General features: G+C 41.3%; 1 protein-coding gene and 1 long non-coding RNA gene across 2 annotated transcripts; one reads left to right on the top strand and one right to left on the bottom strand.

Moving 5' to 3' along the window:
• Nucleotides 1–58,390: 58,390 nt before the first annotated feature.
• On the bottom strand, nucleotides 58,391–89,360 carry LOC308473905. Its single transcript, XR_013984385.1, has 2 exons — nucleotides 89,234–89,360; nucleotides 58,391–58,550 (listed from the first exon to the last, which is right to left on the bottom strand). It is a non-coding gene; the product is annotated as an uncharacterized lncRNA (long non-coding RNA).
• A 53-nt stretch (nucleotides 89,361–89,413) lies between these two features.
• On the top strand, nucleotides 89,414–142,828 carry MAN1A1 (mannosidase alpha class 1A member 1). The gene is made up of 12 exons (XM_080999662.1): nucleotides 89,414–90,519; nucleotides 100,826–100,922; nucleotides 108,080–108,195; nucleotides 112,333–112,413; nucleotides 117,111–117,205; nucleotides 122,845–122,968; nucleotides 124,685–124,778; nucleotides 129,101–129,216; nucleotides 130,844–131,063; nucleotides 133,772–133,944; nucleotides 135,593–135,708; nucleotides 137,894–142,828. The coding sequence occupies exons 1-12, from the start codon at nucleotides 89,872–89,874 to the stop codon at nucleotides 138,015–138,017; spliced, it is 2,004 nt and encodes a 667-aa protein (XP_080855788.1). The 5' UTR covers nucleotides 89,414–89,871; the 3' UTR covers nucleotides 138,018–142,828.
• Nucleotides 142,829–144,179: the final 1,351 nt, after the last annotated feature.

Here is a 144,179-nt window from a genome sequence, read left to right as displayed (position 1 = left end):
GGCCAGCATGACTAAGCCGCTTCTGGCAAACCAGAGCAGCGCACGGAAACACCGTTTACCTTCCCGCCGGAGCGGTACCTATTTATCTACAGGCACTTTGACATGCTTTCAAACTGCTAGGTTGGCAGGAGTAGGGACCGAGCAACAGGAGCTCACCCCGTCGCGGGGATTCGAACCACTGACCTTCTGAGCAGCAAGTCCTAGGCTCTGTGGTTTAACCCACAGTGCCACCCGTGTCCCTAAAAAATAAAAATATTCACCTGTAAATTCATGACCATGACTAAGAGTTGCTTTCTTTTTAATCAAGCCTAATGCCAGCACGTTCTGGTAATAAGGCTATCCTATCCAAATCTCACTTTATCATCTTACAAACATATGAAGAGCCCTGCCGAGTCAGGCCAGTGGCACATCGAGTCCAGCATCCTTCTTCTCACAGTGGCCAACCAGATGCCTGTGGAAAGGCTGCAAGCAGGATCTGAGCCAAACATAACTCTCCTCACCCGCAATTCCCAACAACTGGTATTCAGAAGCTTACTGCCTCCAGGCAGTGGAGGTTTTAAGATGATGCATGTCTCTTCTGGGATTCCCACATCATTCACAAACATCTCAATCCTTCACCAAGTGATTATCGGAAAAGGCATCAGGGTTGGCTGCAATATGTTGCTTCACCAAGCTATATGACCAGTATGCTTGCGTAGGCTGACTTGTTGTTTTTGAATGTTGATTATGTGTGTTTATTCATTATTTTTACAATTCAATTTATTGCTGTGTTTTCGTGATTTTTGTTTCAGTTGCTTTTAGATATTTTGTAACAATACACACGCAGAGAGAGAGAGAGAGAGAGAGAGAGAGAGAGAGAGCAGGATGAGATACAGCTGTATAATAAATATATCAGGCTTCCCTTCCAAAGCTTGCCACTCCTACAGTGCAGTTTTCCAGCTATGTTATGGGGAAAGGGCTTTGGCCCAGTGATAGAGCATCTACTTTGCATGCAAAGGGTCCCTGATTCAATCATCAGCATCTCCAAGTAGGGCTGGGAAGGGTTACTGCCTGAATCCCTGGAGAGATGCTCCTAGTCAATATAGACAATACCGAGCTAGATGGACCAAAGGCCTGACTCAGTGTGATGCAGCTTCCCATATTCCTATGCTTATCACTTCCAAACACAGCTGCTCCTATTCTATGTTGGGTATGTTGTAGGAGAAGAACATAACCTACTTCATTAATTTTCAGTGATGCCCCCTCTCTTTCAGGAGTGAGTTTTCACACTCCTGTAGCATTGCATTGCCCAGTGACAGCATGGTCCTCAAGCAGTAGAAAGAGGAAGCCACTAAATGGCCAAATCCACAAATGATGGCAGTTCTGGGAGCAGCATGAACAACAAAATGCTCCACACACCAAAGGGAAATGATTAGTGCCACAGTGGTAGAGGTCTAGAAGATTATTCTTGCCTCTCTGTTCTTTTCTTAAATTCCTCAATCCATATGTGATGTAACAGAGCATCCAGGGACAGGGAAGACCCAGATTCAAATATCTACTTGGCTATGAAGCTTACTGAGTGACCTTGGGTCTGCTTGCTAGATTGTCAGTTTGAGCAGAGTGGTGTTTTTTATTATTATTAGAAGCTAGCTGCATGCTCGAACACTTCTTTAAAAATTATTCATTTGTTGTGATTTATGAAGCTATGCAACTTTTCAGTTCTTCCCTGACCTTGAACTCATGGGACGCATTAGGAGAAAGATGCAGTCCAGCAAGTTAGCAGGTAAGGTTGAGGTTACAGGACCATGGAGAGCTCCAGGTGAGCAACTTGCTCTATCAAGGCCTGGTGTCCAAATGAAAGGAGTCCCTTCGCCATTCTCAGTGCAAATTAACCCTCCCAGGCCTTACCTTTTCCCTGGACAGTGGTGAGATTAAAGCAGAGCTGGGGGATTTGTTTGCCCCCTGAGGGCCAAATTTAACAGTGGGGGTGGGACTCGTGCCACTGGCCTTGGCCAGAGTGGGCAGTGAGCAAAGCCTGGGCTGTTGGTGGGTGGGACCATTCCCACACATATTCATATTCATTCACATATGATCATGACAAACATATGCACACATTCATCCTCCCTTCTCCATGTGCCATCCTCCCATCACAATTGTGTTTACCACCACTCCAAGCCCACCTGGCAGCTGTTTGCCAGGCTTGGGAGCTGTATAGACTTGAATGGAGTGAAAAGGGGGATGCAGCAAAATTTGGTAGTGGGGGGTAATTCAACCGGGGGCTTGGACACTGACACAAGCCACTCTGAGAGCATCTGGGGGCCATAAGTGGCTACCAGCCATAGGTTTCCCAAACATTATTTAAAGGGTCAAGCTCTTGGCCTAGCACCCAATACTCCTCTCCATTAATTCTTTCCTGGCTTAGTACCTGTGCTGATGATTCAGTGATAGGGAGCATGGCAGCCCAGACAGAAGTATCCTGGCTGACTGTGGCTGGTTCTAGGCCTTACCCTTCTATATGTTGGTTATATTATGTTCAACAATGCTATCCAAAACTTTTCTTGGGAGACAGTGGACTCAGCTATACAGCTGCAAACAAAACATTTTGAATGTGTTGTAAAGTGCAATGTACAATTGTGACACTAGATGGCGACGGCGAGCTATAGCAAATTCAATGCATTTTTTCAAAACAATTTTTTTTAAAAAAAAGCATTTTTGCCACGTTTTTAACATCCCACCAGTATGGTAACCAGCTTTTAAAACATTGGTGTAAAAATATATTGTAGTTTTAAAGCTTTCCCTCATTATCTTGCCCAAGAACATGCATTATTATTAATAATTAAATTTGTATATCACCCTTCATCCATATTGTAATGAATTTGTTGTTGCTTAAGTCAAATCCTAAGCCTCAAACTGAAAATGGCTTCTAGACTCAAACTTTAGACATATAGATGTGACCATTCAAACATCTCATTGGTTCTTGTCCTTTGATCTACAGCAAGAGAGCTAGGCAGGGCAACCCTATCCTTTGAAGTAATTCCCATCAAATTCAATGGGACTTTTTTGCAGGCAAGTGAGCTTAGGAGTGCTGCCTCACTCATTCATTTTGATGCTACTGAGTGCTCTGCATATCTTTCCCATACGCTCATCAGATTATGTAATCAAAATGAGGATCTCATTCCCTTTCTACACTATTATTTTACTCATTTTGAAATTGAAAGTGACACTGCCAAGTAATTTAGGCCTCACAAAAATATATATAATAAAGTTAAGAGCTTAAAAATCCTAATAGGATCAAAAATGCTTTCATAACATTGTAATAAAAATGTCAGAGAAAATGAGAGCTAAGTAAAATTGATTCAGATCTTTGCCATACATATCAAAAACCTTGTAAATTTTGATCAGGAGCAAACTGTTGTATACAAAGTTCCCAACATTCAGAAGCCTCATCCAGCAGACACTATTATATATGATAGATCTTGTATTATCTATTGGAAGACAGGAAAAGAATCCACTATATATTTTGGAAAGTGGTTGGTTTGTCTGTTCTCTATGCACCAGACACTTCTTGAGATATTATCACATACTTGGTATAATGGTTCCAGAGATGGAGGAGGTACCGGTAGCTGTCATCTAAGTTTGGATACCAGATGCCATTTCAAATCAAGATGGTGGCGTGAATCTAAACTTCACTGATTCAGATGCCTCTGGAGATATCACCCAATTTGCTGTGATGATTCCCAAAACTGAAAAGCGAATTTTAGTCTATATATTGGGATACCTTCAGGTGCTATTTTGAACTCAGATGGTGGGCCATACCATTCAAAACTGTTCAGATGCTGATGCCTTGGAAATCATCACACAATCTGACATAGTGTTGTCCTATGTGGCATGAAAGTTCCAACCTGCACCAATTTAGATGCCTCTGAAGATGCCACTGCCCAATTTGGTGTAATGGTTCCTGAGAATGAGGAGTGGGTTTTTGTTTATGTTTGGATACCGTTAGATGCCATTTTGAAGCAAAATAACCGACATAAGCATTTCAGACTGCACTGATTTTAACCAAATTTGGCAGGAAAAATTGTAGGGCTGAACGAAACCAGGTCAACCTAGGCAGATCCAGTAGGCAGAACCATCTATTCTCTCCTCCTTTGGTGCCTCCAGGATGTAGGTGGTGGGGGAGATAACTCTGCCTCCTGAAAGGTGGGAGCGCTGGCAAAATGCCCCCCTCTTGAAAGGAAGGGCTATTCCCAATGTCTGATCGCACTAGGGTAGGTGACATGGCACACCACTCTCATCATGGAGATAGGTAAGGCAAGTGAGCACATTCAGGGAGCCCTCCCAAGATGCCCACTATCAGGCTGCCCCAATTCTGGCAAAGAGCTCTACATCCCACAGGAGCCTTACCACAGGTTCTCAGTAAACCCTCCATCTGTATCATCCCGTCTTGACCAGCCCATGGCAATGGCAAAGAGGGGAGTCTGGCATGGCAGCAGAGCACATGCAGCAGTGCAGGAGCCACCCATGTGGGGTCGAATCCCTCAGGCTGCAGGGGTCTGCTCTGCCCTTTTGAACCCCACCAGGGGAAGTGCTGGCAAAGCAACACCCAGCAGGACTAAACCCTCCTGCCCTCTGCAGTGTGGTCATGAGGGCTGAAGAGAAGGCACAGCATCTCCTTCCTCCACCACCTTCCTGACTGTATGGGATATTTAAAGCCCTAATTAAACATTAGGGTCCCACCACCGCCGCCAAATTGATTCAGGGCTAGCTTCTGGTGCAATACTCAGAGTTCCCTGGGAAGAGGGGTTGGTTGATAAACCACTCAGGAAATTGTAGCTGCATGCAGGAGACAGGAGTATTAACAATACTCAGCACCCTTAACATACTGCTGTTCCTGGGAATTTGGTGGTGGGGGGAGCCATGATTGTTTATGAAGTGGTGTGATCCTGCTTTAAATGCATAGTGCAGATAGGGCCAGAGAAAGGGGAAAGAGGAGAAAACAGAAGGAAGGGAAAGGAGCTTGAATCAGAAGTCTGTAAAATAATACTACTCTTCATGCTCTAATAGCCAATATACTGCCAGTCAGAACTCTATGTGATGCTATTGTGTCTTTACAGCCTCTGGAGTTCCATAGTTAAAGTTAATCTCCTACAGTCTCTTGTCAACTGGGCTACGATATACTGTATGATTTTAGAGTGGCTCTTTTAGTTGCCATAGCACATCCACTAGCCTGGTTTGGACTGGAACTGAACAAGTAACATCTTAAGCTGTACAGGTGTATGGGTTCAACAGTGGGGTCTGCCATTGTCTCAGAGCAGTCTAAAGAAAGATCTCTCTACACAGTTCTTAAAATCTTGCATCAATGTTGTGAAGAGACCCCAGTGTATTCGATGAGCAAAATCTGCAGTCTATTTCTTTACGTCAGCCTCCACCAACCTATTGTCCTTAAGATGTTCTGAACTACAACTCTCATTGACCCCAATCATCCCAGCCATGCTAGCTGGGACTGACCCAAGTTGTAGTCCAAAGTCTGTGGTGGGCACCAGGTTGGCAAAGAGTGTTCTACATAAATACATCACTCAGGTTTTCTTATCTAGTGTAGCTCCTTGCTTCCTATACACATGTAGATCACTTCATTGGCAAGAGTCTCGAACTGCACTTCTTGGTTCTTATCTTAACACTTCTTTAGAGTTTGCTGCCGACAGTGATCTCATTTTCCACATGTTCACTTAACCATTGTGATATCATACTTATCTGTAAACATCTATAGGAGTGAGGTGGGCAAGCACTTGTAATTTCCCAAAAGATCACATTCTGCTATCTTTAATTAGGTTCTTATTCTTTGTCATTTTCCCCTGTTCCCACAGCATGAAATTGTGTCAATCTGGAAAATGAATTGGTGTTCTAAATCACAAATGATAATAGGACAAGAGCTGGACATAATTCTCTTTTACATTTATCCGGTTTCTTCTTCTCCCCCACCCCCAATCTTTTTTTAAAAAATAGCACATAGCATGATATGATCTTCAGCCATTCTATGGCATGCTTTTCTTCTTTGTCTACCACTGTCACTGAATGCCATCTAAAATTAAATGGGAAAAATTGCTGGGGGATAACATGGGACTATATGAAGCGGTCAGACTATTTGTTCATCTAGCCCAAGACTGCCTAACTACTCTGTCTGGCAGCAGGTCTCTGGGGTCTTCAGCAAGAGATATTTTGCATCAATGGCTACTGGACCTTTTTTAAACGAGAGATATGCTGGGGTTGAACCGAGGACCTTTTGCATGCAAAGCATAGGATCTGCTATTAAGGTGTCCAAGTAAGTATCATTTTTAAGAACAACAAAAAAGCCCTATCTCTACTTGGTACCTTCACTTGGGGGAGGGAGGGAGAAGTGGAGGTACCAAATACAACCCAAGCTGGGGAAAAGGCACACCAACTTTCCTTTATCACTCATGCTGTTTTCCACAACATGACACTGCAGCTGGTCAGCTGGTGAGTGCTGATGCGACCCAAGAGTTCCATTTTCTTTAGTCTCACAAGAAAGTTGAGGATATCAGGGGTTTTCACTTTGGTTTTCTCACATATAGCCAGCCCAGACCTTTTTCTTTTCTTTTCTTTTTTTTGCCTGAGGTACATTTGCAGATGGTGTCTCCCACTCCACTTCCAAGTGAAGGTGCAGAATGTCCCAACACGGTCTATGGCATCTGAGACCAAAAATCCTATAAGCACCTCTCCCCCTTCCCCCGGCTGTAAAAGTACAGTAACTGTGAATTAAATAAGCAACAACTGGCAGTCATTTCATAACATCCCAAATCGGCTATCTGAGGTGTTGCCTCATATTGTCCAATGGCAGATTTGGCACTGCAAGCAAGCCCAATTCATCTTGCAGCAGTTTGCTCTAGTGAAGAAGCTTGCAGATAGGTCTGTCTAATGGAATTTTCTCAGAAAAATAACATCTCAGAAGTGTGAATGAAGGCATGGATGCATCTACAAAATCCTGTTGAACTGAACATGGCTTCTCACATGTATAAACCTTGGCAGGTTTGAAGCCGCATCTTTGGACAGCAATGAATATTCCTGGCACTTTGCACTAAATAACACTGCAATTTACTGTTTCAAACCCAGTTGAGATTAAGCGACAGCTTTATTAAGGGGCAAACCTCATCTAGCTTACACAATGAGCAAATGGATCTTGGCAATCACTAATGCAAACAGGAGTGCGGCAGACATTTGTTTCAGGCAAAGCCAGTCCAAGATTAACTATATGTTGCTGAAATACAATTAAAAAGAGAGTGATGCAAACCATCAAGGAAAACATTATTCTTACTTTGCATCCTCTTCTGTCCAAGGCCCAGCTTTTATTAATGCTTTGATCATTGTGTGCCATGCAATCTTTGTTATTCAAAAGCTCCTTTTATCGCCACCAGGGCTTGGCCAATAACCTTGAATGATAACTAATGAGCAATCAAGGAAACAGATCATCTCAAATCACACCCAACCTTTAAGGTGGGGATAAGCTTGTGAAATAAGTTGGCATCATCTGAACGTGGGGTGTGGGTCAAGAGACCTGGAATGGGAGAAGGGTGGGAAATAAGAACTTTTCCAGAGCGATGGAAACACAGCTCTTACGTTTGGGGCTCCAAGGGGTACTGCCGTGGCTTTAGGACCGGTCTGTTTTGCAGCTAGTGCTATCTGCCTGTGAATATGCTTGCTTGCCACTTGTTTAGCCTGTAAGTTTCAGGGACTGGCAGGGCTCCAAAGAGTGTGTGGCAGAGGCAGGGGACCAGGGCAGTGACCCAGAAGAGGGGAGCTGTGGTTTATGGGGTGTGATGTCAACCGCAAGGCAGGAGCCGGGGAAGGAGGGAGAATCAGGGCAGACTGAGATGGATGAAGGAGAAGTCTCAGGTTGAGGGCATGCAACCCATCAGGGGAGGGTATTTAAGCCACCACAGGGGCGGAGCTTCCCTGATGCTGCAACTGCTCCATAGGGTCTAGACCTGTGGACAGCTGCCCAGAGGCTAGAAGCGTGTGAGCATGTATATTGTTGAGCACCTTGCTGCAAGTGTTTCTCTTTCCAATAAAGAGTTAACTATCAGATGTGTGTCTTCCTTATCTGGGGCAGGCTGTGATAGCAGGTCTGTAAAAAAGCATTTGCAAAAGGTATTAAGTGTCCAGTAGAAAACTGGCAAAGAAAAAGAAAGCTGCTCTAGAATTTCCCATTACTAAAGGGAGTGGGAAATGAAACACTATTATTATTTATGAAGAAGGCACATAACATTGAAGTGTTATTACCTTCACTAAGATGAAATTCTGACCTCTCATGTGCCTATAATAAAGCTCTTATTAATTTTAGTGTGGCCAATATCCAATCCTAAATCATTTCTTTATCATATGCATATTCTTTGTTCATAGAGTAGAGGACAATTTTCATGGTGTTCTGCTAAGACTATAAAGTTAATTAATTTATTACAGGCTGTCTTAAATTATTGTACCAAGGGATAGTATACGTGCATCAATCAGCTGCTAAACTACTCCCCAGTACTTTTTAATATTCATTCAGCAGTGCTTGACAGGTGATGACAATGGAAAACTTCCTCTTTGTGATATGATATGATATGACTTAACTACACACACACACACACACACACACACACACACATTCACACTAGCCAAACACACAATCCAGCTATCCTACACATGGAAACCTATTGAAATCAATTGCCTTAAATGCACTTCTCTCTATGCTAGATAATGCATAGTACTTCCTAATTCTCCTCACAGAAACATGATCTGCACCAGCAATGGAGCATGAAGATGATATGAGAGATGAAGAATGGGGCCAGTACTTTATGTTAGTTTCCATATTGATTTGATTTTACTTAACCTACCCATTAGTCAAAAATGTATTTAACTGGCTTGAAGTAGTTTGGGGAGGGAATAAATTTAAAATTATAACAAACAATGTAATAAACAATAAAAAGCAAACTAATCACTTATGAGACAATAACATTACAGCCTCGGTGAGGGGAAGTCACTGTGTGGAAGTGCTTTCCAGTGACCTCCATGGGGTAGACCTTGTGTAAATCCATTCTATGCTAATAACATTCTGAGCACATTGCAGGATAATTGCTGCAATCCTGTAAAAGACTTCCCAACACGTCTGCTCATTGAAATCCTCAGCACAATGGCTTGCAAGTAATTTTGAGTGTGTCAGGAGTGTGCACCATACTTGTAGCCAGACCAAAGATTTACATAAAGTGTCACTGGTGCCAGCTAACACCTCCACATAGGTGCTAATTGTACAGATTGTACAAGTGCAATAGTATTTTTGAAGCCACTATGACCATGCAAATCTCATCATTACACTTATTCAGCTCTCATGTCAAGGAACCATCACACACAAACAGTGTGTCTAAAGTGAACAGAGGCTATCCACAAGCTAGCATTATTTCCTGTGAAACGCTGGCACCAAGGCTTAGCATCATTGGGCACATGCCAAGATTTACACCACTGCCAATCCCTGGCGGCTCCTAACCCTGCTCCTCTTCTTCCTTGCTACCTATTTTTCATGTGAGTGAGGAGCAAGAGGAGCAGTAAAATTCACACCTCATGGCATCACTCCCTCTGAAATATGGTACAACTGAGCCCAGAGGGAGAAGCAAGCAGATTGGCAGCCAACAACAGGGATGAGGTGGTGGGACCATTCAGACAGAAACCCATCCACTTCAAACCTGAAATAAGCACTTGTCCCTGTGGACTCTATAGGTATTATCATGGAGACCATTGTTAAAGATGAGCCACCTAAAGTACCATTGATTTTACAGGGATGTATTTCCAAGTGTGCCTGAGACAGCCAATCTATACTTCCCTTATAGAAATCTAATCCCAGTCCCATGACAAGCACAAAGACACATTTTTACTCAGGTTGAGAATCTTGCCAGAATCTATTTAATTCCCGCTTGACTCATAAGCGAATAGGATAGAAAATCAACCCACAATATGACTGACCATATCTTCCTTATTGGATGGCAGCAATCATTTAATATATCATTTTCAAATAAATCACTCTGCTGTGCCTAGCAGACCATGGTGAACGGGGTGAGGGGAATCCTTCCAATCTTGAAAATGTTAAAACCGCATCATTCAATCAAATTTTTTCACTCATCCAGTTGTTGAGCACATATGGGAAACTCAGGCCCAGCTAAGTTCTGCTTTATGGAAGATGTGTGAGAATTAATTTTATCTGCTTGTGGCTGAGGCTAAAGCAAACGCATGGAGCCACATGGTCTTTGCTCTGCTTTGAAAGCTATTAAATGTATCCCAGACATAAGTTTCTCCCATAACTGCTGCCCATTGAACTATTGTAGATGCTTCTTTTTAATTCCCTAAAGGGGGGAAAAATCACTAATCATAGCTGGAAGATGATGTACACCAAGTAAACACAAGCAAGCAAGCAAGCAAGCAAGCAAGAAAGAAAGAAAGAAAGAAAGAAAGAAAGAAAGAAATTTTGATTCTATGTGTTGTAATTGTCATCTCATATTTCTGAAGCTCTCCATCATCTAGAGCAGCAATGAAACATGTCTGACCTTCTAGATGCTGTCGGGAATTGGGACCTTATCAGCTCCAGGCAGCATGGCCCATGATCAGAGATGTTGGGAGTTGCTGTTGTTCGGTATTAAATTTGTATACCGCCCTACATCTGTACATAAAATTACAATGTAAAAAACACAAAATACATAATAAAAATAAGAAGAAAACAAACTAAAAATTCCCCTTCCCACAACACATTTTAAAGGGCATCGGATGTCAATCAGCCAAAGGCCTGGTTGAAGAGGAACATTTTTGCCTGGAGCCTAAAGGTGTATAATGAGGGCACCAGCCAAACCTGCCTGAGGGTAGCATTCAAGAAACAGGAAGCCACTGCAGAAACGGCCCATTCTTCCATTGCCACTCTCCAGACCTCTCATGGAGGAGGCACACATAGAAGGGCTTCAGAGGGTGATCTCAGGGTCTGCGTAGGTTCATATGGAGCATGGCAGTCCTTGAGGTATTGCAGTCTTAAGCCATTTAGGACCTGATAGGTCAAATCCAACATTTGGAGCTGGAGTCCAACAACATCTGGAGAGTCACAGGTTGCTTTCAGAGCTTCATGCTCACTAGCCTAAGTGAGAGAAGTTTCACCAAAACTATATCTTCAAGTTTGGGTTGTATGGATATCTGATGACAGGGTTAACAACAGTACCCAAAATGTTTATAATATTTTTGCAGGAAGCATTTCATATACATTGGAATTTTAACAGCTTAGCATTCTTGCTTGGTATTCTGAACAAGCTTGCTGGAATAGTTTCAGGCTTTGTCGCTATGGTTAAGATGCCTTATAATCAACACAAATTAATGCTGTTCGGTTCCATGTTGTCTTGCTCAATATATTGTTTATTGCTATGCTGTCAAATTTTGTGTTTGTACTCTCTTTTAACATTGTAAAGAACACCACACCATTCTTTTCTGAGCTCGTTCAAATGAATTTATTCTTTGTTGTGAGTAAGAGTCCACCAATAGATTATCAGCCTCAACAATGCAGAGGCTTTCTTGACATCTGTTGAGTCTGAATCAGAGGACTGAGAGACAACGGGTGTCACTGGAGATCTCCATTGTCATTACCCATTTGGACATAGCAATAGCACTGTCAGGGCTTAGGTCAGATGGCTGTATTTTTAATAAATCTTTAGTTCACTAGGACTCATTCTTTGCCCTTTGTGATTTTGCCTGGCAATTGTAAGCCAGTATACAAATGATTTATTAGCTAACACTACTGGAGATATGAAGCTCATGCATCACTTTATGCTGATGTTTTCTGGTTTTCTTTTAATTTATGATGCCTCCAAAGTAGAGGTTGTTTTCCATAGTTTTGAAGATACAGCGAGCTCAGGTGGCTTTTCCCTATCGTTGTACATCACATCCACACCATATATTTAAAGCACTCTTATACCACTTTAAAAGTCGTGACACACACACACACACACAAAGCACCCTGGGAATTGTAGTTCTGTGACAGGTCTCCTAACTCCTTTCACGATGCTTAACAAGATACTTTGGGGGCAGCCATGACTATTAAAGTAGTATGATTACTTTAAATGGATGTTGTGGGTGCGATTACAGAAAATCACAGTACTATTGATAGTTCTATGGCTTTATTCTGACCATGTACTGGAGTTTTCCTTTCTGTGGTCATATCCATACTTACAGGTTTTTAAAGGCCTAGAACTGGGTGGTCTACATATGCACACACACAGCAAAGCTACACACCATATCTTGCAATCACAGTGCTACATCACTCTTCTGAAAATTGCATGTGGTGTCTTCCATTATGCATGTATAGCATGGGCATAGTCAGGGGGGTGCAGGAGGAAGCTGCCCCCCATCAAAGAAATAAAAAAAAATACTTAACTAACTGACCAATCGCATTGGTTCTGCCCCCCCCCCCATAAAGCCTGCTCCCCCTAAAATATATCCTGGCTATGCCTTAGGTGTTGACACCCACCAAGCCCACCACAATCTCTCTCTCTCTCTCTCTCCCTAACTTCCTGTGGGTGCAACCTCCTGAGACATGCTCCCTTTTTACCCAGCATTCCCAACCACAGCCTGAGTAGTAACAAGAGAAGCACAGAGGAGCTGTTAGTTTCCAGCTTCCCCTGTATCTTTTAGGCTCGATCTTGCCAGTGAGGGAAGGTGTCCAATTGATTTTTCCATCAGCAGTTGTGTGGTCCAACACACAGCTTCTCAGAGGGAGGGAGGGCATCCCCAGTAACCTTCAGCTTCCACCTCTCCTGCTTCCATAATAGGAGACATTTGGATAGGTGAAAAGTGTGTCCTAGCTGGTAATACCTTCCTGCCGCACCCTACAGCATCTTTGTACTAGAATCTGTGAAAATAAGGAACAGCGAGAGGAAAAGAAGAAACGTGATAGTCAGAGGGTTCTGTTAATTTTGTTGGAATGCCGTGGAGCTGGGAGATTTTCTCTGTGGTCTTTGTTGAACCTTGATTATAGCATTCAGACTCCATACAGTGACTTGAGCGGTGTTCTACAAGATTTTATTCAGCTCCTTGGCATGACTCCTAACCAGGGATCTACAAACATGTCTCAATCTGTTCTTATATTCATTTGCACGTTCATGTTGTATTTTCTGTTCTGCTGCAATAGATTGCTTTTGCACAGCTCTGTGTCCTGTTTTGCCATCCACAGATGCAGAAATATGCATATTGTAACTTATTTTTTACTAGTAGACAATAGACCTGCATATCTCGGGCATCAACAGATACTTACAAATCAATTACCTTCCCTGTGTGCTCCTTTTCAAAGTTAATGGATTTCCAGAGGGGTAGCCCTGCTAGTCTTTTGCAGCAAAACAACCCACAACACTGTGACACTTTAAAGACAAAGTTAATGAAGTGGCCAGTGGCCTGTCCCAAAGCCACCTCTGGGTTGCAAACCTAATTATGTCAACGGGAATTCAAGTTCTGTTAAATTTAGGCTTACTCCCTGGCAGTGGTATAGCATGGGTTGATAGCAACCAGGGCCGTGTGGAGGTGGTGGATGGGAGGGAGGGAAACAGATGGAGTAGACGTGTATTCAATGGTCTAATGATGCCTTTACTCAATAATTTCTTTCATCGCACTGAGTAAAGCTTTGATCTGTGCATGTGCCCCAATTTGAGCATGCACAAAATCTGCCTGATCTGTTCAAGGCACAACAGAACCAGGCTTCTGTTTTCAAATCAGATGAAAGTTGGTTTCAAGAAAAAATTCATCAAAGAGGAGTATTTCCCTTAAAGCTATGGGACACAGCTGGAACTGTGTATCCTTCTTCTTCTTCTTCTTCTTTGACAATCAGAAGTTCATTGTCTTCCATGAACACGGTCTTAATGGTGTGTCCGTAGGTGACTGTGGAGGCCAGTTCTGGATCCACACGTCCTTCCACAGTGGGGACATAGGTTTCCAGGCAGGAGTTGATCATGGTAAGGGTTTGCCAAACATGCCTTCCTCTTCCCTTGCATTCTGAGTTTGAGTGTCTTCAAAGTCCGTGACACCTTTGGTAAAGGCTGATCTCCAACTGGAGCACTCGTAGGCCCGTGTTTCCCAAATGTCAGTGTTTATACTACATTTTTTTAGATTTGCCTTGAGTCTTTAAACCTCTTTTGTTGTGTACACACTGGAGCTGCAGTAAATGGTAATGTGAACATACCCTTGATTTCACATTCAGGGTAAAGCTGTCATCCTATCTCGTTTCCTTCACTCAGACATCAGGGAAGGACGGAAGAAACCACCAGTGGAGTGGGGTGGTGGAAATGAATGTTAAATTTAATCTTATCTTTAAAATGAATATTTAGGGTGGTCATAAATGGATAGTCAAATTCACCTCCTCAGGCCTGTCAGTGGCAGCCCTGCACAACAATTTCTGCTTCCGCATTGGGACTTTCCCCTTTCTCCTCCCCCACATACTCCCATACCCCTGAAATTGTCTTATGGGGAGAAGGCTAGGAAAACCTCCAGAAAAGCAACAGGGGATATCATTCCATCTGACAGGTTGGAATGCTTGTGCATATGAAACAATTGGATGAGCGCAACCATTGAATTCCACCCTAAATCTGTAATGCATTCCATTGTTGTTGTGAATTTACAATATGAAGCAGATTGAGGTTAAAATCCTAACCCACTTACCAGAAATTAATCTCACTGAATTCATTGGGATTTACTTGAGCAGATATGGTTAGGATTGCACATTTAGGGCATATAGGCTGCACAACATTTCAGAAACCGGAAAAGCTAGGTTTATTGTATCCCTAGTGGTCCTATTCTGGGACGCGGGTGGCACTGTGGGTTAAACCACAGGGCCTAGGACTTGCTGATCAGGAGGTCAGTGGTTCAAATCCCTGTGATGGGGTGAGCTCCTGTTGCTTGGTCCCAGCTCCTGCCCACCTAGCAGTTCGAAAGCACGTCAAAGTGCAAGTAGATAAATAGGTACCGCTCTGGTGGGAAGGTAAACAGTGTTTCCATGCGCTGCTCTGGTTCACCAGAAGTGGCTTAGTCATGCTGGCCACATGACTCGGAAGCTGTACGCTGGCTCCCTCAGCCAATAAAGCGAGATGAGCGCCGTAACCCCAGAGTCGGCCATGACTGGACCTAATGGTCAGGGGTCCCTTTACCTTTACTAGTGGTCCTATTGTATCCAACAAGAGGTCCGGAGCCATCCAAAGCTCTCCCATGGGGAATGCGATGGCTGACTGTTCTCAGAACTATATTGATCACTTCTTCCCCCAATTCTGAAAGAGGACGGTGAGGGGTGCAAAAACTTCAAAAAAGAAAAAGAAAAGAGGCCCCTCTGTACATCAGTGAATATGTTAACAACATTGGCTGGAGCCTCCTTACATGGCCATTGCTCCGCACCCCCGCCCGCCACCGATTGGCTGATTTAAACAGGTGCTTGGTGGGAGCCTTGCAGCCTCGGCAGCCAGCCCAGGAGATGGAGCAAATGACCAGCAGCCATGGCGTGGCTTCAGAGGCTGGCGGTGCCCGCGCTGGGTCACAAAAGCCGCCCACCAAGGTGACTGGTGAGCAGTCATTGCAAAGCAGTTTACATATCTATTTACATATAAAAATTTGCATGATTTTTTTTTTAAAGCTATCTACAGAGAACTAAGACTAACAGCTTTCATAGCAGGTGTCTATGCTGCAATCGGCAAGCAGAAGGAAATTTTCTTGCTAGTCTGTTTTCTTCTTCTTTTCTTTTTAATTTTTTGAAATTAATAATCGCATAAGACAACAACCCAGCATAAGAAACTTACAACACAGTTTACAGGTTGTATACCACACAGCAGTCTGTGACCACAGTAACAGATCAATAGGTCAATAACAAGCCACCACATGTGAGGCTGTATATAGAGTAGTCAGAGCAGTTTACAAGGAGGCAGACAAAGCATATCAAACGCATCAGGACAGATAATCCCTCCAAAAAGATCTCTGAAGATTAGCCGGTTTACGTTCTCCTGCACTGGAGTTCATATACGAAATAAAAGGAAACCAATCAGTGTCAAAAGTGCCTTGTGTTATGTCACCTCTGAGACGTTTACATCTCTTGTGTGAGCTTATCAACTAATGCCAAATCCCAAACTCTACCACATCTTAATGTGCACTCCCCTGCAGCTTCCCAGTGGCGAGTGATCTCCATTTGGGCAGCTGCTAGTAAGTAAGTTATCAAGCTTTTATATGCTACGGACTTGTTTTGCCCTCAAAATAAAGATAGCAAGGCCAAAGTTGGTTCAGCCTCCAGCTCCCAATGAAAAATATCTGAAATACCTGCAAAGACACATCACCAGAACTGGTTCACTCCTAGGCATTCCCACCTGAGGTGAATAAGCATACCTGGGGTCGGACTCCCCCTCCAGCATTATGGTGACAGCAAAATCAGACCAGTGCCATCTATGCACCAGCTTGAGCATGGATTCTTCCATCTTAGCTGACAAAGATTTATTACATAGAACTTTCCACATTGCCTTTCAATCTCCATCTAGAATTGCACCCCTAAAGTCTGTTTTCCACAGCTGCTTTAAACTGCCCCCTCACCATACAGGTGGTCAGTCATCATTTTATACACATCTGTTACCACTCCTTTTGTCATTCCAGAGCTAGTCTCACACAGTTTCTCCAATAGGATTAGTGAGCACAGTGTACCATATGCTTGAGACAACATGGTCATGAAAGACTGTGTTTACACCTTCTGAAACCAATCCTGATTGAGATCCCCCAGCTAAATCTCCAGCTCTTGCAATATTAAAGGTCTGCCCCTAGTAAAGAAGTCCTGCAATATATAGAGAGAAAGGAGAATTTCTAGATGCTGAGATCCAAGTTTGGGGCAAGTACTCTTTGGTGAGAAAACCCCTGCAGAGATTTAAAAACACAAAACATGCAGCAAAGTAAAGCATGAAAATATAGGCTGCAAAACCTTAAAATGTGCCCTTTAAAGTGAGTTCCAAAATGTCTCCTTAACAAAATTCTTTCCAAAGTTTCCTACTTCTCCCAGCATAGAAAAGAGCACATGTTTGGTAAGTTTGAAATTGAAATGGTTTACTTACAGACTTACAAACTCTCCAAAGGTCAGATTCATGTGCTTCAGAAAAGATTACACAGGCAGTAAAACTTAGCTTAGTTACAAAGTGATCAGAGTTCCTAAATTATTGGTATAGATCCAGAAACTCAAGGGTGGCTTGTGCGAGCCATGCGGTCTGAGTTGCAGCAATTACCTCAAACCTCTTCACATGTTGAGCTTCTCAGGTAGACTATGGGGTTGAATAAAGGCTTGATTACATAGTTGCTCCCAAGCTGAGAGAAAGTGGACAACTAAGCCTGGCAGGACAGCTTACTCTATGGTATTAACCCCTTCATGTAGTAATTAGGTTTAAGCATGTTGGTTATATGAGGCTGATTATCCCACAGTATCCTTTGAAGCCCCCTTTGCCTTCAATCCCTGATACTGAAAGAATCTTTAAATTTCAGGAGGTTCAAAAAGGGTAGCAGAAGAGACAAATCATGAGCAAACTGTTTTGCCCACTTCACCCAAAACTTACTGTAAAAATGGATAGGAAATAAAGCAAAGTCTTCTACTCTGGGAGAAGCGAAAGGATGGTTCTCCAGTATTTACAAAACCAAGGCTTAGCTTCTGTTTATACACATGATATGTCATTTCCATTCTAAATAAACCTAATGAGCTGTCTCACCTGAAATGTCTCATAATATGTAGATGAAGCACACTGCAACCACCCTCAGCAGACCTTCTGTACTCTAGGTCTGTCACCTCTTCCATTAAAATATATCAAATAAGTGCTGCTACTTTTGAAGCTCACTCAGAGGAATAGGGAGGGTTTGAAATAAGAATGAGAACTTGGGGAGCAATGCCATTTGAAGTGACACATTCTTTCCCAACCAAGAAATTTTCAAGCATTCACATCAATAAACAGTTTGCAATAAAAGGACAAGGTTTCTCTTTTGCAATTGTTACATCTCTTTCACAATAAGAACCCCAGGCTATCTAAGGCACCCAAATTTCAAGGTTAGCCCAGAGAGTTCTTTCTGGGTGTCCAAAAGGATAGGTACGCATGTAAGTCCAAATTTCTCATAGTTCACCTCAAGACCTGCTATCTCTTTGAAGTCATGTAATTGCTCTTACAACACTGGATAGCTTTGTCAGAATTGTCTAACATAAACAGGGTATTGTCAGCAAAGAGACTGATGCAATGCTATTCCCCATTTTAAAGAGAGAGGCTGTTGCTCCCTGTGGTGTGTTCTCTCTTGCCCAGGCTTGCCTAGTCTCATGATTACTCTTGCTCCCTCTTCCTATTTCTCTAGTTCCTTACCATGAATTCAGTCTCATTCAAGTGGAAGGGCTGTAGCTCAGCAGTAAGAGAATGTGTTTTGCATGCAAAAAGTCCCCATTTCAATCATAGGCAACTCCAAATAATTCTGGGAAATACACCTGTGTGTAACCCTGACAACCTCTGATAGTCAATACAGAGTAGACAGTGACGAACTCAATGGACCAATACTCTGACCTTAATTCAGTAAACAGCAGTTTTGGCTTTTGTACACCATGCCTCCTAGCTTGTTGGCTTTGGACTGAAAATGCCAGATTTAACCCTCTGAGTAGCTGACCTTTGTGTTTGACTCCTTGTCTACAGCTCTCCCTAAATGTTAGCTGGGCTGGATTCTGCACTCTATACTGACAACTAGTTTATCAACATATTTTCCTTTTAAAAGATCCTTCCTGGATGACTGTCATTTTCAAGGACAATTGTTACCATAAAAACACCCAGTGAGTAGGCCTGATTGACCTCTGAAGTTTGTCACTCATGTCCACCTCAGCATCAAATTCATAAAAGTGTCTGTCCTCCTATTTGTTAGAATATTCCAGGGATGGGAACTTCCAGACGGGAATGTGACCTTCCAGATGTTGCTGGACTATGACTTCCATCATTCCTGATCATTGGCTGTGCTGGCTGGGCACGATGGGAGTTGGAGTTCAATGACATCTGGAGGTTCCTCACCTGAAATATTCCTGAAATGTTCCTGGTTAAAGCCCAACCAGAGCTCCTTTTCTCTAGTAACTGGATTTGGGAAAACATAGCTCATTTCATTTATACATTTTTGAAAATATGTAGCACTTGAAATTTTATGCAAGCACATTTTGTAATTTTAGTCCACTCATCTGATACTGTATTTATGAGAGACAAATGCTTATAAGAGACAAAAGTGGTAACTATATTCGGTATTGGGGGAAAATATACAGTCTATCGTTCATATCAGACAAAATGAAATTTCTGTGAAGTGCTCAATAATTCACTGTATTTTATTGGATTAAGGATGGGAAATAATTTCACCTGCTCTTCATCATGCTTCTGATATTTTATCTTTTTCCAAATTAACACTTTATAGCAAAATGATTAGTGATACAGTGGTTAATTTTAAAACAGTATTATAACATGGAATATATTTTAATGTTGAAGATCTTTTTCCAAGTGGGTGCAAATCCTAAGGCTGAAAGAAAGGAACTATTTCTGAAGAGGTATTTTAAATAGATTAGTACTATATGGCTTCAGCATCAAATAGGAGCTCTGGGACAGGAGCCCTGTTTAGGGAAGTTTTTAATGTTTGAAGTTTTATCGTGTTTTTAATGTTGTGTTGGGAGCTGCCCAGAGTGGCTGGGGAGGCCTGGCCAGATGGGTGGGGTATAAGTAATAAATTATTATTATTATTATTATTATTATTATTATTATTATTATTGGATCTTGCATGAAATAATAAAAATAACTAAGGAAGGATTAGAAATGGGGCACATGGTTCCTTGTTGCTTACATATATATATATATATATCAAATCATATTCTTTCCCTCAAAGAATTGTGGGCACTGTAGTTTGTTAAAGGTTGCTGGGAATTGTAACTCTGTGAGGTATAAATTACAGTTCCCAGAATTCTGTGAGGGAAAGACTATGACTTTAAGTTATAGCGTATCCGCAGCCATAATTGGTAACTCAGGAGTACAAGCGCCAAGCCAGTGAGAACAGAGCATGTATATCACCATGAACTAAATGGTACAATACGATATCTTTACTGTCATTGTCCCATACGGAACAATGAAATTGAAAATCTACATAAAACATTCAAAAACCCCTAAAAACTCTGAAACCCCATTTTAAAATACAATATGCTATAGAGACTCCTTGTGCTGCGTTTAGAACCAGAATTGCATTTGCGTAGAAACTGTTTCTCAGGTGGCTAGTCCTGGTCTTTATAACCCTATACCTTCTTCCAGAAGGCAGAAGCTGAAAGAGATCATTTCCGGGGTGCGTCCTATCCTGCGCTATCTCTGCCGCTTTCTTATGGCACCTGACCGCATAGATTTGATCTAAGGTGGGAAGAGTGCACCCAATTATTCTCTCTGCAGTCTTTACAACCCTGGACAGCATTGTTTTTCCCCTGGCCATGCAGCTCCCAAACCACACACAGAGACCATAAGTTAATACACTCTCCACAGTGCAATGGTAAAATGCCATCAACAGGTCCTTTGAGAGATTGTTTTTCCGGAGGCTTCTCAGAAAATATAACCTCTGCTGTGCTCTCTTCATCAGGTCTTTGCTGTTCTCTCCCCAGTTTAGGTCATATCTGAACTCCATTCCCAGAAATCGAAACACCGAGACCTGTTCCATGCACTTCCCCTCAATAATAAGTGGCTGAATATTCAATTTACGTTTCCTAAAGTCCACAATGATCTCTTTTGTTTCCTTTAAGTTAAGGAGTAAGTTTTTTCCCCTGCACCACTCCCCCAACTGTTCAACTTCCTTCCTATAGGCCGCCTCCCCCTCTCCAGCCGTGATTAAACCAACCACCGTTGTATCATCTGCAAACTTAATGACCTTATTACTGGGGTATTTGGGGGCACAGTCAGCTGTATAGAGCGTATATAAAAGTGGGTTCAACATGCACCCCTGCATGGTTAGGCTCTGTAGGGGCAAAGTCCTGGAGGAAAGGTCTGGAAAGTGATGGAAGTCAGCTTGTTCCGCTGGAGAAGCGAACTCTATTTCTGGACTCGTGCCTTGTATAAGGTAAATTGAATTCATTGACATGCATTATTGAATATGCGTTTATGCATGCAAAGAGATGGGAATCAGCTCTTGTATATCTAGCATTCTTGGTTATATTTGTATTGTGAGTGCAGGGTTATGTCAAAGGATCACAGGAAACTACTTCATCCTGAGTCAGACCATTGGTCCATGCCTACTCTGACTGGCAGCAGTCTTTTCCCAGTCCTTCCTGGAGATGCCAGGGATTGAACCAGGGACCTTCTGCATGCAAAACAGGTGCTCTGCCAATGAACCACAGCCGCATCCTTTGAGTTGCAATGTCCAAGTTGCTATTTGTCATTTTGTCCCACTGCTTTGGGAGTAAAGCTCTTTGCAGAGAGAGCAATTGTGTAGTGACCAGAACTTTGGTTGATTAGATGATCATTTGGACTGGCTGACTACAAAGTTGGCAAACAAACGTTACCAGACCTTCTCCCTGGGCTCAGAGGAACTATCTGTGGCATCGCTTTGGTTCCTCCAGATTGCTTATGCATTCATTTATTTGTGGGCAACTTTGTACTTGTCTGTATAATGGTGGTTCCAACTAAAGAAATGTTCTTCACTTTGATTTTTTTCCCCCAAGGTTCATCCCACAGGGCCCTTACAGATAGAGGTTATAAAAGTGTTCAGGGGGGATTTGGGGGGATGGAAGCCTGAGGAATATTGGAATAGAGGGCTGGAACCCAAACACTCCTCAGTGCAAAGTTTGGTTGCAAGTCCTTCTCCTACATTGTGATAGACCTTCCCAGCACTGCATAAAAAATAAATAAAGCTGAATTCACAATGCAGAGCAAACCATATTGCAGTGATAAGTTAAATGCTACAGCTAACTTCAGAAGCCATCTGTATGGAACAAGATTACTCAGCTAGCAGAGATAGCGAGCCAGAATGTTTATGGAGGGGATATGTGGTGATGTAATATGGCTGTCCCAAATGCATAGTGATAAAATCTTTATAGCTCGCCATACTTTGTGAGGTGCAATAAAAAAAATTTATTGCTGTGCATTTGAGATGAGTGTATTGGTTGCAAGTGGTGGAACCACAAGTGAGTTCTCCAAGTCTTTTGTGGACAAGTGTCACTACTAAAAATGCTTTATATTATAGCATCAAATATATCATGAAGTGGGTTATCCCTTCAGATTCCCTTGATAAACCTAACTTCTCTTTCTCTCTTTTTGCAGTACACTAATTACTCTGAAAGTACTGTTGTCATTATAATAGCAGCACTCATCCTCTTCTTAAAAAAAAAAAAAATGTCTTCAAGTGTGAATCAAAGTGGGTTTACCTAATAGCTTAAAACATATGGTTGAAGGCCAGGTAGCTTGTATGAATAGGTTTAGGGCTTGAATGTATGTGAATATCATGGTCATAGATTCAAAATAATGATCCGCCTATTATTATTATTAGAGGTAGTATTACTATGTCTTTTTGACTATAGGGACTATAGCCCAGTTTAAATACAGTTTTAGGGATTACACAAATATGCCACAAGCACTCAGCAGAGTATTCCCATATGCATGTACAAACCAACCAGAGCCTGTCATATCCGGTATCAATGATGATTTCCTGTTGTTGTTGTTGTATTTATTAAATAGTTATACCTCCCTCCATCCAAAGATCATAGGGTGGTTTACAACATAAAAACACAAAATACATAACATAATAATAACAAATAATAACACACACACACAACACATTTAAAATGCCATAGATTGCTTAATCAGGCAAAGGCCTGGTTGAAGAGGAATGTTTTCGCATGGCAGCTCAGTAATTTGATATTGTCTAGACCAGTAATTCAGGAGTGGTTAGGGCATATTTTGGATAGCCACCATAACTAAGGGATCACTACTGGAGGCATGGAGGCCAGGGCCATGTCCTTTTTAGCCTAGACTCTAGGTGGATTGTTCTTGCCTAGAAAGCATATTTGAAATAAACAGCAACAGTTGTTGTTGCTAATCTGCGTGCCATTACAAAATCTTCTAAGTGTGCAATGAATGCATTCAATAAAGATACCTGCAAGTCCAAAGAGGCTCCCTGTTTCATCCCTGCATGAATCACAGTTCTGGCACTGTTGCCATCCAATCAGACTTCCCTGACCTCCAGGAGGTAATTTTGCTGCATCATTCAGTCACTCCCAAGGCAAAGACACTGCAGAATTTCCTGCCTTCAGAAAGGCATGCTGAGAACAGTGACTCACCCAGGAGGGCAGGCCATTCATCTCTCATACTCACATTTCAGTAAAATAATAGGCAGTCAGCAGTCCTTCATGTGCCCATCCTCAAAGCAGAGGTCACACAGAATTTCGTTTCCACATCTTACCCACAGCTGTGTGGACAAGGATATCCACAGTCAGACTGCTTTCATCTGCTATGAGGAGAGGTCTGTGGAGGCTCAGCTGAGGAGGACTCATGTGCCTCAAAGGCACTGGATGCACTGAGTGAGCTTGGAGACATATCCCAAGAGACAAATGGGACGGTAGCCAGTTTACAGCTAGATTGAACTGAGATAAGATGATTATTTCCATCCATCAAACAGATTCAGTATATAAAATTCATGATCTGCTAAGAGGATTTTATCACTCCTTTCAATAACCATAAAAGCAACTTAGATACCAGCTTAACTACTGAAATCTACAGTTCCCAACCTCTTGCTCAGCAGATGACTCATAACCATGCCTATTAAGGCTGCCCCAGAGCTGCACTGGGGAAAGTGGTTTTGCAGAGCTACAGTCTCTTTCTACAGGGAAACCTACGACCTAATCCAATTGGTCATTCAGCCAAAGATAGTAAGGGTGTGCAGGGGGAGTGGACCACAATAATGCTTGGCCAATTAAACATTATGGTCTATATTGCATTGCATTGGCTCCACTACTCAACAGAACATCATGCTGGTAAAAAGGACAGATTGATGCTATGGTGGTGCTATGCTGCCAACATCCATGATGGATGCAGCAGAGCATTAAAATGGCGAATGAATGGCAATGGCAAATGAGTGATAATGCACCCATCCAAAAAGGAATTTGACTGCATGCAAGTCTTTAGCTGGAGCTACGCACTAGGAAGCATCCATATGTTCTTCCTAACACTGATATGGGGGCAATGGGGAAGGACAAAAACAGAGGAGACTTTGCTGAAAATTCACTCCCTGCAAAACCCTCCCAGGCTGTTTTTAGTCTGTTTCTTCCCTGCCTTCCCAGCAAGACTCCAAGAGTGGAAATGAGCCTTTCTGGAGAGGAAAATGACCTTGGGAGTGGGGGTTAAAACACCCTCTTCCCCCAGCCCAATCATTCTATCCCCAAACTCTTGAATTCACATCATCTCAAAGGATGCAGACCTAAGGACACATATTAGCTGGCACAACCCAAAATTCTGTCCTTACCTAGGCACTTTTGACTATTTCGCCTTTTTTCTTAATTTATAAACCAAAATTATAAAAAGTGCACAAATAATTTTAGGGTATTTTACCTCCCCAAGCCAAATGTCAGTGCATGTAGAATAGAAATCTATGGACACTTAAGGCTGTTTCCCTGGATCACCTTTTGTTTCAAAACAACCAATGGGGTATTTTTAACCCAATGCCATTGATTGTGCCAGAAATCATCCCAGTGGCAACAATCAATAGACCTCTTGGGATCTGTCCCCCCTAAGCTGTTTTGTTTTGTTTTGTTTTGTTTTGTTTTGTTTTGTTTTTGGGAAGAAATCTCCATATATGGGCACTTCCCTGACCAGGGACAAAAAATCAGCCCAAACATAAGAATCTGCCAGGATTCATAGGGTATTCTTATTCTTATTCTTATTTCCTAGGCACTCTTTGTGTACAAAAATAAAACTGAAAATGGTAAATGACTGAAATTTGGGAACAATGTTGACAACATTGTTGACAACATTAATGACAATGTCCCAGAAAAATAAGGTCTATTTCTTAATTCTCCCTAGAGTAGAATTTTGCCAGACTATCACTAATGACCAGCAGGAAGGGGTACTATCACGCACCTGACCTCCTGGCCACAGCATCACTGCAGCTTCTAGGGGGCAAGAAACCTGAAGATGTCAGCGCTGTATGGATGCAGTAACAGAGCAAATCCAGTGCTCCCATCAGTGAATACGCACAATACCATCCTTGCCACCTCGCCCCTCCCAGTAAACTGTATCATGGCTGTTGCAAGGAGGTAATGTGCATGGTGGCACCACTCAACAACTACAACTCATTATTGGCCATGAATATGTGTGTCTACCTGGCACTTTGGTTTATTTTATAATTGGCAGGTTAGCTATATACAGAAACACATTTTCCTTGCTTGTTTTGCCTCAACTGATTCTTACCCTAAAGGGCCTGTTGGCTTTCTGCCTCGTGGCTGCACCTATTATCTGCTTTTGGCACCACTGTCTTGTGGATGAATGTGGGTTGTGCAGTGAGGGAAATGCCCTGCAGGTCCCTTCTTGCCCTACAAGGCTCTGGAAAGCCTATCATGCCTTCTTGAAATGTAGCCCTACCAGTCTGGTGTTGATTGCTACATCAATTCCCTAAGGCATTTCTTCAGAGCAAAGCCGCTTTTCAGTGAGCCAGAGGGTAGAAGAAAGTTGCTCATTAATCCCTGGTCCCCTTAATTACCTGAAAGAGAAGCATTTTGGAATCGCCTTCAAAGAGACAGATGGGATAGTGGCCACCCATCTGGAAATCACCACAGAATGGTGGACTGAGACAAAATTATCCGACAAAATCAGCTTCTAAAATCCGTGCTCTCCTAAAAGGGTTATTATTTTTCCTTTTACATAACGTAGTGTTTGCCCTTTCTTTTTTTGTATCCCATGTAATTGGCCTGCTCCTTGGGAGGCCAGGATTTACTGCTGCACCTGTCCAAAGGTCTAGGCGATTTGGCAGAAGGCCAGACCAAAATGGGAAGCCCATCTGCCCATGTTGGCTGTGGGAGATCAGCAACCAGGAGCTGCTCTTTATTCTCTCGTTCTGAAGGAAGTCAGTAATACCACTCAATCCCCTTGATGGAGATTTCCTTTCACCACAATGATAACCAACATAAGCACAGTTGCAAGAATGCTGGATGGCAGCCAGGGTTGGCTAGGTTCAAATCCCCCCTCAGATGCAAAATACAAATGATGGATAGGCTGCAGGCCAGCCTGCCTCATGGAGTGAACAACACGTCACATCTGCATGCATATATACCACTCTGAGCAACTTGGAGGAACAGTGAGATAAAAATGTGATAAATAATATAAATTGTATTTATATTGTTGGACTCCAACCCAATCTCCAAGTGCTGAGAGACTCTAGGGGTTCCAAGTACTTTACCCAGGATTCAGTTTTCTTTGGAATGAAGCCATTGACACAGGATCAAATAATAATAATAATAATTTATTATTTGTACCCCGCCCATCTGGCTGGGTTTCCCCAGCCACTCTGGGCAGCTTCCATAGAAACCAAAAATACACTAAAATATCACACATTAAAAACTTCCCTGAACAGGGCTGCCTTAAGATGTCTTCTGAATGTCAGATAGTTATTTATAGTTATTTATCGCTTTGACATCTGATGGGAGGGCGTTCCACAGGGCAGGCGCCTCTACCGAGAAGGCCCTCTGCCTGGTTCCCTGTAGCTTTGCTTCTCGCAATGAGGGAACCACCAGAAGGCTCTCGGTGCTGGACCTCAGCATCCAGGCAGAACGATGGGGGTGGAGACGGTCCTTCAGGTATACTGGGCCGGGGCCGTTTAGGGCTTTAAAGGTCAACACCAGCACTTTGAATTGTGCTCGAAAACGTACTCGGAGCCAATGTAGGTCTTTCAAGACCAGTGTTATGTGGTCTCGGCGGCCGCCCCCAGTCACCAGTCTAGCTGCCGCATTCTGGATTAGTTGTAGTTTCCGAGTCACCTTCAAAGGTAGCCCCACGTAGAGCGCATTGCGGTAGTCCAAGCAGGAGATAACTAGAGCATGCACCACTCTGGCAAGACAGTCCGCGGGCAGGTAGGGTCTCAGCCTGCGTACCAGGTGGAGTTGGTAGACAGCTGCCCTGGATACAGAATTGACCTGCGCCTCCATGGACAGCTGTGAGTTCAAAATGACTCCCAGGCTGCGCACCTGGTCCTTCATGGGCACAATTACCCTATTCAGGACCAGGGAGTCCTCCACACCAGCCCGCCCCCTGTCCCCCAAAAACAGTACTTCTGTCTTGTCAGGATTCAACTTCAATCCATTAGCTGCCATCCATCCTCCAACCGCCTCCAGGCACTCACACAGGACCTTCACCGCCTTCACTGGTTCTGATTTGAAAGAGAGGTAGAGCTGGGTATCATCTGCATATTGATGGACACCCAGTCCAAACCCCGTGATGATCTCTCCCAGCGGCTTCATATAAATGTTAAAAAGCATGGGGGAGAGGACGGAACCCTGAGGTACCCCACAAGTGAGGGCCCAGGGGTCTGAACACTCATCCCCCACCACCACTTTCTGAACACGGCCCAGGAGGAAGGAGCGAAACCACTGTATAACAGTGCCCCCAGCTCCCAGCCCCTCTAGACGGTCCAGAAGGATGTTGTGGTCGATTGTATCAAAGGCCGCTGAGAAATCCAGCAGAACTAGGAAACAACTCTCACCTTTGTCCCTAGCTTGCCGGAGATCATCAACCAGCGCGACCAAGGCAGTTTCAGTCCCATGATGAGGCCTGAATCCTGATTGGAAGGGATCCAAATGGTCCGCATCCTCCAGGCGTGCCTGGAGTTGTTCAGCAACCACACGCTCAATCACCTTGCCCAAGAATGGAAGATTTGAGACTGGACGATAGTTGGTCATACTGGCTGGGTCTAAAAATGGTTTTTTAAGAAGCGGTTTATTGACCGCCTCTTTCAGCAGATCTGGGAATGTTCCCTCACAGAGGGAAGCATTCACCACCCCGCAGAGCCCATCGCCCAGCCCTTCCCGGCTTGCTTTTATTAGCCAGGATGGGCAAGGATCAAGGAGACAGGTGGTTGGTTTCACACATCCAAGCAGCCTGTCCACATCCTCGGGGGTAACGGATTAAAAAACGGATTAAAATTGATTCCATGCAACTTGACCAGACAGAGCTCCAGCATTCTCCCGCCCCAGCCCTGCTCCCACAGTGGTGTCTAGCTCCTTCCAAATATGAGTGATTTTATCTGCAAAAAACTTTGCAAAATCGTTGCAGGAGATCTTGGGGTCTTTACAAGGCCCCGGTGGTAAAGGTGGTTCCGTTAAATTGCGAACCACCTGAAAGAGTCTCCTGCTACTATTTTCGGAAGATGCAATAGAGGCGGTGAAGAAAGTCTTTTTCGCCATCGCTATCGCCACTTGGTAGGCTCAACATTGAGCTCTAACCTGTGTCCAGTCAGATTCGGAGTGAGTTTTCTGCCACCAACGCTCTAGCCGTCTCAGCGATTGTTTCATCGCCCTCAGCTCCGAAGAAAACCACGGGGCTGTCCGGGCTCCATGCAATCGGAGAGGGCGCTTCGGAGCCAGACAGTCAATAGCCCTGGTTAACTCCGCATTCCAGCGGGCCACCAGGGAATCAGCTGAAAGGCCATCAACATGGGATAAAGCATCCCCTACCACTCTCTGGAAACCATTTGGATCCATTAAGTGGCGGGGGCGGACCATCCGAATTGGTCCCACCTCCCTGCAGAGCAGAAGGGTCGCGGAGAAGTCCAGTTGCACCAGGAAGTGATCTGACCATGGCACTTCTTTTGTTTCACTTTTACTTAGTGTCAGATCACCCACGTCACTAGAGGTGAACACCAGGTCTAAGGCATGTCCATGACTATGAGTTGGGCCAAACTTATTCAGGGACAACCCCATGGAGGCCATGCTTTCCACAAAGTCCCGAGCAGCCCCTTGTAAGGTCGTGTCGGCATGGATGTTAAAATCCCCTAGGACAACCAAACTAGGTGTCTCCAGGAGAAAATCCGCCATGACCTGAAGCAGCTCGGACACGGAATCCTTGGTGCATCGGGGAGGTCTGTACACCAAAAGGAATCCTGTACTGCCCCTATTGCCCAACTTCCAGAACATGAACTCAGAAAACTGGATCTTCCCAGTAGGATGCCTGGTGCAAGCTAGTGACTTCCTAAAAATCACTGCAACCCCCCCCCCCCGCCCACATGACCTGGGTTGCTGTGCGTAAGAGAAACCTGGTGGGCAAGCAGCGGCAAGGACAGGCCCATCTGCTTCCTCCAACCAGGTCTCTGTCATACATGCCAGGTCAAATCCTCCATCCACAATCAGGTCGTGGATGGCAGTGGTTTTATTCATCATTGACCTGGCATTACACAGCAACACCTTTAGGTCATGTGGGTTTCCCCTGTTGATTCCAGTATCCATCTGGTCAAGGCCAGACCCAGAGGTAGAGATAGTCTTCAAACAACGACTAAACCTGCCTCCTTGGTAATGACATGGTCTGGTCTTAGCGTAACTCTGCCTCCTGCCCATGATCACTGAGATCGGATGTCCCAGTGCTTTCCCCCCCCCCCCCCCCCGTGGAACTTGTCCCAGCCATCATGTTGGCTGGGGCCCCACTCCCAGGCAGCCCTGATCCCACCCCTTAAAAACAAAACACAAACTTTACAGAACCAATAAAACAACAACAAAAGGAACAGAACAATTATACTAAAATTAATCCCCAACCAAATATCCTGAAATATCAAAGTCCTGGAAGGGATCCAAAAGTCCCATCTAAACTGGCTCACCTGGGAATAAGCTTTATAGAAAACAGTGGGGAGATTCTGATGCATGGCACACCATGGGTGGAGAAGATGTCAAAGAATGGACTCATACTTGCATATGGGAGTTGAGCATACAGAACCTTGTTGTTTTTTAAGCAGCTACCATGCTACCAAGTTCCAGAGGAAGTCATTGTGTTAGTTGGTTGCAGCAAAAACAACAAAGAAGAGCCTACTCACGTGATGAATTTGATCATTTCTTAAGGCTCTCTGTTCCCATGTCACCAAAGCAGCATATACATTGGCCCTCTCTTCTCTACCACAATCCTCCCTTTTACCATACTGGGTTAATGTGCTATATGCTATGTAAGGAGGGTTATTTTTAAATGGGAGAGCAAAATGTACAGTGCTGACGTGCATTGTCAAGGAGCAGAGAGGTTGTACGCACACGCCGTGCATTTTCTTACAAAGGCACAGATCGCAGAGGGGTTTGTAAAGACAAAAGGCAGGAAGCAAGGGAAGCAGAGTGCATTAAACAATAAGGGAGCATTTTCATGACAAGGTTAGAAGCCCTGGAGGCACATACCGAAAAAGGAGGGAGGGGGAGTCGATCAACACAAATAGGAGAAACATGGCAAGCAGGAAGAACAAGAAAGCACACCTGGGGCTGTGCAAGCAATACATATATAGATATAGGAGAGACAAAAGCAGTTTAGTTAAGGATACATATTGCAGGCGTGCCTTTCTTCTTGGAAACACTGTTCCCTTTTGAAAAAGGATTGTGTATAAAAGGTACCTTCCTATTAATATCAAATTTGCACAATGCATGCCACTGTTTCACGTATTATCTAAGCATGCTGATGCTTTGGGTCTATATGCATTGTGATGGCAGTAAAATTTTCAGCTCAGTCCAAGGATACTAGCACTTATGCCAGCAACTCGTCCAGCACAAGCAAGCAGCCCTCTCTCAACATCAAATCCATGCAAGCCCAGTGTGGCAAAGTGACCAGCAGGTCCAGAACCTAGATATGCCTACCATATGCTCCTTCGAGAAAAGGTGGGATATAAATTCAATGCAATGCAATAAATATGCTCTGGAAGCCCCACCCTGAGGGTGGTGAGCTGCCTGTGTCCAACAGACAAGTCTGAATTTGATGAAAAGGGAGGCAGTATATGGGAAGAGAAATGGCCAATGTGGGGCTATTTTGCAAGTTCTATGTAAGGGGAGCTGTCGATAAAAGAAGGTTTTTTTAAAAAAATAATGCAAAGATTTGTCATGGAAATAATTGGGGGAAAATGATAAATGTGGCATCACACTACTTTTAACTGCCTCCTCCCTGTTTGACAGTTTGTTATTAATTTGTTTACCAAGCAATTTATACCAACCTTATGGTCACAATTTTTAATCACCATTTCTCCCATTTAATTATGAGCAAGCTTTCGAAAGATGTCAAAATAGATTACCAGGAGTGTGTTTCCCCTTGCACTTTGCCAGGAAGAAGAAAGTAGAAGACTAGCCTAGAAGGGTGTATGTGGTAGCCCCATCTTGTCACCATGAGCCCCCACTCTGAACAGCAGCTAGAACTCTGAGCCGCATTAGTAGGGGCCAATCAGGATAGTGATACCAGAGGCAACAGTGGTGGCTGGTCCATTAGAGCAACTGAGACACTCTCCTATCAACCTCACACCCACGCTTAGCCAGTATCTGCCTGACTACTATATGACTTGTAACAAGGGGCTAGCCTTTCAGCTTCCTTCTCCTTAGTCTCAGTTTTGTCCTTGTAGAGCTCAGCAAGAGAGAACAGGAAAAGGGCAAAACTAGAGTTTGTTGGCTCAGCCTGTATTGGCTCTGGCTGCCTTCCACCTCTTCAGTCCCAAGGAACACCAGCCACCATGGAGAGACAGAGTTTCTGGATACCAACCCGGAGCCCAACATCCTGCCACAGCATGACAGTTAGGGGCTCATAAAACCAGGGGCCTCATAACTGGAACACCTACAACAGGGTATCTCACACACACAACTTTCCATCAACACTGGCAAATAGCCTGGAGAAACCTAACAGAAAAAGTAGAGTGTAAAGTTCCAGTCTGGACTTCTCCTTTAAAGGCTTCCACCCACTGGGAAGGAGCAGAAACTGGGATCTGGCTCTGCAGGGATTCTTAAAGAGAGAGAAAAGAAAAGAAAAACTCAAACAAATCTGCCACAGATTGAAATCAATAGATGGATTTCCTATGGACATATTACATGGGGTACAAAAAAACCCAGAAATGTCCATCCTTTCTGCCAGTTTTTGTACACAATGACACTAGAGAGCCATATTTTTATTACTTATGGTGCAGGACCATCACCAGCCAGCATGCTAGCAGCCAAACCATGCGTGGTGTTTGTTTGTTTGTTTGTTTGTTTGTTTGTTTGTTTGTTTGTATATATTTTTTATTTGCCACTTTTCATCATGAAGCTCTCAAAACAGTTCTGCAGGCAGAAAAAAAATCAGAAAACAGTTAAATAATGTACGAGGTATAAAACTCTAAAACAGCAGATAAAACATTGTAAAACATCAACATCCATAAAACTAGGCAGCATAAATCACACAGTTTGCCCTTGAGTGCAAGCTTCTTCTTTTTTTGGTATTTTAAAGCCAAATGACACTTGACATTTATCATGCAGTTTGCAAGCTTTCTGTTTCATAAATTTCCAGCCCGGGACAGGGGGCTGTGCAAATCAGGACCCTGGTGTGGAGGTTGGGGTGGGGCTTTCACACTTTGCCCTCAGCTGTGGTCTCGATCGAAATCAGACCCCTTATAACTGCAGGGGGAGCTGTTTGTGGAGAACTTCCATTGAAGTGAATGGGAACTTTCCTTCCTTTGCAAATAGAAGGCAGGGGTGCTGACCCAGGGGAGGACCAAAAGGTTCAAGCCCTCCTACCCACCCACCACACACACAAAGATCCTGCTCCAGATTGGGGTACAGAAAAAGCTTGCAAAGTACATAAGAAAGCAAATTCTGAGCTTTGATTCAGATCCATGTTAGTGTAGAAACGTGGAGGGAGGAACAAAAGGAGAAGTTAGAGTGGCACAATCCAACCTCACTCCCCCTGTTCTGCATTGGATGGATCTGGTGGGAAAAGAACTTGCTGGTGTGGGTGACTGCAATGTGTTTTAGGTACAGCTTTACACCCACATTAAGGTAAAGGGACCCCTGACCATTAGGTCCAGTCATGGCAGACTCTGGGGTTGCGGCGCTCATCTCGCTTTATTGGCTGAGGGAGCCGGCATACAACTTCCGGGTCGTGTGGCCAGCATGACTAAGCTGCTTCTGGCGAACCAGAGCAGCACACGGAAACACCGTTTACCTTCCCGCCGGAGCAGTACCTATTTATCTACTTGCACTTTGACGTGCTTTCGAACTGCTAGGTTGGCAGGATCACACCCATATTAGCCAGTCCTCAAATCTAAAGCATGCACTGTGCCTCTGTTTACAGATGGTGCAACACATTCATGCAGATATCTACATAAAAATGTAAGAATAAGAATAACAGAACACAGGACCATCGAGGTTCAGCATGCTGCTTCCTACAGTGGCCACCCAGATGCATTGGGGAAGCCCATAAGTGGCAGTTTGAAAGCAACAGCCTACACCACTGGTTGTTTTCCATCAGCTAGTATTCACTGGCATGTTGCCTATGAACCTACTGTAGATGTTCTGTGTAGTCATTGTGACCTATCCTGCATGAAGAGAAATTGGCCCGCATCAGAGCATTGAAAAGCAGCAATAGCTCCAAGAAGTATTGCCATAGCTGTGAGATTTCCTAACCCTCATCAAATAGCAAACAATCCAGTGCTATTATAGATACTAATACAGAGTTCTTGTGAGTTGATAGAAAATAGATTCCTATCTGTGCTTCTGTGGCTCCCTGGAATATTGTGGCACCTTACACAATGAAAACCCAAATCCCAGTGATGAACAGACTTCAGGAAAATAGAAGACTGAAAAACTACTTGTAAGACGTAGCCTTGAAACAAACCAGGGATCACAATTATCACCTTTTCCTTCAATAATGTGCTGTTTCTTAACATCTCCACAACCTCTCCTAATCCCCAAAGTTCAAAGCTATTTGGATCCGAGTTTTTCAACCCTGACATTTCAGACTGACCCTGTTTTCACTTCGCACCAGTTCTACATCCCTGTGATGCTATGATTGGCTAATGGGTATGAGGCATGTCTCCAGTGGCAAAATGCTGCACTATTAGAGCTTCTGGACTATTTTTACAATATTGCTTCATCCTAGCTGGCTGATGTAGAACGTGCTGTACCTGCAGGCTGCTCTTAAAAAGAGAGAGAGAGAGAGAAATCTCAACAAGAGAGTTAAAGTGACCTTAAAAATCTCCTGTTTTATCCAATAACATATTTACAGCCCAGCCCTAGACATGTTTACACAGAAGTAAGCCCTGCCGAGTTCAATGAGGCTCCCTTCCCGGTAAGAATGTTTAGGATTGTGCCCTTAGGCACTTTAATTCCCTACACTTCCACTTTTAAAGATTCTAGGAATTGATTCATGCCTTAAATGTAGCATCCCTTCAGGCTATTGACAGCCCATTCGGCATTCCAGCATTTAACCAAAATGCATTTCATAACATCAAACACATTCGGAGATACATATCGCTGAAGGGAAGATGGAGAGTTATCGGCTGACAGGATTTCTAATCAGTTTTCCCTCACATGACTCCTGATACATCTTTAATATGCATTCCGGAAGAAGAAGAAATGGCAAGTTTTCTTCTCTAACACACTCAAACAAAGGAGACATAGCATAGCAGAGTTTTTGCCATGGTCCTCAGCCTAGGACTGGTAATTGAAGGGTAAAAGTAGAGATGAAATAATGAACAGCCGTTTTCATGTTCATGAAGTGGATTCACATTTTCAAATCCTTTGATCGTTCTTAAGGTTTATACTCAGTCCCCTGAGAGCTCTCCACTTTCTCAGCTCAATTCTCATACAAAAACTAGCCCACATGCAGAGCCCTAGTATCTGGGTGCTTTTCACTCAGTTTGTTAATTCTCCCATTTATTTCTCTGATCTGACCATCAATGGTTAATATAACAAAAATCAGGAAATAGCCTTATTCACGCATTCATAGTTGGGGTTAAAGAAACAGAAGGCGAGGGAAGAGCATGTATGGATATCTCAGCTCCACACTCCCTTCCTTGTGGCCCTACCCAAGTTCAAGGTCGACTCTTACCTGTACTCATAGATTTAGGCTTCTCTTCAGTTCTCATTGTTCCAGTCTTAAGTTCAGTTCTCCATATTTCCTCATCTATTTGCAATTAAAAGAAGAAGTCCTCGTGAAATTTCATCAGTGCTGATTTCCCACAATATGCACCTGTTGTTTGTGTGCAACTTTGACTAATATACACATTTCTGAAAAGCAATTTCCCCTAGTACAATACATATCCGTATGTTATTTTCATCAATATACCTTCCCAAAGTATATGCATATATGTGTCCATTACGCGACTGGAGAACTTTGTTGCAAAATTCAGTGAAGTTCGTATTTCAAAGAATGACTTGTTTCGGTTTGCGGATTGCCTAGGAAAGTTATTGTGTGTGAGCGACATAATGCTGTGAACTTGCAGCACAATCTTAGGCATGTTTACTCGGGGGGGAAATGGGTAAAATGGGAAGAATGACAACCTTTATCTCATTAATTCTAATCATTTACCCAGATATCCACAACTAAAGACATATTTCAACACCTAGATACACACAGAGTCACTTCCTCCTCACGCAGCCCTACACTACTGGAGAATTTGTGTTGTTGTTGTTGTTTCAATTAATTAACCCACCCTTCATCATCAGGTCCCACAGTGGGTTATCAGCAGGTAACCACAGCAGGCTTGCCATATGTCAGGAAAAATCCTGACATGTCCTGGTTTTCAGTTGTAAAAATGGTGTCGGGGAGGGGGGATTTTGCCGTAATGGTAAAATGCCAGGGGAAACCCAGATGTATGGCAATGAAAAAAGCAGCAGAAACAGCTCTAAAAGCTTAAAATCACTAATTTGGGGTTTCCCCAAAGAAGCTCAACAATTTGGGTTTGTTCCCAAATAAAACTCAACAATCTTGGGGTCTTTTTGTGTGTGATAGGAATTTTACTTTTTGAAATATGGCAACCCTAAACAACAGTTAACTGTGGGAGGTTACAACCATGTAAAATTGAATATTAAAAGCGGTTTGAACAAATTGCAATTACAGGAATATGGTGAGTTCTGAAAAAACATATTTCGGGTGTCAGAGGCCAGGGTAATGAGGTTCATCTCCAGCATACAGCAGAAACTATATACTGAAAGTGCCATATGCACCTGGTGGGGAGGGACTACCACAGCCTTGGAACTTGGAACAGAGAATGGCCTCTACCAGGCAGCCATTCCTTTAGCTTTTGAAGGTGGTAGAACTACAAAGAGGGCCCCCGTGAATAATCCCAACACCCAAGAGTGTCTGTAGCAAAGGAAGTAGTCTTTCAGATATTTGAAGCATAAGACATTGGGGCCTTTAAACACTAATGTGAACACCTTGAATTGGGCCCAGAAATGAATTGGCAACCAAAATTCAGACCAATATCTCAGTCAATTACATGGATCTTTCCCACCTGGTTGGCAAGACACATGTGACTCCTATGCAACTGGAGTAGCCTTATGCAAGAGAGATTATTGCATAAGGAACTGGCTTCCACCCTGTTGGTCAGGAGCTGGGTTCTCCAGCTCGTTCCTCCCACCATTCCTCTGTGCCCAACCAGTCCATGACGGTTATGTGTATCATCTGTGTACTAAGCCTTGGATGTATACCCATGAGTTCAATAAAAGTCTTGTTTCTGAAATAGGGCAATTCCTTATGTGAAAGGTTGGTGATCTCATAAGCTCAGCATTGCGCAGAAGAAGATGGAGCATATTCAGGCACTGAAGAAAACCTTTCAAGGAAAAGGTAGACACAATGCAACGAACACAGTTTCTGATAGTTGCCAGAAAGGATAAGGTGGTAACTTTGAGTACAAGGCTGTAAAGAGGTACATGGTTAGAAAACAAGGTAAGGGTCAAGGGGACAAGATTGTGAAAGAAGTTACAGATCTAAGCATTTGCAACCTTTGCAGCTTCTTGCTCCAAAATGAACTTTATGCAGTGCAGATCAGTGCTTCCAACCCCACCTTACATTTGGTCTCTCTTCTAAAATCTTTGTATCCAAAAGATCAGAAATCTAAATTTTAGGTCAGGAATGAAATATTTATACAGGTTTGCAAAAACTATTTCTGTAAGAATTATTTTTAATTGAGAACCATTAAGGCTGATCCTGCATGTCCCATTAATTACAATGAAACTTCCTCCCACAAAAATTGCCTTAAATTGGGGGTTGTCAAAATATACCAGAGAGAGAGAGAGAGAGAGAGAGAGAGAGAGAGAGAGAGAGAGAGAGAGAGAGCTTTGCTCTCCTGTTTGCAAAATGGAATTTGGAGGACTGGAAATGTTCTCTGCTCCTGCTGCGTACAGTTTTGTTTTGTCATCACCAAGCCAAATCTCATTGGCTATATAGGGTTGTCAATGAAGCCAAATCAGAGTGAAGACAAAAAACATTGCCTCACTCTGATTTGGTTTGGGGATAATGCCACACAGCTAATTTATTTGGCTACATGATGCTCCCTGAAGCTAAACTAGATGGAAAACAATGGTTCCTGTCCACACATTTTGTGAATAAAAGAAGAAAAACCTGGCAACCTAAAGTTTTCAGGAGTACAGTCACTGTTGCTGCCAAGGCCATGAACAGACAAGAAAGAAGAGGTGGATAAGTTGAGCAAGAGAGTGCTTTCATGACATTTGCTTTGGACCCCAACAAGGCCCCCTTCTGTGCTGAAAAGGTTATTTGAAAGAAAGAAAGAAAGAAAAAGCTCTTCCTTAGCAAATGTCATTAACACAATGACTTTGAGCAGGTTGTGAGTTTTTGGGGTAGACCACAGTTGTATTTCTAAGCTTGTTGTCAAGGTTTGGTTTATGTGATAGGGTGCAGGGAAGATGGCAGGACACAAGTTTGTTTTGTCCGAAACAGCACCTGTTGATCTGGATGCTTCCCCTCTAATCCCTGGTTGCAAGGTTCCCCATGCCCTGGCACTAAAAACAGGTGTCAGAGTTTAGGCCCAGAGACCCTGTAGCCATCCAGACATATGGCATCTGGTGTTGGGCAAGTGAGCATGGTTCGGTTGAAAGGGCATCACAGGCAAAACTGGGATCTATTCCAGGCCACAGGCCTGAGGTTCCCAACCCAAACAATAGCAGAAGTAAGTTCCAGTTGTGCTCTTCACACAGGAATGCTCATCTCAGCATTTTAATTGAGAAGGAATGCTTGGACTTTTGACATCCCCAACTCAGTTTTAATATCTGTCTCTTCAAGACCCTAAGCATAGACTATTGGAATGTTTTCAATGTACATTTTTGTTGAAAATATATTATTTTATGTTATACTAAATCCCCAGGCAATGTAACCTACCTTTTTCTTTTACACATAACATTCCAACTATTAAATGCCTTCTTCTGGATCTCTTCCATAAAGTAACTCTGCAGTGATGGAGATCAATCTATTACCAAGCTATTAATAGGGTCAAGTGTTTATTTCTGTCACTCCTTTAAAAAAAGCAGCAACAACAGGGTTTTGCCTTTCACTCTTTCAGAACATTAACATATATAATTATGTGCATACCTACATGGGAATAAGAACCATGATGTGATCTACTCATGAGTAAACAAGGAAAGGATCAGTCTGTGGCTCAAATGCCACATTCAAGTTTAATTCAGGCATTCTAGATCTGCCATGTGATGTTAGCTCTGCCCCCTGGTGCCCTCCATTTCTTGGAGAGAGAACGTCTAAAGTGGGAAGCCTGATCTCATAGGCTTCCTGCATGATTTAGACTCCTGGTTTTCCAGAGTTCTAAACAGTGCTGGGCGCGCACATGAGTAAGGAAGGCTTCCTGCTCCAGAAATGAGCGTTGTGATTTTACGAGGGTAGTGGTAATGGTGACATAGGGCAAAGGAAACCCTCCCTGCCAATTATGATGATAATATTACCTATATTATGGGATAGCCAACATGGTGCCCTCCAGATTGTCTTGGACTCCAACTCCCATCATGCTCAACCAGCATGGCTAATTGTCAGGGATAGTGGAAGGTGGAATCCTACAATACCCAGAAGGCACCAGTTGGCTTACCTCTGCGACTACCATTAGTCACATTTAATAATCTCTTGTAATGCTACACACATATAATGTTGTCTGCATGTCATTTTAACACTCCTCTGGATCTTATTTTTCCACGAGAAAAACAGGAAGGCACAAATGCTTTAAATTGTGCCAGAGCATCCTACCTTTGCTTAATTCATTATTCTGTACTATTTTTAGTGTGACAAAATACCTTTGTTCTGAACAAAAGAGAGATTCTTTCAAGCCCTTGGGTAATGGTGGATAGGATTTTATGAAACCCTCAGGTGCCTCCAAGCCACTTTTGTCAAAGACTATTAGCAGAACAATGCAGAATTTAAACCAACTCTTGCTATTTTGTAAGCTTTCGTTTACTTACAATCCTTACTGATTTTCTCCTCCCATTGCCCTATCCTATTATTTTGCAAACTCAAATGCCCTGCCTCATTGCTCACATACCACCTCTCAAAACATTTTTACCTTCTTAGCACATAATCATGGCATCCTATTCCTGTCTGTCTGTATTACATTATCAAAGTTATCCCGCCTAACGGATTTTCAGCTTCTTATCCTAATAGCATATCTTTCCTGTTTTGTATTTTAACATATATAGAGCCTCCAGTTATTTTCTTTGCTATCTTTTTATGGAACCCTGCATGCATACATATAGTATTAATGTGGAGTGAATATATTCAAGGACAAAGGAGGATTAAGAGTGGGTTAATCTCCAGATGTAGTTCTGAAAACAGCTAAAACAACTCTATTGCAAGCACTCTCAGAGCACCAGAATATGCCCAGAGATGCACAAATATGAACTGGGATGTACAAAATTCCCCTTGGGGGGCTGTTTTCTACATTAATGTATACCCCAGCACTTCCCCCCCCCCCATCTCAACGGGTCAGTGGTGCATTTAACTTGTGTTTTCGGAAGCAATAGTATTTCAGATAAATAGAACTGGCAGTGGGTGGAGCTCTTTTGCATAGTGAGGACTGCTTTGATGGAATCCACTAAGTTAGCAGTCCTCTGCACATTTAAATAGAGTCAGTCACATTAAACTCAATGGGATTTTCTTCCAAATAAACATGCATAGTTTTTTGCACCAAACCAGTTTCTGAATGACAGCCAATGGTATCCATCTTCCAGCAGAAGGGACTTGCATTTGTGAAACAGAACACTGCCTTCCTTTCCTCTCTCCTTTGCACTTCTAAAAGGTTGAGGGATTCTCTAAAGCAGAGGCTGTACCCAATACAATTGTTTTGAATAAACTGTGGATTTTCCTCATGCTCAGAGTGTAGCTGATCTCTAAGACACGGAGAAGAAATTTGGCCATCAGTGTAGTGAGATTGCTATATAGGACTGAGACTGTCCAGATTCAGATCCCCAGTCAGTCATTTAGCTCACTGGGTGACCTTGAGGTACTTATATCTCTCAGCCCACCTTACTTCACAGAGTTGCTATGAGGATAACAAGGAGGAGAAATGTGTACATTGCCTTGAATTCCTTAGGGGAAAAGTACCTGAAGAGACAGATGCTCCCAAATCTTGAGGTCATCTGCAGAGGCCCTCCTCCAGATTCCCAAGCATCTCAGGTGAGGCAGGTGGCAACTAGAGAGAAGGCCTTATTGGTGGTGGCACCTCATTTATGGAATTCCCTCCCCAATAAATTTGCTTGGCACCAGTACTACAGTATTGCCAGCGCCAAAGAAAGATGCTTTGTATTCCCAAGCTTCTTTATGTATTATCATTTTAACATCCTACAATTAACTACATTTTTTGTTTGATATTTAAAAATCATGTCTTTGCAAACCACTCTGGATACATTGCTACAGGGTGATGCATAAATATTTGAAAGAAATGAATAATATGTAACAAATCAAGCATGAGTTAATAATCTGCTAGGGACGAATTGAAAGGTAGAGAAATCATCATGCTGTCTTCTATACATTATAAAGTACCTAACTGTTCCCTATACTAAAAATTGTGGAAGATCTTCAACCCAAAGTTTTAAGGCAGCTTCTACCTAAGGACTGTTCTCCTGGATCTTGAATTCTGGATGCTTTTATATATGATGGCAATAGGTTTGAAATGGTTTATTTCTGCATTCTGAAGGTGAGATAATCTGCCTATTATAAAAAGCTTTAGTGCTTTCCAGTAAGTTAATGGACTTTGGAATTAGTTTGCTTATGTGTCTCTACACAGAAAGTGACTCAGTGGTGAATGACAGCAGCCCGCACTTTGAACTTAATAGAGCAATACAGCTCACATTCCTGTCTGCACCTGACTGAAGCAGGAAAGGAGGGAGCATGCTTCTTACCTTCTAGAGCAGAAGGTATCATATCCTGCAGTATTCCACAGAGGGAAATAGAATATTCTTGTGTGACAGGGGATGGGGCAGATTATGGTAGCCCAATGCCATAGCCTGCCAGCTAACAAGGGGGCCAACACAATCCACTGTCAAGTGCACCACAACTAGGGACTCAGCTTTACAGCTGCAAGTATAACGTTTTAAGTGCATTATACAAATTTGACACTAGATGGTGATGGTGAGCTTATGGCAAATTCAATATATTTTTCAAAACGTTTTTTTTAAAAAACATTTTCACAGCGTTTTTTAGATTCCACCAGGGAGCAGGAACTGAAACTGTATGCCAGGTGGCAAAAGCAGTAAGACTAGTTTCACAATATACACCATGAATGCAATGCTGTAAGTTGATACATTGGCTGATAAGATATAGCAGATGTTATTACTCTGACACTGAGGACAAAACTCAAGGCCTAGATCCTTTGCGCTACCAGGCTTCGGTTCTACAATGAGAATGAGCACTGCCAGTCAATGAGTCATTGGTGTGCTTGTTTTTTATTAGCTACATCTGAAGAGGTCCCACTCCAGCTGTTTTCTTTCATTTGAGAAAGACTCACTGTGACATAATTTGTGAACATCATCTCAACTGGCTGATTCCCAATTTGGTCCCTGGTTGTTTATTATCATGTTTTCAGTTGCTCCTTCCATCCAGCTCCATGATTCCAGCCCTGAAGCCTCCCTGCTCCAGCTGCATAGAGAACCATCAATTCACACGGCACCTCAAAGCATGAAATCAAACGGAGGATGGGGAGAAAGAAATCCCTTCCCTTCTTCAGCAGGAGAGGCAGGGAGGGAGAAAGGGCAACTATAACAGAGGATAAAATGGTTACATGCCAACCCAATATCCAAGCAGTGTGAAATTCCAGACGCACTTACCCAGGGTCTATGTTTCCATTTAAACAATGAGGCACAGTCAAGACTGTGGTTTCTTTACGATACATTTATTATGATATCATGCCCACTAACATTCCTCAGATGAAAATAGGGACATTCTATTCTACAACAGTATCACTGCTTGGGGGGGGGGGGTGCAGGCTAAGTTTTATTAAAGTTTTTCATGATACAAACAATACCCTCACCGAAGCCCAGTTACTGTAGCTTCCTCACCCACCCTCCACCCCTATAACTACCTTGCCCCCACTACTCAAACTCAAGCCCTTGACAGGTCTGCCTGCCCTCTGCCAGCTACACCCTTCCACATCACCCCCCAACCCCAGGGCCTGCTCCTCCCCAGGGTCTCCTCTAGCTGACGCCCTCTCTACAGGCTTGACCTGGCTCACTTTCTCCTCCTTATTTTTATTTGGCATGGCCAGCTAGATGGGTGGCTGGGGGCCTGCGAGGCCAGAGCCTCCTACAGCAGGGATGGTGGAGACATTGGTGGTGTCCCTGTTGCCTTGCTCCCCCTTCCTCCTCCCGCTACTGGTGCTGCTGCTGCTGCCTGGCTCCCTCCTTCAGACCCAGATCCTTCAGATCCTCCTTCCCCCCACCCCACCTTCTCCGACTCCCGGGAGAGGCAGCAAAGGAGGTGGCAAAGGAGGAGGAGGTGGCTTCAGTCAGCAAGTACCTCTTCCCTCTGCTTCCCCCCACATGAAGCCATTTCCAGTTAGTGTACCTTAACAAAGATGGAAATTCAGGATTCTGTGTGACAAAGTGAGAAGCCATGGTGGCTTAATGGTTTTTGTGATGGTCCTGGCATTTTGGGGGCAGTTGGAGAGGATTGTGATATATGCCAATATGATACCGGTATGTGGTTTATCTACACACACACACACACACATCTGAGCCGGGGGTGGGGGGTACCCAGCATTACACAAGGGTTTTGCCTCCTCCATAAATGCAGCTTTAGGTTTCAACAGACACCAGCCATTTCTCTGCCTCCCCAGTCAGCTCACAGGACACAGCACCCTCATGCTAACACCTCTGCAGGAGGCTAGTCCTGGCTTAATTAGCCTTTCACATGTTGATTCCCTAGGATTAGAAAAGGTCTAATACACAATGTAATAAGTTTGCTGAATGTAATCAAAGGATTAAAGCATTTAACACACATCTTAAGACACACAGGTTTGACATTCCATTTTAACACACAAACTGTAATTAAATTCTAACGTTTACTGAGCCCAGGCATTTAGCACACACAAACTTATAACAATATCCACAAATTGATGCCACTTAGGCTTTGTTGTGCCAGGGATGATGACAAAAAGGCTGCATCTCCACAAAGCAGGTGGATGGCATGCACCCCACCCCCAATATTCAAACAATATCTTGCTCACAATGTACATTTTGCTTCCTTGACGTCTCTCCTTTTTGTTTCTCTCTGTTAATGAACAACTTGTCATGACATTATTCACTCTAGTAAGAAATTACTATCAGACAAGCATAATGAACATTTCCACCCCTCAGAGCTTGAACTTCTGAAAGCTTTTCCTACCAGGAATTGGAAGTTTACACATAAACACCTAACTTTTTTTTAAAAAAAACAACCCTCATCTTTCCCTACAATAATTTATAATGAAACATTGCACTGTATAATTAAGAGCATCCATATATAATGGAGCATCTCAGCTTGCACAAACATTATCTGTATGGGTTGTTTACTGAACTTTACCTACAGAAATTCAACCAGGTCACCCATCACCACCACCCTTGAAAAAAATAACTAGTATTTTGGAAATTCTTATCTAACTTCCCCAGATTTGCTGCAGATGTTTCCTGGGAACAGAACGCTAGGCTGGATCACCAACACACTGCTAGGTTTATCCTAAGCACTAGGCACTTGTGCCAGTATTGAAAGACAATGCAACATAAATAAGGCACAGGATTGAAATGGTTCGTTACAAGAAAAAGCAAACGGTCAAACCAAACACCAAAACAACAGCAACATTGTTTCCCCCAAATCTTAGTTAGCAATTTCAAGCTCCAGTGAGAGACAATGGTTTGGGAACCTGCCTTTCTGAGAATATGGCCTATATATGTGTGTGTCCTATACATATTGTTGTTGTTTAGTCGTTTAGTCTTGTCCGACTCTTCATGACCCCATGGACCACAGCATGCCAGGCACTCCTGTCTTCCACTGCCTCCTGCAGTTTGGTCAGACTCATGTTTGTAGCTTCGAGCACACTGTCCAACCATCTCATCCTCTGTCGTCCCCTTCTCCTTGTGCCCTCCATCTTTCCCAACATCAGGGTCTTTTCCAGGGAGTCTTCTCTTCTCATGAGGTGGCCAAAGTATTGGAGCCTCAGCTTCACGATCTGTCCTTCCAGTGAGGACTCAGGGCTAATTTCCTTAAGAATGGATGTGTTTGATCTTCTTGCAGTCCATGGGACTCTCAAGAGTCTCCTCCAGCACAATAATTCAAAAGCATCAATTCTTCGGCGATCAGCCTTCTTTATGGTCCAGCTCTCACTTCCATACATCACTACTGGGAAAACCATGGCTTTAACTATACGGACCTTTGTTGGCAAGGTGATGTCTCTGCTTTTTAAGATGCTGTCTAGGTTTGCCATCGCCTTTCTCCCAAGGAGCAGGCGTCTTTTAATTTCGTGACTGCTGTCACCATCTGCAGTGATCATGGAGCCCAAGAAAGTAAAATCTCTCACTGTCCTATACATAAAAAACAGATATAAACACTTAGTTCTTGCTCCTCGCATGCCTAATTTAAACACTAATGGACTACACACGTTAGCAGCAAGACTCGAACTACAGAAATAGACTATTGATTGAGCTGTGTTTGAAGATGGAGAATTCATGTTGATCCACTTGCTGGGTGGACAATTCAGAGCACTCTGAGGGCCATTTTAATGTATTTATGGAGGGCCACATCAGTACCTGGAGTATATTTGTTTTGCCATTTTAACCCAGTATTTGTTTTTCTGTCTATTAACTGTTACCCCTCTCTGCACTCCATAGCAGCCTCTTGATCGACCATATCATGAGGCAGTCAGCCAACCTCTGCAGCTGACTTTATGAAAGAGCAACAAACTGTGAGTTGTTTAATTCATTGCTATTGTATTCACTGCCGGGGGGGTTGCATGTGGGATTTTCTGCCTCAGGTGCCAAAATTACTTAACTGGCTTTGGGATCTATGCACCTCACCTTGGGACTGGGGTGGGGGCAAGCAGGAAGCATCATTTAGGGAACCCTATGTTGTGAGGCCTGATCTGCTTTATATACATTAGCATGATGTTGCAACAAGAGACGCAGGGCAATGTGCCTTGCCAATTGTGCCCACCTCTGCTGTCCAAAGGTAATTTGTTTATGAAATATGAGTCTGCCATGCATTTAGCTAAATGTCAGTGATGGGGCTGACCTTCAGAACAATGTACTGAATACTCAAGTGCAGGGAAAATGTTTTTGTGAGGTTCATTTAGCACAATGGCTTTTTGATCTATAAATACAAAGCAAGCATCTTTCATAAAGCTTCAGGGGAACTTCTGTAAAGGGGAGATAATGGGCCATGCATCCTGATCCAGTATGCTCCCGGCAAAGGCCAGCCCTGGTACCCAGGGACCGATTAGGCAGCACAATGCCCCCTTTTGTGGTGTAACTCACTTCAGAGAGTGGCCACCTTGCAGTTAAGGACTTTGCAGAGAAATTAGAGAGCATTGCTCTGCCAAATAAGCATTGAAGACTACAAACTCAAAAAACAACACCTTAATAGGGTTCATCTAACTCAAGGGGACTAACTTTTCAATAAATAACCTTAGGACTGCACTTCATTTCCAAGTCAATTGATTAATTGCATTTTCAGCCTTGGAAAAGTTCAGGGCTCATCGTCTCCCCCGCTCTCATCCTCACAATAACCTTGTGAGGTAGAATAGGCTTTATGAGAGATTGCTTCAAAGTTGCCCTGTGAGGTCCACAGCGGAGAATTTGAATCCAGCTTGTTCGATTGCTGAATGGTTGAGAAACATTCCCCTTTCTGTACTTCAAGACCAGCACTTTTATCCTACTCGTTGTTGCATGTGGATAACAATTGTGTTCTTGACCCACACAGCATTTTCTTCAAACTAAAATACATACTCTGTAATTCCAGCCTTTCTCGAAATAACTTTCTACCCACATCATTCATCATCCTTTTATGTCTCCACTGAATCCTTTCAAAATTGTCCAACATTCTCCTTATATGAATGTAGCGCCTACAGCCATGCACAGTATTGTTTGTGGTGGGATGCCTATAAATGCAACCATCGTCATATAAAAAACAAGGAAAATGCCTGTGTTTCAAATAATCTCATTGGAATGCATGATATCATGCCAGATGAAGCAGAATGCTCACAAAGGCAATTACTGTTACTGCAAAATACAATTTTCATTGTGCTGAGCAGGAAAGAACAAACCTAACTTCTCTATGAAAATAAAATTCTAAATCACAGGATAAGCCAATAAGGCTCTACGCATTCTACATTTCTGATGTTCTGTTTGAAATAGGCTGATTTGTACAAGGATTTCAACTAGCTAGTCTCAAATTCTGATACCCACACCAGTGATTGTTCCAAGTATAAAAGTCCACGAACCATTTATTCTGCTAAAGGAGCTAATATTCATATATATAGTTTCCCCGCATAGAAATGTTGAACAAAGCTAGCTGTGAGATGGTGCTACTTAAGAGGCTTTTATATGAAACTGGCATGAAATGCTTCACTGCAGGGGAACAACATTTAAAACTCTGTTTTCAATTAGCAGGTTATACAGAAAATCTATTTGTTTTGATGCTGGACTGGATATGATCATGCCTACTGTTCAAAGACAGAACTAAGGATGTTGTTCCAAGGCAATTATTCCTTTATCACACGCTTGCACAGCATGAGTCTAAGCTGGGGTGGACTCCCGTTCAGGGTCGCCCAGGGTCCATTTGATTGTGTATCCTTCCAATAAAAGTAGTACAACGGTTTTAATTGTAGAGAATGAAGGGAAAGAATTGGAGTACATGATTAAGCTTGCTCTGCAACAACGCAGGTGGGAAACAGCAGCATCCCCATTACTGCGTGTTTGCCATCTTATTCAGCGTTTCATGAATTCATACCATAGGCCCAATTCATACTTAAGACTAAGCCAAGGCGTGGCTTAGCACAAATGAGCAAATATGCTGGGTCTTGGAGATCATGGCTGCTCTGCTCTTCCTCCAGTCCTGCTCCTGGTGCATGTTGTTGTTGTTTAGTTGCCTTAGTCATGTTCGACTCTCCATGACCCCATGAACCAGAGCATGCCTTGGAAACTCTCACTTTCCTCTCAAAGCTTCTCCATTTTTATGTCCATGGAGTTTTCTTGGCAAAATACTGGAGTGGTTTGCCAGTTCCTTCTCCAGGTGGATCACATTGAGTCTAAACTCTTGGTTATGACCTGTCCATCTTGGGTGGCCCTGCATAGCATAGCTCAGAGCCTCTTGGAGTTATTCAAGGCCCTTCTCCACGACAAGGCAGTGATCCATGAAGGGGTCCTGGTGCATACCTTGTCTCAGATCACTTTGTCCCTGCTTCTTGTTTGTTCCCAAAGTAAAACTGATGCAGAGATTGCATTTTTTAAGCTTGAGTCCTAACTTTCCAATTCTGCTTCCATGGGAGTTTCACCATATTTCTATCCATTGAAACAATAGTATTTTTGATGTCCATATTTACGCAGAGGTCAAGCCCACTGTGTTCAGTGATCTATCTTCCTGGGAAAGTGGTCTTTCTTTTTTCTTTGGAAGATCTCAGAGTGGCACTGATTAAAGTTAAACAGTTAAACAGCAGTACATAAAAGTTAAACAGCAGTACATAAAGTACATTTCCAAACTGACTATATATGATTGCAGTTGGTTTGGCACTCTTTTAGCTAGATGAATTTGCCACAATCTACCAGAAGCATCCCATTTAGATGGGCTGGAACTGCAGCTGTAATTGCAGCTGTAACTGCTATCTTTGCGGGGGGGTGACTTCCAGACTCAGAGAAACCTTTCTGTAACCATTGCTTCAGTCAGTCTTTCTTAAAAACTATGAATATTCTAGTTCAGTCTTTTTTTAACACTATGCAGTTGACTTTTATTTCTTAGATACACCTCATCCTACCACCATTCTCTTTAACTCAATCCCATTGCAATGGAATATTAATTATCCGAATTGAATGTGTATTATATGGTTCAGCATCGTTGTTGTTGGCATCTGTCTGTCTCAAAAGACAATGGAGTGTGGCTCTGGGAGTGAAGTCAAACTTCTGCATTAGCAGCACCAAAGTGACCTTCCTGGAACACAAGCCTGGGCAGTGTGTATGGAGGTCCTGGGCTGCCCAGATGACAAGACCCCCCTCTTGGCCTTGCTGATGTGGTTCAAAGGAAAGCAGAACAATATGTTTGGCACCAGTTTGACTGCAGGAGTTGCTAGAAGGAAGCATACAAGGTGCATTCCAACCATCTTAGAGACTCCGCTGGATTAGTGTGGGGTTTACTCCTTGGCCTTTTCTTCTCCTGAAGATATCATGTAAGGCAGCAGAGCCTGTTTTCACATGCAGAAAAAGTTCCTGAGACCCATCTGCTCCCCTCACCTAATTTAGCCAGCCAGTCGAAGCTGTTTCCTGGGGTGTGGCCACTGTTGCAATCTGACAGCTTCCAGGAGCCACAGATGAGAGCTGAGTGCAGGGTGGGGACCAAAGGTAGACAAACTACCCCAGAAGGAGCATGACATGTCCCCCACCAGAGGTACCATCCCCCCTAACAATCCATATGCTCCAGCATTAACCTTCACTGGTTTTTCTTTTATTTATACAAGATCTCCCAACACTCTTGCAACCGATTCTGTTTATCTTACAAGTCCCATCTTGACATCAGCACTATTGTTGAAGAGCTTATCTGCTTTTGACATTCTAATCATACGCACACTCAAATTAAAGCTTTTGTCCTTGCATTCTACGGAGAATTGTCCACACAAGCTCTTAAGTGCTCCTCAAACAATCAAGGCAAAGATAGTTGGCTGAGTTTAAGCCCATCCTGTCTTCTCAACACCACTGATTTGGACGTCAATGGAGGATATTAATTACTTAACCCTTACTGCAAGTATGGGGAACCTCCTAAGACCTCTCTTTCTGACCCCCTAAGACTCTCCCCAGGACATACCCTCTCCCTAGCCACACTTCCAACTATCCCTGCTTCACATCCTCCTAGAATATGTCCTTGAACCCTGAATATGCCTTTTGCCTGGATGAATGGAGGATTGAGAGGTGTGTGTAGAAAGCAGCCTGCTGTATAAAGGTAAAGTTCATATTAAATTCTCCATCCACTTTTTGGCATACCCAGAAGGGAATGCAGCCCTTGTTCCTGAAAAAAGTTACCCATCCCTACATTAGCGTTCTGGAGCCCTGCCCTCCTAGCATGTGGAGTGCTGTCCACTATACAGGAGAGTCCGTTTACTATGCAGCAAGGAAATGGAGATTTTAAAAAAACAAAATCCTCCTCTCATCACAGTGCAACAGAGCTACCAGGATAGGAATTGCTTCACAATCCAAGGACTCTCTGACGCAACAAGAGGCCACCACAACACTGTTCCCTAGCTAAGGAGCAAACTGTGAAAGCCTTTCTTTGATCTATTCTAGAGTTTGGGCAGAGTTGGCTAATTTCTTTTTTCTCAGTGCTAGAGTTTGGAAGCCCACTGATCCCTTCTTGTGATCTAGACTGAGAATGTGGAATCTGTGGCCCTCCATACGTTGTTCCATCAGATTCAGCCAACATGACCATTGGTAAGGGATGATGGGAATTATAATATGACACATCTGGAGAGCCACAGGATACCCATTCCCAGTCTAAGGGTTGCATAAATGAAACCCATGTTATATTACTAGAGGACCAGTTTATTTCTTTGGGAGGCTGAATTAGCAACCACAGAATATAGGGCAGCAGAAGGAATGCACTGATCATCTGGGACCTTTTTTTCACAAAAGTGCTAGCAGTGTGCATTGCAAAAGTTCCTATTTGCATGAGGCAATCTGAGAAAACAAGTACTTTTTGTTCTCTGTTAGAGAAGGTTATCTGATGACATAGAAAAGTAAACAAGAATTGTAAATAAATTACCAAACTGAAGTCTTAAATGTTGTTCCTGAAAATGGGTGCAGGTATGTTTTCGCATAGGGATAGCTTGTAATTTGCATTTATTAGCAAAACATATATGAATAGCAAATTACTTCATAAAATAAGGTGTTGGGTTACCGTGTGCCAACCCCCTTTTATTCTGCTGGTAGTGCAAATTTAAGAATAACGCATTTGTTACTAGGTCCTCCAACAAGATAAAACACACAGTGGCATTATGCAGTAATTTGGATATTTTACTGAGTATATATTCCAGCATTATATTTCATGCCTCATTTGTTGGAAAACTCATTAGATTAGTGCGACACCAAGCTTTAATGCAGTAAGTTCAGAGTCTGCCCCCTCCCTTCAACCCCCCACGAAGTTGAACTCTGCTTGTTTTCTTTTGTGCTTGAATTAATAAGTGGCAAATGTGTTCATTCTCTTAGCATTTGTGTATAATGTGGTGGTAGATCTATATTTTGAGAGAATAGGAGGAGCTGTAAAAAGAAATTGTGCCCTTGGGCTTATGAGATAAAAAGTCTCCCCTCACACAGTTTACATTTGCAGGGCACAATCTCCTCATCTATTAAACTCTGCAGGAGTTTCCTTTGACTCGTACATAGATTATACAATAGTTTTCTGAACTTTCGGTGTGTGGCCCAAGAGCAGCATTAAGCAAGCAACTGAAATGAATAATTGTTGACAAAGAGAAAGAGTGAGCAAGCAAAGAGCTGCACTTAAGCATAGTTTTAACCACTGGCTCACTGAAAGAATTACTATTATTCCATTGCTTTACCAGTGCACTCTAGGAGTGCTTCCAAATGGGCTCTTACTGAGGGGTAGGTACTATTCACACATGCAAATTTTTCATGAGATTCACCCAACATAATTGGCATCAAAACACTGGCCCATATTTCTCCCCATTTAATTCAGATTTTACTCCCCCCCCCTTCTTAAAAACATAAATTATGATATCTGAATGAACCATCTGCAGTATTTAAGCTCCCATCTAGAAACACACTCTATGCTTTGGGGAGGGGGGCATATAAAAATAATATGCCAACAAAAGGTAGTATGATGATCAGATGCTAATGAAGTGGTTAGTAGCAACCAAACCAGACAATTTTTGTTCTGTCTACAGAGGGCAAAATCCAGCAGACCTTTATCATGATGAATCCCATTGAAATCAATAGAATTTAATCAAGCCACAATCAAGTCACCTTCCACTTATTTTATTTGTTTTTACCATATATCCCACCTACTTTCAAAGAACTCAAGGCAGGTAACAAGTCACAATACCAAAACAGTATCTCAACTACAAACTGTCTTCAAATTGAAAACAAAATGAAGCTCAGTAATAGTTCCAGCACTGCCAAGCACCAAGCAGAAAGATCAGTCAAAGGCCTTTTTGCAAAAGCACATCTGTTTCTGCTACTTCAAACCATAGAGTGATGGAGAATTGTGCCACTTGCTTGACCAGGCATTCCATGGGTTGTCCACAGAAAATGCTCTAGCCATTGTTGCCACCCACTCTGCTTCTTCACAAGGTCAAGGGATCTAGAGCAGGGCCTCGGATAATGATGGGAGCACATTGGGAGGAATGTATTGAAGAAGGTAGTCCCACTGCTTCCAATGGAACTTAATCACAACACAAAATGACTTCTGTGGGGATATGATACACTGTCACATCTTTAAAAGGAGCAGTAAAAGAGATGGGAAGACAAAACGATGCAGGTACCCCCTCCGATCAAAAGGGGAACGGCATGGACGTGCTCCCTTACAGAGAGAAGCTTTTGCACCTCTCTTCAGTTCAGAGCAGACAGAAGGGTTGGTGTCCAGTCCTAGCATCTAGTGGCTTAGTTTAGTGTGGCATTAAAAAGGACTATTGAGGAACAAAGATGCTGCACAGTCTTCCTAAGACATAATTTGGCTTATTGTGTGGTGCAAACCAGGCCACTGAGTAAGAATTTAGAGACGCAAAACCCTAGTGTGCACTCCAGCATAGCATCTTCTGTGATTTTGGTCTGGAGTTTACTGAGGACTGAAGAGTCTTGGCCAGTTGGAGAGGTGATGATGCTCTAGAGATTCAGATTCTCTTCTTGAGGCGCGTAAACTCCTGGCTTCAGCCACGGAGCCAGATTGGGTGTTAAATTCTCTTCCTCTGAGTAGCCTGCAACATGCTCTTCACCAGACAGCATCCTTGTAGGAAGCTCCCACTAGCTCACATCTGCTGCCCAAGCACTGCCTGAGGCCTCTGGGATGTGGGATGCCTGTGCTTCCACACAACGCTCATTTGTTTTCCTAATACTCAATTTGCACTATAAGCCCTAACTGAATGGCTATGAAAAGAAAAATAAAATCCACTCTGAACTCTTGCCTCAGACACGCACAGGGAGGAAAGCTCAGTAAATCATTAGAGGTGACAGCTGGCCCTGCTGGCACAGAGGCCTGGTATTCCTGGAACTTTTGGATGCTGAAAGTCTCTTATAAAATTAAAAGGTCTGACAAAGACTACTTACCGCCAGCTGGAGGGAAGCAGCAGTAGCGGGCTGGTGCAGCCACAGTGGAGCTGGTCGGTCTTTTTGCTTCAGCACAACCAAGGGAGGTTGTCACTTGCTCCTGCACCAGCCACACCAATAGCAGCCCATTGTGGGCGAGCTAGGGGGGCACAGTCTTAGGAGCCTAGGACTCAGCTTCAAGCAGCACTGGATTCCCCACCACCACCCTAATATTTATGGTGTATGACTGCCCATGGGTAAGCAGGCAGGCCCTGCATAAGACCATAGGGAGTGGCTCGGGCAACTCAGTCAGATGGGTGGCATAGAAATAATAAAAACATTATTATTACTTGCTTTGGAAGTCTTCAGCCACCATATTTGTGACCAGGGAGGAATTTGCTTTCAGACCATTTGGGCCTGCCTAGGGCTTTCACCTACCTTATAGCAATTGTGACTACTCAATGGCAGATAAGGCATTGGATTGCATCCATAGCCTAGATGGATGGCGGGGGTGGTTGGGAGCTCCACTCCCCGCTCCAAGGTATCAGGTTTTCCTGGTAAGGGATCCAAGGGAAGATGCATTTGTCCTGATGCCCAGATGCAGGATGATGGGCCATAGCACTCCCAAAATGGCGATCTTGGAGGGTGATCCTTAACCTTGGTTAACCCTGCTGACTAATCAACCTGCAGACAAGTTGAGCGATTCAGGATAAACAGCCAATGCCTGCTGACATCTGTAATCAATAAAGTTGTTGCCTGTTTTTTATATCCCCCCCCCCCCCCGCAAAAAATGGTTGTACTGTGTTTATTGCAACTTCACCATGCCTTGGCTCCACCACTCCGCAGCTTCACTGTGCTGGACCTGAAATTAAAGAATTCAACAAAATGTGGTCTTTAAATCTCTTCGCTATTCAATCTCTGGCATTAAAGCAACAGAAGAATGCTGATGGGAAAATTATGCACAAAATCTGGCCTAAGAAATAGTTTTTAGGCGGCTGCCTTGACCTGGTAGATACAGCTTGGCTGTGATATAGACCTGAGGGGATTCAGTTCAAATTCTAATTTTGCAACAGATTTGCTTACATTTTCACTTCTCCCTTTGTAAAACAGTAGCAGTAGAAGCATTATGGGTTGTATACAGAGTTTCACAAGTGGAAAGCAAGTTTGTGCAATTGATCTTTCCCTTCCCATCGCCACAGCCCCATAATCTCCAGAGGGTTGGAGGGATCTATGAACATTGTGGGCTGCAACATGTAGGGCTGTATTGAGACAAGTCACAAGAATATCTCAAAATTGGATAGAGGAAGCTTGCATGAGTGGAGCTCTATTGATGCAACATAGGAACACAGGAACCCACCATATACTGGCTCAGACCATTGTTCTACCTAGTTCAGTATTGTCCATACTGACTAACAGCACCTCTCTGGGATTTCAGACAAAATTCTCTCCCAAATCTAAACTGAGGATTGAACTGGTATTTTCCACATGCAAAGCAGATGCTTACCATTAAGGTATAGTCCTTTGCCTGTGTCAGTCCTCCATTGCTGTCATAATAAACAATTTTTACAACAATTATACAATTGTTCCCAGACGTTCCTGGGAACATGCCCTATTGAACATAATAGGACTTACTTCTGAGTAAGCAAACATGCATATGTTTGCACCCCACACCCTGAAAAACAATTTAAATTTCCCACAGTCTAAAAAACCAACAACAAAGAAACTGTTTTTAGGTTTCTCTAAAAACATATGGGGCAAGACACAGTTTTGGATTTAACAGATGAGATCCAGATCCAAATAACTACATGAATCACAATGACACAGAGCAGATCTGAAACAGATTGGTCTGTTTTCAAATGCTACAGATTCAAGGTGAATCTTGTGGTCACCACACTGTGGATGGGCCAAATTTGTCATTCGGTAAAGTGTGTTCTCCCTCATGGAGAGCACAGGTTGCGGACGGAGCTGACAAGACACCTCACTGTTACTAGGCAAATGGTTTGGCCATCCTTTAAGCAGGGGCAGGCTGTTACTGGGGAAATCTAGATGTTGCCATTTGTTGATTGACAGCCCTATTTGTTAAATACAATGCTCGCAGCGAGGAACTTCCTCTTTTCGCTGCTTACTTCGGATCACCCGCCCTCCTTTCCCTAATTTTAGGCTGTTTGCTTGACCTTGCTATGCCTGTCATGGGGTCGTCTGCTTTGGGGCAGGGGCCTGGTAGGAATTTTGTCCATTTGGCTGATTAGTGTGTGCCACTTGGTTTTTGCCTACTGCATAGCAAATCGTCACAACTTGTAAGGTTTGCGGTTAGGCATTGGTCTTGGAATTAGTTGGTGGAGGGGTATGGATTCGGCTGTGCCTGCCCCTCCAAAATGCTGCTGCTGCTGCTTCAAGGGTTTTCCGTTAAAGGAACCCAGAGGCTCCCCATGCTTTTGTCCAAAACCCCCTGGCAAGGGGCTAGGGCCACGCAAGCCCCTGGGAGCATTCTGGGGAGAGGTGAGGCATGGTTCCCAGTCCCGTCTCTCTCCCCAGGTGACTTACCCTTGCTGACTTCGCGGGGGGTGCGAATGTCAGAGCTGTCCCCGTGTGGGGTCAGTTAGTGCTACCAATGCCTAAGCAACCACTCACATTGCTGTAATTTGAATAAAGTTGTGGCCAAAATTATGCCAAAAACCTTAAACAAAAATTAAGTGTAAATTGTGTTTTTCTTTGGGGGGGTGTCTTGGGGACCTCGACGCGCAACAGCCCATCAGGCCTCAAAGATGCTGTTCTGAAAAGTTCCACAGCCTTTCAGAGAAATGTTTATAGCAGACACTATAGCAGAAAATGAGAGCTTAAAAACCTCCAAGCATCGATAAGAAACTGGATGTGGTGTTTTGGGATTCAAAGATGGTACATAATGAGACCTCCAGGTATAGGGTGGTATATAAATTCAATAAATAATAATGATAGATATAGCCCACAATCATCTTGGCCTAATTTCCAAGTAGCAGCAAAATGCAGAATATAAAATGTAGGGAATCAGCATGCACATATGTGAACAGTCCAGTTGGCTTTTTTTAATGGGAGAGAGAGTTAAATTGCTAGAATAGGGTGTGAAATTTAAATATTGTATGTATATAACCTGTAAACAAGGGGTTTTATTGGAATGACAGCACCAAAGAGAATCTGTTATCTTTCAGGGGTGTGTGTGGAGGGAATGCAGAAGAGCATTATATATCAATATGATTGATAGTGAAGAAACAAAGAGTGACAATGTGGAAGAAACAGTATCAGTGTGCGGACTAAGATCACCTTGGGCAACACTGATAAAACAAACTCTGCTGGAGCAGCAAAGAAGGGGGGTTGGGGTCTGCTATGGATCCTTGCTGTTTAATCTGATTCCTTTTTTGTAAGATAATGGGTTTCTAGACAGTGGAAATGCTGATGATCCAGTCTATTTGGATTTCAGTACCCCATTTGATACACCACCACATGGGAAATTAATAGTTACGCTGGAGAAGATGTGGATTAATACAGGTACTGGAAGATAAGCATGCAATTAGATAAAGGTGAGAAGGAAAAACAGACTGACAAGCAAATGTCTGAACCAAGAGAGGATCGTAACTCCATGATAAGAGGCCACTCTATTCAACATTTCCACCCCTGTATCTCTCTGACAATGGAATAAGGAAAACATTAACAGAATTTGCTGAGACCCAAGATTTTGAATACATCATTGGTGTGGTTGAGGGCTAGGAACTACTAGAAGAGAATGAAAATGTAATAGACTACAAATTGCAAGGTTATGCATGAAGAGTAGTTAAAGGCTTTACTATGTGTTTCGCTATGTGCTTAGTTATATAGTTAGTATTTTGGTAGGGTGGTTTTTTAAAAAAAAGTTTAACAAATTGAGAAAGAGAGAGACAGGGCTGTGAAATTGCATGCCACAGTTGTTCAAAAAGTATTATGATATCATGAGAACGCCAATACAATTGCTCCTTTGTTGTAACTATGAAATCAATGGAAACTTCCTAGTGAAAAATTGCAGGAGTGTGGGTTTTGTACCATGGATTCCCTGATATACTGAGCATACTTTGTTTTCTTGCCTCAGTGCTACAGACTGAACCAACCCCATCTGATGCAACTATATCACCTCAAAGGCTTTTGAGAAGAGGAGGCGTTGGATCAGGGTCTCCCCTAACACAATTTTGCAATGAAATAATAAATGGGGAACCATCGTAGAGTTCCATGGTTAGGACCCTTTAGCTGAGAGAAGGAAACTTGGCAGCTAAGAAGGGCAGGAGACGCTCCACTCATGGACTTAATAGAAGTGAATGTTCTTACAGTGTGTGGCAGATGGGAGCACACACTTAGCAACTTCTTAAAGGGGTTGCTGACACCATTTTGAAATACCCCTGGTTTTGAAGTATGTCAAATCTACAGGGTGTAGGTGGGCGATGGCCCTTTTAGTCCATCTTGGAGATAATAGAATCATAGAATTGTAGAGTTGGAAGGGACTCCAAGGGTCAGCTAGTTCAACCCTCTGCAATGTAGGAATCTCAACTGGATTGGGAATAGTACTTTGGGACTAGCTTGTTGTTGTTTAGTCGTTTAGTCGTGTCCAACTCTTCGTGACCCCATGGACCAGAGCATGCCAGGCACTCCTGTCTTCCACTGCCTCCCGCAGTTTGGTCAAACTCATGCTGGTAGCTTCAAGAACACTGTCCAACCATCTCTTCCTCTGTCATCCCCTTCTCCTTGTGCCCTCAACCTTTCCCAGCGTCAGGGTCTTTTCCAGGGAGTTTTCTCTTCTCATGAGGTGGCCAAAGTATTGGAGCCTCAGCTTCAGGATCTGTCCTTCCAGTGAGCACTCAGGGCTGATTTCCTTCAGAATGGATAGGTTTGATCTTCTTGCAGTCCATGGGACTCTCAAGAGTCTCCTCCACTCCTCCTTTGGGACTAGCTAGCCAAGGGAAATAGCTGGAAAAGGTGTGAATTTGATGACTTTTCTCCCTTCCTCCTTGGCAGATGGGAGGAAAGCAGGTATAAAGAAAGTCAGGTAACATAAAAACACAACTAGGTGTGTCTATGTGTTGGCTCACTTTGGGGATCATGGACAACAATTACTTTCTCGGCCTTACTGGAGGGAAAGAGTCCACAGCAGACAAGGGATTGTTTTTAAGGGATGGAGTGCCTTGGGCTTGAGTTTGTGATACTGCAGTGGGAAGACATTTACAAGTTACAGAGTGACAAACCCATTTTCAGAACAGATACTTGTTTTCCCTTTTAAGCAAGGTGTTTTTTTCAGGGGAACTCAGTTCCAGCACCTCTCAGGTGGGCAACAGTTCCATTCTAAGAGAATGAGAGGTGTGCATGGTGATTTCCGGCACCCATATATATATATATATATATATATATATATATATATATAATTGCGCTGCTTTCAAGTAACATGTAACTCTGCAGATGTTTAATAACACATTGTGATACACAAAGCATATTTTTCCTTTGAACATGTAAGATTTTCTTTCAAAGTCTGGGGAAATAGTCACGGAGGTGTTCTGTGTTTGTTTGATGTGGAACATTCATCAACATTAACATCATGAATCTGTCAAAATAAAAAACAAAAAAGGGTTTTTAATATTTCAAAAGCATCATGTCCATAGCTTGCATTGAAATTTTAATTACCAGGAAAATCGCCAAGAAATTATATTTCCCACTCAGCTCCAGCTGATTTGCACACTAGTCTTCTCATTTGACAAAATTCCCAGCTATAAAGAAAGAAACTCGTTTAATTATCTTCTAAATTATCACTTTTAAAAGACAAAAACTGATATTTATTCACTTAGAACAACAAATATTCATCAGGACAGACTTGAATGGCAGCCTAATCCAAATAGCAGAAGCAGTTTAACACAGCCATTTCATGATGCAACAGAAGAAAGAAGTGTAAAATAAAGGAACAGATCTTTTAATCCTTGTAAGTTCCCAGGGGGCACTAACTAAATTCCCTGTGGTTTTCCAAAATACAGCAAGCAAGTTGCCTACTGGTGCAGGTCAGCAGGACAGGGATTAACAGCAGAAACGACTCTGAAAAATATATGGCAGATTCTGTGGTTAGGCTCTTTTTAAATTAAAGGAGAGAGAGGGGAAAGCCCTTTCCATAACTGGCATCCTTCACAACCACCTCAGCATGCAAGTGAACAGCTGCATGGATGCAGAATATGAACTAAGCTTCTCATACCATGGAAATCACTTTCAAGTCAGAGATGAGGCACATTTATGAGGTAGGCTGCAAGAATGCTGTAGTTCTATTATCAGTGAAGAGGAGATAAATTGAAAACTTCAGACTTTCTTATACATGTCTACTCAGAAGTAATTCGCATGAGGCTGATGGGTTCCTTGCAGTAAGATGGTGTAGGATTGCACCCTCTTTAAATGTCTTTTAAAAGGTTTGGTTGGTGCTTTTTGTGGTAAAATAATCAGAACATTCCTCATGTACATCTAACATAGGAGCAAACTAAAAATTCAGGAAATATTAGCCAGTTTTTAAATTCTTTAATGCAGTGCAGAATTTATGTGATCTTGTTATTCGGTTGATATTTTGTGTGTATTGCCTAAAGTCCTTATTCTGGATTAGAGGATTGTTATATCTTGAAAGAACCCCCCAAAAAGTGGGGAAGTGAACATCATTGGACAGCGTCACTACTATCTTATTCTCTGCCCCACCCCACCCCTTGTTTCTCTTATGAATTCAGCAGGAAATAACTGCATGCCATTAACCTGCCTCAAATTTCATCACTTTACTCCCACAATTTTCTGGGTTAAAGTGGTTGCAAACGGATTTTTATTTTTTTATTTTTTGAAGCAATTAACACAGAAATTACCACCAAACATTCAACATTTCCCCTAAAGGTTCCCAGTAGTGGCTTCTATGTCACGCGAAAGCTCAAATAAAGTGCAGAAATTAGCAGTTAGGGAAATGTCATGGAAACGGAATCTACTTCTGTGTAAATGCAGCCTATGTTTCAAACAATACAGACAGTACTGTGTTTCTTTCTCTCCTGTACAAATAGTTTGCCACTTGCTATCCAGGCCCTGCAGGTATGTCTGTGCTTCTGTCCAATGCTGAACTGGAACTGCCTTTTGCTCTGCAGATTATATGTCCGCTTCTGGGCCTGCAACAGATTAGTTCCATGAGCTACTTCCACTGGGCCCAATTTTCAGCCATATCTCCATTATCAAAGTCCATAGGAGATGGTTGCCAGGTGCTGGAGGCCATCTTTGATATTTGCTGTGGCGTTTTCATCTTGTAGCTCTGCTTTTCTCTGGCCTCTTGTTAGATCCCTGTTTTCTCACAAACAGACAGATACTATCCTGTCTTTGTAACAAGAACAACTTTCATTTGGTACTTTTTCTTTTAACAACAGCATAGTGTGCACTCTATTGCCCTCTCTGGTAGCCTGAGAGAATATTCTGAAATTTATAGTCATTCCTTTTATTTCACTTCTCAGACTTCCACTGCTAGTTGTCATCAAAGGGACAGGGGGACGGTGCTCCAGAGGGTCTGCCCACAGATGTCACAATATCAAACCTTGACTATTTTGGATTTCTGAAAAGCTAACTAAAAAAAAATGTCACCAGATTTTTGAGGGACTAGGAAAGACAGGGAAGTTGCTTTGAGAGAGAAACACAAAATGAAAAATGTGGCTATTAGGATTCTACCAAACTGGAGGGAAGAGAATTTTTTTCTTCCTCTCTTTTCCATCTGTTTACCTTCGTTGTTCTTCCTTAAATTAATAAACATTTTTGTTCTTGGGGGAAAGTGACCAGCTTCTGTCTACTCACAGCTGCTAACCTACAGAGACTCTGACAGTGGCCTCTAAGAACTCTCATTATTATACAAATTAATAATAATAGGCAAGGTAATGAGATCTGCAAAATGAATTTAAACAGGGCACTTTCCCATAAGGTTACCAAGAGATGGATCTGTTGAAGGTCACAGAACTGGTGCACTTAAGCAGAGAGAAAGAAAGAAACTTAGTTCAGGTTTGTGCTTCGTTTTTCCTCTAGTTTTCTTCTCTCTATGAAGCTGGTCTAATCATATCTATACTTTTCTTCTTAATAACACACATTTTTTTTCAGTTGCAGCAGACTTTTCATTCTTATGCTCTTGTTTGTTTCTCTTTAATTGTACATTTCTTTTTCAGTCATTTATGGGACAGCAATAGCAAGGAACAAGTTTCCCAACCCACTCTGAGGACCCCATTTCATAAATCACACAATTATTTCTGAAGAGAAAATGGCAAAGAGGCTTTACAAAAGTATGTCCGTTTGTTAGGATCACAGATTACTATACAAACACATTCCATATGTTACCATAGTGCTGTTAATGTACAAGGGTGAGTCTTTTAAAAGAGGCCCCGTGGAACATGTGTACTCTGTATCCACGGGGCCACTTTTAAAGGGCTCACCCTGTACTTATAACCCTGCTTTTGCCCTAGGAGCTCAGAGTGGCATATGTGTCTCTTCCCATTTTGTTTTGTCCTAACAACTAACCTCTACAGTAGGTTGGGCTGAGAGAATTTGACTTGGCCCAAGATCACCCAGTGAGATTTGTGGCAGAGTTAGGATTTGAACCTGAGTCTTCCCACACCTTCTCTGACCACTACATATTTCCGTATTCTAAAATTCACAATATATTTCCTATTTATTTATAATATGTATTATGGCTGGGGAGGACGACCCTCCCCAAGTCTCCAGCTGCATCAGCCCATGGCAAGCCAGCTACCTATACCTACTAACATGCACATGATCTAATATTAGCATGCCACTGCAAAGGGGTGCCAAATGCTACACTCTGTGTAGGATGGGAGCTTCACATAGTCCCCTTGCATGGGCTAAATTATACGGAGGTGGGCCTATACAAACCTTTACCTACAGTCACTGGATGCTGCAAATATTTGTGGAAACAGGTGCTGTGTTAGGTCTGCCTCAGCACGTATGTAATATGCTGGGTGTCATGGTTTCTCTGATGCTCAGTTCCACACAAGCAAACATCTCACTAAAGGTCTCGTTTCCAGCTTTTAGCTACAACACCCTTAAAAGTAAGCAAGACAAATCACAGGACAGCGTTTTGTTGGGTGTGGGTGGGTACAATAATGCCTTTGCATGAAATGAACCCTCACTATTAAAAATAGGGTGTTCAGCATGTTGTACAAAGCAACACTTGGTAGCTTGTAAATTATTTCCTTTGATATTTACCTCCTGATATGTAGCTTAAAAAAAAATCAAAATTCCTAAAGGCATAGCCAAACTGAACACACACACACTGTATGTGTGTCTCTCTGTGTGTGTGTACGCACACACACACAGAGAGAGACAGAGACAGAGAGACAGAGAGACAGAGAGAGAGAGAGAGAGAGAGAGAGAGAGAGAGAGAGAGAACATCAGCCATGGAGGAGGAAGCACTTTCTTCTTTAGTGAGAGTTGCAAAAGCTTGTATATACAGCTCAAAGGGATATAAAAACAGAAACAGGGATATTCAGTTTTCAAAAATTATTGGCCAACCTAGGACCAGTTTTTAAATGACTGAGCCCCCTGTGATTGTCGCCTTCCAGAATTGCCTTGGCTCATTCTCTGGGCTCTGAGTTTTCTGTGCCCCATCAGTACACCAGCCCCTACAGAAATTACTTATTGTGATAATATTGCTACAATTCCTATGGACCCAGAATTATGGGAATTGGTAAAAATTAAACCAAAGCAGGTTGCAAATGGCCTATTTAATTTCAGCTGCCACAGGCAGACAGTTGCTGATTTCTGCAAACTGTTATCCCACCCTCCAAGAATGGCTGTCATCTCTCCGCTGTGTAAGCCTTGGTCATGGGTATCTGTCGCCTCTGTTGCACAAAGCAACAACTGCCTCTAGACTGTAATAGGCTGATTTATCACTGTCAGGGGTTTATTTTATTATTTTATTTTAAATGACTATCATTATTAAGGCTCCTTTTGAGATTACATACATATTTATAAGTACATTATGCTAGGCTGAGGAAATCATTTCCAGGCTTATAAGAGAGCACTATTAGGGTCATGAAGTTTTTACAGCTTATTTGGTGTTTGTTAAGTGGTACTGGAGCTTTCCCATTCCCTCTGTATGGTAATTGCTGCCTGTAATTGAGAGCATCTGCTGTGTCTACTGCAAAGGGCATTGTTTTCATATTGATCTGTCATTTTCCTTCAGCCAAATAGGAGGAGATTTTTATCTTGATGACTAGCAACCGCCGTGTTCATTTGAATGTATCACAGCAAAGAAGGATGTCAAGGTGCCCTCCTATGGAGGCAACACTTCTTCCACTGCTGTATTCCATCCATTCCCTTCTATGCTAACAGCAGCCACCCATGTCATCCTGGGTTGCTGTTAGGTCCAGCTTCTGTGTAACTGAGGGGGACAAAGAGCTGTTCTCCCAGCTGCTCTGATCCGTAAGCAAGCCTTGACCCACAACTTTTCTAGGGGTCAGAAGGTGCATTACCCATCACACTCTAGCTAGCTGATCAGTGCTGGGAGGCTCCCGTGGCTGGTGTGTCTTTTGACCTATGGACTACACCCATTGATTTCATCTAATAAGCTGCTGCTATCAAAGTCTATCACAGCCAATGTAATTCTTATTTTTAAAAGTAATTAGACTTAAGACCCATAAAGAAACAACAGACCATTGCCTAGATTACTTGGATCCATTCCAGTCTGGCTTCAGGCCTGGTCATGGCACAGAAGCTGCCTTGGTCACCCTCGTTGATGACATTTATCAGGAGAGAGAGGCAGGGACCCTGATTGTTCTCCTTGATCTCTCAGCGGCTTTTGATACTGTTGACCATGGTATTCTTCTAGAGCAGTGTTTCCCAAAGTTGGGTCTCCAGCTGTTTTTGGACTACAACTCCAATCATCTCTAGCTAGCAGGAGCAGTAGGTTGGGGGAGCTGTGTTTTAGTGGCTCTGCTCCTACCCCCAAGGTCATTTCCAGAAAATAGTCCTGAGAGGCTACGGTTCAGCACCATGGACAATGTCATGTGATGCCCTCCACCCCCAAATGCTGTTAACATTTATATGAATTCATAGAATGCTGAAGGTGTGCTTCTTTCCCCTGGTTTTTGACACTTAAGGTGTATACTTTTAGGAACCTCCTTATTTCTGTAATTGTTAATTGTTCTGAGCTGTTTTTTTAATATTGTGTGATACTGGATTTTAATATTAATCTTGGGTTTTAATTCCAGTAACCCACCCTGGGACCTTATGGTGAAGGGCAGGCAATAATAAACTGTAACAACTACAACATGTATTATTATTTGAAATTTGGGCTGAGCTGAAACTTTTCAAGGTTTTGGAAACAATTTTGGCAATGTTAATGTCTCTCACTTTGACGATTTTTGCAGTCTTTGCCATGAAAAAAAAAATGGCTCAATTACTCATTTAATGCATTTGGTGATATTTCCAAGCCAAATCTGTTTGGATACACAGCATTGTTACGTTATCCAGTTCATGAAGTGAGCCTTGATGGGGAGGAATTGTCCATGTGACTAATCCAGGAAGGAAAAAGGAAAAGCAGCCACTGGAAACATTAACATTGAACAGTATTGGAAATCTAACTTAACATAAAAACATAGGAAGATCCCTGCTGGGCCAGACTAAAGATCTATCTTTTCCAACATCCTGTTTTCACAGTGGACAACCAGATGTCTATGGGACCTAAGCAAGACCTAAGCACAAATGGCATTCTCCCAACCATGATCCCCAGCAATTGTTATTCAGAAGCATTCTTGCATCTGGTGCTAGAGGTAATATGGCCATTTATGGCCTTATTCTCCATGAAATACCCTCACTCTTCATTGTATTATTTTTCAGAAGAAATGTCAACCCCACCTAAATTTCTTGTTTTAACCCAAAAATCAAAAGTGCAGAATATTCAGTATTGCTATTTTTTAAAAAATATTTTATAAATTCCTCTGGTCATTTACACTGACTATATTGGCTACTCTGTTTTTACAGTTGATCATTATCAGCCAGTTTGAAAACTTTTCCAAGTCAATCAGTATTTCAGTGCTATCATTGTAATACGCCATTACATCCCAGCCATTATAAATCTTATTCAAGGTTCAACAATTCCGACAGGTGGTAGTGTTTAATTCTGTAACCAATTGTGTCAGCTAGGTATACTCAATGACAAAAGTACCCAAGCATAAAACTTTGAGGTCAGACATTTTCACAAACCTTCTGTTAATGCTTCACCTTCATATTGACTATTGTAGGTTCAAATGGAAATACAATGGGCACAATAGTAATAAGTTTGGGCCTCGGAAAGGATTTATTCTGGCTCCCTAATGTACATGATCCAACACATGTTTGCAATACACGCCTACCTCTGTTTTTCACCTCTCCCCTGCCCAAAACTATCTAGGTACACACTGGGTGTGGGGGGGAGAGAAGTAGTTTGTGAATCTGCCTTTAGAAACTAGATGTACTTTCACAGCTGCTTCATACAATACATGCATGACCCTTGCAAAGTTATACATTTTAAAATCCAGGCTCAATGGGACAAGCTTTCAGTACATGCTTAACTCTCCCATCCAAATGAATAGGACTCAGAAGCTCTTGTTTTTTGGTTCAGTCATGCCCTGTGTTTTCAATAACTCAATGGGTTTATGACAAATGCAGATGTCCAACTTTCTATATGAGTTATGTGTGTCATGGAATCAGGAATGGCTGTAGCTCCCACCACATGTATGAATGGCAGAAAACACACATTTTCCTACCATGTAACAGATGACATTGAGACCAGTTTACTGGCAAAGAGTGGGCAGAAAAATGGAAACCAAGACAAGGGGGAGTTGCGGATAGCCTTGCACAATCCTTCTGAGAACTATGTTCAATTTCTGTTCTCTTTTTTGCACATCACTGCCAGTAGCTAAGCCTCTACAGGCAGCATTTGGCCCTCATTTACAACTGGTTGTGTGCCTGCATAAATGTGATTGAGGCTTAATCAACTTTATGGATGCACAACTGCTAATAGAATCTTGCTCATTCTCTTTGCTGTATTTGGCTTTGCATCACTAGCTGAATTAAAAAGCAATAAAAGCAGGGGGGGAGAGGTTGCCACAAAAAAAATAAGCAAACCTGGCACTTAATGTAAATAGGGAACAGATATTATCAGAGCAGGATGGTGACTATTCTTTTAATAGCTACCTTTCAGAACAGAATGACACTTTGAAAACATTGCATTAACATTGCGCTGAACTTGGGAATAAATGTAAGTACAATGATTTGACGTCAACTCAAGAGAACAGTGTTTTCGTAAATTTCTGACAAATCTATCTTTAAAGCAGTGACTTGGAAGGCAAAGCCAGATGAAGTTGTATGGCTTCTTCACTCACTGCGCTGCTTATAGTATTAATGAGCACACTAATTGGAAAGTTGATAACTTTTAACTACTGTTATCTGACGCACATTGTGAAGTAGAAAAAGAATATACTAGAAATGCTATTAATAGCTAGGTGGCATCTTCAGGTTGGGAAAAAGTTTTAGTTCTGAGGCTTACGAAAGTCTATGTAAGAATGGACAGATTGGTCTATTTCCAGTTCATGATGGTTTTTCATGTGGTCATTCATAAATTCATTTCATTCCATTTTTTTAAAACAAAGGTGTATTTAAAAACATATTTATCTCAATATACACATTTCTAGACATGTGAATTATCAACACACTTTGGTATGTTTTTCAAGCTAAGACCTGTATCTCAAAAGCTCAAAATCTACACATTAGTGCAGGAAGTGTGGATCAGGTTAATTCACATTGGAATTCACAAGAAATCAAATTTGTCAAGCATCCCTAAGACTAAGATACAGTTTGCATTTCACTTATCAGCACCAAATATCCCTGGCCAAGTGACTTCAGAGCAATTCTGGAAAAGGAATTCTTATTTCTAAAACCACCTTTGACCTGGCAGCAAGCAGCAGCATTGAATTGCTACGTTCTAAATCGGGTCCTGTGTTGCTGGTGATTAATATGAAATTTTGTTGAAACCACTTTGCAGTATTTTTTATTTATTTATTTTTTTGGCATCGGCTTGTTCCATTCCATAATGGTACATTACTTTTACTTAGGAGTCTTTATTCATGAATGTGAAAATGATCTAAAAGCATGTCTACTCAACAGCTTGGAGACATAAGGAAGATTAAACAGACAGAACTCTTGCTTCTCAACATCAGCCAGTGAGCCTGTGATTAATATAACATGTCAAGCATTGTAACACTGCACAGTGTTAGTCTTTTGAGTTTCCACTTTCCTTGTGCAGGAGACGTTACAGATTTGTTCTATACCAGGTGTGCTCCCCAATGGGTGTGCCCTATTGAGTTCCACCATGGTCCACTCCACACATTAAAGCATCCATTAAAAGCATTTTCTGTTTTAAACCTTAATCAGTGTGTCATGTGCAGAATGTAGTCACATAATCCTGGGAGTGTGGTTTGGTCACAAAACCTTGCTGAATAGACAGGAAGCAGAAAATAAGTATCTGCTGCTGTCTAATGCACAATGTGGCCCTCAGGCATGCCATTACTGGGACAGTGAAAGGGTGAGGTGAGATGGCAAGACCAGCTCTGGGTTGGTGTTGGCAGCCTCACAAGTGCATGTGCACCTGTAGGCTGCCACCAATGCCAACCCAAATCTTCCTCAACCTTACCACTGCCTGACCTGCCCCATTCCAGTGAATGCCCTGCTGGGAAGGCGCCACTGTCAATCTGTCCCCTTCTTCATGAACCACTGCTGGTGGCTCATCATACAGAGTTCCATGATGCAGAGTTCCCACCTGGTCACTTTTTAACCAGCTGGAACAAGGTGGAAACGAGGTGTGCAATTGTTAAGAATAAATGCGAGTACAAACAGAAATGGTATGATGGCAAAGTGATAAATTCCATTTCAGCAAAATCCATCTCCATTTGTTCAATAAAGCAAAGCAGGCCAACTAGATCCCCCATGGATGATTCAGATCTGTATATGAAGCCATTTGAAGGGAGGGGGAATCTGGAAGGTGCTCCATATGGCAAGTGATTTGTGTGAGTAGCTGAGATTATTTCTATCGTGCTATTACAAAAACCCCAAGACAGATGTTTTGCAGTGGTTTGTTTAAAAATGGCCTTAACTGCACTTCCCGCAAGTGGTTGATAACATGCAGTTGCATTCAAAACATTTGCCCACCTGGTGTCTGCATGCATCAATCAGACCTCAGAAGAAGCTAATGAGAAAAGTCCAGATCCAAGGAGGATGCAGCTAGAAAAGTAAATTGAAGAAAGGGACTGCTTGCACCTAATTAACGTTGTGGCCACGTCACCAGTGGCTGGTTCTGTGCCTTAGCCAAGGCTATGTGGCTTCCCTGTACTAAGATTTAATGTGCACCTCCCAAGAAAGCCCTTAGGGACTGCACATTGAGATCCACTATGCCTTGAAAGTGCTCAGCATGTCCTATATTAATAATCAGGGGACAGGAGTACAACCAGTGATTGAGAATTATCTGCTTGATCCTGGTCTGGGGTGTCTTGAAATTTGGCCAGATTATACAGCTTGGTGGGAAGACGCTTCATCCCAGCTTTTACTTTCCTAGGACAAATTGTCTTGATTTTTTATGATGAATAGACTTTTCAAGTGTTATAATGGTAGAGCACTGAAAAAGCTGGCTGCCTTAATTATATTCAGCCGCTCTTGTAGCTGTATAATTTGTCTCTCTTTTTTGTCGCTGAATGACAGCTACAACTCAGGAATATGCTTTTTTTTCTGCTGAAAAAGTCAGCAGAGACCTACTCTCTGATTTTGGGAGGCTGCACTGGGATGAAATTCCACCTGCTTACTTTGTATTCACAATGCTTATGTCACCAAATAGCCAGTAATATGCATCTTTCTTAACAATAAGCCACACAAGGGAGATGGCTAAAGAGGGGCTTGAGTGGCCTGACTAATAATCCTATCCCCTGATACCACTTGTTGGGAATAACTGTGAGGAGAGGCCCTATTGTGTTCATGTCCTGCTTGTGGACATCCCATATAGGCAACCACTGTGAGAACAAGATGCTAGACTAAATGGGGTTTTGGCCTCATTCAACAAGGCTCTTATGTTCTTATTCAATGATCTTCTTAACTGGTGAATCATTCCCATTTCTAAAACCTCAATTAATTTATCCCAAGCTTCTGAAATAACAAAGTCAAGGGAAAATAGAAGCCAATTATTCCCTGTTGCTCCAACTGATAGTCAGTGCCCTTGCCTTTAGAACAGAACACACTCTGGCCATTTAGAGTGAACCCAACTAACTGCTTTTACATAAATATATGAGGTGGGGAATAGCAACACATGGGAAACCATCATGTTTCCAATTCAAAAATATCTGACTTTCTAATTTAGTTTCCTCCACTTTCCCTTTGAGATTTGTCAAGCAGTATGAAAGCATGTTTTTGAAAGAAGGGTTGACAGAAAGCCAATAAAAGGACTTAGCTTGGAAAAAGCCACAGTGTTCTGAAGCTGCAGTAATGGCTATGTTACAAATGGCTTAATAATTTTGCAGAAACAACTGAAACCCGTAACACAATTGCTTTCCTCCAGCATGGTGAGATAGAAATGAACAGTATCATTTCTGAGCTCTTCAGAACTAGATTTGGTCTATCAGTTTTGTTTGCAATGTGCCTGGCATATTGTACGCACAGCAAGAAACATATTGCTTTATTTGATAACTTGGCTAGTTTGAGTAATTGCATATAGCCAAACTTGTTTATTAAGCTACCCTGTGTGTTTACTAAGGAAAGGAAGATGTTGCACCCAGTAGAATAATTCCTTCTTATGATAAGGTCATTTGCACAGAAACAAAACAAATACTACATTGCAAATGCCAAGCCTATTTAAATCCATGCTGAAATTTGAATTTCTTTCAAAGTAGAAAAGAGTATTGAAACTGTGCTGCTTTTGAAGGACTGACTGCATTCACATTCACCCAGTAACTGCTCTCATTTGTTTTCGCACCAGCACCAGACCAATGAACATTTTGTTACTTCCACAGCAGTTTTATTCTCTTTCAAACTAAACTATACCATTCCATGCATGGACAAGAACAACTAACTCTTTATGCAGACATAAGGCTATAAAACCCAAGATGCATTGTCACTGTATGAAATATGCATGGTTGAAAACATCTGAGGACTCTATAATTTTGAGCAAGGAGTTTACAATACTGTCAAGTACATCTGAGCAACAAGAATCAGCTGAAATCTGAAAAGCCAGAAAGATTCCCTCCACCCCAGAAATCCCTGCTTGGGGTTGGTATTACCATTTTAAAAACAAAACTCTCCTCCAGATTCTGCACATATCTATGCAAAACTTCTGAAAGTGGGTTGAGAAGTGATCGATGATCTGATGTAGAGTAAGGCCATCCAATAATTGCTTTGGCACAGATTCGGTGTTCACTGTACCACACATCCTGCAATACTGAAAAGGTCATAAATCAGACCATGTACTGTATGGTTCATTTTCTCTTTGGGACAATTCAGTCATCGTCATAAACCACAGTTTATCAAGCTTTGTGTTTGCATGCTGCTAGGTATCCGATGTGTTCCTGAAGAGGAAATCTGAACCTTTTCACTTCCATTGTAGATTAACTACAGTTTAGCCTTACAATCAAACCCTAAACTGTGAGAAATCTTAACTATGGTTTGTTGAAACAAGCTAGCTGCATAATTCATGGTTTGAAGTTGACTTGCTTCAAACAATCAACAGTTTGTTGATTTAGATGAAATGACAAGCTGTGGTTAATCAAAAACAGGAGCTAAATCTCCTCCTTGGGGCTGTGGTGGAAGAGGGGAGGAGTGAAAGGGCTAGATGCTTACTGTGGCTCATTCCCATCACAATAAAACATGGGTTACATACATACATACATATATACATACATACATCATTTTATTTGTATGCCACATTTCCACAGTTAAAACTGTGCTCTTTATTTTCATGACTTTTGAACCATCTCTGTGTCATATGGTGTACAGTGTATTTCTGCTGATTTGTAACAATATAGTCATCATTCAGATGCGGTTTTCAGATAACAATTGCAGTTATCAATTTGCTATGCCTTTCGGAGGCAATCCTTTTGTGTTGATGCCCCTTTCCAATATTATACCTCAGGTACAGCCATCAATGGGCTATCAAAGATTGGCTTGCCATGAAATTTGTTAACTATTAATGTGGCATCTTGATTGTCTCAGTGTATCACCAGATGTCTCTTTGAAATGAAGCACAGTAGTATTACAACTACCTCTCCTTTTTCATGAATTCATGGCTTCATTAATAATAACTTCACATTTTGGGTCTACTGTGTAACAAGTTAAGGTGATGGTTCACTTTATTGATGAAATAATGGTGACTCTGAACATGGTGAGATACAAATTAAAATGTTTCTGGTTCATACATCATTACATAGCCATGTTGACATTTGCAAAGCTTTTATATTTTATTTTTTAAATTTGCCTTGTCTTAAGATGGTTCTCCCTCCCCCCTCCACCGCCTCCAACTCAGGCATAGTTTCATACTTGAAAGGCATAGTTTCATACTTGAAAGTTACATGAAGCTTTACTAGGCGGCATGAATCAGTCAGCTGGGTGGCAAAAAAGAATATGACATGCTATCAAAAATCTTAACACCTACAGGCAATTCTGTAGACATAAATGAGAATATTAGCATAACATAACATCCAGCAAAAAGCTTTATATTTTAGTGTCTCGGAAACAAACACAAATGAAAGAAGAATATCTATGTCAGTTTGTTTTAACTGTGTGTGTGTCTATGTGTATAATATTTATTCCATATGTATCTGCCTTTCTGAAAATAACCTGTTGTAACCTAATGAAGTTATGTGTACTAAGCCACTGAGACCATAATTCTGAAACCACTTAGCACCAGTGCTGTCATACAGTGAGCAGCAAATAAGTCTGTGGCTGCTTTTTCACTAAGTGATGCTAACAAATTCCTTTTTGTTCTAACACAGGGGAGATGAGCGTTTGGAACATCAGGATATGGCCAATGCGGCATTTTAGAAATCACTATTTTCAATCATTATGAATGCCCAAAGAAGTGCAGTTGTCCAACTTGGTCATCTTGTGTGTGTGTGGTTTTCCATGTCTCTGTAAGCCCATTGGAGTGGTTCAGATGTAGCACCAAACCAGGGATGAGGAACCTGAGCTCTGAGGTTTGAATGGGGCCCTTCTCTCTTTGACCCTTAGGATTCTTTCCAGGCCACGCCCCTTCTTCCTCAGACAACATCCCTCATCAGCCCTGCTGTGCACCCTCCTTGAAAGTTTTTCTTTTGTTTTCTTTCTTTTTTTTTGCCTGACTGATGAGGCTTCTTTCTTACCTGGATGGAGGATAGAGAGGGTTGTGCAAGTGTGTGCAGAAAGAAGCCTGCTGTACAAAGGCCAAAGCAACAAAGTGGTTGCTCTAACCACTTTTGCTTTTGGCTCCACCCATCACCAGCTACAAGGTTGCTGAGGAAGGAACCTGGTCCATGAGCTGAGAAAGGTTCCCTACCTCTGCTCTACATCAACTATGGTTTGTTGAGTAAGGCTACATGCACACTAAATATTTATAGCACATCTGGAACACATTCTTTCCCTCAAAGAATTCTGGGTACTGTAGTTTATTAAGGGTTCTTGGGAATTGTAACTCCGTGAGAGACAGCCCAAGGTGGCCAGAATTCCTTATGTGAAAGAATGTGTTTCGAACGTGTTTTAAGGGTATCCTGTGCACACAGCCTAAATCAAGACCAGATTCACAAATGTTCAAGCAAGCCACCATTTATTTCACTTAATAAATGTTCTGTCCCCCCTCTCCACCTTCTCTGTGAATAGCTGGTTGCAATACTGACACTTTTTGTGGCCTCCAAGGTCTGTTACTACCAATTCTCTTACCATTGGGGAGATGCAAAAACAGGCAAAGGCTAAGAGAGGAGCTAAAGAAATAATAGATATTTTAAATGGGGCATATTTTCTGAGGTTCTCTGGCAGCTCCTCTGTGTCATCGTACACCTTCCCAACCTGCAAAAAGGTCTATTGTTCCCTTGCTTGTTGGTATTGTGGAGGGAAACACACCGATTGCTGACCTGCTAGCTTGCATGAAGCTGACATTACTGCTACTCCAAACCATGCAAAGATGCCCAGCACTGAACCTGTAGCCTGCCCATTTCACTGATGAGCATCGATGTGAAGATCTTGTCAACTACGCTGCCAGGTAGATAGCCTCCGAATTTTATTTAGCCCACCAGGGCTCAATAAAACTCCTGCCTTTGTTGCCCAGCTGCTTCAGAGAGCTGGTGTAGCATAGCAACAGAGACCTAGGGAAAATAAAAACACAATAGCTGCTTTGAGCTTTGCTTCTGCCACACAGCTCACTAGGCAACCCCAAGCAGGCCTCTTGGTCTTAGCCCTTGACCTATGTTATGGGGATAATACTCCTCACCAGGTCATCTGCGTGAAGCACTTTTGTGCTGTGTAGGGGCTAAATGCTAACTTAGCTTTGCAAACACGTGGGAAGTGGGTTGTCAAGCACTTGCAAGGCCATGATGCATGGCTACGTGGTCTGCAATTTTGGTATTCTGGTGTTGTCGTGAAGCTTGAACAAAATAAGAATTAAAGACAGGTGCACTTGTGGAAAGGTAAAGGTAAAGGACCCCTGGACGGTTAAGTCCACTCAAAAGCAGCTATGGGGTTGCAGTGCTCATCTCACTTTCAGGCCAAGGGAGCTGGCATTTGCCCACAAACAGCGTTCCAGGCCATGTGGCCAGCATGACTAAGCTGCTTCTGGCACAACAGAACACAGTAATAGAAGCCAGAGCGCATGGAAACGTCATTTACCTTCCCGCCACAGCAATGCCTATTCATCTACTTGCACTGGTGTGCTTTCAAACTGCTAGATTGGCAGGAGCTGGAACAGAGCAATGGGAGCTCATTCCGTCGCAGGGATTCGAACCGCCAACCTTCCAATCAGCAAGCCCAAGAGGCTCATTGGTTTAGAGCACAGCACCACCCGCATCCAACTTGTGTGTACATTATACTGTAGCATTCTATAAAATGATGTGGGTGGGAACTGAGGTGTAAGGTAGTTTGTTTATTTTTCTTCTTCTTCTTCCTTACATTGACTACAGCATCACGTTTGTACCACAGTCAGAGAGTGGAACAAGAGGGCATGCATGAATGATGCCGGAGGAAAGCACTTTTGTGTGCAATCCTTCAGAGAAATTGTTCAAGAACACTTCATCCGTGGAACAGATTTCCTCTAATTCTTCAAGGTCGGTGTCTGCATGGGTTATCTGCCAAGTAATTGTCAGTCACTTATGCTGAAAAGGAGCGGGGTCATTTTAAAGATCAATAGAAAACACAAACATTTTGTGTCATTTTCTACTTTTCATACGACACTATTAGAAAATTGCTACTTTGACAAAACACATTAGGAAAATGTACTATGCTGGCATTTTAACCACTGAGGGAGCCGAGTGGAAAGCAAAATCAGGTGGATGGCAGCAGACTATTTATGCCAACAGGAAAACGCAGATTTGTTCCCTTTTGCTCCTGCAGAAATAAGTCCACACTTGTGCATTCTTTGGAGCTCCTTAAAACAATATATTTCAATGACAATAGAACAATCAGGAGCGTTGAACTGCCCACCAGTGGAGTTTCTCGTTTGTCTCCTCTTGACAACAATGTTTTGCCCATTTATGTCCCCAAAGCTCAGGCTACCTCCATATTCCAGTGCAAAAGCTGTTATCAGGAGGGCTAAATAAGAAGCCCTGAAGAGGGTGGCGCCAGCTCTGAGTGACAGAATAAGGAGAGGAGTTTCTCATATGTTGTCACTATGCTCTTAGCGCTCAATCATTCATTCTGTTGTTACTTTCATATTGGACTGAGCCTTTGACTATAGCTAGGCAGTTGTCCACACACGCGGAAAGAAAATAAACCATTTTTTAAAAAAATGTTATAGGTATGTAAATTAACCCAATACAACTATACTAGGCAATTGTTTTATTTCTTTTGAAATTTTTTAGTCCATTCTTCATCAGTATTGATCCCAGGGCAGATTATAGAAAACAAAATATCAACAAAAGACAATGCAAACAAACAAAAGCAATTAAAAAGCAATTTAAATAACAGCCATAAGTGCACTCTGAAACAACCTCTAATACTGCAGCTGGCTCCATCCTTCCAGCGCTGAACTAGCAGTACAATCCTCATCATTTCTATTCAGCAGTAACAAAACCCAAAGTGGGCACCAGACACACCTCATAAATGGAGCACCATCCCAGAGAAGGCCCTTTCCTAGACACGTAGGATGCTTCCTCCTACTGAGTCAGACCACTGGTCCATCCAGCTCAGAATAGTTTATTTGGACTAGCAGCAACCCTCTAGGATTTCAGGCTGGGTTCCCTCCCAGTCCTACCCAGAGATGCTGTGGACTGAACCTGAGACCTTCTGCATGCAAGCAGATGCTCTACCACTGAGCTACATAGGAGCCCTCCTCCTATGGCACTGCATAACGCCATATAATTTATTATGATGGGATATCAAGAAGAGCAATCTTTGGCATACATTATGGCTCCAGTGGAGCCTCCATCGCTGAACAAGAGGCCCACCTTGGGGTTATCCTGTTCAGTGCCTTGTTCCATTACTGGGCCCAGGTCTGGCGAAAGGTGATAAAGGGACATGGGCAGTCAACATTATATACTGGAAAGGTTGTCAGTGTAATCAACAAACATTTGTACAGGAAGCCTTCTGAAATCAGTAAATCATCCCCCCCCCCCCCACACACACACAAAGGGTATTAACTTAACAAGAACCTCTTTGCTCCTCTATAGAAAAAACATGCTGGGTAAATATTTCATACAAGCAAAGTTTGCTGTGGTTGTCCCCTATCCCCATGGGAATTATTTAGCAGGACTCATTGTTTCTGTCTGGTTGCACAGATGTTGCAAGTGAGAGATGTGAGCTACTGGCCAGCTTCAGGCTCAAGAGACATTTACCTAGACAAGGCAATAAAAATTACGCTGCAAAAAAAATTAATGCAATTAAATGGCAATGTTCATGTAGAAGAAATAGCAAAACTTCATGAATTAAGCAAGTTGTATTATTTTTAGTGCTATGATTATGTAAAATTATGCAGCCTTTTCATTATATTTTCTGTGGTGAATATTTTATTTCATCTACAACTGGGGAATGCCTCGAATTCTCTAGCATGGACATTGTTTCAGATTCCATAGTGAATTATGTTCATTACTGACAGCTCAAGTCAGATTCCCCAATTCTGAAAACAAATCTTTCTTGCAAGGGAAAGAAGTACGCTCCATTAGGACTGTTGCCACATATTTTCCACCCATTCCAGTGGGAATTATGTTGAGTATATGTAATCCTAGTTCTTAGTGGATTGTGCTCTGGAATATTAAGGATGCTGCTTGGCAGTTTCCATTCCTTAACACAACATTTCCATATCAATAGCCTTCTTATCTCAAAGAAGATTTTGGAATTCAGAATCCTCTAATAATTCCATTCCCAATCTCCTAATACTATAGCTTGTTATGGTTATCAACAAATTCTACCAAAAAAGCTTCATGTAAATTTCAGCCAATTCTAAATTATCACATCTCTAGTATATGATGAGCAAATGGAAATACAATTTCAATCAATGGAAGATTATCTGGTATGGCAGAAAAATAAATAAATATAAATGATCAATGGCCATATAACTTCATTTGACAATATATGACTTGTACAAGACTCTGGAGCAGATTATTTGAGGCAGGAGCTGAATGAGATAAAGTGTATTGCCAAATATTACTTCACTCCATGTTCCACTGACAGCAGTCTTATTATCAGTAGAGTAACCTATGGATTTATTGTATTTATCTTGTCTAACTTGTTGCAAGTCAGAGGGAAATGTAGCAAGCTAGCAATGCTCAGTTGGTTAGAGTGTGGTGCTGATAACACCAAGGTTGCAGGTTCGATCCCCCTATGGGATAGCTGCATATTCCTACATTGCAGGGAGTTGGACTAGATGATCCTCAGGGTCCCTTACAACTCTACAATTCTGTGATTCTATGATTTGATTCTATTATACTTTGATACTTCTGTCTTGCTTATACAATGAGCTTCAGTTACTTTTTGAACACTTTTCATGCATATTTTTCTTCTTTTAAATGTGTCTGAATAGGAAGGATTTGTAAGGCAGCTGATGTTTTTCCAAAGCAATGGGAAACACCAAAAGAATGGCAAACTGTAGAGAAACACAACATTTTCATAGAGAGAACAGGATATGTTTGGGACAGGCTACAGAGCATCCCATCTTCTTGGCTGAGTTGAAAATAAAAACTTTCTACATTTTCTTGCACATTACCAACAAAGGCATGCCATCCTAAGCTTCTTTGGGAAGAAGGATGGGATGTAAATATAAACTGAATCATCAACCAAATGATAGGACCGCAAGGTCTAACAGATTCCTATTGTTATGCATCAGGCACAATAGATTTATTGTTCTACCTAGTGAGCAAAAAAGATAAGATACACCATATGGCCTCTCACAAATAAAGTGTCTTTAAAAAAAACTTCAGAAGAAAAGTAAGTATGCAAGTCATTTTTATAGCAAGATCTTCAGAGAGCATTTATTCCACAGATAGAGGAAAAGGTAAATCTAGGATTTAATGGGCATCCTTATTCAGAACAACAGTGTCATCCCTGGTTCTGCTCCGGTTAAAATTGTCTTTCTGAGTCCATGTACAATTAATGATTAACTTCCATTATAGTTGCTCACCAACACTGTGTTGGGATGAAGTTTTGTCTCTCAATCACTTAGTCAAGTTAGTAGATGCCTCTAGAGAAATTGAAAGGTGGCTGGAATGTAATCTGTTGTGGCAATGCAATATTTGGATGTGGGAAACAAGGTTCAAATCCCAATTCAGCTATTTGCTCACTGAACAAGCCACTCTCTCTAAGCCTGAACTAGCTCACAGAGTTGTCATGGGGCTAAAATGCTGCTCTAGATTCCATGAAGTTAAATACAACAGACTGAAATGCTATGCACATTTTCCTTAGAGTAGGTCCTACATTACACATATTAATAAGTTGGATTTTTTTATAATGTAGGTATGTTCTGTGTCCTGTCTGTTCTTCATTCATAAGAGACCTGTAATGCCCCCAGTCAAATTTCTGTATCTCTGTACCTCTATTACTTTTCTTTATAAAGTGCCTTTACCTTTCTACAATATAGTCATTCAATGTATACCTGTCTTTAACGCCTTCAGTGTAACATAAATCCATTGTAAATGGTGTGAGTTAGTTTCATTTGAAGTGGGGGATAAGCAACTATACAACAGCAGCAGCAGCAGCAGCAGCAACAACAACAACAATAAAGAAGTTCCAGGTTGCCTGCTATCTATATTAAAAACTCATGCAACCAGAAGAACTACATTTCCCAGTGTCCATGGGACCCTGCTTGTTCAGCACTGAAGATACCAAGGACCAATAAAGGCCTTTTAGAGAGCATTCCCTGCAGTTGCTACCAAGGAAGTTTCAATGAAGGAATTGTTACTGTACTTTGATCCTATGCTGTCATATTAGCATATTGTGCACTTGAGTAAAATTATTCCCACTGCAGATGTTTTAGCATAAATGACTATTAAACCCTCACTCAATCAATCGTTGGTAGGGAGCCTCATATTTGTGCAGCTCAAGGTCCCCCGTGATTCAAATGATCCTACACTGCAATCCTCTTAAAGGCTGTACAAGACCCTCACATACAAAAAGCAAGGGTAATAAATTCTAAGAAAAAGTTCTATGCTACACTCAAAAGTTAGAGCACAAAATTGCTCAGAAGAGGCTTATTAAAAGTTACAACATATTATTAAAATACCCTTTGAAATATAAAGCATAAATTAAATACAATGTTCCATTTTTGTGTCTCCATAATATTTCCCTTATTTCCAATTTGTTATCTATTGCCGAGCACTGTACAGTTGTGTATTTCACAGATTTTCATTAAGGTGATGTTCACTGCTGGGGCTGCATTTTACCAATGGATGTTGAAAGTTGTATATTGACAATTTTCCCGGTATGTGTTCGTAAAGTGATATATGTGCATTTAATTACTTCTGCATTGCTAGAGACCTGAACTGAATACCTTAAGCTCTTTCAGTCTGAATATCTTGCACCAATATGCACATTACATTTAACAGGTGCTTCATATTTCAAAATATATTTTAACAGTGTATTATTACTTTAAATAAATCTGCTTTGTGCCATTTTGTAGCCTAACTCCCTGGGTACAGTGTCCTCTTAAAAGCTTCAGATTTAATCTACAATTCTGAACATGCCTTAGAAAATAAGGCTGCAATCTAAACCCCACAATCTGAAATACTGGGGAGGGAGGTGTTGGATGGGGCAGGTGTCTCTCTCTGTGCACGGCCTAAAACAGTTCCACTAGTCTCTGTCCATGGACCGATGCTGGCATCTCTCCTCCAGTGCAGAGCTCCCCATTCTGCCTGGCAAAATTACTGGCAGCAGGAATCCCACCAACAGTAGCCCATGGAAAACTCCCAAACAAAACATTCCAGGGGCAGAGAAGGGCTGCACAGACCTGGAATACACTAGTTTCCAAGCCAGGCTGACTGCCAGCATTTGAAGACAGTGAGCCTGATCCAGGCTCAGTTGCCATATCAGCTCCAGGCTGGCATAGCACCAAGCAGGATTTTGCCTGCCTTGTGTTCCTGCTGGCATGAATGGCAAGGCTGCAGATGTAGCAATGGCTATGCCACTTCTACACACCCCACTGATGTCCAGGCAAGTTTAGGATTAGTCTTATTGGAGTAGGACTTACTTCTGAGTAAACATGCCTAGAATTGTTGTGTTAGGTTTCTTACATGCATGTTTTGGAGTGATTGTCCTGGTCCTTATCTGTTGGGATGTCTGGAGTGTACAGGCACAAGACCAGTCTGGGCTCTTCACCCCTTGAGGAGTGTCCAAGAGGTATCTGTCTTTTCCCAGGATGCATCACAATCAATGCCATAAACAGAGAGAAACTGAGATCACAGGCCCTGTAAATCAACCAAATCACCCGTTTGTATAGCAGTGTGAAACACATGCTGCATCTCTTACACGGCATGCCCTTTTGGTCTACTTTGTTAAAACCAATGACAGCAAAAAGGGGCATTGCTAGATATCTAAAAGACTCAGGGCAGATGTAACATTTGTATATTCTAACTAAGTTGTATAGATGCAAATTTAGGCTGACTTTCAGAGAAAGAGGACACCCTCCCCACCCACCCCAAAAATCTAGCTGTCAGGTATTTCTCTGAGCTATGTGGTACCAAGAGGATTTTCTCTGCCCAGTACATGGCACATGAATTGGGCTCTCTCCCCACCCAGAAGCTATTGGCAAAAACTGATGCTTAGCAAAATGTAACAAACATCTCTGGGGAAATTAAGAGGGCGAGTGTCTGGGGTCTCACTAGCACTCGGCTTTGTAGCCATCCTAGTCACCATGTAAGTGAAGACTCGGTGCTCAGGCCCTAGACAATAAATAACACTTCTCTCTATGGTTATATATGTGTACCTACTATGCACTTAGGTGATTATGAACTGACAAAATGGTCTCTCTGGCCAATGGAAATATATACCACCATAAATCTGTCTATCTTCTAAGTGCCAAATAAATCATGGTTGTTTTTGCTGCAACACACCAACTACTCCTTTTCCAAAGTTTGGGCTTAGCTATACCAGATAATCCAGAAGAAGTCTGGAGAGCAGACAAGTTTGGATTTTTGTTCCTGATTAGTCTTTCCCCTATTAAAAAGTAAGCCAACCGAGTAAATCAATGGAATAAGCACCCTAAGGCTAAAAAACTAAGGAGAAAGTCCTTGATCTCATTTGGAAAAAGACAAATATTCATAGTGGTATGGCCTGAACACAGGCATCCCAGCTGCATTAATCAACACATGGCAGTCCACCCCCCTGAGAACTGCCATCTTCTGAATGATTGCACGAAATGAAATTCATGGGGCTAGGCTGAGAATGGCGGAACAAAACTGGCCTATTATAACACGGCAACAAAAGTGAGACAGGTTGCAAGGGCTCTTAAAATGAAGGCTTTCTAAATCATTGGGAAGGCATAATAATTAAAGTCTTAGAATACAACCATTATAGACAATAAAATTAAAGCCATAAAATATAAGCACTTGGGCAGCAGTGGTCAACAGGCAACAACCATTCTTTAAAAGTACAATGTTGATTCATATTAGAAAACCCTTTTCTCCACCATTATGTTACTTGCCCATGGGAACAGTGTGTCTGTTCAGATGTCACATACTAAAAAGAAATTGAGGTATGTCTCGAGGCATTGCCAATGCGCTAATCTGGCCCTTTATTTTTTTCAAGGTATCTTTTTTTTTTCCTTCCCAAAATCTTATGTTCAAAGAACAGAAAAAGTACTCTAAATGGTGGAAATAAAATAAGTAAATAAATAAATATTTCCACTTACTTTCTGGATAGCATTTATTATTGATATAAAAGGAATATAAAAAGGGCATGCAGCATAAGTTTTAAAGTTATTTTTTAAGGAACACAACAGAAGAAAAACAGAGAAATTATTAACCAAACCTAGTATCTTAATGTTTTATTTAGAGGCATCAATGTTGAGTTGTAATCTGGAAATATACCCTAATGTCATATTTCCTTATTGGACTAGAAAGAAAGCTAACACATTTACTACTACTGTTCCCTCTTATTGTGCTTTTATTTGCAGCAAAATCGCCTATGAAGTTGAATCTATTCTGAAATGCAGCATCAAGATTTGAAGGGGGGGGCACAATGATTAAAGGCCAGAGATCAAAGAAAGAGAGTGAATTGTGTGTGCATCCAAGTATAAAAGCTGCAATAGGTGTAAAGGCTGCAATGCTTTTAGATCACTACCACACAGAGTATGAGAGTGCAACTTGGTATTGTTGAAGAACATTACAGAAGGTTGTTGGGAAATAGTTCTTACAACTCAGATAAATCATAAAGGTAGAAGGCACTACTAAAACTCTACTTTTAGAATCTTGCTATATCTGGTACCACTACCATTTAACATGCTTTATTGCCAACAGTTTCTTAGATACTGGACAGAAAATAAGTAAGCACAAGGGGAGTATAGGGAGAGGTCACAGTGTGATGAATGAACAATGGGAAAAGGATACAGAGTCCACTGTTAACAGTAAAGTTGCAGGTAGAGGCTTTGCTGAAGAAATGGATTTTGTGTAAGGTTGCAATGAATATTCAGGAGTGAACATTTCTGATATGAAATGAGGGGTGTAATTAGAGGTGGGATGTCCAAAAATGTCTCTCCAAAGACCATCAAATATTGACTTTTTCACACAGCCATTTGCCCATGTTCATTTTCACTTTGGACAGCTGTTTAGGCACTTTTTTTATTCCACTTCTCCTTATTTTGCACACTGTATTAACTAGCCAATCAGAGATCACATGGTGAATGTGATTACTGTATGTTACAATTCCATACTGCCAATCAGATTTCACATTGTCGCAATATTACAAACATAGCTAATTCATTATGAGGGTCATTCTTTTACTCAGTTGCTTCACACTGCATGGATAAGTGGGAAGGAACACATAATGAGTGGTGGAAAAGGGGAGTCAGACCTGCTACTACCCTCCCCGAACCATCACCCATGGAGAGGAGCTTTTCAGTGTCTGTGAACAGGGCTGTGAAGTCTGGAGATCTGTTTTGATTCAGCCACAATGTCATGTATAGAATAGGAAAGGCAAGCACCTTCATGAACAGAGAAGGAAAGGATGCCACACCATAGGAAGAATTCTATCAGAAGCCACTGAGACAGGAGTTGAAAAAGAAAAGCATTAATAGCAGATGAGTTGGTGCAGAATGAAGAATGCAGGAAAAGATGAGAAGGAAGAAATGAGAAGGCTGCCTTAAGTACTAAAAGCTTGGTGTGGAGAAAGTGCAATACAGTGGTGCCTCGCAAGACGAAATTAATTGGTTCCGCAAGTTTTTTCTTCTTGCGAGTTTTTCGTCTTGCGAAGCACGGTTTCCCATAGGAATGCATTGAAAATCAATTAATGCGTTCCTAGGGAAACCGCTTGCCAGGCTGGCGGTGCGGAGAAGGGCTTTTCTCCCCACCGCAAGCCTTCAGGACAGGTACGGGAACAGAGGGGAAGGCGCGCAGCGCTTTCCCTCTGTTCCCGGGGCTTGCGTGGGAGGAGGGTTTTTCCTCCGTACCGCCAACATTCAGAACAGCATTCTGAATGTTGGCGGTGGGAAGGAAAACCCTCCTCCCACCCCAAGTCTTCAGGAAAGCCATCCGAAGCTGGGCGGCGGGAGGAGGCGTTCCCCCCCCCCCGCCCGGCATCGGAGCTTCGTTCCGATGCCGGGCGGGGGGAGGAGGCGTTCCCCCCCCCCGCCCGCCATCGGAGCTTCGTTCCGATGCCGGGCGGGGGGAGGAGGCGTTCCCCCCCCCGCCCGCCATCGGAGCTTCGTTCCGATGCCGGGCGGGGGGAGGAGGCGTTCCCCCCCGCCCGGCATCGGAGCTACGTTCCGATGCCGGGCGGGGGGAGGAGGCGTTCCCCCCCCGCCCGCCATCGGAGCTTCGTTCCGATGCCGGGCGGGGGGAGGAGGCGTTCCACCCCCCCGCCCGGCATCGGAGCTTCGTTCCGATGCCGGGCGGGGGGAGGAGGCGTCCCCCCCCCCGCCCGGCATCGGAGCTTCGTTCCGATGCCGGGCGGGGGGAGGAGGCGTCCCCCCCCGCCCGGCATCGGAGCTTTGTTCCGATGCCGGGCGGGGGGAGGAGGTCCGAGGACAGTGGGGAAGACGCGCTGCGCTTCCCCGCTGTCCCGGAGATTTCCCTATGGGCTGTCGTCTTGCGAAGCAAGCCCATAGGGAAATTCGTTTTGCGAAGCGCCTCCAAAACGGAAAACCCTTTCGTCTAGCGGGTTTTCCGTCTTGCGAGGCGTTCGTCTTGCGGGGTACCACTGTACTTGTGTAAATTCCCTGGGGGGGAAGACAGGGGGAGTGTGGGCCCATGTCACACCAGTGCTAAGGGATCACAGACTGCCTATGAGCCACTGAGCCAGTTTTACAGTATTCTTACATATAAAGCCCTAAACAACTCTAGAGCAGGTTGTTATCTTGGCTGTAAGTCCTGGAAGACCTGTTTCCTGCCTTACAGGCCTTTTTCCACTGGCCTGGGAGGATGGGGCCCAGGAATCACTCCAGCTACAAAAGCTAAGGCTGCTGTCTTGCCTGTCTCTGAGTGCAGATCTGGGTCATTGAACCTGAGCTTCCACAGCCACTGCCCAGTAGATGTTCTATGCTTATGATAATATTTTATTCTCTTGCTAACTATGCTCTTTTAAATGTGCATTTTTATACTTGACTTCCTATAGTAAGGCTTTGTTTTGATTTGATTTTTTTGTTAATTTTGCTGTGTTAGATGTGCATTCTGTAGTTGACCTCCTTTGCAATGTTTTATTTTGAAATCTTTAATATTTTAGTTTCCTGACAATTATGTTGCCTTAAATGTATACTTTGATGTTTTTATGTGTTATTAACCGCTTTGAGGATTTTTTTTTCATAACAATATAAAGTGGTATAAATATGAAATGAATAAGAAGAAGAAGAATACCTGGAGGATCAACTCTCCACTCCATTGCTCAGTAAGGGCATTGATATCTACAACTGGAACCTGGTTAGTCCTATGATCGCCTGATGATTTATGGTGAGACAGAGGTGGGGTTTTTCACTGGTAGTACTGGTGTTGTGGTATGCATTTCCTGCAGAAATATGAGGCCCCATCTATACTGGCATTCCGCCAGTTCTTGAAGATGCACCTGTTCACAAAGGCATTCCCTTGATCTCTTGACGCAAGACTCATTTTTTATCACTTTTAATTGGATCCTTTTATTGTACATTTTAACTATGAGTGTTTATATTGTAATGTTTTAATGTGATTGGGTTTTTTTTATTTTAATTACAGTTTTCTTTTAACTATTGTGTATTTTAATCATGTCTGTCTTGTGTAACTAATTTCCATATTTTGCAAATTGCTTAGAGCCTCGCCTCCATTACAAGTTTCATCAGGCCCTTTAAAACCATGTATCATAAATGAATGCACCAAAATATGTATATAGCTGTATTCCATGCAGCAATGGCATTTGAATTTAAAGCATTGCAGCTAGCAACAGAAATGATGATCTGTAAATGCCCTTCCAGTTGGTGAGGATAAGATCATTTGAACCTTCAGCAAGCAATTTCCATAGTGTTTAATTGGTGGAGCCATATTGGGAATCATCAAAAAAGAAAAAACATCAGGCATACACTGCATATTTGCTAAGAGAAGGAAGGAAATGGGCAGTAACAACAAAGGGATAATTGATAAACTTAGGCAATATCCACATAATCTTTCAAAAGACATAATACAGTACACCACCTGCAGATAGTATAATTAACACAATTGTGGTTAGCTTGAATATCTTTAATCCGTAGTCATCTTAATTTCCTAAATATCCTTGGCAGTAATTCATAAACTGTGGTGTAAGGACTGCTTGTGGTCCACAGGGTGTTTGCAGGTAAAGTTCCATGATCACAAAGAAATAACACAGCAAAGTCCTGAAGGCCTTTCCAGACCAAGCAGTGATAAATGCTGAATTAACACTCAGTTTCTCACTGTTTATTAAAAACAACAAATATATGTTTGTGTGTGTGTGTGTGTGTGTTTCAAACATACAAATAATTGCAATAAAAACAGCACTGCACCATCCCTTTTATTAAAAGCAGTCAGCTCCCCAAAACCTGTTGGAACAAGAAGGTCTTCACCTGCTGGCAGAAGGACAAGGAGGGAACCAGTCTATCTTCTCCAGGGAGGGAGTTCCAGTCTGGGAGCAGCTACTAAAAAAGCCCTTTCCCACATGCCCACCAAGTGTGCCTGTGAGGGTGGTGGGACTTAGAGGCCTCCCCCAAAGATCTCAAAACCAGAGGAACACGGTCTTCCATATAGTTTGAACCTAAGACATACATAGCGCTTTACAGATTGCCATGTAAGGCTCTGTCAGTTTAAGTTCTCCCAGTTTCTTATTTTTCCAACCTTAAATTCAGTTCTCCACATTTCTGCAGCAATTTGTGATTAAAAAAACCACTTCTGCATTTTAGTGCAAATTTATCCTAATAAACACTTTTTCTATGCATTTTGTAAGCATTTTCTCCTAACAGAATGCCTTTCTCACATTATGTTCACTAATACATTCATTCGTCTGCACATTTTACATAATATATGCATTTTTGTTATCATTGGTTGGTAAGAGAGCTGCATCACAAAATTCAGATAAGTATGAATCGCAAAGGATAGAAGTGAAAATTTGATAAATTCGCCTTTAAATACAAACAGACTTGAATTTCTCCTCCATCCCAACTCAAGGGACACTGAGCACGTGCAATCCAACCAAGCAATACTTTCCCTTTCTCTTCACTTCATATGCCCAGTTGCCTTTGAGTGCCAACAAACTGAGTTTTAATTCAATTTCTAGCAGCCTCTTATGTTGTGGCCATAGCATAATACAATGTGCTGGTGCACAAAGAACTAAAGCAGTGGTCTGCAGTACAATGTAGTACTAGCCTAAGAGGAATATAGTCGCATAAATGATTGTGTTAAGAGTTGACAAAGATTTTCTGTTGTCTGCTAAAATTCTAGTCACAAGTAGAATAAATCTTCCATGAAAAATTCCAATCCCTTCCCTTAAAAAATGAATAAAAAGATGGTGATTATAGGGTTCTGATTTGGTTTGTTTCTTCACCACATTTTTCTTAACCATATGGTGATGTGTAGCTGCATGGTCACTGGAGATGCTTTGGGGTACTGTACGTACTATAAATGTGCTTTTTAATGTCAAAGACTTCGCAGGCTATTGTTAAACCATTTTATAGCTGTTCCTTTCATTTCTATGTTCATTACAACACCACTGTATAATTTACTGCTTGGCAAGGGCTTTGGGCATAGAGCCATGTACAATAAATGTGTAGCTTTACATAACTTCTTATAGAAAAAATTAGCTTTGTAAGTTTGGTAAAGCGTTGAGTCATTGTTCATTGCAAACTTTTAATTAAACAAAACATTCAATTTCTTTTTCTTTTGCAACATATCAGATGATTGTTTTCCCTTTACTTCAAGCACTTGAAAACTTTTTCTACCCAGGGAGGCCATCCCCCCGCCGCCTTCTTCTTTTTAATTGTTTTTATTAAAGATTTTCTGGGGTTACAAAAGTACATACATTGTTTCTATTTTCAGATCGTAAAGTACTTTCTATGGATCATTTTGTTCAATGTGAGACTTTAATGTTGTAAACAGTATTATTCTGAATTTAAGAATGTTCTGGTGAAAGTCCACAACCACCATTTTCAATCCCCTTCACAACCACACACAAACCCTTTTGCCTAGCACAATTCCCACCTAGAGCTCCGAGAGTACCATGGACCCTAAATGAGCATATGTTTTATCTGTCGAGTGCACCACAGCAACACAACAGCTGTGCAGCCAAGTATAACATGCAGAGGCCCAGATGAGCCTTTATGTTGCTAAATAAGGATAGCCAAATCTTTATGCAAGGCTCTCCTTGGCAATAATTCACAAGTAGTAGCCAATGCAAAATGGTGCCAATGCTTCTAATGGTGACTCGCCCAGACCATATTCTCCCAGTATTTGCATTGACCCTGCATTACCTTCCGAGCTGAATTCAAGCTGCTGGTGGCTACGTACCACCCTGTAGCTATGAGAGCATCTCTATCATAATGTTTAAGCATACCACCACTATGAACCAAATAATGCCTGCAAGGGAATATAAACAAGTGTCATGGATGGCTGCACCTAAACTCTAGAATTACTTTCTTAAGAAGACTTGCCCAAGGTTGTAGGGATGTAAGGCTACTGTGGATGTTTTTGGTCACATGGATGGAGTGGTGTGGAGTATAAAGCAGAATAATTAGTACACTGCTAACAGTCCCAAATCTTTGGGATAGGGCAGGCTACGTCCAGTAAATAAACAACAGCCAGACTCGTGCAACATCCACATTGTGCATTTAAAGCACATGTCTTCCCCCCAAGAATCCTGGGAACAGTATCTTACCCTCCACAGAGCTATTAGTCCCAGAACCTTTGACAAACTACAGTTCCCAGCATTCTTTGGGGGAGGCAACGTGATTTAAATTGGAGTCGTAGCTGTCAACTTTTCCCCCTTTTTAAGGGAAATTCCCTTATTTCGAATAAGATTCCTCGCAAGAAAAGAAAAAAGTTGACAGCTCCATTTGATCAGGTCGTCCTCTCGACACCGTGCAAAACTTTTGGGCATGGCAACAGAGTCTGGAAGCCCCGCTAGATTATTGTGGTGGAAAAACCCAGTTGGTCACTTCAGCCAATGCATTAATTCCAGAAAAGTTCGGTGGGAGGCTGTGCACGTTTACCCAGTCTCGCTTAGTCAATCAAGTAAGCGGCACAGGAAGCCCAGCGCGCCCGTTATTGCCTAGCAATGTATCGATCGGTCTGTATATTTACAGCCGGTGTCAGATTTCGGTCTCAATTCCTCCCTTCCCATAAACTGTCGCCACATAATAAGCAAACAAAAAAAAAAAAATAATGCACGCAGCCGGCCGCCCACAGGAAGATCCTTTATCGACAAGTGTTAAAACTTGAGTTTTGTTGTGGGGGGACGCGACGGTGCGCGTCATGCTGCAACCTCGCGCTAGAATCAAAGCCCCACTGATTGATCAAGAAACGCAACTTCGTACTACTGCACGTGTGCATGCATGAACGGACCCGGGGTTAATGAACCCTAGGCCAGGAGGTGGGCCGGGCACGAAGATTTCGCCTAACCTCCTGCGTGGCGTCACGTACGCCCGAGCAGGGGAAGCCGACGACGACGCATAGCAAGCCAAGTCGTCATCTGCCTGTGTGTTTGTGTGCGAGTGTGAGCGCGCGCCCGCCTGCGCACGTTTGCAACCAGCGGCTCTGGCACCCCGCGCGCGCTGCGCGGGCAACGCCCCCCCTCCGCCCGGGACGCTCTATTTCTCAACTGTAAAAAAAAAACCACAAACCCACACGCCACGCCCCTCGCTCCAAGGAATGCCCCGCCCCTTCTCTTCCCGTAACCGCCTCCTCCTCTCGCCCGCCACCACCCAGCCCCGCCTACTCTGTGATTGGTCCAGCGCGCTCCTTCGCCGAGAAGCAGGGGCCTCCCTCTCGCGGCTGCCTCAGTTCCGCGCTCCGTGCTCGAGTAAGCAGTTGTCCTCCGCTTCCGAGTGCCAGGCGCCGCCGCCGCCGCCTCTGAGGGGAGAGAGGGAGGGAGGAGGGGAGAGAGGGAGCGAAGTGTCATCATTCCTATGAATTGGCTGGGCGGCCACAGCGATAACAGCAGCGCCGCTCCGCCTTCCTCTCGCCGGATACCTGAGGGCAGGCGGCAGCGCCGGCGTCAAATGGGCAGCGGCGACAGCAGCCGCACCAGCCGAGGGGGCGGCGGCGGCAGGAGCTGACAGAGCCGCAAACACACCTCGGGTCCGAACTTCCCTCGTCGGGCAAAAGGCAGCCGCTTCCCGTGAGGGGAGAACTCGCGGAGGAGGCGGCGGCGGCGGCGGCCGAGCAAAACTTCCTGCCGCCGAAGAGGACGAAGAAAGTTGCCGCCGGCAGCCGAGGGCAGGAAGCGCGGGCTGGTCCCGCCGGCCCGCTCTGGCTGTGACGGCGCCCGCCGCGGCTGTGGCGGTTTGGTGACGACGGGTTGCCCCGCGGGCGCCGCCGGCCTACAGGGGGCGCTGAGTCCCGGAGCCCCGCGCGATGCCCGCCGTCAGCCTGTTGCCGCTCTTCGGCAGCCCCGCCGGCCCGGGCGCCCTGGGCGGCCCTCTGGGCGGAGGTCCCTTGGGCGGGCCCGGAGGCAGGAAAGCCCCCGGCCCCAGCGGCGCGTTCCGCCTGACGGAGAAGTTCGTGCTGCTGCTGGTCTTCAGCGCCTTCATCACGCTCTGCTTCGGGGCCATCTTCTTCCTGCCGGACTCCCCCAAGCTGCTCAGCGGCGTCTTCTTCCACTCCAGCAGCAACCTCCAGCAGCAGCAGCCGCCGCCGCCGCCCCCGGCGCACGGGGAACACCAGCGCCCGCCGCAGCCGCCCGGAGCCGGGAGTAGTAGCAGCGGCTATGGGGCCGGCGCCGCTGCCGCTGTTGCAGAGGAAGCCGCGGAGAACTTGGCCAAGATCCGCGAGGACCACGAGCGAGCTTTGCGGGAGGCGAAAGAAACCCTCCAGAAGCTGCCCGACGAGATCCGCAGGGACATCCACCAGGACAAGGCGAAGTTTCTGCTGCAGGACAAGTTGGGCAGGAGGGAGGCGGGGGCCGCCGGGCTGCCGGACTTGCCGTTCCGCAAACCCGTCGGGGCCGTGGGAGGGGAACCGACCGACCCCGCCATCCGGAAGAAAAGGGAGAAGATCAAAGAGGTGGGTGACTCCTTCAAAGCAGCTTCCCCCCTCCCGCAAATAATAATAATAACAATGATAATACAGAAATTAACTTCCTTCCCTATGATCCCGAAAAGTCACCCTCTCGCTTTTGTGTGGCTCGGTCTTGTGTTCTTCTTGGGTACTCTCTCCGCCACCTTGGCGACCCTCCCTCCCATTTTTTCCTGCAATACTTTCATTGTTGTCGTTGTCGGGCACGGTCCTGTGTGAGGAGGAGGAGGAGGGCTTTTGACGTGAGGAGGAACTTCTAATGGGGAAAAGACACGTTTCATTCAAAATAGTTTAAGCGCTTCTGGTTTTCTTCGAGCTCACGGGATGATGATTTAAATAGGCTATGTCAGCTCTCCGATCTTATCTGAAGCTCAGCTTTCTCTTGTGTTGGCTTGAATCTTATGTTTTGTCTCGAGATATGTGTGTGTGTGTGTGTGTGTGTGTGTGTGTGTGTGTTTGCTTGTAGGGGTGTATTTTGTGCCAGAGTACATTTCTGCTTAAGTGCTACTTGAGATTTCAGCGTTCAAAAGAAAAATCTAGCAGGCGTGCTGGACAACATAACAAATCCTGACGATATTATGTAATTTTCTAAACTAAATACATCTGTGTTACGTAACTTCCTAAACTAAATTTGTCTAACTTTTCAAGTCAGATCGCTAAGAGGGCTTAAAAGTTAACTCCAGTATTTTGCTTAGTAGCAGAAGTAACTGTCATAAAGCATTTTAATGACTGATGGACGTCCTTAACTGTCAATATATTAGTGATTGCCTGGTTAAATGTGCAATTTTGTCTTCATCCATCTGCCGATTTTACAATGTTCAGTTTTCTCCCTGCTCATCTGCTTTGTCAGTGTTACTGGAAGTTTTCCACATGTGCAATATTTTCCTACTGTTTGGGAAAAGTTGGGAGGAATTGTACTATTACTGTAATTGAGGCCATATGTTGGAGAAATTATAGGATTATATTGATACCACTTCTTAAACATCATGCTTTATGGATAATACACTTCATTGTTCACTTGGATCTTGTTAAACTTTTAAAACATAGTAACAGTTGAAAAATGGTCCTGCTTGTGAGGCACTTCTATTAATCATGAAACACACAGAGATGTAGCAATCCTATGCATACCCTGTGGGCAAAATGTCATTCATTTTCTTGCACCCTAATTCTTCATGGGACTAACTTGCCCATAAGAATTGTTTAATATGTGAAGTGGCTCACATAATGTCTTTCATGTTCTTGCCCAAACTTTTGATTAGTGCACAAACAAGTTTAAAAAACCCACATACACAGACACTTTATTGAACACCTAAGTTACTAAGTGTGTGTCCATGTGTGCTTTGAAGTAACTGCCCTATTCCTGGTGAAAGTCTTAGTAGTACTACTGCTACTACTACTACTACCAATAATAAAAAGCTGGTATCAGAGAAGACTTGGGTGAAAATCTTGGGTAGGCATACCTAACATCAATACAGTAACTGATTGCTAATGAGTGGCTATGTACATTGCTTTTGACTTGGTGCAGTATGAGACTTTTGAAATAGACAACTCTGAAAATTTTCAGATGACTGTACCAATAGTGATTGCTACAGACCAGCTGTAATTGTGTGTATGCCTGCTAAGAATTAATTTTTTTACAATGTTGAATTGCTTGAATTCCCAGTCTAAATCCCAGGTTGAATCACTCAGTAAATCATCTAATTAAATTTAAGATCAAAGCTGCTACTGTTATCAGTGACTATTTGGCTGACACATCAGGCTTGTAATTACAGGAGTCTGATTTTGTGGGTCTGTGATTTTTACCTGTGCTGCGTGTTTCTATGATAAGGGCAAAGTGGTAGTTCAAGTTCCTATATCAAATGCTTGGTGAAATAAGCTTAAGTTTGTTTTAGAAGTTTTTTGTTTCAATAAAAAGGGGACACACAGTGATACATTGTCATATCTGTTGTGGTTCCCTTGGTTTCTGTTTAAAGTTTTGTACACCTTTTAAACTAAATCTTATGAACAGATGGCAGTTAAGCAAAACAAGCCATCACCATCTTAGGAATGTGTTAACAAATCTTTTGATGCTCTGGCCTGCATCTTAAGAAGCTACTGTAATATTTCTTTATCAAGCATTTTCCCAGGAACTACCAGGATCATGTATTCAATTAGATACTGTGTGGGCAAGTGGTATGGTCACTGTCATATTTGCAGTAAGTGAAAAACAGTAGGGAGAAAGGCAGCAGTGGTACAAAATCACATTGTTGACCATGGATTGTGACAGAACCATGTCTGTCCTATTAAAGTGACAGTAGCTTCCCAGGTGTACGCTACCTGGGAAAGCAGTTAATTTGCCTGCTAGCTTTCTTAGGTAGTTCAGCTTACAATGTTCTATGCACCTTTTCAGGTCAATCACCACTGAATTTCAGTGAGGCTTCCTAGTAAATGTAAAACAAGGATTCTGTCACATGTAGGGTAGGCTATGGTACATAGTCGGCTGCTTCCACAGGAGAACTTCTTTATTGGTCAGTCCTAAGTCTGAAAGTAAGGGCTGTGTATGGAAAGGGATCATGTTTTGGATTCAGAAGGCTTCAAGTTCAGTCATACTGAGTTGAATGGAATATTTCTAAGTATATGTGCCTAGGCTGAATTTTTGTGTGTATCTTACTTGCAGCAATCATAAGTAGCATTGTCTTGTTAATCTAGTAAACTGCAGTTCCCCTCATTAGAATTTCTTTCATTGGTTATTATCAACTGTTCATAGTTACGTGCATCACAGTCCTCTTATCTAGAAACAGGAAACTCTATTTTTGTATCCTGTATAACCCCTTCCTGTTGCCTCAAAGCTAACATCATATTTGCAGAGGAGGCCTTCAGATTCATTTTTTCTTTTCTTTTTAGAACCTGGCTGTTAATGTATTAAAGCTTTTCTCTTGTGCCTACTACAATATTAAGATGCTTTGTTGGATTTATATCTGTCCAAGAATTACATAAGTTTCTGGGATTTGTATAGTGTGCTGCAGGCAAAAACCTGGTCGGGCATGATGCCCGATTCATGCAGGCTGACGTGGACATCTGCAACTTTTCACCTTTCTTTTGAATATTGCAAACTGGTTTTATGATTCAGTTGTATGAAATTTGTGTACATATAGCTGCATCTACTAGTGCTGCTATATATTGACTTCGTTGGTGACGACTGCTACTTTCCCAAATACATGGTGTTAGCACTTGAAACTATATCTTGACTCAAGCCAAAATGAAAGTATCATGACAGCCTTACTTTGTCTGTGTTTGCTTGGCAATACTCATGGATTTCAATGGGTCTTCCTTGTAAGTGTGTTAGAATGTAGCCAAAGTGCAGTGTTGTAAATTGCACCATTGAAATAATAGATAAGTGGTGTTGGCAGCAAAACTTACTAGAGAAGTATTCTTTGGTTACATATATGGCAAACACACTGATAAATGCTGATGGAAAGTCTTAGTGAAGTTGGTAGGCTGGCTTCCACAAGTAATGTGTGTTAATGCCATATGTATGTGGTGCGTGCAACTGCATCATAACAGCAAAGCAAATCTTTTTAAACTTGCTTTTTAAGGATTACAGTTTTGGCAACTCACAACTTGATTTTAATGGGCTGTTCATTTAATGTGCTTGGAATTACAAATGGAAGTAAATTGTAGCTTATTCTAGAGGAAATAAAAGTAAATGGAATTTGAGCAACAATAACACAGCTCTCCTAACTTTGTAATGAGAGCTGATGTGTTGTGATCAGAGCAAAATGGATTCAGTGTTGTTTGAGTAGGTTTGGTATCGTAACTTGTAAGATAAATTATATTTTGGTTAGGCTGTTCCAACAACAATGGCTCATTGCAGATCACCAGGAATAATATCTAAACACTTCACATTGCTTTTAATCTCATTAGCGTTGAGGAATATCACGGCTCTTATAGAACAAGACTAAAATCTTATTACAGTTCATTGGAAGCAAGTTCCATTGTACTTGCAGGGACTTACTTTTGAGTAGGTAAGCATAGGAATGAACTGTACTTGTTTCCTGAATTTTATGTGTTCTCAAGATTGTTTGTTTACTCCCTCCAAACAATAAATAAGTTGTATGGTCCAAATTTGCAACACAGTTTAGGACAGAGGTCTAGTGTCTTTAAGGGTTGAATAAAAGTGTTAAACTATTTATGTAAGGCATAAGAACTGTATCTTACATTGAATCTAGCAGCCTTAGGGCCCTTAATTAAAGAAAGCAAAACTTTGCATTGGAGGCAATTGACAGTGGTTTAGTATTTCACTGACTAAAATTCACATGGAGACATGTGATTAAACTTTCCTGACACTGCTTTTTTAGCTCTACCTTTGATAATTGCTGAATAATTATTAAAATATAGCTTTGCTAGTTCTGTTGTATAAAAAGAAGAGTAGGGCTGGCTTATGTGGTTCTCGTTCTCCACCCATCTGTAGCTCTGAGAAATGCACTCCATATGTAGCCTTTCAAGATTAAAAGTAAAAGTTTCACTATGAATATCACTGTTAGTTTAACATTATAATTAATACATTTATCTTGGTAAAACATGTTCCATCTTTGAAACTTGGATCTATTTGCACTTGCTAAAGTAATTCTGAATAGTTTGCAAATTGTGCTGGACCAAGTAAAGTTTCAGTGAGAGTACTATCGTTGGAACTTAGCAGAAATCTCCCAAGTCAAATGCATGACATAACTATGCTGACAGAGCTTTAGTTTTTCACTTAAAATAAATCCATGGTTACTATACTATAATAAAATTTAGTTTTTAAAATGTAGGGTTTTTTAGTCATAATTGTTTTTAATAAACTTTGTGAAGGAGACCTGGAACCTAGTCACTTTCTTCCACAAGTCATGTCTTTGCTGCTTGTGGGGAAACTACCCATATGTCCTTTCTTCTACCTGTGACAGTGCAAAATCTGATGATCCCAAGACGCTGACTACTCGGTTTACTCATGTCTCACTCCACAAAAATATTCTTCCCATTTGGATATGAGCATGGAATTGCTATTGATCATTGTGCCTTATCAAAATAATATACAAAAATTCTAAACATAAACAAAATTGCAAGTGGCAAGATTTGAAAAGGAAGTGCATAGAGGATATTTAATATTTTTTATTTAGTTATTCTACAGGACTCTCTTATGTTATTCCATCAGGGTTCAATAGAAACACAATCCCTTACAATGTCATCTTCTCCAACTTAAAGTATCAACAAGTATAGATGGTCACAACATCCAAATTTGTAGTGATGTGGCTGATAATGTATTTTGTAAACTTCATTTGTATACAAAATAACCACCAAATAACATAAAAGGAGTCAGTTCACCCCTCCTTCCTTTCATCTCTATTACATTATTGGTTGCTTTCTCAGCTATAGACGACCTCCATATGTTTCCTATTATATCATAGGTCTACTCCCAAACCAGTATTCTCATAGCTGTGTTCAGTAGTTCAGCCAGAATTGTAGCTCTGTGAGAGGTAAATATAGTTCCCAGGATGTTTTCCATCTTAATAAAGTACTGCATTCACATTTGAGCTAGTTTTGATAACTTGCTGACTTTAATAATTTTGATAACTTGCTGACTTTAATAATGCCTGGGGAGGCATTATTAAATGGTGTAATTGCATCAGCTTACCTGGGCTGCAAAGACATCCCAAAAATGACTTGGAAAAAGCAGGAATTTGAAATTGTATCTTTAGGAACATTTGGGAGTGGACTTCAAGTTCCCCTTTCTTTTAAAAAAAAATATGTTTGCTTGCAAATAGTGCAGTCCTAATTATAATTCAGAAATTATTCAGAAATTATTGCAAAAAGACCTGAGTATGTTTATAATTATGGTCTTAGTGTAGGATTTCACACCACTGCAGTAGCACAGCTGAAAGAGTTTGTGATTTTACCAGATGGACTTGCAGAGCTGGAAAAAAGTGTGTGTGTGAACATGCAGAAAAAGAAGCATTAAGGGTTGTGAGTATGGGTTGTTCAGTAAAGATAGGGAAAGTGTTGGGGCCATGCAGTGCTGTTCTGAAATAAATGCACTTTCTTCAAGTAGGTAGAAGTTGCAGGTGATAGCAAGACACAGAAATAAAATGCCGAAACAGAATAGCCACTGCTAGACAACAGTGTATTCTTGATAGAGGAGGAGCATCCTCAATCTGTCTCTCTGTCCAGACACCAGGGGCAGACTCTTTAAAGTTTATCCCAGCATCAAGAGGTTTTGCGGTGAAGAAGAGAGAGGCACAGCTGAGTTAGGTTAGGTCCACCCAGCTTACGCATCCAAGTTTCAGTAATACATGGCAGGTCAGCCAGTTTGATTGTGGATGAGCGTGGTCTTATTATAAACTGAGCTGACATTCATTAATAGCACCATCAGACCAGAAGACTCGGTGGATAATCTACCAGTAACTTCTGGAAAAGTGGGAGGGCTGAGATGGGAGACAGGGTATGCATTCTAGACCTCTGCCCCAGATGGTCAGCTCCTCCATTCAGACTATACCTTGCCCTACTCACCAACACTGACATCAGGGTAGCATCTTCTTAACTCGCTGCTACCTGCTCGCCTAGACACATCTTAGCACTATCATCATATAGTTGACAGGGCCACAGATAGTAGACTAAGTAAGGCCCAGTAGTGGACAAATCCCACGCTGTCAGTGAGAACACAACTACAGCATTTGTCCCCCTGTTTCTCACTCAAGGGAAACAACACCAAACCAAACTTCCCCTCTCCCAGGGTCTCACAGGCCTGTCACCCACAGTACCTGGCCTACAATTCTGTATCCTGACGCACCCATACTCCTATAACTCCTGCAAGTGGAAATCCCCTTTGGTGTTAAAACTGCTGCCTGCAGCAAGATTTGCCTTTGTGAGAAGATGTGCTCTGGATCACATCCCAGCTCATCTAGTCAGTCAGCAACCAAACAACACTGCACTCTGCTGTCAGCCAAAAAAACCTCTTGCAGGCAGGAATCACACCAAGAAGGAAACTCTCAGACTGATGCAGGTAAAACACTACTGTCTTGCCTCCTGCGATTGCAGATCAGACTATAAATGCAGTATAGAAGAGTGTGTGTATGTATGTGCATATATAAGAAGAGTGTGAGTGTGTGTACATGTGAACTTTCCTCAGTACAGTTGAGCAACCCTGGTTGTATTTGTGCTTATCTTGAAAATGAAGAATAGACTTAGGTCAAAGTTTAATTGGTTTGTGGATCACATCATAATCTATAAAACACACACACCCCAGAATTATTTCTCTTCTTACAATCTAGTACTTGACTATTAGCATATGTGGAAAGCCGGTTTCAGTCTGTTTCATGTTTGACAGGTATAAATTTGGCACTTGGCTATGAACAGCTGGTACACTAATAAGGACCAATATTTCTGTTAACATGGGGGTGCTCACCTCACATGTGGTCCAGGTCCAGTTTTGGGTTTTGTTTCAAGGGCTTATGATGGAAGATTGGCATTAGAATGTGTATTGTAGATAAGCAGCACTTTATTAAAGTATTTCAGGTGTTTTACTGACATACAGTTCTGAGATGAGAGAAAACTAAATAGTCAGAACACTTGAAATATGAAATCTCAACCAAAATAAGGAGCAACACTACTGTGTTTTAAAATTACTGATTTTATATATACAGTGGTACCTCGGGTTAAGTACTTAATTTGTTCCGGAGGTCCGTACTTATCCTGAAGCACCACTTTAGCTAATGGGGCCTCCTGCTGCCGCCGCGCTGCCGGAGCACGATTTCTGTTCTCATTCTGAAGCAAAGTTCTTAACCCAAGGTACTATTTCTGGGTTAGCGGAGTCTGTAACCTGAAGCGTATGTAACCTGAGGTACCACTGTATATATTTATAAATATGTAAGTTGCTTTTAATATTTTTACTGGCATTTTTAATGAATGCTTTAGATTGTCTACTATTAAACCACTTAGACAGGGGGTGTATTCATACACACACACACACACACACACACACACACAACATAGAATAGCAAGAGAACAAGCAATAATGAAAATTTAAGTTTTCACCAGGTTTTGTTGTTGGCTAAATTGGTTTAGAAAGAACTCTGTCCAAATGAGGGGCAGCAGATAACTTTGGAGAGTAATTAAGAAGAAAAAAGCAAGGGCTGCCAAATGACAGTGTGTTCACATTGTCACCTTAGAGTGCAGTAAGGTTGTCCTCCCCACCTTGTCCACTTTACAGCTTCCCCTCCTCCCAGTTGTTCACATCAGCACAGCTTTATTAGTGTCAGGTTTGTTTTTGTTTGTGTATATACCAAGCAGTGTTGAGGGGACACGGATGCCTTTACTCTATGCAAAGGTATTTACATATTGGCTAGAGACAAGTAAAAGCAACTTAAAGACTCCAACCAGTGTGAAGCTGGTTTGACAAGTTGCAACAAAACATATGGAAAATATAAACAAACAAACAACTAAACATGCAACTAGACGTATGGGAAAGCTTTCAGACAGTAAGAGCTGTTAGTGGAATTGTCTCCCTCAGGAGGTTGTGGACTTAGGTGTTTTTAGCTGAAGATTCCTGCATTGCAAGGGATTGGAGTAGGTGACCCCTGGGGTCCCTTCCAACTCTACAATTCTATCATCCTATGATTCTAACAACTCATCAGGCTGTAGTATTTTATAGCAAAGTACAGACTTGATCTGCATTTTGGATAACGTCAAATAAACAGGGATGAAAACGCAGCACTGAAAATGCATTGAGTGCACTGTAAATGGGAATGTGAGTACAGTCTGAGTGAACACAGTTGTTCCTGCCTTCCCCGTTATCAGATTTGTCAGACCAGACAGAAGCATATCTTCCACTATTTTTCATAAGATGGCACTCATAGTGTTAAAATTAGCCATACCAAGGAACATCCACATTTAAAACTATCAAGGGCAGCGGAAAGTGGGAAATCTATTTCTAATTCTACTGCCTTTCCTCCTTTTGCAACCTTTCCTTCACATGATTGGTCTAAGCACCACTGATCACATCAAACAAAAATGTCAAGAATAATGATTCCTCCCCGAAGATCTGTCTGCTCTCTCCCTCAACATATGGATTGGCTATTGTATTGCTTTCAAAAACTGGGCTGTGATACAAGTATACACACCAACCAAAATGTAGTAGCTTTATAAATTATATTCTTGACATTTTTGTTTGATGTGATCAGTGGCACTTAGACCAATCATGTGAAGGAAATGTCGTTTTCTGTGAAGTTGTCTTCTTGAATCTTTTAAGAAAAGCTGCCTAAACTTTTAGAAAGTCTATTTGAATGGAAGTTCCAGTGGTACCTTGGTTTACGAACTTAATCCGTTCCGGAAGTCCATTCTTAAACCAAAGCGTTCTTAAACCGAAGCGTGCTTTCCCATAGCAGCGGGGGACTCAATTTACAAATGGAACACACTCAACAGGAAGTGAAACACGTTCTGCTTCCAAGGCAAAGTTCACAAACCAAAACACTTACTTCCAGGTTTGCAGCATTCTTAATCCAAGTTGTTCATAAACTAAGCTGTTCTTAAACCAAGGTACCACTGTATTTACTCAGCTGTTGCTTAGTGGCAACCATGGCATGGGGATGGAACAAAGACTGTGCTGCTGTGGGAGTCCTGTGAAATATTAGAACACCAGTCTTTCATCTAGTAAATATGGGAAAGCATCTAGTTCTTGGGTAGTCCTATTACAGGATTTGATCATTTAGCATATTTCATAAAACTCCAATGCTTGCTAGAATGTATTCTGCTGTCATTGATTTGGTCTTTTCTTTTCTTTTCTTTTCTTTTCTTTTCTTTTCTTTTCTTTTCTTTTCTTTCAAGTTGTTTCAGTCTGCTAGCTTGTAACCAAACTGCAGTCTCTACCAGACATATGATTTATCTTTCATAACTTTGTAAGCATATGTTGTGGGGGAATAAAATATCTTTTCTGTAGTTCCCAGCTTCAGAAGCCTGTTGTCTTAGAGGGAAATTCTTAATTGGATTAATAGTCTTTTAGCTAAACTTCTTAATGAGAATTAATGGGTGCGCATTACAAATTCCTAATTAACAATAGAGAATGGAATTGAATAAAAGACTCCCTACTATAACTAAAACACCACAACAGCAACTTAATGTTAATAATGCTTTATGTTAAAGTGGTATGTCTACAATACAATATGGATTTAATTAACCACTGAATTCAACACATTGATTCTCAGTGTACAGTATATTTTCTGCTAGCATTTACTGCAATGGTTTCTTGCTAAATCAACATTATAATCCTGCTTTCATTTCCCACCAGATGATGAAACATGCCTGGGATAATTATAAACATTACGCATGGGGATTAAATGAACTGAAACCCATATCGAAACAAGGACACTCAAGCAATTTATTTGGTAAGTAATATGTGCTTTTGTACTTAGTGACATCATCTGATTTACTGCTCTGAAGTTAGAGATTACATTAGAAGCATGTGGGCTCTTAGCACATGTCACAACAGCTGGTTATCTGTAAATGGTTGATTATTGAAAATAACCAAAGCAGCATTGTCTTATTAGTTTGTTCCCCACTTACAAGGAAGATCATACAAGGTACACTACAGTGTTGCACTCCTTATATGGGGATTTTTATCCACCAGCATGACTCCATAGGGCCCTTGAGTGGCTTCAAGTATCAAAAATAATAATTTAAAATGGTAAGGTTATCATATGTTGACCATGGAACCTGGACAAACTGATAAAGATTTTAAGCACTCTTCAAAATAGGCATGCTAGCTACATAAGAATGGCAATTAGAATCATTCAGTTAAGCTTTTTCTTGTTGTATTATCAGCTTTGAACATCTATATCCTTTATTAATAGATGATAGTTTGCAGTAGGAATTTCTGGAATATTTGAGGGAGCCTTGTTTCTTAATTTAAGAACTTTCATAACAGCAACAAAAATAGCCTTCTTGTCCTGTAGATCTTTTCTCCTTTAGCTGCTTCTATTTTGTGCTTAAAATAGTGGAATCCAAGCTTTTGTTTCATTTAATGTGCTTTAGCCAGCCAGAACTCTAACGCGATAAATTCAGTTGTCTTTTGGGCTGCATGTTCATGGTAATCTCCATTTCATGTTTGGAAACTTCTCTTTAGCTGCTCAGTAGTGAAGTAAAAGAGCCTAAAGTGCAGTAGTGTTTAGAGAGTCAGACAAAGGGCAGGGATACCAGGTTCAAATTCCCATTAGAATATAAAGTTTACTAAGTGGTCTTGTGCACTTGGAGCCTAGCTAATATCACAGGGTTGTGGTATGAAATGGAAGGGGGGCAGGACTACCTTTGAGCTCCTTGGAGGAAAGGCAAAATATGAAAGTCATAGCTGCCATCAAAAACAGCAGCCCTGTATCTCCTTCCCTATAATGTTGAGGGAATAGTACATGCAATCACCATCCAGATTTCCCAGTTCATGCTCTTTTTACTATGATCATGGAATTATTTATTGCCTTCTATAACACTGTATCAAGGCAACATGTTCCACTTCATTCATGATGAGAGAGGGGGAAATCTGTTAAATATTACCTCGCATAGGAGTGAGATAGAGAAAATGAAATATGAGGTTGTTCTTAGTGAAAACCTTTTGCTTGCTGCAATTCTGCATGAAGTTTTCTACTCTGGGAAAAAATCTAGATGAAAGGCTTTGTTGTATAGACTATGTCTTAGCTGCCATAGTGTACACCTATGTGCATTATGGCAAATGTTATGAGAAGCTGAATATTTGTTATGCCACAGTACTTAGAATAAATTTATATTTCCACTTTTGGAAGAATTGTTAAATATAGTGGAGAGCAATCTTGGTAGCTGGCTCTTTTGATTAACAGTTTAAGTTTGTTGCTGCTGCTTTTAAATCTGTGGCCTAAAAAGCCAAGGTTGGAAAGGAAAGCAAACAGCTTTTCTATGGGGCTTTACATATATTGACCTTGGCACATGTTAATAATTATTCACTTCTGGCAACATAGATTGCAAACTAAACAAATACCATCAAGGAAAGGTCTAATAGCACAGAGAGCAAGTGTAACACCACATTCTTGCTGATTCAATGGTTTAGCCTGGTGTAATTGAAGAGGCTCTGTTACTTTGTGAGCACCACAGCGCTCATTGTGGCTGTGTTATCTGTAGGGTATGGTAGTGGATGTAAACTTCACCATCACCTTTAGGAGCATCTGTTAAATCCTTGATCCAGTGGTAATTGGGATACATCATCAATACCCCCATTTTGGGGAAGGTGCTTGAGAGAGGGTAGTGACAGTTCAAGTACATGCACTCTTGTATGATGCAGATTATCTTGAACATTATTAGTCTCGGTTGTGATCTGGTTTTTGGGTCTGAGTTGTCCTCTGTCATCTTCATAGATGACATTCCTTGGGAGAGGGACAGTGGGAGTGCAATCATGTTACTCATTCTTGATATTTCAACAACATTTGATGCCATCAACCATGACATCCTTCTGGATCTCTTCTGTTGGTTGGGAGTTGAAGGCACTGATCTTCAGTGGTTCCACTTCTACCTGCAAGTCCAGAAAGCAGCAAAGGAAACAGCTTATATTGTCTACACTGACTGGCAGCAACCCTGCAGCGTTTCAAACAGGGGTTGCACTTGGCTGTACCTGGAAATACCAGGGATTAAACCTAGGACCTTCTGCATGCAACGTAGATGATCTGCCACTGAGCTCTAGGGACTTTAAAATGTGCTTGCCCTCTAGTAGTTAGGCTGTGGGGTGCTATTTTGTCCCCAATGCTATTTATCATCTATATGAAGCTATTGGGGGTGGCCATTACAAGATTTGGAGAACAATGGCTTCAATAAGCGGATGGTTCTATCTCTCTGTAACGCCCAAGTCAGGAGTCAACATGCAAGCCCTGAGCTGGTTTCTGGATGCATGAGGGCCAGTAAGGTGAGCATGAATACTGGCAAGATGGAGGCACTGTGGATAGGTAGTCCTCAGGTCCAGAAAATTTGTCTGGATGTAGTTTTATTCCTTCTGAAGGACCAAGCTTGTAGTCAGAATGTAGTCATTCATCTTCATTGCTAGAGGCTCAACTGACTTCAGTAGCTAGCTTTGGTTGGTATGCCCACTATGTCTGGTCCTGGGCAAAGATAATCTAGCCACAGTGGTCCATGCATTGGTAATCTAAAAATTTGATTTCTGCAAGGATACTATATGCAAAATACTGTGTGTGGTCACAGGGTGGGGAAATTCCCCACCTGAAAGAATGGTGTATTAAATCATAGGAAATAACAGTTATGAGTAAAATTACTTGGTATATCTGGGTTCAACAAGTTACAGAATGAACAGGTTCAAACATGAGTGGGCACAGTGTATAGAACAATGAAATAGCAAGCAGATGAGAATTTTTAAATCCTTTGTCAGAGTTATGACTATGATATTTTTACTTCTAAAGTTATTTTTGCTGGTCTTTCTCTTTTTATAACCTTAATTTTTATTACAGTTTAGATCTACATGTTGTATGACATATGTATAAATTGATTTACTTCTGTGTGCACGCAGATGTGAAGATCACTGCAATGCACTCTGTGAGACTGTCTGCTCTTGAAAAACAAAGTTTTAAACTTAGCCTTAATTCACATTGCATACATCTTCTTCATACAAAGAAAAAAACTACTGTCGTACCTTGGTTTTCAAACAGCTTAGTTCACGAACAACTTGGAACTCGAATGTCGCAAAGCCGGAAGTAAGTGTTCTGGTTTGCGAACTTTGCCTTGGAAGCTGAAAGTCCGGTGGACTTCCAGAACACATTCTGTTTTAAAACCAAGGTATGACTGTATAGGTACCAGTAAATCTAGTACCAATGGTATGAACAAACATCAATTTTTTTACAAATTTAGTTTGGGTTATAGTAAGTAGCAAATGTATAGCAAACCCTGTATGAGCTAATTTGTTTCAGGTCCTAATGGCTTAAGTGATGAGGTACTGGATATAAAACAATAGCAGAAAAAAGGCAGCAACAAAGAAGTTCTTTCTGAAATATAAGCAGATTTGAGAATTTAGATTAAAGTTCTTTTTATATTGGAGGCTCAAGCTGCAGGCCATTGAATACAGCCTATCTCTTAGTACTTTCCTGTAAGGCCATGAAATGTAATGCTTTTACTCTGACAATTTGTTGCTGGTCTGTTGCAAATCACAGGTCAGGCAAACATCCTTGTGAGAACTGCTAACCTCCCCTCCCCTCCCCTTGATGTCTACCTGCTTCATTATATTGTGCAGTACTTTGTTTTGCTGGTGTTGTCCCTTCTCTTTCTTTCTTTCTTTCTTTCTTTCTTTCTTTCATTTCAGCTAAGCTCCTTTGTGTGTAGTTCACATGCAGCCAGGCAAGTACAAGTTCACGTCTTCCAGAATTCAGGGAAGTGTTTACAGGAAGTTGTAGTGGCAGCTAGTCAGGAATGAGGCAAGATGACTACTTACAACATACTTATTTCAAAGGCTAAGCTCCTATTCATATATATATATATATATATATATATATATATATATATATGACATGGCATACTTAAAACTCTGATCCAAGGCTCCTCTGCAGATGCTAAGCATCACAATTCAGTGTGCCCTGCTTTTAGAGACTTAAGAAACATGCTATTTCAGTGGGTAAATTGTCCTGCTGGAGCCATACACTGAAGTTTGTATTTATAGCTTATGCTGATTTAATAAGATAAACTATTTTAAATCCAATAACACTTCTTCTGGCAGCATAACTAGTTCCAGGATTTATTGGTAAATCAAATAACTTTATTCTGTTCATGCTATTAAATTGCATTACCCTATTTTGTCCTCTAAATGATGTCATGTCAAGTAGCATATTTGTCTTGGAAGGCTTTTCTGAGTTTGTTTCACAGAGGAATGTTGGTTAAAGATGGTTAAAGTATAGGAATAATATTTGATATTTGCCTTCATAATATAACTAAACTAAATTGCTGGAGTGTTGTGAGTAGTACCACTTGATAATGCATTTATTTCCCTGTAAACATCCAGGGCTAGTTCCCACCGCTTGACTGCAAGCCATGTTATCTAACACAGAAAAACCAATAGCAGTGGTGTTTGATTTGGGATTATACTATCTCACACTTGGAATAAACATGCAGGCCAACCCAATGCATATTTAATTAGAGGCAAGTCATTGGGAGTTACCCCCTTGTAAGTGTACATAGGGATGCAGCTTCAAGTAGTATAAGAGAATAAAATTGTAGGTTCTCATAATAGGGTATGCTGAATTTTTCAACTTTAAATTTCAAAAAATTAGGGTTGCTAAAAAGTTGTAACATGAGTTGGGAATTCAAAAGATATTTTGGTTAAATAAGTATACCTTAGTTCTCAAACTTAATCCGTTCCGGGAGTCTGTTCGACTCCCAAAACCATTCAAAAACCAAGGTGTGGCTTCTGATTGGCTGCAGGAGCTTCCTGCACTCAAGCAGAAGCCGCATCAGACGTTCGGCTTCCGAAAAACATTTGCAAACCAGAACACTTACTTCTGGGTTTGCGGCATACGGGAGCTGATTTGTTCGGCAACTAAGCCGTTTGAGAACCAAGGTACAACTGTAATTTAGTTTTGATTTGTACTTTGCAAACAAATATTGACTTTTTAACATTTTGTGGAATTTCCAGTAATTTAAAACTTGTCATTTTTTTAAACAATGTGTGTAAAATTGCATAATAATCATTAAAATGATTATCTAGTAATCACAAGTGTATTACATATGCTTGAGCATAACAAACAAGTTAAAAAGTGGAAGCAGCAAGAAGATGAGAGAAGGCTTGTTGAATATAAGCATAGAAGTAGATTAGATGATTCAATACCATCAAACGAAATAATTTTCTGTGCTGATGAAAATGAATAACACATAGATGATGACCAAGATGGAAATGATGGAAGTTATGAACTGACATTAGAAAAGCCAAATACACCTTCCACTTCTGATAAAAAGGCAGAGTTCAGCACAATAGAAATGCATAATGTTGGTATGCAGAGCATCAGATATGGTATTGTCCTGCTTGCCACAGCTGCCTTTATGGATGCCAGCTTGATCACTGAAGAAAAGAGACTTGCAGTCAAGAGGGCCTAAGAAAAAGTTCTGAAATCCCTGGCTCAGGAATTTGATGTTCTTTGTTAGATAGGTGAAATTCACTGCATTTTGAATTGAAGATACAACTAAAGTTATGCTGAAAGCAGACAATTCAGATCAGCAGTTGTTCCCAGCATCATCATAGAGCAGCATATTCTTTCAAGCCAATTTTCAGCAGTGGGGAGGGGATGCTGCAGGTGGCAGGGAAGGCCTCTATGGGTGCTTCCAGGTGCCACATTGGTTGGCTCATGAATCAGAGCGTGCAATCTCCCTGTAGGCAAGTGTTATGCTTTCTTTCTAGTTTAGAATTGAGCACTTGAGAATTCAGCCAGTTTTCAAGTTCATGTATTCAAACCTTTTAAAAGATGAGGTATGCCTTTCACTTTCTCTTACTGTTCTTAGTGAATGGAGAGTCATATGTTGGTGTGGGACGTGTGGTTCAGCTTATTATTTGTGCTTTTATTGCTGGTTTTACAGAAAGGAAATTCGCACTGATGTGTGTTGTTTCAAGACACTTATATGATTTTGCAGTTGCCAGTTGAGGCCCATTCAGAAGTTGTTCGCCAAAAGAATTGCTTACATTTTCTTTACATGCTAATGTTCTTGCATTGTTTGCAAGATATCTCATATCTTTTTCTGTAAAATATTTGTCGTTGTACACAGCTGTAACATTTCAATAGTTAATGAATAACAAATGCACTGTTACAAGAAATACTTGTGTTAACTGAGGGGTCAGGTAGAGGAGAAATAGCTAAAATGATGTGATTCAGAATAGAAATGCTGAGTTTTTTAAAAAAATAAAAACCTAACAAACTACCACCTTTCTTGCACCCAACCTTCTCATCATGGTGAGACGCAATATCATTATATTCTGTAACAGAATAAGAGCATCTTATAGACAGGGCCTGGAGGATAATAGAACTGAGGCACAGTTCTATTATTTGTATTATTTGAGGAATATGAAGTGTGAAGAAATGCCGCATGCTTGCAGGGGGCTGTGCGAACAAAAGGGTGGTATTCAGGCAGTATAGCAGGATAGGAAAGAATCCCAAATAGTGCTCTTAATTCAGGGATCATAGTTATTATTCAACATATTCTGTTTCAATCATAAGCTTTCTACAAAATGAAGTATTTTATTATTTATGGACTGATATTTGATTTGTAGGCCTGTTGACAAGAAATTTAGTTTCACAAATGCAGCAGACAACTAGACCATAGCGCACAAGTGTGCATCAGATTTTCAGTGCCATAGAATAGGACACTAAAGCAAATTTAAAAATCCAGTTACTGTAAGGATTTTCCCTTCATAATATCTGCAACTCTATTGTAGTTTGTGTAGACTGAGAACCATGAAAGTTATTATGATCTTTGTCTGCTTTATAAATATTTCTTGATAGAGCAGCAAAAAAAGCTTATCATTAATTACAGTGCTGGCCCTTTTCAGGTAATATTCAAGGAGCAACAATTGTCGATGCCTTGGATACACTGTACATCATGGAAATGAAAGATGAATTTAAAGAAGCTAAAGAATGGGTAGAGAAAAATCTAGATTTTAATGTGGTGAGTATTGTGTTCTTTTTCTACTGCTTGCACACATAGTGACAACTCTGACTTGAAGAATGTTCAGAGATTTATTTTTTTTAGCAGTCCTCAGAAGAGAATCATAGTACTGTAGAGATGGAGGGGACCACGAGGGTCATCTAGTCCAGCCCCTTGCAGTGCAGGAATCTTTTGCCCAACATGGGTTTCAAACCCAGAACAGGCCTAGGCAAGTTTCATTCTAAGCAAGTTACTTATCTCACCCTTATGACACTTCTTTTTCTCTTCAAATGAGACAGAGCTTTAAACTTTAAATCTTTAGCTATTTAACACAATTCAAATGGGACTTCCAATATGTCATTTTGCTTTACTACCTATTTAAAATGTAAAATCCTTTAGTAAGAATCTTTTTAAAAGGTAATTGTGGCAGGTATATATTATAAAATAAAATTTAAATTCTAGTTAAACTGTGTTCTTACTTAGAAAACATATGTTAGGTAGACAGTTACTTTAAAAGACCTTCATAACTTCCTCTGTCCCAAGAACTGCAAACCTGGGTGTCATATTTCTGTAGTAATTGTGTTTTCCCACGCCATGGGGCTGTTCTAGAGAGGATCTGAATGTAATGCTAGAATGTGAACAATATTTTGTTAGACCAAGGCAGCAATTAATGTTCTGCCTCCTATTCTTGAAGTTGAAAAGTGGCTGTATCACCTCAATTTTTCTCAGCATATAGCAATTAAAATTTCAGGAAATCCCATTCAAACACAAAATTATAAGCAGCAGCACCTTTCCATTTATCTGTTTCCTGCATGTCTCACTGAAAGAAAAATCTTTCTGCCAAGGTATTGTTTGTCAGGTCACTGTGGAATTTGTATTTATAATCACCTCGATGTTTCCCAGAAGTCTTTATGTATTTAAATCTAGCCTTTGCTGCATATTCTGATGATGTTACCAAAGGAATATCTAACTAAATACATTTTTAGTTTTAATCCTTCCTAATAAATGGGAGTAATTTCATGCAAGATTTAATGAAATTAATTCACAAACAGTGGCATGCCTATGTTATAAATAGGGATCAACTAGTTAATAAACAGGAACCAGAGGGTAGCTAAAGATGGAATAAAGTCATAAAAATTGAGTGCTGCAATGTTCTGTATTAAGACTAACAGCATTTAGTGTGAAAACTGGAGACAGGGATGCTTGGTGAGATAGCAAAACTTGTGGAATTTTCAGGATAGAAAATTCCAAGCAGACCATGAAGAGTTCCAAAAGCAGTACCAGGGAAAATGTAGTTTTGCATAAACACAAAGTGATACAGCTTGGGACATAGAATTCTAACTTCCTTTGTGATAAACTTTAAATTTATTATTTCTTTTTTATGTAAAGCCACTTTGAGTAGCCTGCGGCAACAAAAAGCAGCTAATAAATGTAACTGATAATAATGATAGTAAATGGGCTTACTCAAAGAAAGAAACTTCCAATGAACAACAACAAAAGACAAATGGGTGGAGCAATCCAATGATTAAGGGCAGGCTTCCTCAAACTCAGTCCTCCAGATGTTTTTGGCCTACAACTCCCATGATCCCTAGCTAGCAGGACCAGTGGTCAGGGATGCTGGGAATTGTAGTCTCAAAACATCTGGAGAGCCAAGGTTGAGGAAGCCTGATTAAGGGAGATGAAGAATGTGTGATGGCAGAGCTGCCAAATTCTGAACATAGAGTTCTGCAGAAGGTAGAGAGGAAATAAGTTCACTCCTGAATTATCTGATTTTGAAAGAACAAAGGTGATCTTAGTATAGCATAAACAGACCTTACATCTGGTAGTTTGCCAACATCTGGGCAACTATTCAGTCAGGGGGCCATATTACCAAAGTCTGACCCTGGTAATAACCAGTGCTGACTTGACTGGAGTTGAAAATCCACATCTGACCCAGCAACTTTTAGAAAAGGCTTGCTCTGCAACTTTACAGTTCAGTGAGCAAGTACATATTCTTCCCCCTTCCCCCACTAAAAAGACATATTGGAAGGAAGTCTTCATATTCCCCTGCCACTTCCTGATTCTAGATCTGCTCCTCCCAACTTTTATACAAATACTTACCATACCTTTCTGTGTACGAGACTAGGTTTTTTTATTTAAAAATTATGTTCAAAATTGTGGGTCATCTTGTACATGGATACAATACCCCCCCCCCCATTTTCTCAATTTGGAGTCCCCCAAAATAGGGGGCATTTTATACATTGAGGCATGTTATATATGGAAGAATACAGTACATTATTTCTCTTTCCTGACCTTTATGGTATATTTGATATAGAAATAGGTTGCTGACAAACAATTAGTGTTAAAATCCATGATCCCTGTGTTACTGCATACTGATTTTCAACTGCATTCATCAGATATTTTATTTCTTACATTTACACATGATATATCTTGATAGTTTTCTGAAGCTTGCGAGAGGGGAGAGAATATTTTAAGTGCCCCCCACCATCTTTGATTTGAGACTTCATTATCTGCTCATAGGGAAATCTGATACAGGCTTGAATAAGACTCCTCATTGTCTTCTCCCCCACATTCCCATTCAAATGCAGACTGGTTTCCTAGAAGTTAAGTAAAGCCTCTTCAGCTTCTCTTCAAATCTCTCTCATCCACATGTTTTCCCAGGGTGATGCTAGCTTGCCATAATGAGCTTAAGGATAGCTCTCCTATTAAATACAGAGCTTTCGTGTCTACGCTGACTACAATCTCTTGCTTCATTTGTTCCACATGCCTCAGTGGATTGTGTAACATACTCTAGAAATGCTATGGTTTGTACAGTTGTTAGCTTCAGCAAATCTGCAAGGTTTATTTAGGGCTATGATTTAAAATGATAGTATCCTTAGATTGTATGAGAGAAAGTTGAGTAATATATGATAAAAAGTTTTAAGTTTTTGTGATATCTTTTCTCTCCACATTTAAAACAAAATTTATCATGTTATGGAATTAATATACTAATAAAGAGAGCTGTAGCTGTATGCAAAGTTTTTGCCTTGTTATAAAAAATTGGCATAAGCTAGGCAGTAATTAATGGCCTAACTACATGTTAAGCACAGGCTGTTGTTTTTAAGTGCTTAATTTAGCTTTCTGGATGAAAATCAGCTCCATAGAGTACTAAACAGAAGAATCGCCTACAGCTGCCAGTTCTCCACCAAGAAGTTATTCTGTGGCTGCTCCTGCTCCTGCCAGTGCTGTTTATAGCAGACAGTCCATTCAGAGGCAAATAGGAGATGGGGGAATTTGGATGAGAAACCACTGCAGAGTCCCAGTCAAGATCAGGATCATGTGAATAGTGTAACAAGCAATACATGATATATTAATTGTTGTAAAATGGTGTAACTATTTGCAACAAAGAAATGGGCATAAAGAATCTAGGAAGAACTGTCTTCTCTGGAAAGACAGGGAATAATAACAACATCCTGAAAATGTGTTTGTCCCATAGAGGTATGATTCACAAAGAGCTTTTGCCAATAATCCTATTCTTAGGAGGTTTTTTAAAACAAAAACGTAGTGCTGTGGACATGGTAAGGGTGTGAGGTTCAAATAATTTTAGTAGTCTGTTAAACTCTTCCTTAGGTGAACTATTTCCTTCATTGTGGAAACAAATACATTTTCTTAGAATTTAACTGATGTTTCTGTCTTTGTGAAGCATCGTTTTATTTCTGCTTCTGGATATAAACTTTTTCATACTGCATTTTGAAGCTTAAAACTGGCATAAACACTGAATGCAAATTGGGCAAGAATTATGCTTAAATCTTTGGATAGTGTATCCTCCTGGAGGCAAAGAGTTCATAGTGACTTCCCTGTCTGTGATATGGAGCCAAGTTTGTAAAAAATCATGGATACATTTTGTGTTTAGTGAGGAGAGAACCTCACCGTGAGCTTGGGTTCAAGCAACGTGCTCAGCCAAACCTTGACTTAGCTCAGTGCAGCACAGGAGTTAAAAGCACCAGGAGGAGCAAAGCAGCTGCAAGCTCCTCTCGAGGTGCCTGCCAAAATTGGCTTACCATGTCATGCAAACCAGACCCTAGAAACAACTGGAGACTACTGCAGACATTGTATTTCCTTTTCATGTTGAAAATTCACTATAATTTACCTAAAAATGTATTGTATTTGTATTCATAGAATGCAGAAGTTTCCGTTTTTGAAGTGAACATTCGCTTTGTTGGTGGGCTGCTTTCAGCATACTACCTTTCTGGAGAAGAGGTAAGATCATTTATGGTCTTCAATAGTAGCTCTAAATCTATAATACTAAGTAACAGGTTAAAGCCCAAAGTTTGGCTTAGGGGACTGGAAGTTAGCCAACAACACACCAGGGACTGGCTAATTGGAGAAATGCTGCAAGCACATAACTCTAGTGCTCAAAAGCTTGCACTACCTCCTCATACACTACCAGGCTGGGTTCAAAGCCATTAACAACTTGGGTCTGGGATGTCTCAAGAATGGGAAGACCTAATCGCTGAGCTCTTCAAGAGAGTCATAGAATCATAGAGTTGGAAGGGACCCAAGGGACATCTAGTCCAACCCCTCAATGCAGGAACTTCAGCTAAAGCATCCATGACAGATGACCATCCAACCTCTGCTTAAAAACCACCAAGGAAGGAGAGTTCATCATCTCTTGTGGGAGTCTGTGCCACTCCCAGACTCTCACTCCCAAAGTTCCTGTAAACTACCCTGTATGTACATACTCCAAATGAGGAGTTCATCCCCCATAACAAGTGTGCAAATAACTTTGAGAGTCTAGAAAGGTGGGTGTCCCCTTTTTCTTTCTTACATACACAGTAGTTGAAAAAACAAAAATGTGAATTCTTTTGCTTTTCTTTGAGAAGTCTTGGGATATTGTTCTTAGGGTGCCTGATGCGGGTGGCGCTGTGGGTTAAACCACAGAGCCTAGGACTTGCCGATCAGAAGGTTGGCGGTTCGAATCCCCGCGACGGGGTGAGCTCCCATTGCTCAGTCCCAGCTCCTGCCAACCTAGCAGTTCGAAAGCACGTCAAAGTGCAAGTAGATAAATAGGTACCGCTCCGGCGGGAAGGTAAACGGCATTTCCGTGCGCTGCTCTGGTTCGCCAGAAGCAGCTTAGTCATGCTGGCCACATGAACCGGAAGCTGTACGCCGGCTCTCTCGGCCAATAAAGCGAGATGTGCGCCGCAACCCCAGAGTCGGCCACAACTGGACCTAATGGTCAGGGGTCCCTTTACCTTTACTTAAGTGTAGGGTGGCAGCAGGGCAGAGAGACAGTGTGAGCTTGCGCTGTATCATGCTGCCTAAAATCAGGACAACTATTTTTCCCTGACGGCAGGATTCAGCTTATGAGTCCTGTCAGCAGAGACCTTGTGCAAAGACTTCTATTTGCACAATGGGGCTTCTCCCTGGTCAACTCCCCACACTGCTCCCCACCTCCAAAATTTGCTCGGTGGGGACTTGGGAGAACCAATGGAACAGCACACAACAGGAGAGAGGAAATCTTCCCATGCAGCAAATGTGGTGTTCAGTTTCTCTGAATTTCTTTTTTGATACTGTGCTGTAGACTCCATCTTACTTGTGGTAACACTTACACCAACTTTACACCATCAGACAACTTTGTCTGATAGCCTCCGCTTTACATCCACAGTTTTCTGGTCCCACAGCAAACTTTGCTTATGTTCCATACATTACACCATTTTGTGGTTATCAGTATTATAGCCATATTTTATTAGGATCTCTGAGATTGCGAAGTAATTTGACTTATCCTAAATGTAATTTGGCTTATAAGAATGGAGACCTTTTCATGTGTCTCCCTGAAAGAATAAATTACTTCAACTACTTAATAGATAAAACAGTAGGAAAATGACATTCCAATTAACTTTTAACACCTGCATACAAAATTGGATTGCTACTTAAAAGATGCAACAGTTCAGAGCATTGAATTTGGACATTATTTACTTAAGGTCAATACCAGCTTATTGAAACTGAAGAAAATGCTAGGGGTGTGTATAAACCACAGAATTCGGTTTGGACCCCACTTCATTGGTTTGGAAAAGAGCAACATTTGATCCCTTCTAAGTGGATGAATCCTGCCAAATTTCAGAAGGAAAGCTGTAGCAGTTCTGCAAGACAGCCTTTACAGATTTCACATTGTGGTAACAAGGCTATCGGGTTGGGTCTATGGCCCCACCTAGTGGTTGAAAGGCAGGACAACATATTGGGATGTAGATCGCGCCCAATATGCCTTCGGCGAAAGCTGTACACATCTTCTCTGGCTCCTGTTACTGATTTCTCCTCAGGTGTTTCCTCTGTCTCTTTAAAGCTTATTTTTTCTAATTATTCTTTATATGAGTGGTGTGTGGCATGATGTGTTTTCCAGAGTGTTTTTGTCTGTTTGGTTGGTATGATTGAGGGCTGGTTGTTGTTTTTTCCTCCTCAGCTTTGTCTTTTACCAGTCACCATTTTGTTTGGTTTCCCTGTCCACCATCTTTACTGCTGGCTTGTTCCTTTCCTTTCTTGCCCGCTTTTCCTTTGCCTGGCGTGTGTGTGAATCCCTATTGTGTGTTCCCTTTCCCCCTTCCCTTCTGTCTTCTACTGCTTTGGGAGAAGAGATTGAAGTGATTTCCCAGACTTGCGTCTGATACCACTTTGGGGCATCACCATCGCCTGGGTATTCACCCATATAGCCTGTTGGATTAACCACACCTATATTCTTGGTGTGTGTGTTACACCTGAGCTGGCGGGCACTTTACTGTAGGGCAACAATTTTATTATGAAGATGTTGTACATTGTAGAGGTTTCCCTAGGAAAGTAACTTGCAGAATTTCAGGACGTTGAGTGCCGTGGCTAGGGAGTTATGATGAATGAAAGAAACAGCTTCAGGCTTGTGTTGTGCTCAGTTGGCACCAAAAGTCACAGAAACTAAGCACAAAGCTGATTTGATAGGAGTGGATATTTTTGGCATGTGGCACAAAGGCAGAAGGGCTTTAATGTTCAGTGTTTTCCAAGCAGTCACCACTGGCAGAGCACAAAGAATTGACAAAGCACAGAAAAGACAAAAACTAGGTGATGTTTTCAGCATCCCGTCTCCCAAAGCAGTGTGATTGGAGAGCCCTGGTAAAATGATGTCCTCTGATTAAAAGCTAGACCTGTCTGTCACAAAAGACATGTCTCTCTCCCAGCTCTGGCATTTTTCTTCTATGACAAACTAGAGGAGAATTTTTTGGAGACTCAGTTTGCTGTGATTAAACATCTGAATTCCCATAGTGCTTTGTAGAGATCCACTTCAGACAAACCTTTTTGAAGTGACTCTGCTTCGGTTCTTGAAGCAGGGATTTGTCAATTGTTTGTGCAGTCCTAGATAATTCAATTTTTGTGGCACTGAACCTGCATTTTTGTTTCGTTGGAATAAATGTTTTTCTGTTTGTCATGAATTGACCTTAGATCAGCTAAAGATTGCAGTCCCTGATGTTCTAAAGCCAACAAAACAAGTATTGACCAGTTAGATGTAAAGTTTGGTTCTGCTAAGAGATTAAAGGTTGATCAGGCAAAAGATTGTGTATGTAACCAAGTAGGAAAACTTCCAGGGCACTTCGTGGAACTTTCAGTGTCTCCTCCAGACTAAGGTTCTTTTCAAGTAATATGTAGATAAGAATTTTATTTAGAGCAATGACTTTCATGTGCATTGAGTTATCTGCAAACTCTGTGCCCTGTCTACATTTTTCATTTTTCTTCTCTGTATTTTTACAGGGAATTTTAGTTACATTTAAAAAAAAAATCTTTCCTTAGGTTTATAATCCGTTTGTGTCATTCAGATAGGTAAGGCGTCTGTTAGCAGAATGGGGAAGGAAGCAGTTTTCAGCTATTCCCCCTTTCATCAACCTCTCTCTAAATTTACTCCAGATCATCCTCCCAGTCCTTCAGAGCAGATTTAGGGAGGCATGGCGGATTGCAGAGAGAGAGGGAGTAGCTGAAAAGTACTTCCTTCCCCATTCTGCTAACAGAAGTTTTACTGTTAGCTGAATTAATCTTTTTTCCACTGGGTTTTTGCTCCTCTTCTCATAAGATAACAAAACCTAATTAGCAAATTGCAATAGTCATTTTGTGGTAATGTGAGCAAAATCTGGACATATGAAGTGTTTTCTGTTCCTAACTCTGCTTTGTGCCAATGTTATTCATCGTTCTCCTTTCATCTTTAAGTGCTGGTGAACAGAGCCATAGATTAGAGGCAACGGATTCAAGTGGGTGAACTGTCAGATCCACTCAGTTTAGTTACCAGCATTCTTGAAAAAACCTACCTGTGCACATGAATGAAATTGGCAAGTCTTGTCTAGAACCAGTACCCTGATGTGGTGATAGACTGCCACTTGTCTATTGGATGGGTTTGAAGCATGGCCACTAGAGCACATGCAAATAAATGTGTGAATCATTGGTGGTAAATCACATTAGCTTGATTAAGTTTGATTTTATGTTGTATGCCTCCCAGGGATCACTATGTGAAGGGTGGGTTTATAAATTGGGAACTAAATAATAAAATGCATGATTGTCTGAATGAAGAATACAGTTGTATGTTGGACATAATTTTTATGGCTTGATGAAAAGAGGAAGTGTGAAATTATTTTTTCTTTGTTGGAGTTATGGATTTTTTATGTTCAATTTTTATTCTATTTTGTTTTTCATATATGTAATCTGTTCTGGGGTCTACAAGTCTCATAAATGAATGGATTTTCCAGGATCCTTTCCAAAAATGTTCAGCTTTCACTTAAAAATTAGAACAAAGCTTCTAACTCATTTTGTTATGGGAAAGTGTCCATGAAGTATTCCAAATCCTACTTACCATGTGTTGGACTCTGACCTGGGAGAGTTCCACAGCTCCAGGTGAATTAGAGTTTATTGTTTCTTGATTTGTCTGACTATTGCTGATTTTAATTTTACAGGTATTTCGGAAGAAAGCAGTAGAACTAGGAGAGAAACTGCTTCCAGCCTTTAACACGCCAACAGGAATTCCTTGGGCATTGTTAAATATCAAAAGGTAAAAACAAGGAATAGCTTCTGTTTGCCCTTTATTTATTGGGATGGACAATCAGGCGACAATTTTCTGTATTATCTTACCTTTTAGGCTCCTGGCTTGTGTGAATACATAACATGAGATGATACATAATTGCTCTCTCATTTTCCTCATTTGTTGCAATTTGCAGACATTCTGCAAACTGAAACAACTTTTGTGGTCTCAGTTGAATAGATGTCCAGTCTTCTCAAAGTGTACTCTGAATATTTGTAAGGAGGTAGTGAAGCCACAGTATTCTAAGTTTAAAGTTAATATGCCTGAATTTCACATTGAGACTTTCTAAAATTGGTGTAACTTAATTATTTCAATTCCTTTCTTAATTTACTTCAACTGGCAAATGGTAAATTAACTAACTAACTAGTGTATATTTTTTTAATGCACACCCATGTTCTTATGTTGGTCATCTTAATTCTATCATACAATAGCAAATTGTACAAAAGACAAAAAGGTGACCTGCATGAGAGTCAGCTTTTGATGCAAAGACAGTGCAAATATTTACTCTTCTTTTTATTGCAATTTTTAAATCAATATTTACTAATTGCACCCTCCTTCTCAAAGTGTGTGACATGGCGAAAATAGACAGACTTGAGGGAACTCAAGGCTTGTTGAAGTACCAGATTTGTTTTTATTTATTGTTTTAAGAAAAAACCTTCAGAAGAGAACACAAACCACTCAGTGAGGAGTGAGCATGCTCAGAGGGCACAGAATGGTGACTGACTGAGGGGTGGAGGGTAGAATTCAAAACAGGAAGGGGAATTGAATGGCTTATGCTGAAAAGGAAATCACTAGCAGGAATACTGAATGGGAACACGCTACACACTGTGACTTTGTTAGGGATCACCCTTATATTCAGTCTGTTTTCAGGTTTCTTTGCTACTTGGAAGGGTTGTACAAACTGTTGACAGTAGAAGTCAGTAGGGCTGTGTTACTGACCTGTCTTCCCAATGCCAACAGCTATGTTGAATGAATTGCCTTTTAATCTGTTTGACTTCCCTGCGGCTTTGGAGTGGTTCTGGTACTGAATCTCCCTATTATACAAGATGCTGTTGTAGGGGGATTTAGATCTAACAGATTTCTTTTTCAGAGATAATTTATTATCATCACATGGCTCATAGAATAAAAGATTCATATTCATAGTTCTCTGATTTAGTGTTCAGCTTGCTTTTGCTTTAGGGAACTGCTTTAAGGCTGGCTCTCACTGTTACATATAATCTTACAGCTTTCTTATATTTTATTCCCCCCTGCTATGTGTGAAACTCCAGGAAGAATGATTAATCAAACCCTTAGCACATAAAGCAATGGGAAACTTGTATTGTTTGCCTTTATTAATCAGTGCTGCATAAGTGTATTCTGAAAGATGATAAAAAGTATGTTTGAGATTTACAGGAGCTGGAATGTACTTCCTAATGAGGAACTAAGCTATAAACTCAATACCTAAAGAAGTATGTACGTACTTAAAATGCACTGGGATCTGGATTTTTCAATAATTAAATTGCCTTCATCTACCTGCTTCTTGAATGGAATGACTATTGTGCTAATCTAGGAAAAGACTGACTAATCATATTTAAAAGCAGCATTTTTTTGTCCGACATGTTTATTCATTCATATATAAACAGATGCATTACACACAAAACAGTAAGCCAAGGATGACTATAAAGATCTAAATCAGCCATCTGTACATCTGAGGTAGTTGGGTTTACGCCACAGTAAGAGACCAAACAGCTTACGGCTTTTTACTGAAGGGATGTGTTGGGGCAAGTGTATGAGAAAGATGGGAAAAGCTATGGTTTCCTCCTCCTATCTTTCTCAAACACATGCACATTTCTTCAGGGGTGTAGCATGGGTTGCCGGTGCCTTGGGCGGGGCAAGTGTTGTGCCCCCTAGTGGACTGGGCAGCAGTCAGTCCCTTCGCCGGCCAGCATCCAATCAAGGGAATCTCTCCTTGCAAACTAGCCCCAACCTGAGGGCAGAGATAAGGCAGAGAAACGTGAAGCCAGGAGCTTCACTGTGTAACCTTGTCCTCCTGTCCCTGCAGCGAGGTGCTCTGGGCAACGCACATGGCTCTGGCAGTGCTTTCTTCATCCCTCCCTCTTGGCCATCCCAGGGGCGGAGCATGCACAAGTGTCCCTTTGCCAGCCATGAGGAAAAGGAGGTGCTGCCCCAGCCCTGAAGGCCCGCCCTGTGCACGGTTTGCCTCCCCACAGCTCCGGCCTTGATGAGGGAGCTGGTGGTGATGGTGCCTGATTGCACCCCCTCAGAAATTTGTGCCCAGGGCTACACCCTTCCTTCCCCCCGCCCCCCACTGCACTACTGCATTTCCTTATTCATGCATGGAACAAAGATTGGATGTTCTCATTTACTGAGTTCAGTGGAACTTACTTGAGGTAAATGTGCATTTAATTGCAACCTAAATGTGTATGTAGGGCAAGAAATAACTTATAGTTTCTGTTGATTCCTGCAGATTTGCCTACAACTGCAGGTGAAATATTCAAATAAAGCCATGTTGGAGAAACTCCATAATTATTCTTTTCCATTCAGTTGTTTCACCAAAGTAGCTAAATGTTTATGAAATGTATGTAAAAATAGTATTATTTATTTTTTTTAATGCATATTTCTGCTACTGGCTGAAATTACCCATGCCTGCCCCACATTTGACGTGCTTCATACACCTTGGCTCCAACTGATTATCTGAAACTCTTCAGCAGCACTATTCCTGTGATTTGTTACGAAAAATCCCTGAATTTAAGCCCACATACTTTGAAAGCATAAATACCTGAAGAATTTTAATGAATGCCCCTCTGGCAGGAAGAAAGTGCAGATCTTTGTTTCTGTCCCTCTGGTATTTTCATCTCTTTGACAGTTGAGTTTGCTATCTTTATTTCAACCTATGCATAAAAAATAGTTATTAGTTTCTTGAACTTATCTCATGGTGATGAAAGTAAAATAAATCCCAGACATGAAGTGCTGCACATTTTTCTTCGGGTTTCCAAGTAGGCACTGAGCGGTGTTGATGTATCTCCATTTTGTTGAGAGAATAATAAATCATAAGCAGCTATGAAAATATACATAGCTAAAAGTTCAGTCCCATGCATATTTTACCTAGCTGTCCTACTGTATTCAGTGGGCCATAGTCTTAGGAAACCTGCACAGGATTGCAGACTAAATCTCTTGCTACCAGTTCTTCTACTGTAATTTATATTTATTTAGATAAGATTTTTAAAAACACTTATACACATAATTTAAGATGGTTTACAACAAATAGATCAGATTCACATTAAAGCCCCAGTAAAGGCAAAATGCATTCAAGAACAGCTGAAAAGAAACAGGAAGCAGAGATGAAACTGTCTCTTCAGATAGTCCATCAGCAAAAGCCAGCTGAAAGAAAAGCATCTTCACAAACCCATGGAAAACAAGAGAATGAACAACCTAGGCTTCAGCAGACAACATGTTGCACAATGTGGGGGCTGCCCACTGAGAAGGCCTTGCTATCTCCACAGTAAAATAAGTCTCCCTGATGGATGGGAGTCTCTCCCATAGCTTAGCAACACACAGGCGAAGGCATTCCATCAGATATCTTAAGCCAGAGCCATTTGGGGTTTTAAAAACCATCTCTGATATTTTGACTTGTACATGAAAATAAATATGTAACCAGTGCAGTTGTCACAGGATAGGTGTAGCCTGATCCAGGGGTGAGCTCCCACTAACATTCTTGCTGCTCCATTCTGGACTGGTTGAAGCTTCCTGTAGTCTGCAAAGGTACCCCCATATAGAGTCCATTGCCATATCCAGGTCTGATTTACTTTCATGCAAGGATGTACATGATAATATAAGCATATTGAGAATATTTGTTTTGTTGCAAAATAGTGTCTTGGCCAGGATCATTCTTATATCAAGTTTTGCCCAAGGCCTCAAAAACTGAATTCCATTTTGTTTAGCTGACTCTTGAAAGAGGTTGCCTTATTGCTTTCATCAGAAATTTCAAAGTAAACGCATCGTGTATTGAACTTGTGGACCTAGAAATCCTTGGTGCTTTCTATTTTGGAAGTTCTTATTGTTAACCACAATGTAAAATAAGTAACAGAAGATTCACACAGAAAGCTTTTTAATGTAATATTTGGTTTCCATTTCACTGGAAGGTCAATGCTTTGTTTAACAGCCCATGCTTTGTATCAGGTATAGCATGAAGTATAATATCCTAGTTTAAAGTTTTGAAAAGAGACTCCATTTTTATACAACTTTCTATTTTGAAAATAAACTACATGGATTTTTTGCCATAATGGTTTTAGACGCCTTTGAAGAAAAGAAATACAGGTTTCGCATCAGTTATAGTCACATCAAGAGTTCACTCATGTGGATAACTGATTCAAGAGCATAACTAGCCTGAGATGACAGACTAGTAAGTTCCATGCAAGAGCTGGAAGAGAATACCAAGGATGGATGCTGGTTCAGTTTTCATCACATAAAGCTGGCCACAAGTGTGACAAGGAGTCAACGTCCATTGGCATAAGCACCTTTGAACTAATTTGGGCTTATTTCATAGGATTGAGGCTGTTAGAGAAGTTCACTCAAGGAAACATGTGACAGTAATGTATGGTACTCTGGAGGAAAGAGAAGATCTGCTTGGGAAGGACTAGTATCTCTAAGCCTTCTCCTTCATGGTCTGTGTATAACGAGCTTATTGCTAAATTGGGCATCCTTTCAACTTGCAATAGTACCAAAGCAGTGCAGATAGGTTAAATGTGCTAATATTGAAAAGGAACTGAATAATACATTTTATTTTGGCTCCATCCTATAGTTACAAATAGCTAATTTAGGTGAACAGCACTCTTTGGAGGGTATTCAGGTTCACATAAAAATGATTTGGTAATGCAGCTCTTCTAAGTATTGTGAACTAGGCATACTCCAAAGGAAGTGCTGCTCTGACTGCTTAACAGCATTAACAGGAAATAAAAGCAAAGTACACGTGAAGATTGTGTTGGGAAAAAGCAGTAAGGCAAAAGCCAGCTCCAGATGGCTGGAATGCAAAACAGGATATTATGTTTTGCAGATGTACTGCTGGGGAAAAGGTGGAGCCTATTCTCTGTACTGAGCACCGGATGTTAGCTCAGAGTGTCATGTGACCTGTGCTGGAAGTGCAGGGGAGGAGTTGAGACTCTTCTAATGGAGACTGAAGGGTGCAGTCACATTTCTATGTACTGTTGAGTGACAGGAATAAAACATGTAGAAAGGACTCCTGTCTGTCTCATTTCTCCTCCCTGGGAGAATGCAGGGAGGGAGAGAGAAGCAGAGGGTGTGTTCTTCTCACGACTAATGAGAAGAATCGCCGGGTTTGTTTACCTAGCCTGCCGGGGTCGCAGACGGACGGTAAACACAGTATCTCGCTCAGTTGCCTTGGGGGAGGCCAGGTACCTCTGCCTGTGAGCTGAAGATACTAACAGATTGAAGAGATGCAAATGTGATTAAATAAGAGACTGCGTATTAGGGGCTTTTTATTGCGTTTAGCATTTAGTATTCAGGGCTTTTATGTTTCTTGTCAAGCTACTACGTAGTTTATGATGTAACTTTTATTTCTCAATCTCACATCACTTTTTTTTCCTTTTTAGTGGCATTGGTCGCAACTGGCCCTGGGCTTCAGGAGGAAGCAGTATTTTGGCGGAATTTGGAACTCTGCATTTGGAATTTATGCATCTAAGCCACTTATCTGGAAATCCAGTGTTTGCTGAAAAGGTTAGTTAAGAGTTTTTGCCAGTAGTTGCATCACACTTTTGGAAGTGTGACAATTGCCAGTTGTCGGGAATATCTCCATTTTTGTTCTTTGGATCCTCTGAACTTATTTTCTGAGTACAAATGATTTGGTTTCCAGCACTTCTTTCAAATGTTTTATGATAGTAGGATGATAGAAGTGTACACATTTTAAGTATCTTAGGTTGACCTTGTACTGCAAACAAGGGAGAGAAAGCGTGTGTGGATTTTCTCTGCATTAGGTTTTTTTGTATCCAGCTTATTAGTAGTTTCACAGGTAGTAATCATCCCTAAATCATGTTGTGCTTGCCTGTTATGGCACAACAGTCTGTTTTAGGTGCTGATTCAAAAGAAATGTTTTCCAGCTAACTTGAGTGTGGGATTAAAAACATAGGGCTTATTAGGTATATTTCACCCCATCAGAGGAAGCCCTGTGTAGCTGCTTTTGCAGTAAGGCCTCCCCTTGTGTGCCCCCTGCACCCATGAAATTGGCTCTGAAGTGGTTGGGTGATCCCCTAGAGTAGCACATGGGGGGATGGACACCCTTCCGCCTGGCAAGCTGATATAGTTGCTCAGATGAAACATTTGTAATAGCCCAACATGAAACACAACCCATAATTGCCCCCCAATACATTCTGTATTACAAACATATGCTTCATTTGTATATAATGATAAGCAGTTAACAAATTAGCCTGTTCATCCAGCCCAGGCTCTTCCACTTCTCTGCTCTCTTAGTAGATCAGGGAAACAAACCATACAGGGCTGCTTTGTCCAAAGCAGCACTCTTGGTTTGCCTCCCTCCCCCCCTCCCTCCCTCCCTCCCTCCCTCCCTCCCTCTCTCTCTCTCTCTCTCTCTCTCTCTCCAAACCACAATCTGCAACTAAGAACAAACCTTGGCTTCGGGTTTAGAGAGTGAAACAAACAGCTGGTTTGGATATAATGCTAAGCCAACCAGTTTGTGGTTTGTTTCCTTGCTCAGCTCAAGGAGCAGCAAAACTTTGCTAGGACAGCAAGCAGCTTGTGCACAGGTTATTTGCATTTTTTAACTATAGTTACTGAATACCCAAGTTCAAATGCAGCCATAGGTTCTCAAACATATATTGAGGAGTTACGGAACCAGATTACTTTGCAGCTAATGTTCAACACTAATCTAGCAAGAAGTCATTAATTAGCTACACAAAATAGCTCTGGACGATGTCCATCCCAGTATGGGCTGTGTGAGAGAGTGGGACAGGGGGAGAGTGCAAGCCAGTATAAAATGATGGCTTGAATCCTAACAACTCATCTGCAAATGGAAGGGTTGCTTCTGTTTATATAGGCAACTGGAATCCTGCAGAAGGTCTGGTTGGAGTATGGGCGGGGCAGCATTTTTGTCAATCTCCTCTTCCCATTTTGTTGCTTCCCATGATTTTCAAGCAGATTTTCAAGGGGCTGCAGTGGGAAGGAAAGATTGGCAAAAAGCATTTCCTCTTTCCTCCTTCCTTTTCACTGTGGAATGTGTCCCAAAAGCAAAACTCTGCTCATGAGACTGTCAGCAGAAGTTTAGTTAGAATATAATCCAGTACTCTTGAAAGAGTTGCTTCCCTTAAGTTTGAATAGTCATACATTTCTTTTCTTTTTGCAAAGAATAAATTCTTTATGTAAAATACACCAAAAAGTGTGCATTTGAAACACCATGATTGTTTTTGTTATTTGACATAGGTTATGAACATTAGAAAAGTTTTAAAACGATTGGATAAGCCAGAAGGTCTTTATCCTAATTACCTAAATCCAAGTAGTGGTCAATGGGGTCAACGTAAGTATATCATTTTCACTGGCGGTATGCACACATTTCCGTTATTTTGTTTAAAGACAAAACGTTTAAAAGACTTTTTAAAAAGCTACTTGAACTATACTGTCAATGTGGCTTTTCTTTGTCCCTTCATTACTTGTGTTTGTTTATAAAATGTACACTAAATATACTCTGAACCAAAATAATTAAGATAGTTTTGTTTTCAGGAAATATAAATGCATTTTCATAATTTATAAGTGGTTATAGCAAAGTTGTTCTGTTCATGCAAGCACAATGAATCTCCCCTCCCTCTCCCATCTCCTCTGGAGGGATTTGGGAACACTCAGAAAAGAATGGGGAGGGTGCATGGGGGAGAAGAGGGAGGGGAAATTATCTTGCGCAGGTGGGACTCATTTTGTGAATGGGACAATTCCTTTGGACACAGTTCATTACAAATGCAGCAGTCATCTTGAGAGCACATGTATCTATTTTACTTGTTAATTATAAATATTTAACAAAAGATTTACTGATACAAAATTTCAAAATTCATAAAGTGTTATCGCAGACACGTTTATTTGATTTGTTGCTCTGTTTGTAAATCTGGATCAGGCTTGATCTGATTTTACAAATTTCCAAAATCGCATTGACTGGCATTGCAGAATAAAAGCTAGAATAACTTGCTTTTTTGGACATAGAAACATGTAAACTGGAGGCATGGTAACCTCTCTAGAAGGGAGTAACTGCGTAGTTGCAGATAGATAGCTGCAGGTCTTTTTGTGCTGTTCACCTTTAAAATTTGCTTTTCAAAAAAAGTAATTAAAAAAAATTAGACTCAGTGCTCAATCATGTCATTTCTCATTCTCCTGTGTTTGCTGATAAATTATGATAATATTGCATTCAGTAGGCTGTGGCCACAAGGTTTGCTGGATGCCAAATACAGTGGTACCTTGGTTCTCAAACTTAATCTGTTCCGGCAGTCTGTTACAAAACCAAAGCGTTACAAAACCAAGGTGCGTTTTCCCATAGAAAGTAATGCAAAACGGATTAATCTGTTCCAGACTTTTAAAAACAACCCCTAAAACAGCAATTTAACATGAATTTTACTATCTAACGAGACCATTGATCTGTAAAATGAAAGCAATAATCAATGTACTGTACTATAAAATAAATAAGACAGTATTGTAGATGATAAAAATTAAAATTAAGTTTTTTTCTTACCTGCACTGATGATAGTCATTGTTGGATGGGGGGCTTTTATCCATTTCCGCAGTCACACAATCAATCAGTAGCTGAACTGGGTTCCACACAGTCACAAAAACAAGTTAACCGAAAAAGCCTCAGAAACAAAAACGCAAAATAAATAGCAAAAACAAAAGCACCAAATTTAATCCATTCCGGAAGTCCATTTGACTTCCGAAATGTTCGAAAACCAAGACACAGCTTCTGATTGGTGCAGGTGCCCTGGAAACAATAGCTGACAGCCGCATCAGACGTTCAGCTTCTGAAAAACATTCGAAAACAGAAACACTTACTTCCAGGTTTTCAGCGTTTGAGAACCAAGGTGTTTGAGAACCAAGGTACCACTGTAAATGAAATAAAAAGGTAAAACACCTCTAGGCTACAGAACACAAGCTAGATCCTTCTTGTAGTTTGTGGTTGGCAATAGATAATCAAAATGCAATATTCTTAGCAATGAGAAGATAATAAAATAAAAAATAAAACAGCAAACATTTCAAAACAAACAAACGAGGGAACTTGGATTGTTTGACAAACGATAGAAAACAAACACAAGCTGAAGAAATGCAACCAAACCCATCAAACACTTTATAAGAGACAGGACTTCCAAAAGTGTTTCTCATTTTAAGACTTCTCATACACACCAGGAGCCTTCTAGGTAGCCCTGCAGCATGCATGAAGCAAAGTCCAGCTCATCTCTGTAAGCCTGTGATTAGCACATGTTTGGTAGGAGGAGATGATGCTATCCTTCCTCCAGATCTCCTTCTCTCCACACTGGAATTCTTATATGGTATTGTAATTAATAATTGAAACATTGGCCTGGCTTTCTGTGAGACTGTTTCGAGCTACAGATTGGCCTAGATCTGTACAAATATTTTTGGGACAAGCCAATCTGCCCTGTAGTTATTTGTTGCTGTTTAGACCCAACCTAGGCAGGACACAAATCAACCTGATTCAGTTTGGACTTTGGCTGAATCTGGTGCACACCCTACCTTTTACTAAATACCACCAAAATATTGACACTGGGCCTTAGAGAATATTGAGACTGAAGCAATAGCCACTGTGAGGAAAAATATTTTCTACCACAATTAGACCAGCAGTACTATAGTTCCGAATGTCGGAACTATTTTATTGCTATTGTTCCTGTACATTTATTTAGCCTTTGTTACTTCAGTTGCAAATTGAAAGTGATTTTCAGCGTCATGGGTCAATTAGATTTGTCTCTAGCAATAATGGATATAATAGCAGGACTTATTATTGATGAGACTCTGCTTGTGCTATTTAGTCTGCAAATGTCAAGAGTTTCTGAGGTAATTCATTTAGGAAACTGCAAAGGTCATTTAAATGCTGCTATTCAGAGATCAACCTTCCATCACAGAGAGTGCACTCATTCTTCTGAGAAAAGCTTCTTTCTTCTTTGTATTGTGGACACTCATGTAATTAATGAGGTATTTCTTTACTTTAAAAAAAGTGTTCTGTTTTGTTAGTTCTTCATAATTCTGTCTTGCCATCACAGAACATTTCTTTGGAAATGGATAGCAAAGGTAACATTTCAGAAAACTAAATACCAGGTCACAGGCTGATAGTTAAAGATGCACACTGTAAAGGTGAAACCTTTAATACGAAAAAGTAGGTCATATTACTTGTTTGGTTTTAAGCCTTAAAGAGTAAACAAGCATGTCTGTCCTTTCAATTTTGAAGGCATAATTTGGAAAGGAAGAACTTCATGAAGTTAAATAGACTTATTTTCAGGATATTGGGTATAGGTGTGAAAGGGAAAGCTGCCCCCCCTCCCAGAATAGACATACTCCTCAATTTTCCATATTTCATTTAATATAAATAAATTTCTGATCCATACGGGGCACATTGCTCCAGCAGTATTCTACTCATTAGCTATGTTAAACACTCCCTTTATTCTTCCTTTCACTATTTTGCTGTGATTGAAGTCATAGCAATGACTGATATTTAGGAAATCTGTCATTATGGTCAATGATCAGAATTCTTTTGCAAATATATAAAATATCAAGCAAAACAAAATAAAGAGCCCTAACAATAAAATCACTAGTACAGTGGTACCTCAGGTTAAGAACTTAATTCGTTCTGGAAACTGGAAACTGTTCTTAACCTGAAGCACCACTTTAGCTAATGGGGCCTCCCGCTACTGCCGTACTGCTGCTGCACTACTTCTGTTCTCATCCTGAAGCAAAGTTCTTAACCCGAGGTACTATTTCTGGATTAGCGGAGTCTGTAACCTGAAGCGTCTGTAACCCGAAGTACCACTGTAACTGTATCATACTATAAAAGCACCAGACACGGAAAACAAAATGATGTTTGCTACAATTAGTCCCTGGTGTCTAATTTACATGCAGCAGCACAATATTTGGCCACCTTAGAGGAGGTAGATGCACTATGATCTGGAAAAAGTAAGAAAGCATAAAATGTATCTCATCATCCTAGAAATATTCATTTAAAAGGTTCAATAAAACTCTTAAGTGTATCACTGCCTCCTATTTAACCTAAAGGAGAATCAACTTGCAAAATCAAACAACATGCCTTAAAATCAAACCTAAAGAGTCAACTTAAAATTAGACTGGTTCACCTTTTTAAACCCAGATGACGGTATGCATTGCATTTGAACCATGTGTCGGTCCCACCTATAGAATAGAATGAGTTCATCAAATCAGGTTGAATGGGAGGACTTTTTAACTTTATGTTGGGGTAGAGTTCAGCTAAATATGCCAAATGCTTGACATTCTTTCATGCTCGCAGAGCACTATATTTTGAAGTAATACAATACAGAGTGATTGGATTTATATATAATCAGCTTATCAAAAAGTGTTGTTTGTAGAGCACTTTTATTCTGAGTAATGGCTTGCAGCCCAATCCTTTGCATATCTACTTGGAAGTCAGCCTCACTTTGTTCAATGGCAATTACACCTAGATAAGTGTGTGCAGGGTTACAAATTAAAATAATTTCTTGGGTTTCTGGCTTTACTGTGCAAAGAGTTATTTTACAGTTCATCTTTAAAATTAGGTGGGGAGTGTACAGACACTTAAATTGAAGGTGAAATTAGTTTAGAGTGCTTTTCTGTTTGTTTGTTTCTTTTCAGATCATGTGTCAATTGGAGGGCTTGGAGATAGCTTTTATGAATATTTGCTGAAGGCATGGCTAATGTCAGACAAGACAGATGAAGAAGGCATGCAGATGTATTATGATGCTGTTCAGGTAAACGAAATATATAAATCTACTTCAGATTTTCTAATATGAAACACCTTCTAAAGAAAGGGGCTTTGCAGCATATGTGTCTGGGTTGTTTAAATGTTTTAAACAATAAATTTTGATTGAATATGTATTCCTTTAAACAAAACTTTTAAGTATATTCATCTACTTTACATGAATGTCATTGTTCCTAATTTATGAATAGACTGTGATTTCCTCCTACATCTTTCTTCACATTGTACTGATCACGTACCTGTGTCTGGTGGTCAGATTCCCAGTTTCCCTCTAGTTGTAAGATTAGCCGAAGCCTATTTATCTGTGAAAAGAGGTACAGTACTAACAAAGCATATAATTTACTCCATGCTTGGCAGTAGAAAAATTCTGTAAATGTAATGGGTTTGACCCATAGATAGACTCTGCTCGCGTGCCAAGGATTTCCCAAACTCCTCCCCTCAGAAGCTGCTCCCAGGATCGAGGGTCCTTTCGGAATGGTGTGTGATAGGGCATGAGGGATGCAGGACTGCTCACACAAAGCATCTCTTGAACCAGACCCACATGGTTATTAAACATTTGTCAATTCTGTTTCAAAACATGACATCACATTTTTCAATAGCTTTTATGTTGACATTAGTTGACGGAATGTGTGTAGTGGCCTTGCAGGATTCCCCCCCCCCCCAATGGCTACAAGGAACAGCAATAACTAAATATTGAAAATCTATTATTTCTGAATGAAGCCCTCACTGGCTGTTGTGACTAAAATGTATCTTTGTGACTAAAATGTATATTTGTGACTGTTCAAAGATGGTGGGTTTTTAAAAACAGTCCTGTACTAAATGTAGCCCTTTCCCTCAGGTAAATGGCAGCATAATAAGTTGGGTTTCCATCTTTTTAAAAAGTTTAATCAGATATGTCAACTAAGCCCATGCTGTACAGAGGCCACTGCATATGTGAAACACTAGTAACATACTGTGTGTGCCGAAATCTGCCCTTGCCATGACAGCTGCTCATTCTTCATGAAATACTATACCAACCTATGGAAGTTGCTTATGGGGAGGGGGACTGCTGCCAGGCAGACTACGAAGCCCCTAAATCTTTTCACATTAGAGTTCAAGAATGCTAAAGTAGATACTATCTGGATCTGGCAAGTTGTTTATTTTAAATATGTCAGTAAGGCCTAGAATTTTGTCCTTTGTCACTGTTTGCCTCGGTTCTTCATGTCGCGCCCTGAAAATGTCACTTCAGGCAGTAAAGACAGACACAACAAATGTATTCAGCTCTTTTGTACACTCCTTTTCCTCCCCTGCTTTCTATTGATGCAGCCACCTGCCTAGCTGGTTTCCTGTTTCTGATGTATTTAAAGACTATTTTATTGTTTGTCTTAATGTTTTTAGCAACATGCTTCCTTTTTACAACCATTACCGTCTGCTAGCATTTTGGTACAAATTTGTTTTTCATATTGTTCTAATTTGGGCAACGCTTCTAGTTTCTGAGGGAAGCCTTCCTGTCTCAAAAGAACTTCCTTGATTCTTCTTGTTAACTATCGACAGCATCCTCTGGTACCCTTTCTGATCTGCAGTATGCCTTCTAGCAGAGCGTCTATTTCTAATACAGAAATATTTTTGCATTTTTCTAGTCTATTGAAACCCATCTGCTCCGAAAATCTAGCACTGGTTTGATGTACATTGCTGAGTGGAAGGGTGGGCTGCTTGAACACAAAATGGGCCACCTCACTTGCTTTGCTGGAGGGATGTTCGTTCTGGGTGCAGATGGAGCACCTGCTGATAAAACTGGACGTCACATTGAACTTGGTGCTGAAATTGCCCGCACATGTCACGAGTCTTATGATCGCACAAGTAAGCATTAAACTTTGTGGAGTAGCTCTTTTCCAGAGGGTTCCCCCCCCCCCCGCAAACTTGCCCATTTCTATATTGATGGTTAGTGCTGTGCATTTTGCTTTCCCCCACCCCAACATAGTTAATACATTTTACTTTTTCTGCATTGAATTTGTGTTACTTGTCATCACAGAATCGCAGACTTGTAGAGTTGGAAGGGTCCACAAGGATCATCTATTATTTTTACGTGCCCTTCACCACCAGATCCCAGAGCAGATTGATGCTCAGCGTAAATTAATAATGCAGAGTCTTCTTCAGTAAAAGAATAAAAGCTTTACCGTGTTAAAACTTGTTTGCAAATAAACAGCATAGTGAACAGAAGATTTAAACTAGCTTCAGAGCACACACAGAGTACAGGCTTCACTTCTGAGTCAGGCTCCATACACACAGACACACACACACACACACACACTCACTGACTGACTGACTGACTGACTGAGTCTGCCTGCAGAGAGATACGATACTTATACAGAGAATGAGTCACCCTCAAGATGAGTCACAGTGATTCAGCATGCTAAGTGATTCTTCAGCTTTTCAGCACTTCACAACATTTCTAGACTCCTTTACTGCTTCCGCTCTCAAATACCTTTGTCACATGACACAGATTACAGCAATTTAAAATTTAGTATTAAAAAAAGTTAAAATAAATTACAGTCAGCAGAGTACAGTGGTATCTAAGTTTAAGAACAGCCCTGTTTACGAACGATTATAAACTCCGCAAAACTGGAAGTAGTTTGAGAACTTTACCTTGGTCTAAGAACGGAATCCGAATGGTGAAAGTGCACCAGTGGTGGGAGGCCTCATTAAGGAAAGCACACCTCGGTTTAAAAACGGTTTCGGTTTAAGAACGGACTTCCGGAACGGATTAAGTTCATAAACCGAGGTACCACTGTATGTTGTTTGGAGGGAAGTTTTTTGAGGGGGAGGTTCCCCTTGATATTAAGACCCAGAGTGGTAGATTCATGCGTTCAAAGATAAGCTGTAGAACTGCTTTTGACAACCACCTTCTGTCTTTGGAGTAGTTAGACAACACCACTGAAACTATGATTGGTACAGGATGAAACTACCTGTAATCTATTTTTTTATTAACTAAAGAGTGTTTCTCGCTCTCTCTTTTAACACTGGTAGCAAGTTTTGTAGTAGGCTATCAGCCAGTGAGTGCCTGTGTTAGTTTGACAGACATGTAAAAAGCTAGACTAGCTTTTCCAACCTGGTGCCTTCAAGATGTTGTTGACCTCCAACTCCTCATCAGCCCCAGCTGGCATGGCCAGTGGTATGGGGTGATGGAAGACATAGTCCAAAACATCTGGAGGGCGCTACATTGGAGAAGGCTGTGCTAGAAATCAGTTCCACTCAGTTTACTTGGAAGCTTCCCCATTTCAACACACATGCATTATGTATCATTTTGCCTCTGTTAAAACACATTCAATAGATATTGTACACAGTTGTCCAATATCCATGTACATCATTGGGAAAACTTCTAAAGGGTTTGTTTTTACAGGTATTTTTAAAAAGCTAAAAAGATGCAACATGTTCCCAGCAGATTTAAATGTATTCCTTAAATGTTCCTTAAATGTATTCCTTAAATGTCTTGCACTTAACTGCCTTTACCAATGACTACTTTGTAGATTTCAGTAGCATTTTAATAGTTGCTTCTGCTTCCAGAGGAACGGGCACTTGTCTTGTAAACTTCCAAGTTACACCAAACTGTCCAGTAAAGGGGAACGTAGCAGACTTTTGTATCAACTTTGGCTGCAAAGTATGATCACTGCATGCGAGAGCTTAATTTTGAATTGCCTAGAACTTGAATCAAGCACAGATCAATATTTATTAAAGTATTTATATGCTACAGTCTCTGGCGGTATACTGCAATAAAACACAAAAATCATTAAAAACAGTACAAAACAATAATTAAAATGGCGGGCCAGACTAAAAGAACTCAAACCAATGCAAAACTTGTCAGTATAAAAAGATATTGAAGAGACACCTAAGAGTCAAAAGTAAGGGTGCTTACCAAATTTCGGCTGAAGGAGTGTTCCCTAACCTGACTTCTAGTTGAGATCAGTTGAGCCTATTTAAAACAGGCTAAACTGTTGGCATATAAACCCTTTCAACCAATTGGCATTATGTACTCAAAAAATAATAAGATTTTAAATACTCAAGCTAAAGTTTCATCAAGGACATGTTTCCTTTTCCAATAAAACCTGGAGTGAGAGAAAGCAATATTGCTAGAAAACTTAGAGTGGTTCATACATAAGGCCTATTCATAGTCCAACATTATCTTTGACCCAACTTTCAGCTTGGAAATATTGTTGCCTACAATTTTTAAGCAGATTCATTCTTCTAGTTTTGTTTCCCCAGTTTGCCGTTTTTAGTCTGCATTATTCCCTGGAAGGGACAGGGATATCAATAAATGTCATAGAAGAGGTGTGTTTTTATAAGTTTTATTGGGATGCTTTCAAAATATTTGTGCCCTCCACACTAAAATGTCATGCATTAGTGACGCAAGCATTGAATAGTGGAGTTCAGAAATGGCAAAAATATTTCTGTGGCATAGTACTAACCTTATATGAATGATTCACGTAAATTAATAAAGCTCTACCACATGCTGAAGAGTTGAAAGTTTTTCATGTGCCAACTCATTTGGATATTGCACATTGTTTGTGTAGGCATGAAGCTGGGACCAGAAGCCTTCAGGTTTGATGGTGGAGTTGAGGCAATTGCTACTAGACAGAATGAAAAATACTACATCTTACGGCCTGAAGTTATCGAGACCTACATGTATATGTGGAGATTCACTCATGATCCAAAGTACCGGCAGTGGGGCTGGGAAGCTGTAGAGGTAATATATTTGTTTGTTTCTTTAAAGGCTTAATTTTGAAGAATGTATTTTATTTTCACTCAAAATAAGCTTGCCTAGTAAAAATTAATGATTTTTCTGCCTCATGTGAATTTTATAATTACCCAATTCCTTAAATAATTCCTCATTAACAGTGTCCTTATACATTGCTTCTAACTCCTTGATTTTAGTTCCTTAGTGCCCTCCCACCTTGTGCATTAGCTGGAAATACTGATAAATACTCAGCTTATGAGTCTTAAACATACAGGAGGAAAATATTAATCCTTGTGACCCACGTGTGGGGGGTAACTAACAAAAGAATCCACTGGTTGCCCAGATTCAAAACATGGAGCTTTGCACACTCTGTAGCAGAAGAGAGCCCCCAATAGCAGAGTTTAAATACACAATATCAGCAATATCAATAGGAATATAGGTGGGTAGACCCTTTTACAGTGTTCCTCTTTTTCTACCACTCTTGCAATGAACTGACTACACACTGGTAAGTACGTTTAAAATACTTTATTTATAAAATATTCCAGAGGTTCCAGAGATTCTTGCATTTGTCCAAGCAGCAGCAAGGAGAACAGTGGCAGAACACTCTTGGGTAGAAAATACAGAAAGCATCGAACACATGCTCTAAGCTTGGCGCTTGCTTAGACAAATCTTCTTGACCAGTTACATGGCACAGAGAGAGGGAACAGGAAGAGAAGGCTTCACTTCCTCCCACATCAGAGAAGTGTGACCTGAGTCTAGGAACAAACTTCTCTGTTCTTAACCCCTTCATGTACTAACCAGCACTCATGCATAGTTATGTTTGACTGCAGTTTCCCACAAAATATCCCAGACAGTTCTCCACAAATCTCCTATTTCCTTTTGTTTGAAAAATAACTATTAATTCTTTTTTAGTATCCGTCAGTACCTCACTCTATTTTAACATGAATATATTCAGTGTCCAATTCCTTGGATTTATTGGCTGCCGGTCATGTCAAAAGTGATCCCAAAGCAATATATAGTAGTTACATAGCAAATACCACAGCCAAATATAAAGTTCAATGCAACTGTAATCATAAATATCAAAACATGAACATCAGACAAATATTGAAATGGTAAAACCATAATAGTAACAGCAGCTGCAATCACTCACTGGTGCACTTCTCAGTAGGGCCCCATCAGCAGATACCAGGATAACTTCAAGTATTTAGGTCCCAAGTCATACTGTGCCCAGTAGCTTTCAGTATCTTCGACTTCCATCAGAATGGTTGGTGAGCTGGGAAACACATCAGTACAATAGGAGCTTTGTCTAGGTGTGGAATAAAGAGGGTAGTTTTTCCACTCTGCATGTCCTTCGAGTTCAGGAACTGTATCCCTTTGAAAAAACTACAGTGTAGGGAATTTGAGAACTCCATTTTGAAGTTGTGTGTTAAATGGCTCAAAATCAATGAGACTTTAAATAGTAATCATTAACTGGTCTTATTGGCTTCAGTTGGGCAGTTGTTTTACATTTGTTGTGATGCTGATGTTTAATTGTGCTATTTTATATTGTTTAAATTTTTAACCTTGTGCTATTAGGTGCCCTGAAGATGTTTTACATTAAAGCACAGGGTGTAAGTTATAAAATATCAAACTCCTCTTTTCCTTTTTCTAAATTCAGGCATTGGAAAAATACTGCAGAGTAGATGGTGGCTATTCTGGTGTTAGGGATGTTTACAGCAACCGTCAAACCCGTGATGATGTGCAGCAGAGTTTCTTCCTTTCAGAAACCCTCAAGTAAGCAATTGAAACCCTTCAGTTTAAAAGTTGAAGAGCTAAGAGTCATTAATCTTTGTATGGGCTGGCGTACAGGGCAATAGAACAAGAAAGGGGTATGGGAATATGGGGAGTAAGAACCAGGAGAAGCAAGCAGGTTATCACTAGTGGTCTTTCAAAGACAAGATGGTTTGTTTACTGAAGTGCCATAGTATTTTAATAGGTGGGAGTGTTGCACATAATCTTGGTGTGTGGTGGAGAAAATGAGTTCTGCTTTTTTTCCCCGCAAAGAATTGTGTGGAAATGCTGTTCGGGGCCAGAATAGAAGTAGGGGACTTCAGGGAGTACTGCTGATGTCTTCAGCAAGCATGTCAGTTCAGACAAGGACAAAGATATGTAACTGTGACCAGGAACGCCAGGGCTGTGATCAGGCAGATTGGTTCCAAGTAAGGGTGAGACTGCAGTCATTTGGTTCTGTGCCTCTGAAAACTGACATGTGGGTAGTGTCGGACCTAGGACTTAGGAGAACCATGGTCAAATTCCCACTCAGCCTTGAGCATTGAACCCATCCCTGTTTCTCCATTTACCCCCAGTGTTTTATGAGAATAGACTGGAGGAGAGAACCATTTATGCTGCTATGAGCTCACTGAAAGAAAGTCAAGATATAACCAAATACTAGCAGAGCAGGTGTGCTAGAAAGTCCTGTGATTCAATTCATATCAGATAGAAATTTGCTTAGTTACCTTGAATTCTCCATTTTCTGACCCAACCCTACTTTCTGTAACATGGGAATAATAAATATTATTAGTGAGAATATATGAAATGTTTTGAACTCTGGCTATGTGCTATACAGTGGTACCTCGGGTTAAGTACTTAATTCGTTCCGGAGGTCCGTTCTTAACCTGAAACTGTTCTTAACTTGAAGCACCATTTTAGCTAATGGGGCCTCCTGCTGCCACCGTGCCGCCGGAGCACGATTTCTGTTATCATCCTGAAGCAAAGTTCTTAATCTGAAGCACTATTTTTGGGTTAGCGGAGTCTGTAACCTGAAGCATATGTAACCCAAGGTACCACTGTATAAGCTTTACTATCTGTGGAGCCTGACAGAGAGCAGTTGCCCAGGCAGATGGAGGGGGCTGATGGAAAGAGAAGGTTGGCAAACTTTAGTTACATGCAGTTGTTTCAGTTGCTTTTCTCTAGAAGTCTGAACTTCTCAAGGAAATGTTAAGGAAGTAAAGGTGCTTCCAAATCAGGTAGGCGAGACACTTTCAAAAGTCTCTCGAAGCAAACTTGAACACCTAAGCATTAATTCTTAAATACTATCTGAAATGTAGTTCTGTGCAGCAAAGTAATCTGGTTTTCATAGTTGAGCATGGTTTGATTTATGAAGGAGTCATTCCTTTCTGTGTCACAGAGCAAATTGAGCAGTGGATTTGGCAAGCTACCCACCTAAAAGGAATAGTTAACACTGCCTGGACAAATACTTTATTACAAATACTGTGTTCCCAATAGATAATTTGTGAAGGGACAGAAGAGGGCTGTCTGCTCTCAAAGGGGAGGCTCTGGAGCAACTAAGTATCATCTGGCATCTGCGTGAAAACTATGGAAACTAGATGGGCCTTTGGTCTGATCCATCAGGGCTGATCGTCTGTATATCATCCCTTCCAGAGGCAACAGGGTCTTTCTAAGCACCATTTAAGCTTCTGGAGCATCTGTATATTGGAGATCAAAACTGTCCCATAGCTGCATTTCCATGTTTCCTTAGAGGAAATCTCTTCATTTCCCATGTGTCATTTTGAGTGCTAAACTGCTTTGCGCACACACAAAAATGTGAGCTTAGAAAAGGAACTAAAATTTAGTTGCAGTCAGGTGTTTTCCTAGCTATTCCTTTATATTTTGTTTTACTTTATTTATATCCCACCTTGCGTCCAAGGAGCTCAGGTGGCAATCATGGTTTTTCCTTGTACCATTTTATCCTCGCAACAACCCGGTGAGGTAGTTTAGGCACAGACTGGCCCAAAGTCACATAATAAGCTTGAACCCTGTTCTCCCAGGTCCTAGTTCAACTCTAACCACTATGCCACATTGAAGATATATTGCACTTTTATTGATCTAGGTGTTTTGAGAGATACAAATGATTCCATTATTATTCCTATGTGAGCCTTCCAGTTTTGTAGTTTGTTAAATATCCTTTTCTTTTTGCCAGGTATCTATATTTATTATTTTCTGAAGATGATCTTCTACCGTTTGAACATTGGGTCTTTAACACTGAGGCACACCCTCTACCAGTTCTGAAAAAAGAAGAGGAGGAAAAAAGAAAAAGCCAATAAAATAATGCTGAATTCTGTTTGGGGCACACAATGTAGTAATTAAAATTCCATCATTTTTTAGTTTTGAACCAATTTTTTGCAGTCTGGTGTCTACCCGTACAATATTTAACCAGGGACCTAAAGTAATTAATTATAATTAAACATATTTATCTTTTGACAGGAATTGTAACTTGTCATCTCTAGATTTTGTTAGGCTGCAGTATGCATCTGGCCAAATAGAATACAGAGGTCAGCATGTTACTTGTTTTCCATTTTGTTTTTGACTGCAAAATCCTTTCCTCCTCTGTGAGGAGATGTCTGCTTTAAGCTGTAATACTTTGCTGTGTTGCAAAAAGCCATAAAGAATTAAGTATGAAGAGCTTTTTCTTTTTTAATATATGTTAATGTGGTTTGTCTATTACTAGAGACAAATCTGACTGTGACAGCCTCTTCTTATGCGGGTCTATCATTAATTGGTAATTTGAATACTTTAGAAGGTGTTCTGTTCATAAGAATAGTTTCATCTCATCTGTGTGCACTATTATTTTAAACTGTGGCTTTTCTTGATAGGCAAAGTCCAGATGTTGAAACCCTTATCTAATAACAATTTTAGAACATAACTGCAAATCAACTTAAATACAAGTAAATTTAGGGCCCTTTTTTCTTTTCCTGTATTTGGTTTCACAAGTAGCCACCACACCAAGAGCATAGTAGCTGCCATCTGAACTTACCCTTATCTACAACAATTTGAGACTGCAATTCTCAAAACCTTCTCTTACTGCAAAGTTTCAGCATGATTTGCATTTGAAGGCACAACCTGGTTTCTCCTGAAACTTGTAATTTCTTATGAGAAATGGGTTTATCTGTGAAATCCTTTGTGTTAAGCCTTAGCCCACTTAGAGACTAGGACTGGCTAGTGTTGCAAGTATGTTGATTGCCATTTCAGACATCCCACTGTGTGACACTTGGTAGATACCAGGAACAATGCTGTGGAAGTAGGAAGAGAAGGTGCTATGCTTTAGAAATCCACATTTCAGCTTTCATTCACATTTGAGAGATGGAAACAAACCACTACTGCTTTAAATGCTTTGCTTTAAAAAAGATTCTACTCTGTACTCATATTAATCAGTGTTAATCAAAGTGACAGAAATGGAATGTTGGTTGAGACAGCCCAATTTTTTTTCAATAACTGTGGTTAGTAGTCTAATCAGAGGATGAAACAGCACTGCTTTTTCCAGTTTACCAGTTGGGATGCCTTTCTGAGCACAATAGCCTTTAATTAGTGATTAATATAGTAAAGCTACTTGGCCACATAGGTGCCTGTGATTTAACAGGTCAACACTGTTATTCTAATCTATTGCAAACCTTTTTATGCTAAGAAATATGAGAACCACAGATTTGATTCAACACAGGTAACTCCTTGGTAGCTGAAGGACTTTTTGGAATGGTGCATAAAATGAGTGATGCACAGATTAAAAAAAACCTGGAGATAATCTGCATCAGTTTTTGTGCTGATGAACAGCTTTACACAATTCTAACTTTCAATATAATAGATTTACCCAGGGCTATGCCACAGCATTTGTGAAGACCATAGGAATGAAATCTCTTATATTTCGATCTAGTAGAATAGTGAGAGAACACAAGCAATAATTCCCCCCCAAATTTAAGTATGATTCCTCTTTCTGTGCCTCTCCGTGCTACATTCATTCCTACTAACCCATCCCAATTTTTTTTTAAAAAAAATATTCTAAGATCAGGCATGGCAGCTGAAGAATCAAAGGAAACCATGCGAGTTGCTGGCACACATGAATCTCTGGTTATTACAAATGAGTTGGCTAGCAAATTTTCTTACACTAAAACTTGATTATTATTCAAGACTGATGTTCAAGTAATTGGATATGGTGTTGTTGTATGGATTTTTAAGCCATCACAAGAACCACTATAATAAAGTATAATAATGAAAATAAAAGCATTTTTTTCTTTATTTAACTAGAATCGGTGTCACATTTCTGATTCTGGACTTCTGCTAACATCTTTACCGTCCAGAAAATCAGTTAGACAAATTAAAAGAAGCCTTTCATATGCTGTGCTCTTCTGCTATGTGTCTGTGTGCGTAATTCTTTACTCATTTATGTGAAACATTAATTCAGATGTTATTCACGTTAAACATTTTTATTTGAAAATAGTTGGATAGCCTGATGTATAGAAAATCAATACTGTGGTAAATCTAAACATTATTTACTATCTGTTATGAGAAACTTCATATTTTATCCTTCCCCCCCCCCCCTTTTTGAAGGAATGAAGGGGAAAGGAGCTTCTGGTTTATTTCTAGCTCACAGGCGATAATGCATTTTTCAAACTACAAAGAACATCCTATTGTATCACCCAAAGCACTATTGTGTGTATATTCAAAGTCTAAATGCAGAATGGAATTAAATTCGCTAATTTTTTAAGCAAATAGTGGTGGCTTTTGCCATATAAAGAAAAGATATGCAACACACAAGCAAGAGGACAGGATCAAAATATACTCAGCCATACAGGTGTTCTCATCTGGTAACTTGGAATGCTGTAAGTCTGCTGATGTTGACTGGCAGACCTCTGTTTTTAAGGTTAATTGGTTCTTCAAAACCTAAAATGGAAAAGCAAATGCAAGACACCAATTAAATGTAGGGCTGCAGAGTCACCAAATTTTTGAAAGTTGCTAACTGTATAAGGTTTTTTTTATTTTTAATGATCTTTTTAAATGCTTTCCCAAGCTTAAGTTACAGGTTCAATGGAAGAATCCCTCTTACTTTCTGTGGAAGCTAGTGTCAGTTTGGGAAATCCATCTTCTGAGCAAATTCTCCCACAGAGGCATAGTAGTAGAATGTGAATTATCCCATTTGAGATCCTATATGAGGAATAAACGTTAGAACCAAAAGCAGAGGGAGTCTTCTAAGACTGAGCCAATAAAAATGGCAGTGATCTTGGATTACCTAGTATGGTTTTCAGTTTTCTAATATAGTATTCCATTTCTGCCTTCTGACTGAAGTCCTGCCAGCCTCCATTTTAAACAGGCTGCCTTGTAGAGTTACACGCCCTTTTTTTGTGCCAATTGATTGCTTCTCCTCTTCACATATAAATCTGGATCATTTTGTTTAAAAAATGTTCTGTAGATATATAATCTGCTATGTACAGCTAAGACAAATTGTCCTGATTTTCAAAGGCCACAATCCAGATAGTATTTTCTGTTCAGTTTAATAAGCTTTTAAACATTCCAAGAGACGGCATCATTGAACTTAAGTAGCCCTTTGTAACTTGCTTTTCTGGGCTTTCAGCAGATGCTCATACATAGAAGTATTGTCTGGTTAAGCAAAGCTCAGTAAACCCTATAGCCCTCAAACTGTGTAATGCCATATGTAGTGAATTGTTAAAAATAATATTCAGTCCAACCCCATATTCTAGGCAGGATACACCACACCTTAAGCATCCTGTTTCTCAAAAATGTCCTGATAGAACCCTTTAAAGGGAATCGTTTTTCCAACACTCTCTAACAGTAGTATTTTGTCAGTGGTTCAGGTCCAGTTGGCATCTTTTATTGCCTAATGCAGGCATGGGCAAACTCGGCCTTCCAGATGTTTTGGGAGTACAACTCCCATCATCCCTGACCACTGGTCCTGTTAGCAAGGGATGGTGGGAGTTGTGGTCTCCAAACATCTGGAGGGCCAAGTCTCCCTATGCCTGGTCTAATGCATAGATTTCTCCCCTATTTGTTGCCAATCTTCCAGTGTGGACCTCATCAAAACCCACTGGTGCCATTTTGAGGGAACCTGGCCAAATGTGTGAAATGGTTACTGTGCGTCTGTGAAACTTTTTTTTTGTCAGTCACTATAAACAGAGTGGAAATAGAAATTTATAAATGCAGCAGGAATTGTACTGGATATTTCTTATTTTCTTCTTGCAGGCAATTTAGTGATTATTTCACCAGGTTTATTTTCCCTAATGTATTTGACACAAGTGTTTTGATCAGTTACATATTTCTCTTTATGGGAAGTTGTGATTATGGTAGTTTTTTGTTCATTGGTCTTATTATTTGAAAGAGCACAATGTTTCTATAACATACAGTAATCAGGTTGTATGTACAAGCTGCACTATAATGTACCTTTTTTGTAAAGTGATGTAAGTAGACAAGAAGATTGTATCTCCCTGTAGAACTGCAAAGTGTAAGAGAAACATGTTTTTATATCTTCAAAGCAGTAATTTATGTTAACACAAAACACCAAAGTATAAAACTTCAGAGTGATCACCATTTAAAAAGTTGTAGCTACAGTCCTGAAATTATTTACAGTGGTGTAAATAGCTTCAGAATTAACTTTTAGTATTTCCTAGAAATTGTCACACAATCAAGCTGGAAATAACACTGTGTTTACATTCAGTAGGAGTAACTATGGGTGACTGAGCTAATGCTGACCACTGTATATGTAATTTAAGGCAATTTTTAATTTTTTTAAAGTGTCTCTTCCTGTTTCAACAGTGTCTAAATTTACATTGCTCTTCAGCATATCTCACTGCAGTTGTTTAAATATATATTAATTCCTGAGAAATGCGAATTTAAAGTCCATGTTTGTTTATATGACAGCTCTATGATACCCAGTGACACCTTGTTGATTCAGTAAACTTGTGTGGTCATATTGTGTATTTTTTTAATTATTATTTCTGCATATCCCACTTAGTTTTCTTCCACCTTTATAGAAATCTCTGAAGTTATAAGAGAACAAAATGCTTACTTTTTAAGAACTATATTTGTAAAACAAAACAAAAAAAATCTATTGTGAATAAAGTCTTTTAATACAGCCTCTTATTTTGGTGGATTTTTTTCCTTGCACTGAAGTGCCAAAAGAGTTAAATTTCCTGTAAAGAGGAAAATTTATGCTGGATAGCTGTATGGAAGGTAATGAACCAAAACTGGTTCTGTAGATTTATTTCTACTGCAGTAAGGTAAAGGGTAAAGGGACCCCTGACCGTTAGGTCCAGTCACGGACAACTCTGGGGTTGCGGCGCTCATCTTGCTTTATTGGCCAAGGGAGCTAGCGTACAGCTTCCAGGTCATGTGGCCAGCATGACTAAGCCGCTTCTGGCGAACCAGAGCAGCGCACGGAAGCGCCATTTACCTTCCCGCCGGAGCGGTACCTATTTATCTACTTGCCCTTTTGACGTGCTTTTGAACTGCTAGGTTGGCAGGAGCAGTACTTACCAACTAAACCAGAAGTAGCTAAACTGCAGTCTGCAAGCTATATCCAGTCCTTGCCCAAGTGATTTTTTGTGCCCCATAAAGCCACTCCCCCAATAATGTGCTAATATCTATGTGTGTGTAATCTACTGCCCTGCTATTTTTTCCTTAAGGAATACGCACCCCTGCTGTCAATTAGTCTCTGTCAGTCTTGTAAACCGGTGGAGGGGCAACGTTGCTTCTTTTTTGTGGACTCTCCTTCATTGCTTTTTAAGCAGAGGTTGGATGGCCATCTGTCATGGATGCTTTAGTTGAAATTCCTGCATTGCAGGGAGTTGGACTAGAAGGCCCTTGGCAGCCCTTTCAACTCTACAATTCTATTCAACCCCTTCTCCCCAAGGCACAGCACCATTCTTACAAGATTTGGTGACATGATTGGAAGGTCTTAGGCTTAGGAAATGGGAAGAAGCAATATGACACTATTTGTACTAGAATCCTAGAGAACGAAGAGCTGCTGTAGAGCAGTTAGCTCAATCGGCCTCTAGTGGAGTAATCTCAGCTCAGCTCATCCCAACGTTCATGTGAGCTTGGGAGTCTTGATGAACATGACAGTGCCTCCTCATTTAATAATTTCGCAAAAAGCGTCTCCAACTTAGGATCCCTACAGCAGTCGTCCTACCTTTCAGGCATAAGAAACCAATGAGCTAAGGATATGGTTTTTAACAAACACCTTGCATTTGTGACTTCTGGACCAAAGGTAAGATCAATAAATCCCCTGCAATCCTTTGAAATATTCTGTAGTGTGTCATTGAGCAGCACATGTACAAAATAAGCTCCTTGTGTGATTCTTTCAGTTCAACCCAAGCATTCTAGTTAGTTGGTGATCTTCCAATGAGTTACATATAAATCAGTGGGTCTACTCAAGTATGACTAACTGAATCAAAAGGGATCAAGAAAGGGCTTATCTGTCACCA

This window comes from Podarcis pityusensis, assembly GCF_964106645.2.
Source record: "Podarcis pityusensis genome assembly, chromosome: 3".
NCBI lineage: Eukaryota > Metazoa > Chordata > Lepidosauria > Squamata > Lacertidae > Podarcis > Podarcis pityusensis.
Note: the sequence above shows the minus strand (reverse complement) of the source record. Positions and strands in the feature narration are given on the sequence as shown.

Bases quoted from the DNA above. Each gene is read 5' to 3' on its own strand.
- MAN1A1 (XM_080999662.1), top strand. From the start codon at position 89,872: ATGCCCGCCGTCAGCCTGTTGCCGCTCTTCGGCAGCCCCGCCGGCCCG. The intron at 117,206-122,844 runs GTAAAAACAAGG...TTTCCTTTTTAG, and splicing joins GCATTGTTAAATATCAAAAG to TGGCATTGGTCGCAACTGGC. The intron at 129,217-130,843 runs GTAAACGAAATA...GCATTTTTCTAG, and splicing joins TGTATTATGATGCTGTTCAG to TCTATTGAAACCCATCTGCT.